At 39.3% G+C, this 112,123-nt stretch overlaps 5 protein-coding genes across 8 annotated transcripts; 2 read left to right on the top strand and 3 right to left on the bottom strand.

Annotated features, from left to right (window-relative positions):
* Positions 1 to 4,309: 4,309 nt before the first annotated feature.
* Positions 4,310 to 44,475, bottom strand: MIA2 (MIA SH3 domain ER export factor 2). Its single transcript, XM_054400478.1, has 29 exons — positions 44,361 to 44,475; positions 42,784 to 42,917; positions 41,423 to 41,509; positions 39,964 to 41,092; positions 35,814 to 35,996; positions 35,591 to 35,691; positions 29,855 to 29,986; positions 27,883 to 27,904; positions 27,694 to 27,782; positions 27,249 to 27,320; positions 26,283 to 26,393; positions 25,890 to 25,961; positions 25,382 to 25,486; positions 21,454 to 21,576; positions 20,770 to 20,893; positions 19,313 to 19,359; positions 19,015 to 19,105; positions 17,726 to 17,864; positions 17,023 to 17,124; positions 15,838 to 15,898; positions 15,318 to 15,353; positions 13,934 to 14,001; positions 13,165 to 13,247; positions 12,679 to 12,810; positions 10,424 to 10,576; positions 8,963 to 9,094; positions 7,348 to 7,424; positions 6,735 to 6,957; positions 4,310 to 4,856 (listed from the first exon to the last, which is right to left on the bottom strand). The coding sequence occupies exons 1-29, from the start codon at positions 44,473 to 44,475 to the stop codon at positions 4,702 to 4,704; spliced, it is 4,098 nt and encodes a 1,365-aa protein (XP_054256453.1). The 3' UTR covers positions 4,310 to 4,701.
* A 6,777-nt stretch (positions 44,476 to 51,252) lies between these two features.
* Positions 51,253 to 59,260, bottom strand: PNN (pinin, desmosome associated protein). Its single transcript, XM_054400058.1, has 9 exons — positions 59,137 to 59,260; positions 58,609 to 58,680; positions 57,757 to 57,825; positions 56,611 to 56,683; positions 56,432 to 56,526; positions 55,939 to 56,014; positions 54,036 to 54,191; positions 53,815 to 53,953; positions 51,253 to 52,760 (listed from the first exon to the last, which is right to left on the bottom strand). Exons 1-9 carry the CDS (start codon positions 59,247 to 59,249, stop codon positions 51,484 to 51,486), a joined length of 2,070 nt encoding a protein of 689 aa, XP_054256033.1. The 5' UTR covers positions 59,250 to 59,260; the 3' UTR covers positions 51,253 to 51,483.
* Positions 59,261 to 60,410: 1,150 nt separating this feature from the next.
* On the top strand, positions 60,411 to 65,782 carry TRAPPC6B (trafficking protein particle complex subunit 6B). 4 transcript variants are annotated; one of them, XM_054400344.1, is made up of 6 exons: positions 60,411 to 60,491; positions 60,571 to 60,638; positions 61,655 to 61,772; positions 63,698 to 63,781; positions 64,807 to 64,900; positions 65,655 to 65,782. In XM_054400344.1, exons 1-6 carry the CDS (start codon positions 60,411 to 60,413, stop codon positions 65,684 to 65,686), a joined length of 477 nt encoding a protein of 158 aa, XP_054256319.1. In that variant the 3' UTR covers positions 65,687 to 65,782. The 4 variants fall into 4 exon arrangements, with proteins under 4 accessions (XP_054256319.1, XP_054256318.1, XP_054256320.1 ...); XM_054400343.1 differs by having other exon boundaries at positions 60,411 to 60,518; positions 60,574 to 60,638; XM_054400345.1 differs by having other exon boundaries at positions 60,411 to 60,521; positions 60,595 to 60,638.
* A 2,190-nt stretch (positions 65,783 to 67,972) lies between these two features.
* On the bottom strand, positions 67,973 to 74,580 carry GEMIN2 (gem nuclear organelle associated protein 2). The gene is made up of 10 exons (XM_054400297.1): positions 74,459 to 74,580; positions 73,765 to 73,849; positions 72,624 to 72,713; positions 71,929 to 71,988; positions 71,658 to 71,768; positions 71,098 to 71,142; positions 70,347 to 70,415; positions 68,988 to 69,098; positions 68,752 to 68,810; positions 67,973 to 68,417 (listed from the first exon to the last, which is right to left on the bottom strand). Exons 1-10 carry the CDS (start codon positions 74,578 to 74,580, stop codon positions 68,378 to 68,380), a joined length of 792 nt encoding a protein of 263 aa, XP_054256272.1. The 3' UTR covers positions 67,973 to 68,377.
* Positions 74,581 to 78,379: 3,799 nt separating this feature from the next.
* Positions 78,380 to 105,791, top strand: SEC23A (SEC23 homolog A, COPII coat complex component). Its single transcript, XM_054400778.1, has 21 exons — positions 78,380 to 78,401; positions 78,933 to 79,016; positions 81,817 to 82,058; positions 83,864 to 83,921; positions 84,192 to 84,278; positions 85,481 to 85,717; positions 85,824 to 85,903; positions 87,730 to 87,874; positions 88,089 to 88,247; positions 88,947 to 89,062; positions 91,489 to 91,612; positions 92,003 to 92,083; positions 93,790 to 93,879; positions 94,150 to 94,256; positions 95,258 to 95,411; positions 96,484 to 96,561; positions 97,618 to 97,779; positions 99,324 to 99,410; positions 100,081 to 100,236; positions 101,246 to 101,311; positions 104,384 to 105,791. The coding sequence occupies exons 3-21, from the start codon at positions 81,838 to 81,840 to the stop codon at positions 104,471 to 104,473; spliced, it is 2,298 nt and encodes a 765-aa protein (XP_054256753.1). The 5' UTR covers positions 78,380 to 78,401; positions 78,933 to 79,016; positions 81,817 to 81,837; the 3' UTR covers positions 104,474 to 105,791.
* The last annotated feature ends 6,332 nt before the right edge of the window (positions 105,792 to 112,123 follow it).

The following is a 112,123-nucleotide window of genomic DNA, read 5'->3' as shown; positions in this document are numbered from 1 at the left end:
AAACGTAACAGGGAAGGCTTCAACACAAAGGTATGCACCTGCAAACCAACATTAGTCGTGAAATCCCTAGCAACCAAGTCACTGGATTTTCTCTGTCAGCGCCTGTGTCAGCTGCCAAAGAATAGATTAAAAACGAAGAAGTGCCCACATGCTGGCAGGGGCAGGCCAACTTTTGGCCAGCCAGTTACTGCTAGATTGTAATATATAAGGTCGAATTTCGACCTGTGGTACACAGCTGTGCTGTGGCTCAGTCAGCAACCTCAGAACTCTTAACAAACATGCACCTGTTTCACTGTGAATAGTGAATGTAAAGGAAGGAAAGGAAACAAATACAAAGCTTGTTCTATCACAGGTATGAGCTGCTATGATGCATGAAGAACATTCCATGAAGTATGTTTTAAAATCTTGTTATATCTGAGAGGCTTTAAAAGCCGATTTAACTGTTTCAGGGCAACCGCGGTACAGACGTGGTCTCTGTGAGACTTCCACCTGACCCCAGTTTTAAGTGGTACGAATGTTGTGCATTTAATGTTTAAAGGACAGTCTGCAATAATAAAGTTAAGTGGCCAACGTGGGTGCCCAGCAGTGCTGAGACCTGGCTGCTATATTGTAAGCTTTGGGAAAAAAAAAAAAAAACAAACACAATTTATGCAACAGATGTCCAGATATGATTCTATTTATGGAAAAAAAAGTTTATATGTGTTTTACAAATGGTTTTACCATCTTATATTAAAAATGACCTTTTGACAGGTGTGCGCTGTTTTGTCTCCAGTGAGCACATACCATGCGGATTTTATATGTACATCAGTAGAGTGAATCCACTGGCACAGTGTGTGTATATGCCAGATGTGGTGAGATTTTATCTTAGAAAATGTGATCAGATGAAAAACAAACAAACAAAACTACTCCTGACAGAAAATGTAAGGAAACCAGCTGAATGTTTGAATTGATGACTGATGTTGTATGGTTTATGTTAAATGTATATTCTTTTAATCAATGAATAAAGCATTAAAAATTGATGGCTGTATAAAATATTTTATTGTATCAGCATGAAAACTTTTAGGATTAAAAAGCAACATCGTTTTCATAAGCTGTATATAACTGGTAGCTCCCATTGTGTTTAGGGTCAACAGAAGAGTCTAAAAAGAGTACAGTAATTTGGGGGAAAAAAATTGGCTGAATTTTGTCAACATTAGTTTGGTTGTTTTTTCAGTTGGGTTTGTTTCAGGTTTTTTTTTTTTTGTGGTGGTGGTGGTGGGAGGGGAAGGATGCTTTTGCTAAAGATCAGCCTACCAGACCAGTTAACACAAACAATATTTAATTACATGACTTACTATACTGATACAGTAAACTGTGGATTGTAGAATATAGAAGACTTTATTTTTGAAGAAATTCCTGCATCCGTTGGCAATTGCTTAAATCAAAATCTAATGTGCTCAAGAAAAATGTGTAGTACTTCTTTGGTGTCCCACTATTAAATAGATTCTGAATACCTGCAATGCTTTGGTTTGGCGTTTTATCCCTGCTCCAGAGTATGCAGCGTTGCATCCCGAATGAGAGCTGCAACTGCCTGGTGAGCTGTCGAGGAGCTGCCAGGCCCTGCAGTGACTGAGTGTGCTGTGACAATTGTCAGAGTGCCTGTTCAGTGTGTCTGCGTTTGCCAAGCATGGATTTGGCTTGAGCTCCTGCACTTTGTTTTAGAATAGAGTCCAAACTGTTACCAAGTGTGAGAATTGCACTGCTTGTTGTTTAAGCAGTCTCCCAGATCTTCTAGATTTGGTAAGCGTGATTGTTTACCGACTGACTTACTGAAGGGGTGCCATGGGAATAAAGAGAAGGTAAATAGAGTGACAGCTGCTCCTGTTCCACCAAAGTGAAATAATAGGATTTGGTCTTGGTGACTTTCAGGGTTCAGCCTCTGGAGGGAAGTTTATGTAGCAGTTAAATCTGACAAGGATTGTCCAGCATCATCTGCACCTTGGCTGTGGTTGTAGGATCAAGATTTCTGGTTTCTTCCAGGTGGCTTTGTGATGATGTAGCAAATACTGGTTCAGAGTTGCAGGCTGTTAATTGTCTCTCTGCAGATTACTGTGTTTCTATGGGTAACTGCCTTACTCAACACAGCTGGGAAGTAACTTGTTTACCTGTTATGTAAATGAGTTCCTCTCTTAAACCTATTATTTGCTTTGGTTTTTAATTCATTTGATCTTCAAAGGTAAGATATGGTAGAGAGATCTGCAGTCCTTTGATTTACTGCAGCTGTACAGCCACAGAGAGTTTACCAACGAATGTCTGTTAGTAGTGCTCCAGTAATGATTTTTTGCATACATATATTTTTAATTTAAATTTTGCATGTAGTCTGAAGTCTTAATCACTGGATATGGCTTGTGTTCCAGGCACAAAATAAATGTACTTACACCAAGACTACTATAATCTTTCTTACAAGTCTCAGGAGTGCAGTGAGGTGGGAGTGTGTAGTGAAAACCATACCTTGAGCAGTGCTAGAGAAACACACTTTGATTGTTGTCTTAGAAATACTTAGAAGTTGGTTTTGTTGTCTGTATTTTCTAGCAACGATATGACTTAGTGATATCAGGACAAAGAGATTGAAGCTGAAGCAATCTTAAATCAAGTGTTAGGAAACAAAGATATTCCCAGTGTGGATGGTGCACTTGCATTTGGGAGTAGAACCGTACAACCTGTGAGCTTGCATAATCCCATATGGGATTTAATTATTTTTTCCTCTGTTTTTCCTAACAGGCAGGGCTGTCAGTTAGCCTTGCTGCATTCTAGATTTAGCAGCAGGACTTGGAACACAGGCCTTTAATTGTTAAAACTGAATTGCTTTTTCTTTTGGGGTGGAAGAGGGACTTAGAGTCATTAGAAAACAACTAATTAGCTAAAAATGATGCAACAGCTAACTAGCACTGAAAACAATTTAACATAGATGATGCTTTACCATGTCTGTTGTCAGAATTTGTTGTTGAGTAGCTCAAGTATGAAGGTTTATCTTAGAGCTTTTGAGGACTAAAGTGGAAGGAAAAAGGAAGAAATTGCAGGAGTGAGCCATGGAAGAGTTCTGAGGCTGAAGTAAGCCTATGTGTGGATAATAGTAGAAGCAGGAGTACTGAGCTGGGAAAGAAGCAGCTCCCTTGGCATCCTTGACCCAGGCAAGTACCAAAAAAAAATGGGCTGGGAGTTTGTTTTTTGTAACTTCTAATTATGGGGTGTGGTGGCTGTATTTACATTAAAGGCTGAAGCTGTGGTGTGTGCTGGGATGGCAGCAGAGCTTCCCAGTGCTGCTACTGCCAGCAGGGGCTTGTCTGTAAAGTTTCCTTTGTTATCAGAAGAGGTTCCTTAGCCAAAGGCTGCATTGAGTAATGACATGGTTGGTTTTCAGGTTGAAGCTAAACTGTTGGACCAGCCACCACCACCACCTAGCAGCAGTCAGTAAAAATGGAGCCAGGCTCTGCCCAGACCCAGCATGGTACTGAAGTACCTGCAACAGGCTACAGGTTAAGAGCTCTGTGCCTCCTCTGATGGCCATCACGAGATGAAGCAAAGAGTAACTTCCCAGGAAGAGGCGATGCTCAGAAAGCATTGATAGGCACAAAATCTTCAGGGCTGCAGTCTGCCACTTAGTTCTTGTGGGGTTTAGTAATTTCTTTTGGCAAATCTTAGCAATTCCTACAAAAAAACGAAAGCAACAAAAGCAGTCAAGACCATGCTGCCATGGCAAACATTTGTGTCTAAATGTTTGCCATGGCAGCATGGTCTTAACTGCTTCTGTTGTTGAAGTGTATTAGGTGTAGTCCTATGTATGTTATAAAGAAGCAATTCATTCTACCTCAACCTTGCAGTTTTGATTACCTGTACTATGTGTTGGGATAAGCACGCTTACAGAAATCTCCCTGTCCTAGCCCATGCAGACAGTTTGTTGACAACCTGTGAGAGTTGAATGCATTGGGAAGTGTGGGTCTGTCCTACCCAGCTTCACTAATCTGCTGCAGCCCTCCATCTTCAGGGGGAAGGGGGGAGTGGTGCTGAAGCATGTCACGAATACACATCTTCAGAAGTGATGGTGGGGAATAGTGCTTTGTTGAAGGAGAACTGTGCTACTTTCCCACTTCCCCCTCCCTCCCCTTCTATTGGTAGGGTAACTGCCACTTTCTAAAGCTTTGATAACTGCAAGATAACCAGCAAGGTCACTAAGAGTATGGAGGTAGTAGGGAGTCACATTCATTCCTCTTCACCTATGTCTGTGGTACCACATTAACAGAGACATTGCCTTACATGTGCAGTAGACTTTTATTAATTTTCAGTTTGTTTTCACATTCTATTCATAAAGCAGCAGACATCACTTTTGGCATGCAGAAAGAGTCCCTGTACAGCTAAACAAGGAACAAAGCAGCTGGACTTTTAAAATATGGTTCCACGTGATTTAATTTTATACACCTCTGAAGAGAAGACTCAAGTTAGAAATACTTAATTTAAAATTACTATTGTACAGCTGAACTCACTTATTCACAATATTCATAGTTATTTTTGTTCTTTATTTACAAAATACTATCCTGAGAATTTTCTATTAAGCTTCAATTTGAGCAAAGTAGTTTGTAGAGACCTAAGTAACAATGGTTACTTAACAGAAGGACAGATGCCCTCAGAGTACAGAAACTGCTCAGCACACTGCTCCAGTGCCTGTCAAGTCTCCTGCTGTGCTTCTCGTTGTTCTACAGCTGATGGATTCGGCTGGGGTGGCTCCATTCTATTGGCAGGAGGCTGCGGTGGTGGAGGCAAAAATCCAGGCCGTTGAGATGGGTAGTGAGGGTAAGATCTCATTGGAAATGGATTTCGTACTGTAAGAGAAGCAAGAGTAGGCCAGTTACTATCAATCACAAGAGAAAACACAGACCTGCTTCTCCTACCCCTCAACAGTGGCTTGCCTCAACAGCAGACCTAGGCTAGGTGTTAGTCTAAAGATGCTATGGAGGAGGAAATAATCACTTTCCTCAACAGTTACTTGTGACAGGCTCACAAGAGCAGTCAGACAGTGTCTGTTAATGGGCTGCTGCTCCCACCACTACCTTTGGGCTGCTGTAGAAGCCTGCAGCTGTCATACCTGACAGATATTTTGGAATATAAAAGGCTTCATTCTTCAGAACAGCTGGAGACAGAAAGAAGCCCTTCAGCCTGGTCACAGGATGTCAGGGTGTGTCAGTGTGAGCTGAAATTCCGCCCCCCACCAACAATAACCAGGCTAGCCCAGTCTGGAAGCAAATGAAAAGCTGTATTTACAAGCAGAGTCTAAAATCTACAATGAAATGCAATGAATATGTACAAATATACAAAATTCACGACATTCACAAATATATACAATCAACAGAAAAACACACCCAAGCTCCCTTTGCTTCCCCCCAAGGGGACCCTCCCAAAGGGGCCTCTCTCTCCCAGGAGCTTCCCCCCCCAGACCCCCCTGGACATAGAAGCAGAGTTAGTTAAGCAGAAAGTTGTTAACTTAGCTGCCAAGGTCAGTGTGTTATCTTCAGCCAGAAGAGAAGAAGAAACAGCAGCCAGACAGCCCAGCAACTGCCCCCACTGCCGAACGCAGAATGTGCAGAATGCCTACTTTGTTTTGGGTAATAGTTCTTAAACATTTCTATCTATCCAATGGAAGTGTTTAGAACAATCGTTATTTTGCTTTCTTACACCCAACAGTGACTTATTTACATTCTTTCACTTTCTCTGTTCTGAATTTTGCAAGGAAAAATTAAAAAGACAGTTTCAAACCATCACACAGGGGTTGGAAGGGACCTCTGGACTCTCCCTGCCAGAGCAGGACCACAGAATCTAGCACTGCTCACACAGGAACACATCCAGATGGGTCTTGAAAGTCTCCAGAGAAGGAGACTCCACAGTCTCTCTGGGCAGCCTGTTCCAAGTGCTCTGTGACACTCACAGTAAAGAAGTTATTCCTCATGTTGAGGTGGAACTTCCTGTGCTGTAGTTTACATCTACTGCCCCTTGTCCCATCACAGGGCACAAGTGAGAAGAAGCTGCCCTTTCCCTCTTGACACCCAGCCCTCATATTTATAAACATTTATTAAATCCCCTCTCAGTCTTCTCCAGCCTAAAAAGCCCCAGGGCTCTCAGCCCTTCTTTGTAAGGCAGTGGTCCAGTCCCTTAATTGTCCTTGTAGCCTTCCATTGGACTCTCTTGAGTAGATCCCTGTTCCTCAGGAGCCCAGAACTGGATGCAATACTCCAGGTGAGATTTCACTAGGGCAGAGTAGAGGGAGGAAGAGAACCTCCCTCAATGTGCTGGACACGCTCTTCTTAATGCACCCTAGGATACCATTGGCCACAAGGGCACATTGTTGATGTGCAGATCTTGCCACACTCATGCAAACTCTGAGGAAAACCAGCTATGGGTGCATCCCCAAAGCATCTACTTGCTCTCCTGCCCCCAATAATAACCCTCTAAATGCTGAGCAGTACGGGATGAGGCTCTCCCAACCAAAGCTAGTGTTTGTAAAAACATCATCAGTATCAGCAACTGTGAGAAAGGAAGCATACCAGGCAATTACTCTTAACCAGAAAAGATACTCCCTGGTAGTTGAAATGAGAAGCAGTGTGTGGGAAGCAAGATGAAAGTGTTCACCCAGCATGGCAACTCATGCCCTGCACAAAGCATTCACCTTCATCACCTTGAAGTAAGTGCTGGCAAGAGCTACGTACTTGGCAGTGGAGGGTGTGGAAGCCCAAAGTCTCGTGCTGGAAAACATTCAGGTGGTCCAAACATGCCAGCAGGAGGAGGAGGAAAAGGAGGTCCTCGTCTCATGAAAGGTGGTCTAGGATCCATAGGCATGAACGGAGGCCTGACTGGAGGGAAAGGTGGAGGAGCAAACCCTGAACCAACAGCTTCGCTTTCTGCTACCAGTGTCTGATCAGGTAGGGAGTTCTGCAACACAATGAAAACAAGGAAGTTACCTCAGGGCAAGGGATAAGGAAAGGGAACATCTCCAGTTCCTTTAGGTCCATTGTGATGTGCACTGTGACATAAGCTGACAACTAGCTCCAGCTCTGCCTTAGCTATGGTATAATCCTCAGCAAGGCTTAGTGCACTGATCAGCAGCTTGACCACAGTTTCATGTTTTTGGGTTAATTTTCATTAGGGATTATATTAATTATAAATCAAAATTAATTCTCAAGGCAGTAAGTGCTGTGACAAAGGGACAGGTGTGGTTTTGTAGTTCAGGCTGCACCATGCAATGTAACATGGCCAAAGGGACAGAGACAAGTTTTTCTAAATTAAAACTGCTTTAAATCAAGTTTCTGCTTAGCTACTTACACTCATGTTAGAATGATCTTTTGTATCACTGCCACTTGGTTCTGCTTGTGGGCTATTTTCTGAAGATGTCTGTCCATCTATATGCAAAAGTGAAACAAGTTATTCACTGCTGACCACCTCCTTCCCACCACTGATTTCAGAATACACAGACAAGAAAAAATATAAATATCAAAATCCATTTGCTGTACCAGGCAGACAACTGAAAGACAACTGAGGAACACAAAGCTATGCTTGAGTATTTTCTTCAACTTCTGTTCAAGCTGCACAAGAATTGCAAGGCTGCAGCTTTTACCAAGGTTTCTTATATCCAAATAAGGCTTGCCCTTCCATTTTAGGTTTTTGGTTTGGGGTTGGTTTGTTTTTTTTCAGAAGTTACAAGTGCATTCTCCTAGCCCTACAACTTAACAGTACTGTAGCAGTTTAGCTTTTCCTTTCCCTCCTGCTAATTTCTTTGCTAAGTCCCACTCTATGAACAAGTACACTACCCCACCCAGAGCTTGACAGCAATCCTATCCAAGTCTGACAAAAAACTGTTCCTTCCTCAGCTGCTAAACATCACAGAGACTTTTAGAACTGTATCAGGAAGTATCAGAAAGCAGAAGTGAAACAGAGAGGCTTGGGAAAAAAGGGTTGTACACGAACAGAACTGTCTTCTAGTAGAGAACAACTCCCTGTAAAGTCTAAATCTTCAAGGTGAAACAGAATTCAGTGTTCTCAGCTCTCACAGTGACAGCCAAATAGGAACAAAGGTTCTCTCTCCAATTGCCAGAAACTGGGCAAAGGCAGTAACTTGCTACTGATGAGGGAGTAACTGAATACAAAGTTTCTGTTGCAAGTTTAATGGTTTCAGCCTAGCTGATGAGCTAGACAACATGTGACTTCCAGGCATTAAATAAGGATGAAAACTGCTTAATAAGTATTAAGGGTTTAAGCTCTTAAACTCTTTTAGTGATGAGGTTTAACTCATCAAAACTTTGCCTCTGGGCTTCTGGCTGTTGCTAAGTATCACCATCTAGAATTTATAGAATCAGTCCATTTAAAACAAATGCTACCAGAGTCAGTGATGTGGGATTTAAGCTGGGGACCACTGCACTATCACCTACACAAAGCTGCAGAAGCAAACCATTTGATCAGGCAAACCATTTGATGCAAGAGACCTAAGGACCCTCTACTTCAGTACACAAAGGCAGTGGATAGTTGAAAATTTTGCTGTTGTTCTTTCAGTCTTGGTGACTCTTAACTCTAACTTCACCAAATGTGGCATGGAAATGCAAGTAAGGGTTGGGGATATTTTAATGCTGTGGTGAGCCTCATGGGAGAAGCCAAAACAGACTTAAGGCCAGTCCTGAATAGTTAACATACACAACAATGAAGAGGGACAATCAAAATACCTCGTGACTACCATTCACTGAATCCCATCCACCTGACAGCAGAGACTGCTGTGGTTGATAATAGGGAAAGACTGGATACAGGCTAGCAGGTGTTAAAATGTTTTTGCAAAGTGGAACATTGGGTCTGTAGTACCTATAAAGTTGTCCTCTTGCCCTAGCTTACTACACATAGTCAACTCACATTGACATTCTCCATTTGATAGTGTCATGGAAGCAATTCCCACCTGTTTTATCAAAAGTCTGCACAGTGTAAGTTCGTAGTTCTGCTGGTCCAGAAAGTCTTCCAGTATTTGGAGGATTAGGGAAAAATATTTCTTGTCTTCGAGGAGGAAGAATTGGATCAGTGTAAGGCTCACCTGACATTGAAGAAATCATAAAAAGGGTCAGTGAAGAGTTACTCCCTCCATTCCATACCATTTTAGACCAGAAAAGTTCTCTGTTTATCTTATGCTCTTGTAAACATCCAAAGTAACTATGAATTAGGGTGGGCAAATAGATCTTTAAAACCCCCAAACACAGGAATCCCATCAAAGGTGTACTTCTACAGCTTATGTTTCTAAGGAGCTGCAAAAGAGAGTTCATTACTTTTTGGGTTAACATACAGTAGAAAAATCATAACTTTCAAAATTCTGTGCTATAAACAGTGGGACCTTGGAACAAAGAGCATAGCAGTGAAGGTCAAGAGCAAAATAAGGTACTGACTGTTTTAAGCCATTCTTAGCTAAGAGTGCTGCTTCCTGTTACGTTTCATAGAGCTGCAATGTGTTACCACCAACTCTCCTGAATCAGATCTAGCAATCAGTCATGCAGCTACAAGATAAAACTGTAATCAGTGACATTCACGTGCAAAGATGGGGCAAGGAAACAAATCTACCCCTCTGCAGTATCCTGTCAACAGACCAGATCTGTCAAATGAGAACCTGCATCTTGACTGGACTCTGCATTTTATACTCAGGCTTTCACACAGATGTGTACCAACAATACTGCTTGCTTCATCTAATTGAGCTACTTTAATCCCTGTACTTTACCCCTTTTTTTAAGCTTGTAGCATTTTTGCTTCTTTCTTACAGATATGCATAGGTTGTCCTACCCCATGCATTATTGACTTGAGAAGTATCAGCAGTACCCTCTGATTCATCTCTCTCTTCCTCGAGGATAATGTGCAGTACAGTTGTTCAGCTGAAGCAGCAGGACTGACTGTGTTGTTATTATCAAAGAGGTAGTAACAACACAACAGTGTGTACTGAACAGGATGACCGTACCACAAGACTGCTAGCAGTAGGCTGTGTTTTGCAAAAAACAAAAAGCATTGATTTTTCAAATAGCTATTTTTTTTTAATTCCCATATTTGTCTAGGGATAATGTACCATTAAAACTTTTTTCTTTCTCAGATCTCTTAATTATCCAGCCCAGAAAAGTCTTTTGATGCACTAAACAAACCCCCAGTAAAATGATGAAACCAGACAGGTGATTGGACACTGCTAGCACTGATATGTGTTTGAAAGACAGCACTAAGTGCAAGTGAGCTGTACCATTCAAAATGGGGGAAAAAACCCTCCTAGTAAAAACCCATTTCCAGTGCAATTGCACACACAGTTTTAAGGGAAAAAAATATTTAAATATAGACACTGCAAGTCAGTAGCACCATTTACCCATATATACAGCAGCTAAGCAGCTTTTTATACCTGGTGGAGACAGAATCATCCTGTGTTCTCTATCCCAAGGAGGAGAGAGGGATCCAGTATCTGATGGTGGTCTGTGGGGATCAGTTAATCTGTCAGAACTCAGCTCTCCTCTTTCATTGCCACCTTCATACATGGCAGGTGGTCCTCTGGATCCTAATTGAAGAAATCAGATAACTATTTACCTAGGTATTTTAAATCCTCTATTATGACTTTCTTCATTAAGTCTGAGAAGAGTAAAACAAATCATGGAAGGCCAGGACAGGCAAGGTATGAGAGGCGCATGGCTCCACAGGACTCTCCAGCTGTTTGCTGATGACCTATTACACTTACTACAAGAGTTTAAAAGGTTGAACTAAGACTTTTTCTTTCCAAACAAACAAGAGTGCAAGTTTAGAGTACCTGCATTTTTTTTAAACATTGTAAGAGTTTAGGTTTACTTGAATCAGAAGAACACCAGTGTCCTCACACTAAATCTTTTTAGCGCTAAAAAACCTGCTTCTAACCAAACTCAAAATTAGCACTTTCAAAGTTCATACTCTCATCATTTAAAAAAAAAAAAAAAAAAAAAAAAATCACATTACATTCAACACTCTTCTGGTTCTAATTCTTGATTTAAAAAAAAAAAAAAAAAAAATCACATTACATTCAACACTCTTCTGGTTCTAATTCTTGATTTAAAAAAAAAAAAATCACATTACATTCAACACTCTTCTGGTTCTAATTCTTGATTTAAAAAAAAAAAAATCACATTACATTCAACACTCTTCTGGTTCTAATTCTTGATTTAAAAAAAAAAAAAAAAAGGGGGGAAAAGAACTCATCAACACCTAAGCAAGTGCAAGAGAAATTGTAACAATGAGTGATTTTAGGTTGCAAGCTTCCTTAAAATAGGTTTAGTCTGGAAAGTGACAAATACTGAATTCTGGTGTCATTCTCTAATTTTCTATCCTAAACTTCAATCTAAAATTTGAAGCCATTTCATGTCTTGTGCTCAGTGAGGTGAATACTGCAATTGCTCTGTAGCTGGCATTATTTAAACACATCATTTGTTTAACCTGCCTACATCAGTGTCCCATTGTGGAACACCGTAGTTACACCACTGCAAAGTCTTTCCAGGGTAATATTGAATCCTGAAATCCAGTTTTTACTTCTCCTCACCAGCAACAGGTGAGCTTCAATTTAAAGATGCATTAGACAGATCAGTTTCATTACTTACTGACTACATACAAGTAGGCAAGCATGATTTTGCATGTGTGTGGTATAGCTACAGTTGAACACTCAACCTCCAGCTTTTCTGACTTATAAAGTGAATCAACTTTCATATGCACTTGGATATGCCTTTTTCTTGGGTTTTTTTTGGTTTTGGTTTGTTTGTTTTCTGTGGTTTGTTTTTTTTAAACAAAGAACTAAAGTAAAAAGTAGTCCATGCATGACGGTCTTCTAAAAATCAGTGTTGTTCAGTGAAATCCTTTGAGAAGAGACATTTAGTCCTATTTCCCCCCATAAAGTAAGTACTTCAAAAGGTCTAACAGTAGCAGTAAATTAAATAGCAACTTCTTTACTCTATCATGTATCTGTGCTGTTTCCATCAACATCTAAACCACAAAGGAACAGTGTTTTTCTTCCCTTACAACCCATGACACCATGGCTTGCTTTCACTTGCTCCTCAGCCTCTAAATTTTACCCCTTACACACAACCTTCCCAGTCCCTTTTATCACTAAGGAACAAACTGTCTCCGTGCCTCAAATTTAGAGCAAAGGGAGAAAAACAATTTACTGAACAGTTAACCCAAATAAAACTGTCTCATGTCTTTGACAGTGCAGGTAGCCTCTCCTTCTCTCACCAACTGTAGCTCAATGAGATAGAAGGGGAAGTATTCCTTCCTCAGAAAACCTACTTGACTCTTGTTTACTTTAAAATCATGAGCTTATTCCAGCAGAATCCCAGTTGTCCAAGAAATAAAACAAGTCTGATGGAGTTTGTCTTTCCAGTTTTCTCAATTTATGCTTCTAAAGTGACTCCACTGATCAACCTGCTCATAACAACTAAATTCTTTGACTGTACTGCTATGCACTGGACAGCTTTTAGCAGCAAGTTGGTAAACAGGAAGAGTTTGCCTAATCAACTGTTATTTAATTGGTTGTTTTAAAACTTTTTTTTTTTTTGTCACCAGCAAGAGGAAAAGGTGTGACAGGTTTATAGGAGAGGAAAGAGCAATCCAGAATAGATACATTTTCAAGTTTAAGAATTGTACCTCTTCCTCCTCCTCCACCTGGAAGCATAGGTGAAAGCCTTAAAGGACCCTCCAATAAAGTTGGAGGGGAAAGAAAAGCTCTTGTTTCAGATGAAGGCCGGCCCATGGGTGAGGGTCCATATGGGGAATGCTCTGGAACAGTTAGAACAAAATACTCAAGTTCACAATATTTAGTTTAGCAAACTGTATAAAGTAAATTAACTTCTCAGGGGAAGTTTAAATTGTGTAAGTGAAATGACAATTGTGCTCTCATTACCACATGTATCATATTCCCAGTCTACTCTCATTGAGAACTACAAACATTCCTAGTTTCAATAAAACATTCCACATGACCTAGAATCACTTATGACCCATTTCTTTTAAGATGACTGTTATTCTAAATACCCATGGCCAAGAGAGTTTTCAAATAATTACATATGTGTGGTCTTGGGGAACAAAACCATAAACCAAAACAATCAGGCTCTGTTTTACAATTCAATACTGTACCTCTGCCAAATGGTCTAACTGGAACATCAAGAGCATAAGGATCTTTTTCTAAAAGGTCAAGTTTAAATTCTATTTCAGTTAATCTGCAAAGAAACAAACAAAACAGTAAATAACCAAGAAATGTAGACATCTTACTGGACCACACTGTTTACTGCTAGGCTTTCTACTTAAAAGGTTAACAAAGCAAAACATTTAATTCCCTAAAGAAAAAAAACAAAGGACGTCACAGAACTCTGACTTTTAAGAATTTCTGAAAGCATTTCTCTATGCTGCTGTATTTAAACTGTAATTCAGAAGTTGAAGGGGCATGTTAGATGTCACAATCCCTGGCATACCATTACTCAGAGTACTCCAAGTTGCATTTCAAGCTTTAGTTAACTTCACACAGATTCATCTCAGCCACCATCACCTGATCTGTTAGCTCAGCATCAACTTCTGAGTTAAACTGTAAAAATCATGAGCTAACCATGACACCTGGTTGATACACACTTACTTCAAACAAGAACAAATCCCCAGACCTTTGAATTCTAGCACCACACTCTGCTGCTCCCCTGGAGAACTTCATAGTTCTTACTTTTGTTGCCTGTTACCATTACAGGAATGCTCACATGACTCCTTTTCCAGCACTCCAGCAGAACACTGTGTTCTCTCTGCCCTGTTTGGGCTACAAGTGATTAACACAGGTCTAGATACACCAAACCACACAGCCCCAAAACACACTCGCAGGCCAGCCTGTGTTTGTTTAGCACCAGACCAGGACCGCACTTACGTTTGTCTGTTATGCGCATTTTCTTTTTTTAGATCATTGAGGTTTCTCTCAGCTGCTCGGGCTGTTAGCTTTGGGGAGGGACAAAAAACACATGCTTAGAAAACTGCTATTTATTAATTAATACTTCATAAATATGATGGGTCCTAGTTCCAAGACTTTTTTTTTTTATCTGAAGTGCGCAGACTGTATTTTCACAAGCTATGACTGGTGTACAAAGTGTATGAAACAGAGCCTCACATATGTCAAAGAAGATGCCACAAAGATGCTAAAAGGAGCAGAACATCTTCCGTATGAGGAAAGGCTGAGGAAGCTGGGGCTCTATAGCTTGAAAGAGACAGAGGTGACCTCATTCATGTTTATAAACATGTCAAGGGCAAGTGTCGGGAGGATGGAGCCAGGCTCTGCTCAGTGATGTCCAATGATAGGACAAGGGGCAACGGGTGCAAGCGGGAGTGCAGGAGGTTCCACCTGGACATAAGGAAAAACATTTTCACTATGAGGATGGCAGAGCACTGGAACAGGCTTTTGAGAGAGATTGGGGAATCTCCTTCTCTGGAGCCATTTAAAACCCACCTGGACACATTCCTGTGTGACCTGCTGTAGGTGATCCTGCTCTGGCATGGGGGTTGGACTGGGTGATCTTTGGTCCCTTCCAAACCCTAATGTTCTGTGATTCTGGGATCACCAAATTACATTAGCAGCTCTTCAACTCAAATTTTTGAGTAAAGATATGGCTTTCCTACAAGTTCTTAAAACTGCTGAAATTATATTCTTTGACTACAGGTGCTTTGAAGCATCTACAGAATATGTACAAGATTTGAAGTCTCAGATTTTATATAACAAAGGTTTATTTTAAAATCATGCAGTTAAAGACTGTAAAAATTATGACCACAAAGTTTAAAGTTTCCTGTTTGGAAAAAATGGTAAAAAAAACCCCAAAAAAACGCAAAAAGTATTTTTGTAGCAATATTTCTTAAGAAGCTGTCAATGGAACATACTCTTCACTGGACATAACATTTTCTATTAGTAGATAAAAGTAATGAAGTACATCCAGGGAAAACATTCAAATGGCATTGAAACCATTCCAGCTTTTATTATTAGCAAACATATTACCGTTTAACAATTGTGATGTTTATTTCAGTAGATTTATTGCTACAGCAAATAATACTGCAATATTATTCTACTGTGCTCATAGCCATCCAGCTTAATTATTCCAACTATAAGCATTTTCAACATGTTTCCCTGTATTTCTGCAAGAAATACGCTTCAAGGCGACAGATTAGAGTTAAAATTTGATTATCTGGTTTTAACAAGAAACAAAAAAGGGCTAAAGCAGGCTAATCAAAATGCACAAAGGTCAGAAATTCCAGTATTTGGAACTTACCCAATTATCATGAGCTTTTTTCTCATGTGAAGTAATCTGTGAAAAAGAGACATGCATGAGATCTTTATTCATCTAAAGAATAATCTTGAAAGTATATGCCTTTAAATTCATAAACCTAATATGTGTGGATAATTTGTATTGTTTTAATAAAGTTATTTGGTGATCTCTATGAACTTGTATCAGTCAAGACCAGACAACATAAAGAATCCCAACACCAACCAAGCCCGACACCAACCAACAAAGCCCCACCCTCCCCAAAACCCCTGACCCCTCCAACAAACAAAACAACACCAATATGTCCCCCCCCAAAATAACAAAAATAAGACATTTTAAAATAAAAATAATACAAAATAACTAAAAGGAGGAGAAATAAAAAGGGGGAAGGGAAGGAGTAGGGTCAGAAAACCCCACCCAACAAAGCCAAGCCAAAGGCAGTGTCATCACCACCCAGCTGAAAGTGGCATTTCAATTGCAATGGCATCCCTCCTACTTGGCACAGATGGTAACACAAAGCACGTACCTGATTCTGGTAAGAACGAATGGTTCTTTCTAGCTCTTCTTCAAGATCTTTTGCTCGCTGTCTGTAACAAAAATGAGGATTTATGACATCGTAATAAAATGCGTAGGAAAGTAATTGTAAATACAGTGAACACAATGGTAAACATAAGGTATAACTAAGATTATTTTTATCCAACAGACTGTATTACACAGAATCATAGAATGTTAGGGGTTGGAAGAGACCTTGAAAGGCCATCAAGCTCAACTGCCCTGTCAGAGCAGGATCACCTAGAGCAGGCCACACAGGAACACATCCAGGTGGGTTTTCAATGTCTGCATAGAAGAAGACTCCACAACCTCTCCAGGCACCCTGTTCCAGTGTTTTTATCACCCTCACAGTGTTCACCTGGAACCTTCTATGCTCTAGCTTGCACTCGTTGCCCCTTGTTCTATCACTGGACATCACTGAGAAGAGCCTGGCTCCATCCTCCCAATACTCACCCTTCACATATTTATAAACATGAATGAGGTCACCTCTCAGTCTCATCCAAGGTAAAGAGACCCAGCTACCTCAGCCTCTCTTCATAAGGGAAATGTTCCACTCAATCATCTTTGTGGCTCTGTACTGGACTCTTTCAAGCAGTTCCCTGAGGTCTTTCTTGAATTAAGGGGCCCAGGACTGGATACAACATTCCAGATGCGGCCTCACCAGAACAGATACAGGGGGATGAGAACCTCTCTCAACCTGCTAGCCACACCCCTTCAAATACACTTAGGTCCATGAGATACATTAAAATTACAGTGGAAATTCTAGACCCTAGCTTAGTGCAAACAAAGGGAGGAACCAAAAAAGCCCAGCATCTCCCCAGCTTTTCAGTGGTCTGTGATCACAATACAAAGGATATCCCTCCAAACAAGCCCTAACAGCAAAGGGAACTCAATTAGAGACCTACTTCTACTACTGCATTAAATCTAATATATCAAATGCAATTAGCATTCTAATGGAAGAAAAGTTGCTAGTGATAGCCCACACTCAATTTTAACTAAGCAAAAACTCCGTTAGGATGCATTATCACACACAAGCTAGCATGTAACACACACACACCAAAAACTACACAGAAGAAAATACATTCACTTATGCTGGTGTTTTTATAGATTCCCTACTGCCTTTTGTTCACTTTGGAACAGCAACTAAAACTGTAATTACCTGTAGCTGTTTAGTTCTTCAGCAGCATGATTAATTTTTTCATCTACTTTGGAAAGCTTTTCTTCCTTCTGTAGGCGTTCTCTCTCCTCTACTGTCAGCCTCCTTCAAGGAAATTCAAAAACTACAGTTAAGACTCTTCCAAGTCAACAGTTTTGTAGTTGGTCTGCCAAGAAAAACTTTCCCAATAACTGAGGTGTGATGAATACATGATATCAAGTGGCATAAACAGCACTAGTCTGTATTCATATTAGTTTGTTCAGTTCGTTAACAACCTCCCCAGTTCTACCCATATTATTTCATACATTACAACGCTGTCACTTCTTGGTTTATCTTTGTTTCTGTACATGCTTATGAAAAAGTCCTTAAGCAATATACTTCTGCTTTCACAGAAACAGTCTGTATGAAGTTACTGTGATCACAAAAGGACATGAAGGTGCAACACGGTCACCATCACAGAATCAACCAGGTTGGAAGAGACCTCCAAGATCATCAAGTCCAACCAATCATCCAACCCTATCTAATAAACTAAACCATGGCACTAAGAGCCTCATCCAGCCGTTTCTTAAATACATTCAGATCTTCACAGTCTAGAAAACTCTGCAGAGCGTTATTCAAATTTTCAGTAATCTTCACCACCCCGAAATCCAAGAGTTACACTGAAATCAAACAGTAAACTTCGAAGGTAAGAAAAGGAAGCAGCCACCTGTGTAGTTTCATTTCATTTTCTTGATAAAGTTCAGTCATTACTTTCAGTTTCTGCTGAAGCTTTTGAACTTCGCTTTCAAAATGTTCATTTTCAGATTGCAAGGAAGCTTGTTGACTTTGAAGGCTTTCTATACGTTCTGTCAGAGTTGGAGATAATTACATCAGGATAACACACAATTAAAAAAATTAAAATATTTGCAATATTTTAGTATATAAATGTGTAAAACCCTTGGATCCTTTGTCAATTTAATAGTAGAGGCAATAATAGGTTAAAATATTGCATTACATTACACAAATAGAGAAGTAGTATTGCTCCTCTTAGTGGGAAACCAGCAACTAAGCTCTTGCCTGCCACACACTGCAGCTCTTGAGCATGCACCTACCCTTTGTTCTAAATTACCCAGCTACTTTGAAAACAAGGCAGCTGGATAATTCACAGTATAAGTTTTCATTTAGGGCTGTTTTTAATTATTCTAGTAAGTGAGTAAAATCAGAACCATCTACACTCCTGCAGATTTACCCATGAAGGCTTGCTGCATAGCCTGAAGAAGTATCTCAGATTTGTCAAACTACCTTGTTTCTCCAGATTAAAATCAATCATATTCCTTTTCCTATTTATTACTTTGGAGAATACACCAGCACAATGAGTCAGTTTAAAGGACTATCAAAACCTGAAAAATACAGTTTAACAGAGCATTGCATCACCAAAATGAAGCACAGTACATGCAAATGTGATGGCTACTCTGCTGCTCTTATCTATGAGAGCAAGAGCTAGTTAACAGTATTTTGAATTAAAGTCGGAATGTCTCTGTTCCATAAGGTTTAATTCAGTGTGCCCTACACAAAGGAACAAAACCAGAGCAATATGCTTTTAGTTTCAATTCTCTAAATGCAGTATTTTGGATTTTAAGAAGTGTTTTGTTTGCACCCACTACAAATTAGTTAAAATTAAGCAACCATTTTTAATAGATGGTTTTTCAATTTAGATTAAAATTTCATTGTTTTCTACCCTGAAATGTATAGGTATATTTATTAACATCACTTTGCTCATGTAGTTTAAGATTGTACAACTTAACAGTTACAGACTCTTCCAAGGGTACAAGAAAATTTGCAAGTGGTGCTTTAGCAACTCCAGTGGCTTTACCTCTAAAATCAAATATTTAAAATGGCTTAACTTTAACTCAAACAAGCATTTTAAAAATCAAGTAGAGGTATTAATGTAAACTTAATTCAGCAACACCATTTTATAAAAGCAGCATCTTCTTAAAGGGCAAAACATTTCATTACCTGTAAGTTCTCCTTTAGCTTTATTTTCATCAGACAGTTTTGAATACATTTGGTCTCTTTCTGTTTCCAGGGTCTTTAAACAAGCATTTAACTAGAATCAAAGAAAGAAAGGGAAGAAAAAAAAGGCATTTTAAGATTACCAGAAACCATTTGCAAAGACAAAAAAAAAAAATCTAATTAAACACTAGAAGATGCTGAACTCTGTGATATTGGTATGTGCAATTAAACTTGCCATAAAAATTACATATATTCCCTCATTCCCCACTCTTCCAGCCACAAGTCTCTTACAATCACATACCTTTGCAGCATAGATCAGTTTCTTCACAGTTCGTTTTTGCTGATCATCTGATGGACAGAATAGAACACTCCATCACAAAAAGCACAACAAGGTTTGTGACACAGCTTACTATTGTTTTGCTTTGTTTTTATAAAAAAGCAATCCCCAACATATTGTGATAGGCATATTTGAAGGAAAGCCAAAAAGGTTGGGGGATGATGTGCCTGTATTCCAGTGTTGTTGGCCAGTCAGATTCAGCATGCTCATCTTAGAAGTGAGATGCCAAACGCACGCTGTAAGATTTACTGTGATGTGCTCTACAGTGAAATGACAGAATCATAGAAGTGTCAGGGTTGGAAGGGAACTCATGGATCATCCACTTCCAACCCCCCTGCCATGGGCAGGGACACCTCACACTAGATCAGGTTGCCCAGAGCCACATCCAGCCCAACCTTAGAAACTACCAAGGATTGGGACTTCCATCACCTCTTTGGGCAACCTGCTCCAGTGTCTCACCATCCTTATGGTGAAGAACTTCTTCTTAAGGTCTAATCTAAATCTCCCCTCCTCTAGCTTGGATCCATTCCCCCTAGTCCTATCACCACCCGACACCCTAAAAAGTCTCTCCCCAGCTTTCTTGTAGGCCCCCTTCAGATATTGGAAGGCCACAATAAGGTCTCTTCAGAGTACTTCTCTCCAAAACTGAACAGCCCCTACTCTCTCAGCTTGTCCTCATAGGAGAGGTGCTCCAGCCCTCTAATCATCCTCACAGCCCTTCTCTGGACACAATCCAGCAGCAAGAAAAGGGAGGAAGGTTCTTCTGTGCTGCTGTTTTGAGGGGACCCACATCTACAACCATCTCATTTCAGTACTACCATACTGCCCTCAAGAAATAACAGCTGTGTTAAGGATAAGGAAGCAGAAATTAGGTTCCTAGGACCCACAGGACTACTGCTGTGAGGAGCTTCAAGAACAAAACAAAAGCAGGGTTTCCCCCTAAAAATGTTTGAGAACCACATAGGCTAAAGGCACACTGCACACAGGTGATTAGTGATAGACACTTCTCACAGTTAATCAGTGACCGAACAAGAGGGAATGGCCTCAAGGTGCAACTGGGTAGACTGGACATTAGGAAAAAAATTTTCACAGCAAGAGTGGTCAATCACTGGAATGGGCTGCCCTGTAAACACAACCCTGGGTGTGTTTAAAGGTGGGCTGGATGTGGTGCTTGGCGATATGGTTTAGGGGTGAACCTTCCAGAGTAGGGTTCCAGGTTGGACTTGGTGATCCTGAGGGTCTTGTCCAACCTGAATGTTTCTGTGATTTCTGTGAAGAGACTAAGCACTGAGTGCTTAGTCCAACTTCTGTAGAAATTTATAAAGCTAATCTTTCCACTCTCCTGCAAGTCTGTTGGTTCTGCAGTTCTAAAACATCTATTAAAATTAACATTTAAGATGAAAAAGCTATACAAACCATACCTAAGTGCTCTCCATTCTCTGTTTCACCCTTTATGTCTGCATCCCAGTTATTATCTTCAGTGTCATCATCTTCTCTTACAGCTGAACTCCAGTCTTTCATCTTCAGTAAGTACTGTGTCAGCGACTAAGAAAACGCCACCAAAAAAAAAAAAAAAAAATCACAGAAAGTAAAATAAACACTAACTATAGAAACATAGTTACCATTATGATTACTTTTTCAGGATTTCTGTCCTATATTGTTTCCTCAGTAGATTAAGTGAGCTCCATGAACAGGATTCGAGACATCTGACATGTCTTCTACTACAATACATACTTGCAGGTCAAGAGGTGTGCCCTTGTGAAGGCTTTATGCATGCTTTTAGCATGCACAAATACACTCCCAACTCCTGTGCTCCAAAGTAAAAAAAAAAAAAAACAACCAAAAAAAACCCCACACTTTATCAGAACTAGAAGTTTTTCCTTATTTATCATGCTGGCCTCCAAGGCTATCAGACTGTTCCACTGTGCTGCTGAGCAACCTTTTTTTAGCTTAGCAAAAAACAACACATCTGAGGATAGAGACGGCAAACAAAAACCCAAACCAGCTTAGTGCATGTTAAGACAAAGAGAGGTTGTTAAGACTCTTTTGCAACAAAATTATTATCACCAAAGTTATTTGATTCAATGCCAGCTGGCATCATTTACCTTGATTTGACTCTCTTTATTTTTCAGTACTTCTTCTATATCTGCTTTAGATGATTCAAACATCTTTGTTTGTTCGTTTAGTTCACTGAATCGTTCACCCCATCCTTCAGCTTCTTGCAAAAGCTAAAAAGGGAAATACCAGATTAGTGTGACTGTCTACTGCAACCATGAGTCCAGAACGAACAGTACTTGAGCCTGTCATGTACATTATTGATACATAAGCCCAATGTTAACCTCTCCCCCATCAGTAAGAATTAACAGACTGCATGACACTCAACCCCCAGAGTTGGAAAGTAAGACTTATGTGTTATTGTTGAGTTGCTTTAGCTGCAATTGCTCTCCACTGTAGGTAGCTGTTAGGATATTTTAAAGCATTTCTAAGAACAGTTCACTTAACATTCCATTCAATTTAACAACCCTTATGTGACAATTGCAAGGGATATAAAATAATGACAGTTTGTTTAACAGCTACAAACATTGGAGAATGGATGGAGGAGAACATTCATACCCCAGTATGCACCCACACTTCTGAAACTGTACATGGGTGTTTTCAACCTGGAAGAGGTTGGTGAGGTAAGGGATACCAGGAAGCTTTTTAGACAGCTATTGAAATTCACATGACTTGCAAAACTCTATTATTTCTCCTACTCTCCTCCATATCTCTTTAATTTAAAAATTTTATTTTTAAAAAAGCTTCCCTGCTAATGGAAGTCATAGCAATTGCATGTAATTAGCACCTACTAGCACCCATCTCTGTAATTAACTGTGCTTAACTAAAGCAGGGACTCCAAGGTTACATTTTGCAGACAACCCACAGTAAAATCTCATTCCACAGAAGTAATTTACAGCAGGAAAGGAATCAGTATACTTAAGCACCAGTTCATTAAGAATAACTGCTGCAACATACTAACTGGCTAAATCATGCCTTCATCATATTGTGAAAACAAAACTGAACTGATACAAATTTCTATTACAACAAAGCATGCAGTACAAGAACATGGGGTACTGTACAATAATTGGTTCAGCGTCTGTCAACAGCCTACTGCTTCAAGTTGCACACCAGGCAATCAATTTAAAAGCAGTGAACGTACAAAAGGAACAACTAGACTGAGCAACAAGAACTTAACAGCCAGTTATACTAAAAATAAAACCAGAAAATGGTAGTTAAACAGGGGAACTGCCATGCAAATAGACAAGCAAGCCTGAACACTATTTATCAAAGATAAACTAGAAGGCATAAAAGGTATGTGACTAAAATCGGATGAACCCCACTTGGCACAGAACTGTACCTTTCAAGCAGTAAAAGCCACTTATGAATTTGCAGCATCATGCAAACTACATGGTACAAAATACTCTTTATGCTAATACTGCTCAGAAGATGTACACAAGAAACTACTTTCATTATTAATTGTCATCCTCCAAGGGACGCTAAATTTTAAGTGACTCCTCCTTCATGAAGCCAAAGAGAAAATAAATTGACATGACTTCATATACCTGTAAGAATTACAATATAGAGAAATACCACGAGTTTGCAATAAGCTAAAGGATTGTATATTTCTCATGTTCCTACAAAAAGCAAAGCACAGAAAGCTTGGATTTCGTTAACAGTTCCCTTGTTCAAACTAAAAGGCCCAATCCTCTCTCTGACACATCATAAATCTGTGACAGCACATCTGTTGCAACATTTAAGCTATGATGTGCCAGAAGATTGACCTATTAGTGTAAATAGACAGAAGGTAATCTAGTTTCTGTGATCAAATAACACCTGTGTTACCTTTTGAGCATAAGTGAAATTCCATCTTAAAAAAAAAAAGAAAGAAAAACAAAAGGGATATGGATATTCTTATATAGCAAACTAACTCACATGTTTACAATTGCCTCATAAGAGAGAACAAAAATTAGCAAAACAGGCACTTTCTCTCTTTCCTGATCTGGTTCTATTAGGTTATTTATCTACTAAAAAAGCATAGCAAAAAACCCAATATACACAAATGCTCCCAAATTGCAGAAAATTTTAGTTAACTGAGTTTTGTTGCAAAGTGTAGAAATTTGAGACTAAATAGTGTGGTTGAGGAACTACTATACCCAGGCTATTTTATCTGGAAGGGTTAAAAAAACCCCAACCAACCAAACAAACAAAAAAAAAAAAAACCACCACACCAAAAACCCCAACCTTTATTTTTATCTAGGAACCTGGCAAGTTAATTACATTCTGAGAGTTGCTTTCACTGACTTTCGTCCTGAGTTTACTTGATATAAAATGACTGTCTATAAATTGTAGAGTGATTATCAGCACTTAGAGTAAGAGAATACTATTTTTTAATAAAGAAGGAAAGAAGATTCTTTTCAAACACAAAGAAGTAATCGTATTATTTGTTTGAACTCAAGAAATTACCAGAGGGGAAAGGAAAAAAAAAAACAACTAAATATCCCTATTAAAATTTTTGTACACTGCTTCTCAAAATTTACTACATGCTGTCCCACTTGAAGTAAAGCACCAAGACCAGACTTCCCTTCCACAGAAGCAAAAGGATGTACAGACTAAAGGAATCATAGAATCAACCAGGTTGGAAGAGACCTCCAAGATCATCCAGTCCAACCTATCCCCCAGCCCTACCCAATCAACGAGACCATGGCACTAAGTGCCCCATCCAGTCTTCTCTTGAAGATCTCCAGGGACAGCGACTCCACCACCTCCCTGGGCAGCCCATTCCAATGGCAAATCACTCTGTGAAGAGCTTCCTCCTAATATCCACCAGCCTATACCTCCCCTGACACAACATGAGATAACTTGAAGATAACCCTTGAAAGAAAATGATTCTCAGGCAACTTCAATCTCACACTACTAACATCCAAATCTGCTTCTCCACTAACAACATTTAACAAAATTGTCTTGTCTTTTTTTTTTTAATCTCTGTAGTCACAAACACGTGCTCCTCCCAAAATCAAAGAAAAACATGAAATTTTACTGATGAGAATTATGCAGGACTGAAATACTCCTGCTGCAGAAACTCTCTATTTCCAGTAATCTTTTTTCTTTTTTTCCTGAAACAGTAATTCTGATATGCACAATGTTTTGACAGAGGGGATTAAAGCACTTTCCAGCTTTTTATAAGACTTCACCTTGTACTTCTACCCTATTACCCACTCCTGTAAGATTATCAGTGACTGTTCAGACAAGGAGATCATCAGTTAGTCAGAAAATAAGCATATACCCATAAAAAACCCCAACCAAACCAACCCTCCAAACCCAAAAAACATTCCACAGAACATTTAATGTTCAGAGAGAATATCTTTCTGTTAGGAAAAGAAAAAAGGATTAATTTCATTGTAAAATTAGATATGGCACAGGACAATTATATATGATGAAGATTTTCAAATAACAAGCATTCTTTGGGACCTGACTATGGCACTAAGAAGAAACAAACAACTACAATTTTGGGAGTCTTTTCTGTCCATTTCTGTCATTTTACCTATCTTTCCATTAATTTATCCATAGTAGCACTACACTAAGTTTTTGCTTGTGTTTTGCATGCTGCTCTACAGTTTCTTAATTTCTTTTGTTTTGTGGATCAAGTCTAAGCATTTTCTCTCTGCCTCTGGAGAGGATAGTAGCTGTGTACTTCCTTAAATCTTTCCGCTTTCCTTGAGGACTCAGCAAAATTTTCTAGTCTTAATTACTATACACTCTTTCCCAGTGAACTGTATCCAAGTTTCCCCACTAATTCCAATTACTAAATTCCTCCTAAAACAGCACTGGTTTAGACAAAGTTATTCCAACACAAAATTATTTTCAAGCCACATCCTTTTCGTCAGTTTCATTTACTAGAACATGCAAGGGGTATTAACAAACACCTTGAGGATGAGCTCACTGGGGCAGTATCTTAAGAGATTAAAGTATTTCTGAGGACAATTAGGAGTAACCTACCTGCTTCTCACTTTCCTGGAGATGGCAGTTTTCATCTATTGCATCTTGAAGAGATGTCTTGAGTCTCTCTGTATTAATCTGATATACTTTTAGGGTGGACTTGGCCTAAGCAAAATAAAAGTGTGTTGTTTAAACAGTATAGGTGAAGATCTAAATGGGTCAGGATGGTATTATTAGACTTATTCTTAGGTTTTCTATGTTATACACCTCATGTTTTCCCTACAACTTCAACAGTTCTTGCTGACTGTAGTTTTGCCACACTGTGGAGTAAAAGGCTAAAGACAAGATGAGGTAACTATTTCCCAATAAATGCCAGTCACTGAACAAAATTCGAAGTTGCTAAATCAAGTTACACAAAAGTACTAAGCCTTACAAAGTCTTTTGACTTACTCAACATATTATTTCTGCACCCTTAATAGAGAAAAAAAACCAACACAACACAACCAAACCACCACACTCTAACTACAAGGAGAACAGAAAAATTGCAAACAGAAAAATGAGGACATACCTCATCAATTTGTGACTGGATGGACTTTGCTTCACTCTCTAAAGACTCCACTCTTGTCTGAATTTCAGCCACCTGAAAATTATTAGTTGTCATATAGCTCCTTCCACAGATTTGACTGAAAAGGTCTAGGCAATTAATAAAGTTATTTTAATTTTAAAACTGAGAAAGTTCTACTGCCAAATCAGTAAAAACAGCTTTTCTTCTTTTGGGTATTTTCCTTGGTAAGTGTCATTTTTCTAATAAGTTACAGGGAATATGAAGGGAGACAAAGCAGGAGGATGTAGGTTTTGTTCCCAAAAAACCCAAGGAGAATAGTTTGCCTTCTCTAGAGACAGCAATTTGATGGATTTTTTTTTTTAATAGTAACAATGGCAGGATTCTGTTTATTCTTACCAAGTTATCACTTTCTGATTGTTTAGATTCTTCCTCTTCCAGTTCTTTTTCTAGATTCTCTATTTCTCGCTTGAGCTCCAAATTTGACTTGTTCAGTCTTTCATGCATTTCCTAGATCAAGTTATGACAGTTAATATAAGACATTTGACATTAATTATATATGAAGCTGACAGGTATGTTTTAAATGTGACAACAAAGTACATTTCACAAATTTCACTGTATCAAGGATAAATCTCTAGAGATTCTTGCATGGTAACACCACCTGTAACAATTAGATCTATAGGACCTGAGGTACAGAACAGAATTAATCTATTCAGAGTTTTTTTGTTACACTAGGTATTGGCTTACTTTTTAGCCCTTACTGATATTGAGTGTATGAATCAAATGCTCAACCTTTTATAAAGTCCTTTACAAATGTATTCTTAGCTTGGGGAATAAAAATGTAGTGCAATTTGTTTACAACTGTGCTTCAGTATTCTACAGAATACTAGATTCAAATTTTAATTAAATCAGATCTAAGAAAAAAATATTTTATGCACTAGTGTCTCTCTCCCTCTCCTAGTAATAAGTGTAAGTTACTTTGTAAAGAATTAAGTATTGTCTAACATGCCATTTGCTCTTCTTTCAATCATTTTAATGCAATTAAGACAACTTCTCTTAATTTAAATACCTTGCTTCTATGTCATTTTCAGTAATGCAGACTAAAATAATAACAATCATAAAGTAACCTTCTTAAATAATACATAACATTATATAATAAAAACAATATATAATGTATAATATTTTATGTAAATAGTCAGTAAAACAAGAATGCTCTTAATTAAAACAATGAAGGTTCAGGGAGTTTTGACTTGGATTTTTTGTTGTTGTTTTTAGTGTGGGTTTGTTTGTTTGTTTTTAATATAGGCAGCATTTTCCTGAAATACTGCTTTAAATTGCAGAAATAATTTTCACTTATCTTCTTACCTCAAAAAAAGATGCATCTGTTGATTCTCTCATAACATTATTATCCTTCAGAGACAATTCTAGATCTTCAAACTGAGGAGAAAAGATGTCAGAATGTATGTAAAGAATTGCTTAACTAATAGCATTAATTTATGATGCTCTGGTCTGGAACATAGCCACAACATAAATATTCAAAAATGTACCTTGCTGGGAATCAGAAAAACCTTAGCCCTAGCAGATTATCCCTATGGCATAAAACAGAGACATTTTCAAATAGTTCCCAGTGCAATACACTGTATTATGAGAGACAGAACTTGCCAGCACCTTATCTGCACTTAAAAGGTACTGGCAGAAAAAAAAAAAAGGGCATTTGAGGAATCACTTTTGAAAGTTTTATGTAAGTTTAATACTTTTAAATACTTGATAAATTGAGCCACATCTGAAGGCAATACACAAGGACCATTACCTCTTTTTTGCAAAGGCTGAGTTTTTGAAGAATTTTGCATTTGTCTTCAACTAGTTCAGCAATTTTTTTGGCAAGCTGTTTTTCCCTTCCTAAAGAAAGACAAACAGTTGTGTTGCAATATCCAAATAATGAAAAAAGGGAAAAAAAGACAAAGAAAATCATACTAGATAGTATGAAAAATAAGCTTACCTACATAAAGTCGACTTCTGACCTGAAACAAAAAGAACAAACACTGAATGTCTCATCAATCACTCTTTCATAGTATCTGAAAACTAAGCAGTGGTTCCATGACCAATTTAACCATGGAACTTAAAAAAGGAATATAAATACAGGCTGCTGTTAAAAATAAGCAATTGCATCCTCTGCTTTTACCCCTTTCATGCCTGTGTGTTCAGCCTGTCCTCTTCCCACTCTAATTAAACAAAGAGGGGAAAGGAAGTTAGTTTTCACCTGGATCACTTTTATAACACACTTCTGAACAATCATCACACAACCATTACTGCCAACACAAAGTGATAGTCAATGTGCACAGTCAGAAGAGTAAAGAAAGGGGAAGGAAGGGGAAGCTCATCATGACAGCTCAGAATTAACTTCCTATGAGGAGAAAAGACCCATGTTATAATGCGAAACAGGACTGTAATAAGGGTTTTACTTGCTGGGTATTCTGCCCAGATGCAACTCAGTGTGAAGTGCCAATCAGCAGCTGCCATATGGGCTAGAGTGCCCTAGAACCAAAATCTAACAAACTGTGGGACAAAAATTGCCACAAATGGCCTGGAGATGCAAAACTTGGCTGAACTCATAAGGACTTTTAAACACACCGCTCCTCTCAAGGCTGAGTCCAGATTATGTGCCTAATGTAACCTCCTAATGTTTTCTTCCTTTTCCCTCCTCATTTAAAGCTATGGGATGGCCAAGGAGTTCAAGTAATAGAAAAAAAGAGGGAAAAAGTCATAAGCACACCTTATCCTATCACCCCCCAAAAAAACCCAAAACCCAAACCCCATTACTTTTGAGTAAGTAAACTAATTAATTCTTCAAAGAGCAGTCAGTGAGTTCCAAGTATGGATGACTGAAAAAGCTATCAAGAACCTCTGTAATATCTCATGCTTAGTGACATGTGCAGGTGGAAAACAGTACCAGCATTGCTGCTTGACTGACTTCAGCTGAAACACCTCTTTTGTACCATCTACAGGGGATGCTGCTAGAAAACAGAAGGCTTACCCAAATTACAGATATATGCATTTACACAAATACAGATCCCTTTCCAGACAATCTGAATTGCTGCTGCAGAATAAGATCACATTTTTGCAGATCTAACCTGATGTTAGAACCCGAAAAACGCAGTTGCTCACATATGAAAATCTAAATCACTATGCAACCACTCTTCAAATATGAGCATAATCACAACCAGTGCCAAAGTCACACTCTATGCAAAAAACTAAGCAAAAATTTCAAGTACTGAACCATGGCCACTGACCCTACTTCACTAGCACAGAGAGTATGGTAGGCAGCTGTTACTTACTCAGATCCTTACTTACCATAGAAGACAACCCCTACCTCAAAAATATAATCTGATTTGTGCATTAAAAGGTTTCAGTATTGCATTTCCCAAAGTCATCAGCTTAGTGCTCATGAGCAGCACACAACAAAATTGGTTCAGTGTTCCAGTAAATAGAATCAAGGTCCCTGTCCAAAGAGTTTTAAAATACCTTTCTTGATGGGAATCCACATGAATTTTGCTTACTATTACCTTTAAAGACCTGAGCTGGTCTAGCTACAGCCAGGGTAGTCACAGACACATCAATATATGCAGCAATAAATACACCCTATGGAAAACCTCTATATCTCACAAAAATAGTTTAAGGGCTAACTGGTGTAGAAACTAAAAAGAAAAACAATAAACAAAACCCAAAAACAACCAAGCCTTACTACAATGAGTTCCACTACATTTCCTCTAATTATAAGTCAGTCAGTACATATTCAAGCACTTAATGTCTTGAAAAATCAGGCTTGATTTCAATTTCTATTTTACCAGGATTATAAAATTCAGTCACAACAGTTTTAAAACTCTGAAGCATTCCGTATCTTACATGGGGTTACAATTTAAATTCAAACCATTAATGCACTCTACTTATCTGCATGTAATCTGCACACTTACTGATTGATAACTTCTATATAGGAACAAGAGCACTGTAAAGGCTCCAACAACGCCAGCACAAATCACTATTTCCCAGGGGAAACCATACAAATCAGGACCAGGTCTCATATCTTCAGGCAGCGAAGCCACAGCCTGAAAAATAAAGTGAAAAGCTTCAACCTAAGGGAAAGAAATATTTTAACAGAAATAGACATTTTATGGTTGACTTAAGTTTCCTTCTAAGGCTTGTATATGGATTTTTTTCCAAAACTCTGAGAAAATGGTTAAACAGAAGTCTTTGACTTTTTAAACTCCATATTTACCAAGAAAAAAACAAACAAACACACAAAATTTACAAGAAGATGTGATGATGGCTAGATAAAGCTCTGAAAACTTTTCCTTCTGAGCCTACTAGTTATGGCAAATTCTCCTTCGAGCTGCTTACATATTTCACTCTTAAAAGAATCAACACTAATCTTGATTTATTGATAGAAAATGTTTAGTAGAAGAACCTGCTCAACCAACTTCCTGCTAAAATAACATACTTAACGTAGTCAGTGATGTAACACACGTTTGTAAACGGCTATCATTATTTTCTCAAAGATACAACCTGCTCACATTTACTGCGCGCGAACTTATGTTTAAGAACTCAATACTTTGCAGTGAAGTCTTCATCTCGATTTCTTTAACAGAACGGCCAGACTATCCACACCTCAAGTCAAGAGGGGTGTGCGTGAAATCAGGGAGCATTCGTCACGCTGGTTTGGGGTTCTAAGACCTCTGTTATCCTCGAAGAAACAGCCACCTTCAACAGGACCCCTACGGCCCGGGGTCTCGCCGGTCCCGGACGCGCAACTCTCGGCAGGCAGCCGGGCACCGACGCACGCCGACAAGGTACGGCCCAGCAGAGTACCGCCGCTGTGCGTGCCGGTGGGGGGCCGCTCCTCTGACCGGAGCCCCTCGCCACTCCCAGCAACACCGTTTCCCTCCACGCCAAAGCGCCGCTGCGCCAGACCCCCGCCCCGGGCGGAGGCGGGTCCCGCACTCACCTTTCGCGCCCCTTCCAAGGCCAGCCCGCAGTAGCGCTGTGCGCTTTCCCGCAGGCCCAGCCACAAGCTGGCAGCGGCGACCTCCGAAGCATCTCCGCGGCCGCCGGCAGCCATCTTACCGCGGGCGGCAGCATACGACCCCACTACTGCGCGGCCACTTCCGGCCAGACGCTTGACAACCGGCCTGTACCACTGCGCGGCGGGGCGACGGGGAACGAACCACTACCGCCGCGGGAAGGGGGGGATAAACAGCGTGGACATAGGTGGGAGCAGCTGTGGGCGCCCGATGAGGGTGGCACCACTGCGACCCGAATGGGGAAGCTACACCACGGCTGAAGCGGGGGGGGGGGGCGGGGGGGGGGGGGGGGAGCGGGAGATACAACTGCTGGGCAACGTGAGAGGGCGAGGCAGCGCGCACCGGGCCTCACCTCCCTGCCATGGCCCAGATCGGCAGTGCCTCACAGACGCAGCTGACAGTTTCAGAGCTGGAGCGTCCAAGGGGTAGGTGTGCCTCAGGGGTGCCCTCTCCTCTCCCGCCCCGCGCAGCCGTCCGGCGCTGGGAGGTGCTACTGATCTAGGGAGCCCCTTGGCCACGAACCTAGAACTCTTCCTTCTTGAAATTAATAAGGGCAGGGAAACTCACCTCCCGTGTGCTGTCGGCCGCCTCCATCCTGCGCCCGCGCAGCACCAGCTCTTTACAAAAATAACACTCTGGGCAGGATTCCCGGGCAAAGGTCTGGCTCCAGGCGGGCAGACGTGCCACATGGCCGCTCGCCTTCCCTGGCGGGGAGCTGGAGCTGACATTGGCCCGGCGGGGCGGGGCCGGGCAGGGGCTTTAACAGGTGGAGCAGCGACTGCTGGCGGCCGCTCACCTGCGCAGTGAGGCCCTGGCGGTACAGTGCGCAACGACCTGGCCCGAGCCGCGTTAGGCTTCGCAGTCTCGCAACGTCTTTTAAACCAGATTGCTTCGGCTAAGTTTCTTTGTTAAAAATTGACCCTACCAGGGCTGCAGGCATACAGAGCCACAGAATATATCTGGTTGGAAGAGACCTCCAAGATCATCCAGTCCAACCTTCGACCCAGCACTGAAGGGTCAATACTAAACCATGTCCCTAAGCACCAGGTCCACACGCCACTTAACTCCTCCAGGGGTGGTGACTCCACCATTACCCTAGGCAAACGATTCCAATGTTTGAGAACCCTTTCAGTGAAGAATTATTTCCTAACATCCAGCCTAAACCTCCCGTAGTGCAGCTTTAAACCATTTTCTCTAGTCGGGTCACTTGACAGAAGAGGCTGCCCCCTCCTTGTTCCAGCCTCCCTTCAGGTAGTTGTAGAGTGATGAGGTCTCCCCTCAGCCTCCTTCAGACTGAACAACTCCAGCTCCCTCAGACATTCCTCATAGGCTATGAGCTCCAGTCTCTTCACAAGCCTCATTGCCCTTCTCTGGACGTGCTCCAGCATCTCAATGTCTTTCCTAAAGACAGAACACGATACTGAACACGATACTCAAGGTGTGGCCTCACTGGTGCAGAGTACAGGGGGATGATCACCTCCCTGTTCCTGCTGGCCTTGTTGAACTTCGTGCAGTTAGCCTTGGCCCATCGATCTAACCTGTCCAGATCCCACTGTAAAGGTTCCCTACCCTCTAGCAGATCGAAACAGCCACCCAGCTTGGTGTTACTTTCAAAACTTAATGTGGGTGCCCTGAATCCCCTCATATAGATCATTAATAAAGTTATTAAAGAGCACAGGCCCCAGGACTGAACCCTGGGGGACATCACTAGTGACTGGGTGCCAGTCAGATTTAACTCCATTTGCCACCATTCTTAGGGCCTGACCAGCCAGCCAGAGTACGTTTATCTAAGCCTTGTTTCTGAGTTTCTGACAGAGAATGTAAGGGAAGGTGCAAGAAATAGTAGCTGCAATGCCACAGAGCAGTGGATTCTTTTTCATCTCTGTTGGGAGTTAAAGTAATCTTAAATTTAACTCTTGGGAGTTACATGCCTTAGTTAACATGAGTAACTAACTTGCTTAGCATAAGTAGCTAGATTGCTTTAGACCACAAGCTGTAGCCTAGAGGTTGGTGAACTCAGTCTGAACTCTTTCTCAGTCACAGAAAGAATAGCCAGGAGTAGTTTTGTGTGTATATATATATATCTATATATATATCTATATATCTGTATACATACATACCCTGATATATTGTAACTAGGCTAACATAAGGAGATTGTATAAGTAATATTAATAAAGATTGTATGTTTTGCAATATGAATTAGAGTGACTCTTGCGATCAAAGGAAGAGGAACTGCAATTCAGGGAAATGATGAAAGAGACCATTCTCCCTGGAATCAGAAAATAAGAATGAAATCCAGGTGCAGATGGAACAAAAGATTATGACACTGTGTAAGTAAAGTCACCTACACCAAAACTCCAGTCACTGAAGAGAACAAGTAACTGTTAAACACTTTGAACACAAGACAGACACTTTTTGTGTGAACAGGTGTGTGAACAGCTTATGTATGAGATTGTGAATCAGAGGGAAATAACTCAGGGGACCCCTTTCTAGAGGCACCCAGTTCAAGCTGACCGTGCTGATATAACATTCTGTTACTTCTTTTTATGAGATTCAATGCCTGAGAGTCTGCTTCAGGAAACCAAGGGTTCAAACTGCACCTTTTTAACAATATCATTCACTAACATTAACTCTACTTCTGTATTATTTTGGGTTTAGGTTTGGGGGTTTTTTTGTGGATTTTTTTTTTGTGTTGTTGGTTTTTTTTTTTTACATAACTACACTTTTATTTTATTAAGCATAGACTAACTCAGTTTTTACAATGCAAAGTGAATGACTTGCCTGTAAAGGTGGTACCCCCTAAGAGACAGTGAGAGGTAGAAGGTGGAAGTGGCTTTTTTAGCTGTATCAAAACATACAGGAATGAGTTTGGTCATAGTGAACTATCAATGAGCACTGAAATTCAATCTGGTTCATGAGGAATAAAAAGCAAAGCTCTTCAGTTTTCGTCAGACTCTGTGTAAATACCCTGGAAATCAGAAATTTATGGGGGTCTTAAACTTCAATTAGCCCATCTAAAGAACAAGATAAACCCAGAGATGTGGCAATTTTCAAGGTCAGTTTGGAAACTTCAATTAACCAATCTAAAGAATGAGATAAACCCAGAGATGTGGCAGTGTTCAAGGTCAGGTTGGAGCAACCTCATCTAGTTAAAGGTATCCCTGGTCACTCTAGAGGGTTTGAACCAGATGGCCTTTAAAGGTTCCATTCAATGCAAAACATTTTATCACTCAAAGCACAAAAATTAATGAAGTTTACCACATTACCCAAGACTACTCCTGTTGGAGGGGACAATGCAACACCATCTACCTTTTCTCCCGTTCCCCTGGCAGCATTGTTTCTTGTGCAGTAATATCCAGTAAGTTCCACCTCCGCTCTGTGTCTATAGTTTGATATTGAAAACATCCCCATAGCAATTACCTCATTTTGAATGTATATACTTGCTTTAAAAGGTTTTTTTTTTCTGGTGAAGAACTATGGGAATTTTTTTGGCCGAGGGGGAGGTGTCAAGGCTTTGAAATGACTTTTTAAAAACAATAGAAGATTTCACCTCAACATGAGGAGAAACTTCTTTACAGTGAGGGTGATGGAGCAATGGAACCACAGGGGGGTTGTGGAGTCTCCTTCTCTGGAGACTTTCAGAAGTCACCTGGATGCATTCCTGTGCAGACTGCCCTAAGTGATCCTGCTCTGGCAGGGGGATAGGACCTGATGATCTCTTGAGGTCCCTTCCAACTTCTGATATACTGTGATACTGATTATTTTACTTGTTCTAACCCAAAATTTTTTCTTCTTTTTTTTTATCTGTCATGGAAATTAGAGGTATCTATGAGTTTCATTTTAAAGCAAACCACAAATGTTGATATTTTGACCACTGAGATGTTTCATAGCTGTTCTGTAAAAAACAAAACCAAACCAAACATACTAATTTCATTAGGTTCTGCAATGCAAACAGCTGCAGCAGATGAACAGCAGCTAATGACATTTATTTTGTTCCATCTTTACCTCACTTAGCATGAAATACCCCCAGAGGCAAGGGGAGTGCAGAGGGTTTATTTTAAAGGATCTTTTTTTCAGAATCCTCATTGCAGAACATAGCCAATAACTGGTTTAATTTTGCACTAATGTCAACAATATTGAGGTACTAGAGCTTGTCCAGAGAAGGGCAATGAGGCTCAGTGAGCCCTGGAGCCCATGGCCTGTGAAAAGCATCTGAGGGAGCTGGGGTTATTCAGTCTGGAGAAGAGGAGGCTGAGGGGAGACCTCATCACTTTCTACAAGTATCTGAAGGGAGGTTGGAGTGAGGACATGGCAGCCTCTTCTCCTTGGTGGCAAGCTACAAGAGCAGAGGAAATGGTTACAAGCTACTAGGGGAGGTTTAGGCTGGATGTTAGGAAATATTTTCTCACTGAAAGGGTTCTGAAACATTGGAATGGTCTACCCAGGGCAGTGGTGAAGTTACCATCCCTGGAGGTGTTTGAGCAGCCTGTGGACCTGGTGCTTAGGGACATGGTTTAGTGTTGACCCTTCAGTGCTGGGTTGAAGGTTGGACTGGATGATCTTGGAGATCTCTTCCAACCAGATACATTCTGTGATTCTGTAACATATCACATTAAAAAAAAAAAATCTTACCTCTTTGATAATACTCAGCACTGCTGAAAACCCGGATTTTATCAATTCCCTGATCTCAGAAGCATTCAAGCACAGAAGTATCTGATATATCCATCCTCCTTCTGGTTTGTTCATAAGGGAAAAAAAGGGTTTACATTACAATTATCAATTTAACATCATTCCAACTAATTCTTTCTAAGATTGCAAATTTATTTTCCTTAAAATGAAGAAACTTAACACTTACCATTATTAGGCACATAGCTCTGCATGGCAACTGAGACAGGCTGTGTGTCATCAAATGGAGAGTCAGCTACTGAATTGTACATTTTTTCTTCAGGATTTCCTGAATGTTGATCACTGTCTACAGCTTCGTCCATTTCATGTTCTTTCTCTGATGTTTCTTCTAGTAGCTTCCTTCTGCCTATCCCTACAAATAATTGCGAAGGGAAATAATGCTTATTTTCAGAGGATTGAACTTGTGCTCTCTCACACACACAGACACACTTTTATAAGATACTAACCTCTACAGAGATTTTGAATTTTTTAAAATTTATTTCCAAACACTAGGATGCTAGATCAGAGTAAAAATATAATACAGATTTATGATTTAAGAAAGAATTGGTTCAAATAATGGTCTCAGAACAGAGTTTGGAGGATAAAGGCTTAAACAAAACTAGTGATATAGTATAGTAATTAAAATCAATGTTCGGGGAAAAAAAATGCTTGGTTTTAATAGTTAGCCTATCTAGCTAGCCTATCTTTTGATAGTTAGCCTATCTAATCCCTGTTCAGGATTAGCAGGGCTCTTTCTTATATTCAAATACAAGTAGGAAAAGATTTACAAAAAGGACAGTTAAATATGTGATGTAGGATTGAAGTTTTACAACTTCACCCAACAAGGTAACAAACTCCATTGTGGAATACAAGATACCGCAGGCATGCTCATGCAGAAGTATGACTAAGAGCACCTATATGCCTAGGTTTCAGTATCAGAGTAAATTTCCTGAAGCCAATAAAATACTGCTTTAAAAAAAAACCCATACCTTGCTTACCCTTGTAGAAACAAAAATAACAATTTGCAAATCAATTAATTTTTAATTCTGTGCTTCAAGCCGCTGCTGACTAAAGATACCCATCACGAATAGTCCAACAATCAAAGCTCAGGAGGAGTAACTGGCTCGTAAACTGTTACTATTGTATTAGCTGTGTCTGCATTAACAGATCCTCAAAATATCGTAAATCATTCATTAAATACTATGAGTAAGGTTTGTTACCTCTTGATTTTAAACCAGCAGACAGTGGTGTATCTGTTATATATTTTTCCTCAAAGCATATTTTGTTCTTGCTAAATCACAGTCAGTTAAGCATTATTCCAGTGCCTTTAGCTGCAGTTTGGGTTGCACACTTAATTGTTGCAGCAACAAAAGCTGTGGCAGCTCTAGAAAAACATTGTTTTTTTCCTCTTCATTTTTCTGCCCAGTGTTAAATCATGCCCCTTTGTGCAGCCACCATCGCTTGTTTGCCCTGCATATCATTGTCTGTACATGAGGAAGCTGTGATTTTGTGATGGATCTTTTCCAATTGCAGGTGCAGCTGCCTCGGTTTGCTTCCCTCACACAGATGCTCTAAGGATTGCTTACAGTCTTGTTTTAATTAAATGAAATTGTTGGAATCTAATCAATAGGTCTGGTAAATCTGAGTGTTTGTCACACAATATTTGCCTGGTTTTGCTTGGGTTTTGGGACGTGAACTCTGTCTGCCCTACTATCATTTTGTCAGATTCCTTGGTTTTGCTGGGTTCTGCTCCAGTGTTTTTTCCAAAATGCCAAGCTGTCCTTCGTCAAATTTATCTTCTATGATTTCTAAATCTATTTCTTGATTTTCTGCATCATCTACAGATTTAGTAGTATCTTTTTCTTGCTCTGATTTCTTTCCTCTGAACTGCATTTCATTCTTCTGTGGCAGTGTTCAATTCTACTGGTCCAAGTATCGTCCCTGTTTTATTTTGTTGGTTTGTTGGTTTTTTTGTTTTTTTTTTTTTTGATAAAACATGTATCCTCAGATTTTTTTTTTTCTACAGGCTTAATTGTTAGTTTTAGTAAATATATTTGCAAAGGACTGTGGTGGTCTGGTAAAAATACTACCTGAAACCCTTTCTGTTAGAATATAATTTTTATTATTTAGATTTCTGGACTTCATGTCTCTTTGATTTTCACATTCTTTCCTTTTTTCTTTTCCTCTTCTATCCTGTTTCAGTAACAGCAATTAATTTTTCAGCATTATCTATCCTTTTAGTGACAATATTTTTCAACATACACTTTATCAGCCAGGTTTCTGAGCAATCCCAGGTTGCCAAGATTTAATTAATTTGGAGGGTTTTTAATAATAGTCTGGCTTTCCAATCAGAGGGTTTTAGGAGAAACTAACTGTAATGCTATTTTTATTTAAAATAGCCTTCTATTTTAGGGGGCTTCTAGGCTTAAAGTTCACATTCACTCAGACTAATGTCATGTGACAACTTTGTTCCTTTTATCATCAGTAAATTTTCTTTATAAATTGTTTTAATTCAGCCAAAGACTTTGGTATTACTGTGCCTTTTGAAGTATGTTTTTGTATCTTGCACTGTTGTAATGACTTGAATCGATGGGCCTAAATCTAAGGATACAGAAAAATCTTTTCTTTTACTGTATCACATGTAATTTTTATATTTCTTTCTATGATCTATATTAAGACTGTCCTCTGACTCATTCTGATACCAGAAGCTCATGTTGGGAACATAATGAATTGTTTTAGTTTGAGAAAACATGAGTCTTCTTGTGTTGTTTCTGCTTCACCTTTCTGGAGATGTTGCATAATTACAGAAATTTGTTCTGTTTGTAGCTTTTCTCCTGACAAGTTATCAGTAAGAGCAGATTTTGTTGGATTTTTCTTTTCTCTGTTGCTGTGTTTTGCACTGTTAGCTGAAGAGAAGGATGATTCTCTATGGAGATACCTGCATTGCCATTATCTGATTTATGTTTAACCTTCTGATTTGGGGCTCCTTCAGTTTCTTTTCCCTGTATTATTTTATCAAGAGTTATACTGAGGATCTATTTCATCATAGAAACTTAGTTCTTCTCTTCTCAGCTAGCAGGTTTTACCTTCCATTCTGAAACTCCATATGTCTTCCAAGTGGCCATTTTCTTTGGAAATTTTGCTACCTGTTAAACTGAAGCTGAGAGGTGAGAAGTGAGGAGATAAAGGTTGGTTTGGAGTCAGTTTTGGGGACTCCTCAGATTTCTCATTCTGTTCATTATTAAAAATACCCTGACTGAAATCTTTAATGTTGTTTTCATAAAACCCCAATGGGTCAGTTTTATTCTCTGGATTGTGAACTTTCTGTTTTACATCACCATCCATTTTGAACTGGCTTTTGGATGCTGAGTTTTGTTCTATATCACAGCATTTGATTGGTTTGCCTTTCTCAGGTGCTTCTAGAATAAGTTCACAGTCACATGAGGTCTTCTCGATGTCCAGATGATTATCTGCAGTACCTGGTAGTTCCCCATAACTTGATAATTCATATTGTGAATTTACACATTCTTGAATACACATTCTTGAATTTGGGTTATTTTGTGCTTTTTGCACTGTTTCGACTGTTTCCAGTTTTGATTTTCCCTGCGGACAAGTTCCGATTTTCACTGTATTTTCAAAACGTAATTTTGAAGGTAAATGTAGAGAATCTTTGGAGACAGGGCCGTTATAATAACCTTTCATATTGGTGCTTTCCTGTCTTTCACTACTCTTAAAGACATGTTCTTCAGTACTGGAATAACTAAACAAAGGTACAGATTGTCTTTGAGATGATTCTGGTTCTCCTAGCGTTTCAACAGATAAAATTTGTGAAGCATCACTATTGCTAAGTAATGTGCCAAAATCTATTGCTTTTTCATTACTGTGTTCATTATGGTGCACAGATAGTGAGGAAAACAAATTCCTTTTTTGGATTGTACCCTCATCTTTTTCAGACAGCTCCTCACTAACTCTCTGATTCAGTTGTACTTTCATTCCTCTGTTATTATTTCCTTGTAATAGTTCCTCATAATTTTCCTTTTGAGGGGTTTCTTCAGTAAAACCCACATCATCTTGAAAACTCTGCACTTTCTCTTCTTTGGCTGTTGAACTCTGAAACTTCAGTATGTCTGCCTAAAAGAGACTAAAAGAGAAGAAATGGCTCTGTTCTTCAGCTATGTCAGGCTTTTCTTCTGTATTTTTTCTGTCTGAGGGATCACAGTTCTGAGTTGGGCTAGGAGAAGAAGAAATCTGATCTGATACAATTGATTCATGTCCCTGTTGATTATCGTATGTGTCCATATTATAATTAATAAAGCTATTATAGATATTTATGTACCAACCTGACTGTCCATGTTTGCTTTCTGACTCCTGATTTCTCTTTTTAGCTTCAGCGTTTTTCAGCAGTTGGCTTTCTGATACCAAGCCTTGTTCTGAATGGGAGGGTTCAGTTGGCTTCTCTTTGTCACTTGTTAGAATATCAAAAGATGACTTTGTTCTATTTGAGGTGCTTTTGGTGTCATTAAGAGTACCCACACTTGCTGGCATCTCCCCAGGATTTGGTATGTTACTGTTTGAAACTATTATTTCTTGTGCACAGTTCTCTTCATTTTCTTCACCTGTCACTGCTTTAAGTCTCACCTCTATTTCTTTGCCTGTGTGTGATTCTTTCTGGTCTAAAATCTGCACTACTTCGTTCTTGTTTGCTTCATCCTCTGTTTCTCTGCTGTACTGGTCCTCCATAGCAATTGGATCTTTCTCAGAATGGCCAAAATTAAGAACATCACCTAAACCCAAACTGAACCAATTTGATTTTGATTCTTGGCTTTTACTCTCTTTTGTCAGTAATGCTGTGCCTGCTGTTTCTTGCCCAGGCACACCAGAAATGTCATGGATTTGTAGGTCATTCTTTTCTGATGACAAATCCACTTTTTCTTCACCAAAATACAGAAAGCCTGTCAGTCCACCTTGAAACCAAGCAGATGCTGAGGATTCTTGTTCCTCCTTATCACTTGGCTCCTCGTTTTCAAAATTTACCACTATTTTTCTGCCTCTATATGTATTTTCTGCTAAATATTCAGTACTGGCTTCTGATGGCTCTTCATCATTTTTGCTTTCTGTGGTGAACCATCCTGCAATCCAACTGGATTGAGTTGGAATGGGTTCCACTGGGAGACTATTTTGCATTTGTGACTCTTCATTATCATGTCTCCTGTTATCATCTTTTCTGAGCAACTTTTTGCTTCCAGACTCCTCCTGAGTGTGAGATTCCTTGGAATCGTTTTCAGAAGCTGATTTGACTCTCTCTTCCATTTGCATGGAGTCCCTTGTATATTTTAAGACTTCATTTTTGGGCAGCTTTGATTCTGCATCCGGTGATGAATGTTCGTTTTCTTTGTTGTGATCCTGAAATGTGCTGTCTTCATTTTCAAAAGTGTACTTATCTCCATGAAGGCAAAGGAAATCAGTTTCCTAAAAGAACAGTATTAACTTTTAAAATGTTTTCATGTGTAATTTTCTACAGCACTGTGTATGTCTTTTTTTCTCTTTCTGTGTAGTCATGTGTGTGCATAACTTTACACAAAGGACTGTAAGTAAAGATATTATTCCTTATGATTCTGTATCATTCATTAGATAAAAATTATTTTAGAGGACAATAAGCATGATATTGGAGCAATGATGGGACAAAGCATGTTTTGAATAATCTGAAATAAAATCTGCATTGACACTCAAATTTCTATCTACATATTAAATTTTCAATTGCTGTGAACTATACTGGAAAATCTGATGATGGTAGTTTACCTTAGCGAGCACTTCAACTTCTTCTACAATAAAAACTTCCTCAATCTTCACAGCCTCTTTTGGGAAATATCCAAAATCCTTTCCTTTCTAGAAAATACATAAAAGGAATGAGTGTGTTTAAACTTCAGTGAGAGGTATGTTAGGTGCTTGCATATATGCTAGAAAAGTATCAATAAACAAGTAGTAAGATTACAGTAGTGCCCCTTACACCCTGCATTTTATTTGGTCAAAAAGTTTGGTTTATTTTTCCATTTTCCATTTCAGAAAGCAAGGAGAAGTATATTACTCCATACTATTATTTTCTGTATTATGTTTATGAACATGTGTTTGTGCAGAACCAAACTAGCAGCCTTAACACTGCTTCAGCTGAAGACCTTGTTGTGTGCACAGATGGGCTCAGGCAGCTCCCACCAAAATCAGATGCAAGTTTCCTATTGACTGAACTGGGAGAAAAATTGTGCCTTAATAACTAAGGACCCATTAACCTACAAGAAAATTAGGGTTTGTAATCCAGGTATGAGGCCAGCTGCAGCTGAAGAGAAAAGGAAGTAAAGAGGGCAACACTACAGAAAATAATTTGGTGGTAATGCCTGAAAGAATCAAGGGCCAGTCTGACCAAGAAATCAACCACTAGCTTTACACCAAACCATTGCACATAGGCTTTAATGGAGGAATGCATCTTAGAAAGCAAAGGGGAGTGAATTACCTGCAAAGATACTCTAGGATTAAAAAAAAAAAAAAAAAAAGTTAGAATTTCGCTGTTAAACTATAAATGTGACAGATTATTTACTGAAAAAAAACAACAACCAAAAAAAACCAAGTTTACCAATATCTTCTGGTTTTGAAGCGCAGTTTTACTACCAGTTGGATTTGGATCAGTGCATCTATTTCTGCTTAACTGTGACATAACTAACTACATGGCTGTTCTACATTGTCACCTGTTCTGAATCATTAAATATGTGTGATAACTTCTCTGGGAACCTTTCTTAAGCACTAAACTGTGAAGTCAGGTCCCAATACTAGGCATTAAGTAACTGTAAAACTTTCACACTCACAGACCTGTAAGAAGATGCCTGACCAGACAGACCTGATTTTTTTTAAGGGAACCAGATGAAATCATTATAGTCAAACAATTAACTGATGGAAATACAAAACTTGGATCCTTGCCAATATTTATTTATTTATTTTCTATATAAATATAGTAGCAATGACCTATCTCCTAGCCACTGTATTGATCCATGACTGGCTAATATTACAAAAGAGACAGAAGATCCCTAGAAGCAAACAGACTGCATTTGTTATGTTACTATCATGCCATCTAAATTATTTATAGGGAAAGTCTTCCAGACTGAAATACTTACACTTCCTGTCCAAAAGTTTTCATTTATCCTTGAAAGTTTGGAGTATACTATTATCTCTTCCCCTGCTTTGAAGTTAAGATACCGGCAGTCAGGCCCCACGTAGTCTGTGGTGGCTTGAACTCTGCTCATTGCCACTAGAATATTATGGAGAAAGAAAAAGACATGTACAGGAGGCATTTTGTCTGAAGTCAGGCTACTGAAGAACATACAAATACATTTAAATGTTTGTTAATACATCAATACATGATACATTTTGATATTAATCCATTTATATCATCGAGTGGAAAGCAATTAATGTTTTAAAAAAAGCAGCCCTATCCTCTGTTCTTTCCTATTTACTACAGGCAGAAAAGCTTCTGTCCTGTTGTGGGCATGGCCCAATCCTTGTTGAGCCAAGCTTTCAGTGCTGAAATGTATGTGGAGAATTAGCAAGTTCAACTGCTAAAGCCAGATCTAAACAGATAGAAGTATTTCTGAGGTGTATTCATAACTGTATAATGTAGAAAGTCTAAATTAAATCTAGTTGTTATTTCAGGGATTTTGTCCTCTATTTTGAATACATTTGTGTTAAGAAGAAAATAGCTAAGTTTAAGCAAAAGAAACCTTAAACACATTTTCAAAAACAAAGTTCCCAATTAGTTTTAAATTACTTTAAATTCTCTTTGTCTCCACCCCTGTTTCCTTAGAGAAACCACCGCTGATTTGCTCTGGTCAGTTTGGAATCCATCCCATGCACAGTTCCACAAGGACAGACACCTCTGAGCATCAAGAACCCACTGAAGTGAGTATGGCTCCACAGGAGAATAAAGATCCATCATCAGGGGAAAACAAAGCTTTCTTCCACTCCAGGACAAATTATCCACATTGAAAAAACAAAAGTTAAGGCTGCCAAAGCAATGGAGACAGCTTAGAAATAGCTTCAACTAGGTATGATTAGGGCAGTTTTCATGATGGTAATTGACAGGTAACAAACAGGCCATTATTTATTGCTGCCCACTTGTGATGCAGTGACTCTTGACACCCGCAGAGCTATTTACTCCCCAGGAATTCCATAACTGGTCACTGCTCTTACTTCATGTAAAAGAAGAAAAAATAAGTAAAGAGGATATATTAACAGGGTTTTTTTATAAGAAGGATTAAAAAAAAAAAAAAGCCCAAAACAAACAGTTTGCTTACAGCAGAAAAAAAAATTTTGCAGAATGGGCTGTGAATGTAGTACAAGCACAAGACAGCCTTTCTTCTCTGTATAGCCTTCCTTTTTTCTTTTTTTGTAACTGTAAAAACCCATGCTTTAAAGCTGTTTAATACTGCCCATTTTGAGGAAACCTGAGAAACACTAACTATTCAAAAGTATTTTTACTGAACTTTGACCTTATATGCTTAAACAAAGCAATCCAGCAGTATTTTGGTCTTTTTGTTTCAAAAGTTTAAATCTCTTGCCCATAAACTCAGTGTATTGATGACAAACGCTTCCTATGGCTACTCTTTTTCAGTCTCATTGCTAATTTTCACATTATGCTTCATAACAGTTGCAACACCACAGACTCTTTCAAAAAACCACCCCTTTTTTTACTTACCCTCACATTCCCGATCACCACACTTCTTCCATTCTGAAAGTACCTTTGTACTCTGCAGACTTGTTACAAATGAAATTGCTAACAGCCAAATTCTCTGATTCGAGATCCTTGACATTTCAAGTTAAATCTAGAATGCAGTGAAACTCTGGAAACTGCATCAATGCTTGGTTAGTGTGAATATTTTACGTTATTTTTCTTAACCTAATGAAGCATTGCAAATAAACTAAGGATCCTGTTTTCCTTCTCTCATCTGCTTAAGCAAAGGTACACTATGCTAAAAATTTGCAAAGTCAGGTGTCCTGATTATACACATATGTTTAATAATTAACTATGTTCTGATAGCTAAACTGATGTTTTGAATACAAAGAAACTAGTTCTGGTCACATCAAAGTTCTATCATAGAGATTCTTTTGTGCTGAGTTTGTGAAAGATTGTGTTAAGGGAAATCGAACAAGAGTTGTATTTGGATTTTTTTTTTAATTATGAATGCATTTTTTATATACATCTTCCATCTGATTTTAAGGTGAACTATCAACTTTATGCTTCAACTGATTTACATGATGGTTAACATTGCTGACAAATTCTAGCTTTTTTCATTTAATAAAACTGTACTTGGTGTGCACTGATAGGTTTTTAATTATTTAGAGGTGGTCACTGAAAACTCAGAACAGAAATTTGCCCCACATACTCTTTTGGAATTTTCTCGGATGCTAGGTGAAAAGTACAATCCTTTAGCATGGGGAGTACTTACTCAACTCCAAAATCTTTTAAGGTTCTTGGCAGTTTTCAGCTTCTTCAGACCAGAAAATTCATGTGCTATTTCTACATCATGTATCACAGAGCAACATACCAAAGCTAAGCTGGTGAAATGTTCTGCTTTTTAAGGAATAGTCTCTATTTCTTAACAACCTATCAACCAATATGGAATTATAAGAAAACTTTTCTCAGATACAGGTTATGCTCTAAAGTAGTAATTATGCAGGACTGGTTGTGGACTGTTTCTATAGGTATGAAGTTGTGCTCTAAATGAAGTCTTGCAGAGATTTGCATTATAAGTAAGCTTTGCTTCAAATGCTTCACTTTGTCCTGCACTTTGTTGGTCACCTAAATATTATATCTTAATTGACCTACAAAAGGAGCTTCATCTTTCTTTTCCTATCCTCCTGCATGAGGTAGTAGTCTTTTCTCTCTCCCCTCGTGATAGCACTTCAAGAATTTGCATTCCTTCCCCACCTAAGAATATTTACAGTCATACGTTTCCTAATAGGCCTGCTCCTCCTTCAGTCCTGAGCATGACTCACAGAACTTGCTCTGCTTTCTTGTTCCTGCATGGAGCACAGTTCCCCCTCCTTCCTGCTCTACTACGCAAGCCTGCCAGACACTGGTGCTTAGCCTGATCTACTAAGCCAGCAAACAGATCATCTACTGGAAGGTGAGATCTCAAGCAGGCACAAAGCGAGCCAGGGTCACGTTAACCAGCAATGCCCAGCAAACAAAAAAATCAGTAGATGGCATGTTCTCCAGCTGCAATCTAACACTTTGGACCCTTCCTTTGCTCCATGGTGTGATAGTCAGACAGGCCTATCCTATGACCCAGCACACCAGTTGCCTCTCCTGCTAGTTAAGCGACTGAAGGAAAGACCATACAGATCAGCCCCCTGGCCTTGCTCCTGACTAGCTTTGAGGCAGATCAATGTCCAGCATCAACATTTTCTCCCCTTCACTCCCCTGGATTGTGTCTTGCTTAAAGGGTTGGTGGTTTGGGAACTTCCCCAGGGTCCTCGACGTTTACCAGTAGGACATGGAATGGGAGAAACCGAATACCAGGCAGCTAGAACATGGCAAATGCAAAGAAACCTGGTGAGCAGAAAGATAGGCTGGGCTTTTTTATCTTCTCATTCCTAAATCTCTACAGATTAGTGATAAGGCACATACAAGAAATTAATATAACAGAGGATTTTTATGTACTGCAAAATAGTAAGGACGACAATTGTATTCCACCATGATTGACAGCTGGTCAGCAGAGTCTGTTGTAATGTTGCACAAAACCCCCAGGGGGCCTAGAAAAGTTAGCAGTCTCTTTTTGAGATGGGTAACATGAACCGATTCACCTAAAAATGGGAAAGGCAGGTATTCTGACACCTGAAGTTATGTTCCTTAGCAAGGTTGTGTGGGAGAAAAAACTTAAGGAACCTACACCTTCAGATTTGCACATTATTACTCTATTTGTCAGAATAGCTCTGCAAATGGCCCTGACTTCAGCTTTGTAATTCTCAAGTCTTTATATGGAGATACAATGTTGTAGCTCATTTTAGCCACTCAGTTTAACCTGCACCTGCAATTCTCAAATTGAGCTGCACAATGAGTAGTGCCCAGAATAGCCTCAACCATCATTCTTCTAATTTTGAAGCTGTTAAAAGGCTGATGAGTACTGCTCTGATCTTTGATCCAAGTCATTTGTTCCTCCAGTAACTTCAATAATAGATCATATTTATATAAAATATTATTTTCTCCTGAGTGTAAATACTATACCTGCAGATGTTACACAAGCATAAATTGTAATCACCTTTGAACTAAAATCAAAGATAAAGATTCATGGAGTGTATAATAGCTAGCTTCCAAAGGACAAAGTTGAATATTTTATAGCAGATGGAATGAAACTTAGTCACTTTCTGTTCTGTGGAACTGAAGCAACAAATATGAGTAAATCACACACGCTCACACATGCAAAGACAAACAATGCTAGTAGAAAAGATGTTTCCAACATCTTTCATTCAGATGAAACTGGCAATTTTTTGTTTGCAATGACATCTTAGTAACTTTTAATTACTGAGCTAGAAATGTAGAAATCCATTATGATACATGAAATTCACAGAAAAATCAACTCAGAATTAATGGTTAATTTAAATAAACCTAGTAGTATGGCACACTGGATGGGACTTTTAAGATATGGTTTTGTATAGGTGAAAGAGATGTTGTATTTCCTAAACTAGTCAATATCTGCATTAACTACAGATCCCAAAGCAAATCCTAAGTTGGTAAAAATCCTTCTAAGTATATTGAAGTCAACATCTATTTTATAATAACAGTAAATACAGCTTTAGTTATATTTTTACTAGAGATCCAAAAGGCTCCATATAGAATGTAGGGTTTCACTGTGTAGAATCCTGCACTAATACATGGAAGAATACATTCCACAGCAAAAAATCCCCAAACCTTTAAAAATATGGTTCTCTTGACTTAAGATGTTTGGATGAAAATTCAGATCAACTTCATGGAATCAGCTGTCATGCCAAAAAGATTTTATTTGATTTAAAAATACCTATCTTTTAAGAATTAATAAGTCAAAGGAAGAAAAGGAACACCAGTTCACTCTTGCAGACAGGCAAATCTAAACAGGTAACAATCATTTGCTCTCCAGATTTAAACCAACTTTTTTAACCAGGATAACCAAGAAAAAAGCCATTGTTGCTTCCCTATCAGGGAAACAGTTACAAGCATGGCAATTTACAGTGCATCTCTAGAAAATCACAGAACTTGTGACTTACATTACTTTGGATCTTGACAATGTGTTTCCAAGCTTTGACTGCCTAACACTTTGTCATAACACTGTCATCTAACAACTGCTTGAACAAAAGTTGTGGTAAAACACAGGTGTGCTCTGAAACTGAGAAGAGGCACAAAACCCCCAGAGCAAAATTACATCTTACAAAATACAGGCCTCGGTATATTACTTATGCACCACTGTGACAGCATTTGATATCAGCATTAAATGTAATCTCAGAGCAACACTTCTTTGAGCAGGAAAACTAATTGTAAAGATCTTGGACATATATGAAATGAATTGGTTTGTCCTGTTGTACCACAGTAATTGCTATAAAAACCAGCAGCTGAACCTAGATCTCAGAACTATAACTGGCACCTCAACACAAGACTCTTACTTTTCTGATAAACAAAGGATGTTCTAGAAATCTGTTTGCAGGTTTACTGGGTTTGGAAATTAATTTTGCTGGAGGGGTGTGTTTAGTTCTGCAGAAAAATGATGTTTGGGTTTCCTTTGAATACATACAATGAAGCTGTTCTAAGCACAAAAGACATCACCTTGAGGAGCAGGAATTTGAAGCCATGTTTGAGCTTATAATTAACAAACAATCTGCATAAAATCTACTCTGACAGGGACTCTGAGTGGGAAAAACACATTCTTGGAGCCTTCATGTTTATCTGTGCATCAGGACTGAAGAAAAAGACAAGTAGATGGTATAGAGTCAGTGCATTATAAAAAAGCTCTAAACAGAACAGCAACCACCTTCTGAAGTTATACTTAAAGCTAGAAGGGACCATCTGATGGAGCACTCCACAGGACAAGCACACATGGTATGTTGCACACTCACATCTCTACTTAATTTTTAGTTTTTATCCCTTTTCTATCATTCCTTTTCCCACATCACTTAAGTAAAAAGAGAAGGCATTTTTCCTTGGATCCTCTACTCACCGCTATGTGAAAGGGAAATAAAATGTTTTGTTTCCTACTCCTATGCTCTCTGTGCTTAATTCTCAGAAAGCCCGAACTGTTGGATCAATTTCAGTTCTGAAATTGTTAATCTATTTGAAACAGCAGACTGGGAAGAGCAAGGAAGAAGCATCCATGGTCTCATTCATGTCCACAGCTCTTAAATTTTTTCAGAGTAAGAGGATCTTGAAGGCAAATGTAACAATGACTGGAAATATTACTACTTTGTAAAGACACATGTCTTTATATAATATTGGGATAGACCTACTACTGTCACATACTTATTTCTGTGGTGGAATATTGGTTGGAGCCCAGATGTTGCACTGAGCTGCTTAGATTTAATTTAGCAAGGCTAACTAATGGCACAGGTTAAAATAAAACCATGGCAATTTCTTCTACCGTTGAACTACCAAATTCATCACTAACTTTGTACTCTGCCACAAAACTCCTGTTAGTTTCACCTTATCAAAAATATATTGCTGCCTGCAATATAACCTGAAACAACATAATAAATCCAGTCCCTAGTTCAGTAACCAGAACCCAACACACTCTTTTTAGGAATCCTGTTAAGATGTTGCTCTGAAACAGTGGCTTCTGAGGAGCAACCTACGTCTCTAGCTTTGCATAAGGACTGCAGTATCAGCCATTAAAATCTGCACACTAAATATACACTGCTGTGTAGTGTGACTCAAGCTCAAAATAAGAAACCTGGAAAAAAGTTAAGAAAATAAATGAACAAAACTAGAACAGCTTCCAATAGCAATTTGAAATGTGAAATTAGTTGAAATATACAAACCAGTAACATTTACTCAAGTACTCAGTACATGAGCTTGTTCTTTATGGTAAACTGCTGGGTTTAACACCTTCAATAAGGCATATGAGCTTTTGCTTGTCCTTCAATGAGACAAACCTCCCCACCATTTCTCTAAAGGGAAGGAAATGTGATTGGGGACTACTGACAGGAACTAAAAGTAATTCTCAGCTGTAGAGAAGCTGAGGCAGATAGGGTATTGAAGCAGCAAATGAACTAAAGAATCAGAAAAAAATCTTGAGCTTGTTGAGAAGGGGGAAGAAGAGATTTCCCACAATTTCTGGTGAAAGAACACTCCACTTCATCCCTTGCTAGGGATGTTTCTTTAAGCCAGGAAGATCAGCACTTCAGAACAGGGGTCCATCACTACTCTAAAAATTGACACCCCCTCAAAGTAAAAGTTCACAATAGACTGCTCTGTGTTCCAGAAAAAATAGGTATGTATGACATTTGAGTCACTAAAATAAGCTTACATGTAATTTCCATTCTGAAATTTGTCTAGGGCCTCCCTGGTCTGCAATTTGGCACATGAGATCTGAGAATTCTCTTCCTGCCAGGACAACAGATTATAGCAGTGTTTCATAGTCAGTTAGCAGGCCTTAATTAAAGCCTGTAAGAACGAAAGATTCATGCTTTAAATGTAGAAGGACTAAGGTAATACACCTGTGTTATAGAAAACATCATAGGCATTCAGAGAGTAGTCTACAAAGCCACATTTATTTGCACATGTACAGAACAGAGAGACAGATGGTATTGTTTTCCATACAAAAATTATAGAAACCCAGTATTCACCTTCATAGATAACACTGTACCACTTGAATTTGTACTAAGTACATTCAGAAAGCATTCTTGCACGCACACAACATTAGTATTAGATAGTCCCAGGTAACTCCAACACTGCACTGTAATTATTCCTAGTGGTATGAAGGGATCAAAGATTAGTCTGCAACTAAAACTAAATCCTGATTAAGACGCAAACTGAAATCTTTCCCTCCACTGGCCATCAAAGCATGTAACTGTTAAACAGATTAACTGTCTGCAGAACATAGATGTAAATGGTACCAAAGCACCTGCAGAAGACAGATAATGGTGGTATTTCAGACTGAATTGTGCTGTCTTGGCCAGTGTTAACATTCCCCACTAAATTACTGCTTGCCTATGGATAAGAAAAAGTTTTATGAAACTTGAAGATAGAACAGAGTAACAGTTTGTGATTACAGAAGAAAACAAAAAGTATGGATTCAAATCAATTACTTTCCCTTCCTACCCAGCACTGGGAGCTTACTGCCTTTACTGGATCTTAAGATTCCCAGTCTCATAAGGAATAAAGAGGATAAGCAAAATCCTACATTTCCTGCAACACTGTCTCCCTACATACGATCTAAAAGGGGAATTTAATTGTCAACAGGACATCTCAAACATTTTATTTAAAATGGACATTTATTTCTACAAAATAAAAAGAAAGTGTATGATACAGAAGTGGTCATATCTACTTAAAGGTTTACCTATTAAAATATACAGAGGGTCTTAATGAGTACAGAATATTTAAAAAAAAAAGATGCAAAGGAGTGTTAATCTTTTATTTTTACATTTTCAGGAACTTCACATAATTTTGGTAAGCAACCTTTTACAAAATTATGTAAAAAGTACAAGAATGCCTGGTAAACAGTCTGCATTTTTCCAAAAGATTTTTTACAGCATGCAATTCTTAAGGCAGCCTTCTCTTCCTCCTTACAAGGAATCCTTTCACTCAAATAATCTTCCGCTGCAAAGATTAGGCTAAGGAAGCTTGGTCTCTTCTGTTAACGCCTTTTGTCTTTCCTGTCTGATTTACGGTCTCTTTCACTCCGTGAAGTTCTCTTGCCTGACCGACTATTTTCTGATATAGACCTCTTTCTGTCAGATCTTGAACTTTTATCCTTTGAGCTTTTGGTATCTCTACTGCCACCTTTTGAGGACTTGTGACTTCTATCTACTCCTGAAGCATCCCTTCGCTTCCTGTCCGTGCTCCTTCTGCGCTTTCTGTCTCGGTTATGCCCTCTTCCTCGGCTTCGACTTCTACTTTCGCTACTGCTAGAGCTACTGCTGCTACTGTCCCTGCTAGTACTGCCACTTGTAGTGCTGCTGCTGGTGGAACTACTCCGCGTAGTGCTGCTGCCAGTGCTGGAACTACTTCCACTAGTAGTACTGCTTGAAGTACTACTGCTGCTACTGCTGCTGCTACTACGGCTATGACTTTTACCAGCTTTGTTCCCTGCCCTAACCCTGCTTCTACTCCTAGTTTTATTCTTAATTTCTACACTCAGTGTCTGACTCTGCTCTGTCTGTGCCTCAACCACCTTTACAGACACCACAGCATTTTCCTCCTTGTCTGCCTGGGGCTCTGTATCCTGAGACAACTGAGGTGACTGTGGCAATGGCACAGACTGTGGCTGAGATAGACCCTCAGCCACAGGTTCTGTCTGAGCTTCAGGTGCTATCTCCTGTTTCTCTTCGGGTTCAGCTTCAATTTCTTGTTTGATACCTTTCTCCTTCTCAGGAGAAGGAGCATTACACACTTTTTCTGGCTGAGCATCACACTCTGTTTCTGCTTCCACTTTGCCATTTTCATTTTCTACCGGTTCTACACTATCTGCCTCATTCATTTCAGCCATATCCTGCTCATTATCCATTGGCTGAGTGTTTTCACTTTCCTCCTTTAGAACTATGACTTCTTCCTGCTGACCATCCTGTTGCATGTCATTCTCCCGCACCTCAGCAGTCTCTTCTACTTTAATCTCAATTTCATGCTTCTGTTCATCCTCTTCCTGTTCTTTCTCTGCATCGCTATGCCCTGAACCTGATTTTCCCTTTTCCTCCCCTAACTCCTCCATTTCTACATCATTGTGCTGATTACCTGTCTCCAACTCTTCCACCTGCTGAGCCACCTTACCCTCTTCCTGCTCCTTGTTCTGTTCTTCCTTCTTTTCTTCATTCTGCACCTCCTGATGTTCTTTTTCCTTCACAGATTGTCTTCTGGGCCTGGCCTCCATTTTGTTAATCTGCTCTGCAAATTCATTTCGCCTGCTTTCGAAGAGTGCTAGGGATTAAATACATAAATAATACTTTCAAATAATCTACAGACACTGAAGCCTATTTCCCCTTAACTATGAGCTAGTAAGTTATCAAATAGTTTTAACTTATAAATACTGCATCCTTAACCATTCTGAAGCAGCTAGACATTCATGCGTAAGGAAAAAGACTGCTAGTTACCTTAAAAAAAAAAATACAAAGTAAAGGGGACAGTCAGCTCAGCTGAGTATCAAAACAGTAAAGCCCTAAATCTAAGCCAACAAGAAGAGTTTTTTACTTAATTAAAATCAATCCAACCAACAGTATATCAAAACAAATTTCCTAGTATTTATGTATTATCAAGGTTATACTTCCTAAGGTAAACAAAAGACAGTAAGAATCAGCAAAAAGCCTGTTAGGTATTAAGAAAGTTTAAATAGTCTAAGCTATTCAGACAGGTGAGTTAGCTTTTCTTATCCCCCAGCCCCACACAATGAAGGCTCCTTAAGTAAAAAACCCCAACAATGCAAAAAAAATTTACATTTAATGAAAGAGAACAGTAGGACTACCATCAACTGCAGTATTTTAAATTGCTTTCCAAAAGAAAAAGAGTCATCCTGTGAAACAGAAATGAACACACATTAAAGTAAAAAAAAAAAAACCACATCATAAAATTCTAGTGCTGTGCTTAAAATGCTTCTTAAACCCTTCACAAAAAAAACCCCAACAAAACCAAATCACATTTCCTTGAGCCTTCAACCCATAGAATCTGCCCTTTGAAAAGCTAAGTTGCTGCACTGACATACATCTGGGTACTAAAGCTAATACAAAAAGACTATATTTTAAATACATACCTCTGAGATAATGCATACACCTCTTTTGACTTCTTGTAAGAGAATCAAAGCATATCCAACATAAAAATAAGCCACTGAAAGTAATGGTCACTTACAATGAACACCCATGCAAGAAGAGTTTGTCCTAACCATGAAATTAATCTATTTATGCTGAATATGCAAAAAGAAATTTGTAAGCATCAAAAGGGAGGCAAGAACAAGGGCCTTTGTATCACAAAGGCCACTTACCATTCATCTTTCTCTGCGAGTCTTCCATCAGCTTCTGTGTAGCAGGACACATTCTGCCAGGTATGTAGAATAAGTGGGGTTTTGTCTTAGTTCTTATGTATTTAATTATTTTAGCGTTGTGTTCATTCCATTCTTCTTGCTAAGAAATGAAAGAAAACAACCCTAAGACATACAAGAATAGTTTAAACAAGAGAAAAATGAAGAGCAAAACAAAAACTCACCAACTGAGCAAGCTCAACCTTCTGCTCCAGCAACCGCAGCTCTGTCTGTTTAGCACGTCTTTCTTCAAACAGTTCTCGCCTTTCGTTTTCAACTTGCTTTCTTTCCTCCTCTGCCTGCACTTCAAGCTTTTGTTCAATTTCTTGTCGTCTCTTTTGCTAAGATAAATAAAAAAGTATATTCAATACTTTTTCCAAATTAACCAAGTGTTCTAGTTTGGTTCAATTAACATTTTTATTGTTTATACCATTAAAGGTATTTCTAAAACACATTAGGAAATATTTCCTATATTACAGGTAATAGAAGAAAAGAGTGTCATTGCTTGCTGGTACCTACTTTTTGTGGCTTAACTATAAATTTTGAGCCCCTGTGTATTCCTGTCTGCTTTTCTATCATGCAGTTTGGATCTGAATTTTTAACACTAGCTTAAACTTCCCCCCAACCCCACCAGTGGCAGGAAAAAAAAAGAAATATATTTCAGGCAAGGGGGAAAAAAGTCAGCTCCCCCCAGAAACAAATGAGGGACTGAAGACCAGTGTTTGTGACCAACAAAACAGATTACACTGTGAGTAATTCCAGTATATTAATCACAATTAGATATATTACTGTAATCCAGGAATGCCCTGTTTGTATGTCCTAGGCTTCCTATGCTGTTAAGATTGTACAATAGCTGTCTAATACAAAAAACACAATTTAGTGTCTGGACAACACAATGTGTGTCATAAATGAAAGCAGAGGGGCCTGAGGAGTTTTATAATAAATTTTTGTGTATAAAGAAAACAATACCTCTACAAATTCTCAAAAAATATTGCAAAGAGCAGTAACTGGACAAAGTCTCTTTATGTACACATACTACTGTAAATTAGACAAGGACTCTGTGCTTCTAGACCTAATCCTAATCAATAGTTTCTTGGTCTAAAGGCAAGCAGGCAACAGAGAACTTTGGTCCTCTCTCTTGTGCTACATGAAAAGTCAGATTAAACAGCAGAATGTCCAAATACTGAATCTGAACGTGATAAATACCAGCACTGCAAGCCATTTATACTAACACTATGCAGAAAAGGTTTTAAACTTAAAGACTTTGATTCTGCTTCCAATGAACTACTGAAAGCAGAACTGCCAGTTTTTAATCTAAAGGTTATTAGTATTAACTGAATAATCCATTTAAGGCAACAGTAAACAAACACCATACCTTCCACAACTTAAAAGGGCATCCTAGGAGTCAAGGTACCACTGTCCTATCTACAAATTATTCTGAAGTTATCATTAAGCTATGCAAAACCTTCACTTCAGTACAATCACATCACCATATATTAAAACCAGGAATTCTTCTTAACTGTATTAGGAGGGGGATGCCATTTGTAGTCAAACAGGTAGCATGACACAATCACACATTTCACTGTACTTGTGTGGTGGGTTGAAAACTACCACAACTTAGTTAGAACTTCCACATCTGAAACACATCAAGGAGGGCACTGCTTCAGCAGTACTGAATCACCATTATTTCCAGAAGTAGCCTATGACCTATTAAATCATTACCTGATTAAATTCTATTTACTTTAAATGATCTCCAAATAATGTAATCAGAAAAAAAAAAAACCCCACACAGCTATTTTGTGTTTCACATGTTTAAAAAATGGACAGCAATTTAAAAAAACAAACAAAACATTGCCTTTTCGATTCCGCAATGGTCAGAAATAGCATGGTGAAGTCATGAAGTTAAGAGTCCCTTTCCAGCCTTCTACCCCAATTCCACTAAACTAAACCAAACAAAAACCTACATGTGCTCTTAATTTGTTACATCTGCAACCTATACCAGGGGAAATTTTCAATCCTATTTAAAGCAGCTTAGCCACACAGCTTTGCTTTATTATTTAAAATCTTATAGAAATAGAAGTTAAGTACCCTCTCGGTGGCAACTGTGGACTCCTGTTTAAATTTTTGAAGAGTGCCCATCAACAAGCCAAATATACGTCGATTCCTAAAAACAAACAAACAAAAACAAAACCAGGTTTGAGATTCAGTTCCAATAGTAAAATTTGTATTTGCATAAACAATCAGAAAAACTTTCCACCTCGGACAGTTGAGTATTACTCAAGGCCACTAGCAATAGAACACATACTGACTTGAGTAAATAAGGCAGTGAAATGCAAAGTCATTGAGCTTTCTGAAAAAAACATACCCCCACCCCCAGCCCTGCTCAAAGGATTAAAGAGAAATGGAGCCACAGGGGAGTGTGATGAATATGTACTTCTGTCTTACTCAGAGATGACCAGTTACAATAGTACTACCAAAAGTATTCCTGTAGGTGGCCTGACAAGCAGAATCCCTCCTATGTGTGGAGTAAGCGATGTGTTGTTACTACTGTGAAGTATTTGGAGAGAATATTTCTGCATACCTTTGCTTTCCTTTCTCATCCATATTTTGATCTTGTATAAGGTCTCGACGTGTTCGTTCTTTGGAGGTAGCAACAACAGAAGATGGCAATGCTGGCTACAACAAAGAACAACAAACTACTTTCTTTGTGTTCCAGATAAACCAGTTTCTCCCTGCACAGTTCTGTTTATCATGCATTACCTTTTTAATATCATCATCCTCTGCGTCGCTTTCTTGGCGTGATTCTCTTCTTGTCCGACGTTCTCCACCCAGCCTGTGGAAGAAAAAGTGTTAGTGGACACTAGAGAACGTGTTTGTATGACAGCATGTTCCAACACAAGAGTGTTAGCATAACTAGTCAGAAGAACAAACAGTTCCAGTTAAGAATCTCCCCACGATGACCAGGAAGAAGCACTTTGCAGGTGGAATCTACTGTCGGTAAAAATCAGTGAAAGAAAACAGTTTAAGTTTTAATTAAGAGCCCACATTACTACCACACTAACTTGTTAGAAAACCTTTGGAATTTATTTCTTGTTTTCAATGATTCTGCTTTCCCTGTTCCAGAATCTCTAAAATGATATTAAATACCTCTAAACATAAAGGTTGGTATGATTTATCAAGTGGGAAATGCTATCCAAAACCTATCCAAATACCTAAAATATAAGTGAGGAGGGGCAAAACATTTAGGACCTGAGAACTTGGATGAACTAAGACTTTAACAAAGAACAACTAAGCAGTGTATTAAGTTATTTTCAGCTTTCACTCTCAGCTTTGTGGCCCATAACTTTACCACTGGTAAAGCCATTTCACAGCATTCATTTTGTGTTAACACAAAATTTCCCAAACGAGCCTTGCTTTAGTCAGGAACTTCCACTGCACTGAAGTACCAGTAGAATGAAGGTAGCTCACCACGATCATTCACATCTGACAGATATGCATCCAGATGTGAAAGCTCAAAATCTGAGTCCACTGTCACACTATAGGCATTCAATTAATGAACGGAAGATCTCAATCGTAGTTCAATTTGTGTCTACTCTAAAACAATTCTGGAACACTAAGTAGAGTAAAACAGAAAATTGCCAGAATCTTTGTATTGCTCTATCTTCTCATTATTGCTATAACCTTGATATTGCTGTAAGATATTAAGGAAAAAAAAAAAACAGAAAATGTCACTCAACTGCTATAATCCCAAATTGTATTTCCAACAAATCTTGAATATGTAATCTCTGAAGAACACACAAAAAATCATCAGTTATTAACAGTTAAGTGAATCTAAGTATTTTAAATGAACTGTTAGAAATTCTCATTCTGTTAGAGCAAGTTCTCTGCATCAGTTTTTGCACCCACCTACTGGTTGCCCCTTCAAGATCTCTCTGCTTGGCTGGGGGTCCTCCTCCACTATCCGAGAATCCACGCCTAAAAAGAAAACACTTGAAAACTCAGAACAAGTTAGGCAAGTCCCAGGTCCACCTTAAGTACCTGCACAATGAAACCGTATTTTGCTTTTGTAGTCATGATGTAACCAAAAAAATGCACTCAAATCTATCATCACTTACTGCCAATACTGCAATAAAGCCTTTAAACATACTTCTTGCGGACCAACAAATTTCTGCACTTACTCAATTGTGTAGCTACACTCAAAGAACGAGCCCCATTACATCCAAGTGTTCATACTTGCAGTAACTTTCAACATGTACTGTCTTAAACAGCAGTTTAAGAGTGAAATTAAAAAAGGGGGGGGAAACCAAAAGGAAACCCCACAACAAAACACTAGTAGGTTGTACCTACATGTTTTAAACTTTTTTTCAACTTCAACTTTATCCTACTCTTCCTAGAAAAAAAGCTGTCACTTTCTTAATTATTAAGAGATGGATCTTGGACAATTTAAAAGCACCAAGATCTCAGCTACTACATAATAGCTCCCTTAACTTTGATGTTCCTTTGTATTTTTCAGGGTAATGACTGAAAGGTTAGGGAAAACTACCACTTTAAACATGTCATAACTCAGAATGAGAGGGTACTCGAAATCAGTTTCGGGCTGTGACATAAAACTGCAAATGGCCTATAGGCCATCTTTGGTGGCTGCTCGCTGAAACAGCAGTACAGTGAGCAACGGGGTCAGATGAGAAATATGGGCAGCAAATCAATGCCAGGGTAACGGAAGGATGAAACTCAGCGCCCGTTTCTGCAGCTCCTTACCTTAGTAATAAGCTCCCACGTCCTCTACCTCCACCAGGGCCTGTGATGGATAACAGTCTGTTTTGAGGGGGCCTGCAAGAGACAGCGAGCGCTGTTAGCGGTACCTGTCCCGGCCCACCGAGCCGATGCAAGGAGCCTCCCCGGAGCGCTGCAGCTCGCACGGCCAGAGGAGCTCTCGGCCATGACCATTACGTCGCACATCCCACGACTGTATTCCGCCACAACGGCCACACGCCGCCAGCAAACCGGCGAGACTAGGGCCCCACCAGCCCCCGCCCCACGCTGCGCCAAAGAAGTGGGGATGGCCCAGAAAAGGGCGCGGGCTGCGGCGGCCTGCGAACAGCCTCTCGCCGCCCCACCATGGTGCGCCCTCACACCACACCCCGTCCCCTCCCTCCCCTCCGCAGGACCAGAGCGCGGCGCGGACCAGCCTCCGTCACCCGCCTCCTCTTTCTCCGGGCCCGGCCGCTCCTCACGCCTCTCCGACAGGCCATTCCCCTCACCGATGCCCCTCCGGCCTCGCCTCACCTCACATCATTGGGGTCCCGTCCCGTGAGCTTGCGGATGTTCTCGTCCACGTGCTTGAGGCTCTCCTTGGCCTTCTCCAGCTGCTCTTGCAGCGCACGCACGGCCACCGCCATCCCGCCCGTAACGCGGCCTAGCCGGAGCTCAGCGCAAGGCACCGCTGGGTAACGGCGGGGAGAGGCCCCGCCCACACGCAGAGTGGCCCACCACTCGGGCGGCCGCGGGCCGGGAGGAGGCAGCCAATAGCTCCTGCCTGCTCTACAAATCACCACAGGGACCGCCGGAGTGACATCCCTCGGAGCTAACGAAAACTCGTACGTCTGTTTCCTACAGCCCAATCAGAAAGCCACCTCGAGGACATTTATCACCACTCGCCCAGGACGTATCGTCCCTTCCCACGCTCCATAGGGCCGACAAGCCACCACGCAGGCGGCTCTGGCGGCGGCGGCCAATCACCGCTCTACTGCAAAAGCCGTCGCGCAAGGCAAGCCAATAGGCAGTGATATTACTGAAGACCGGGGCACTAACTGGGCCGAGCAGTGGCGGCGGCCTTACGCTGTGCGCTGGCGCTTCTGCGTCGGCCCTCACCCGAAATTGGTGGCTCGGGCTTCGCTTAGCCGGCTCTCTCAGCGGCTGTAAAACTCCCGTTATTGGGCGTTATTCGCCACGTCTAGGGTGTGCCCTTTCCCGGCGAGTAGCCGGTGACATTTCTGTGGAAGGGAGTGGGGGAGCTCCCGGGCGCGGAGGCCGCCACTGGTTGACAGCAGAATGGAAAGCGAATGAACGAGCGGCCTTCTGAAGGCACTTTAAAAAAATTGCCCCACCTCTCGCTCAGTTTCCGCAATAAGGAGTGCGGTTGCTCCTCAGGGAAGAAAGGTGTTTTCACCCCAGCCCTGGCTCCCATTCACGACACCCGCTTGTGGAGCTCCTGTTCGCGCCACATCCCGAGACAGCGCTACGGAAAACGATCACGTAAAAGGCTTTTTCCCTCCACGGGAGAGGCTTCGGGCGGCGCCAGCCAGCTGCGGCAGGCCTTCCCCAGGTGGCTGGCGGAACACCGAGCGGTTCCTCTACAGGCAGCACCAGGCAGGCTGCCGCGATCGGCCCCCTCCGACTCTGTTGGGAGAATCAGAGGGCGACGGAGCCCAGCCGGAAGGGGCGGTGCGGCGGCGGAGGGGCCGCGGCAGTAGCTGCTGGTTGCCGCGGCGCCGGGCGGGTTTGCAGGGTGAGGACGAGGGAGAGGCAGCGGCAGGAGGGATCTCTGCTGCGAAGCGGAGATGGCAGACGAGGCGCTCTTCCTGTTGCTGCACAACGAGATGGTGGCGGGGCTCTACCGCGCCGCCGAGCAGGGCGAAGGGGTGAGTGGTGCCGGGGCAGCCTTGGGGGCCGCCCGGCAGCGGCCGGGGTAAAGCGGCGGTGGCGCCTTCTGTTTTGCAGGAGAACGGTCGCTGCACCACCAAGCTGGAGAGCATGGGCTTCCGCGTTGGGCAGGGGCTGATCGAGAGGTAAGTCCCCGCTTCAGCCTCGGCCCGTTTCAGCACCTGTCTTCCTGCTCCCAGAGCCGGCGGGTGTTGCTCGTCCTAGGGGCTTTCCTCTGCGTTTACCCAGCGGGGGCCCACTCTCCCTCCTTCCCGGCCGGCTGCGGCCAGGATGTTCGCTGGGTGCTTTGGGTGGACAGAGGGCTATGCTGTGGATGGGTTACTCTTACGCGTTCTGGCATCATCCCCTTTGGGTGCTTTTCATCGTGAAAACTGGGGGAGATTATATGGTTACTTTTATTTATTGCACTTTTGTGTGGTTTTTTACTTCTGGTGCATTTCATTATTTTCTTTGCTTTCTAATTTCTTTATTAAACGTAATTTTATGATGGCTTCTTCTGGGTTTCATTATTCTAACTAATCCTCAATCCCTGGAACTTTGCGATTGAGCAGGTTGCCTCCTTGTTTCCCCAGGCCCTTTGGGGCTGCAAGATAACCTGCTACAGATCCGAATTCTTTGCCCTCTTTCTGAGGTCATGTGAAGACTATTAAGCTTCCAAAGCCGTGCTTTCATTGAACAAAGTGGTGCTTTAGTGCCAGATAAAGATCCTGAAGGAGGATAAACAGAATTCTAACAGAAGCAAGAGAAAAGAAGTCACATTTTGGGAAACATGAATAAGTTTTTATATGTTTGTTCCTATGCATTAGTGCTTTTTTGCATATTTGAAGGACTCCTTCCAAGTCATAACAAGGTGTGAGGTTTTTTGTTTATTGGAGTGCTTTGCATCTTTTTGTACTTCAACTGTCTTCAATAAGTAAAACTAATTATTTAGCTGTCATGTTGCAGGTATTAAGATAACTCTGTGGTGCTGTTAAAATGCTTGATGAACATAAGAGTGATGCTAGAATGATATTGTACAATGGTTGGAAAACTACTTTCTCTAACAGCCTCAAAAATAGTGTTGTATAGTACTTTTTTTGGTATTTTTCTGTTTCTGTTGTGTGTACCTTCATTACTGATATATTTCTCACTTATCTCTTAGGTTTACAAAAGATACTGCCAGGTTCAAGGATGAATTAGATATTATGAAGTTCATTTGCAAAGATTTTTGGACAACTGTATTCAGAAAACAAATCGATAACCTAAGGACTAATCATCAGGTACTATGGCTGTAGAATCATAGACTGGCTTAGGTTGGAAGGGACTTTAGAGATCGTCTACTCCAGCCTCTGTGCCATGGGCAGGGATACCTTACAACTTGAGTTGACTGCTCAAGGCCTCATCCAACATGGCCTAGAACAGCTCCAGGGAGGAGGCATTCACAACCTTCCTGGGCAGCCTATTCTGAAGTCTCACCACCCTTGTACTGAAGAATTTCTTCCTAACATCCAGTCTAAAGCTACTTTCCCTCAGCTTAAAACTGTTCCCTCTTGTCCTGTTGCTAGACATCCTTATGAAAAGTGCCTTCTCCAGCCTTCCTGTAGAGGCCTTTCAGGTATTGGAAGGCAGCTATAAGGTTCCCCCGGAGTCTTCTCAAGGCTCAACAACCCCAGGTCCCTCAGCCTATCCTCATAGCAGAGGTGTTCCATCTCTTGGATCATTTTTGTGGTCGTCCTCTGGTTTTGCTCCTTCTTGTGCCCTTCTTATGATGGGGATACCAGAGGTGTATTGGAGGTGGGGGTCTCAGCAGAGTAAAGGAGAAGAACGCCCTCTTTTGCCCTTCTGGCCCCACTCCTGATGCAGCCCGGGATACGATTTGCCTTCTGGGCTGCATGAGCACTCTGGCAGCTCACGGTTAGCTCCTCAATTAATACAACCAAGTCTCTTTCTTCAGAGCTACTCTCAACCCACTCTGCACCCAGCCTGTATTTGTGCCTAGGACTGAAAAAATCTGTAACAGCTTTGAGTTACTAGTTCAATTTTTTGTTTCTATTGGTGTAGAATTAATTGCCTAATAGGAAACTCAAGAATGTTCTCTATTTGTTTTCTTTAGAAAGCAGATTTTTGAGATTCATGCTAGTTTGTAGCTTCAGAATATGATTTACTAGTTGCTTGTAATGGCTTTATTACCAGTCTGTTGAAAAGACTAAATTTCATATATGCTGCTCAGAGTTACAAACTGACAGGACAGTAATGGTTATAGTTGATTAACACTTAACAGGAATGTTTAGATGTATCTCCCAATAAAATTTAGTAGAAAACTATCATGACAAAGTGGTATTGTTGTCTTAACATCTATTTAAATAGAATGGCTACCTTAAAGTATTTTTTTTAAGAATACTTAATTTTCAGCAGTTGAAACATTTAACTGCACTAAGAAACTGCTGAAAAACTTCCCGGATTTTCAAGCTGGTGATGTTACATTGTATCTATGTCCTTCCCTGTATCAACAGCCACAGTTCTTAAAGCAGGATCAAAGTAACTTAAGGAGCCATTTTACTAGAATTAAAAAATCTTTTTCCTTTTGAATGACTTTTTTTTTCTTAATAGAGATTTTCCTGCTATATCAAAATAGGAACAAGGATTGTGCCAAATAAAATAGGTTGTTTTTTTTTTTTTCAGTGAGCTGTCTTATCAAGTATTAACTTCAAGCAGTAGCAGTTACCTTAGAAATCTGTGTTTGATTTCAAGGAGAGCTACAGTATTTAGCTTAGTTCTCAACTGTACGTGCTGCCTTAATTTAATTTCAAGGGTTATGAAATTCCAAGGTAGCACAGCCATTAGCAAAGGAATAAAAATGATAGGTGAAGATTAAGCTGTACTCTGTTCATATTTAACTCAGTAAAATGTATAGTGTGGTTGTAATGTAGAAATGTAATGTAGAAATGATGAAATGTAATGTAGAAAACACTAGACTTTTAATCTGATCATCTGCTGGGTGGTGTTTCCTGTATTGTTATTAAGGAAAATAATTCTCACTGAATTTGAGAAGAAGATTTACGCCTTAATCCAAAATTTCACTTTTCAACCTGAGAATATTTATATTCCATCTACAAATCCAAACCTTTCACATAAACTATTGATTACATGTTACTGCATATTCAACTAAAAAATATTTTTGTTTGTTGTTTTGTATTTTAAACAGGGTATATATGTTCTTCAAGACAATAAATTCCGTCTCTTGACACAAATGTCTGCAGGAAAGCAGTATTTAGAACACGCACCAAAGGTACTCTTCTGTTTCATCCTTAGGATTTACCAGATCTGAATTAGCTGTTAATAATAACTTTGCATTTTCTAATTGAATGGATACAAAGTCTTCAAAGGTAAAGTTTAGTCTCCAAAACCTCTCCATTTTAGAAATGGAGCACCTTGTTTCAGAACCAGTGGATTTATGTTTCATGAAGTGGTCACAGTTGTGGTGAAACTTGCTGTTGTCATGTTTGAGTGACTTCGTGGTAGGAGCTGGTCTGCCATTATCTGCCACTGTCAGACAAATTCTTTCTTTCTCTTTGTAAAGCATGTGCTTTTAGAAATTTTTTTAACATTTCCTAAACGTATTAAGAAGATGCTATTTATTACCTGGAACAGGCTTCTGAGACTATGTGAACATTCAGAGAGATCTTCCACTAATTAAAAATAGTTTTGAATGTAGAATGTAGGTAGGTAAAATCAGTGCCTTTGCAGAACTTCTTGCAAGCACTTTGGCTCATGTGGATGTGAGAAATTTGGCATTTAGTTCCATGTTATGGTTTCTTAATTCTTGGTCCTCTTTGTCATCATAATTTCAGGATATTGTCCTCGTGATTTTTTTTTTTTTTTTGGTGTTTGGTGAGATGCTTATTCTCTTTTGCAGCATAAAATATCTGCAGGCTCTTCACTTATATAAGATATAGCCTGTGCAAGAATGCCATCTTGGACTGTTTTTCCTTCATTGACTTTAATAGCAGTTGATAAGTTCAGCCAAGTCTTGGGAATAATTGTTTTAAGGATATTAAGTTCCTGCAAGTTTGTTGGAAATAGAAAAAAGTGACTCAAGGTAGTGCCTCTAACAAGAGATCTGTAGTCTGAACTCCACTGTACCAAATAGTGGAGCATTAATCTATTACAGACATGATGAAGTCTCAAAGTATAACAAAACCTCCATAGTTTTATATTGTCCTGCTGTTAAGTCTGCGTTTTGAGTACTTAGTTTCTGTCGTTAGTAACAAGCTTCACCCTTGACACACATTTAAAGTGCAACTTTGTATTTAGTATTTAGCATTTACTTGTGGACTAATCAGAGGCGGCCTATCGAATTTGGGAATAAAGAGTATTGTAACAGCTGAAGTTTCATCAATGCCAGCATGTAAGTAGTTCCTTTTGTGGCTCAATTACGAGCTCACTAGGTAACTTTCTGTACTGAATTACCACTATGTATCAAGGTGGAATTAGTTTGCAGCTGCTGTGCTATAGGAGTCAGTTTGAACAGGAGGCTATAGCTTGTCACTAAATGCTTTAGTGTTTAGAAAATACTGACAGAGTAAACCTCCATCATATAGAGCGGAAAGCAAAACTAAGAACTGTATTCACGTTTGAAAGCATCAAATGTGTAAGGAGGTGTGTGTCCAGGAGGCTGTTTGAACAAGTGAAGATAAAAACCAACTAGATAACGTGCCCTTTCTCTACTGTTAGCCAAGCTGCTTAAGGTGGATTTAGAAATTTCCAAAGGGTGCACAAATTTTATATTTAGCTGTCAAAACTGTTAGGATGGGGGCACATAGATCAACTTAAACAAATAAAAAAAAAGAAAGAAAGAAATCTGTTCATCTGATGTTAACTTTAAATAATCACAGAATCAACCAGGTTGGAAGAGACCTCCAAGATCATCAAGTCCAACCAATCACCCAACCCTTACTAATCAACTAGACCATGGCACTAAGTGCCTCATCCACTCTTTTCTTAAACACCTCCAGGGATGTTGTGGCTAGGTTGTTCACAATTAGACTATAAGATCGAAAATTTCCTATTTCATTTAACAAAATTATTACAAGAAAATAATTACTTGGAAAAATGACTTGAGAGGGGATAACTTTGATCTGATTTTGCTTTTTTCTTTGCAGGTAAATTTCAGGTGATGATACAGAAGATGTAGAGCACATTTAAATCTGGGTATCTACCTTACAAATCCTTTTTGTATGGATTCAGTGTCTCGGTTCAGCTTTGTTTGTAGCTTGTAAATTACAGCAGTGTGCAGCGCAATTCCAAAATATATATAATAAATATTCATCAAAATAACACTATCCTTGCATCTTGGTATGAAATTGATTCTATACCAAGGTAGTGATGTCCACGTGGTAAAAACTGCCTACTGTAAAGTTTTCAGCAAAAGGCTGCAGCTGACAAAACAGCACATATGGAAGACCAGAGGCACGTTTTGAGAACTGAGTAAAAGCCTGACCAAAGACTAAATTGGAATAAGAAATGAATGTTTTGTGTCACCTGAGTGCCCAACTGCTGTCTTTCCCTCTAAACTGTGAGGCAGCAGTGGCTTTTGTATTACTCTGAGGAAGCTATTAGCATATGAACCTTGATTAATGGTATCCAGTGCAGGCTTAGTTCCTTTGTTGTAATAAGGGACAGTAGGAAAGAGAAGGAAATTTGTTTTAGCTTGTTGTGCATAAACTCAATATTAATGGAATATTTTTTTTAATTGCTAGCTACAACTCCTGTAATGACTGTGTGCAGGAAGATGGTTAGGCCTGCAAGAAGCTATCAAGACTCTTGAGGACATGGGGGTTTGCTAGATACTACTTCTAACAAGATTTTTGTTACAATACATATCTTACCGTAGGTAAGCATGAAAACATCTTAAAACATTTAATTTTCACGTAAGATTTTTCTGTTGGCAAGTTCAGACTTCTGGTGAATCAAGATGGAAACTTAGGCTGTTTACTCAGAAGTGCAAGAATGCTGTGTGATTCAGTTTCTCCTTTGAGACCACTAACAGGCTAACTGGAACAGCTGACATGTCAAAAGAGCACCTTTGATAGTTCTACCTACCTTCTGTGTTGGCAGAAGTGTGTGTGGTCCAGGTGCATGGTCGGCAAAGAACAGTGCAAGCTGTTCTTCCCTAAGCTCTGGGGAAGGTGTATAGCTTGCAACTGATCAAGCCTTTTCTAGTTAGCTGTTAGAAGCTGATAAGCTAGAGAGGTTGTAAATGTGATAATCAGGGCTTTTATACTTCAGCTTAAGATGAGACCAAACTCTGATCTTTTGAGGTACTGTGAATGCTAGTAATTAGTTGTAGCTGAATAATATGACAAATCCAGGAAACACCTAGAGAGCTCAAAACTAACAGAATGCTGTCCCACTGTTTATAAAATAGCAAAGATGAAACTACAATTGACTGAAAACATTGTGTTCTTATACAGGTGGTTTATAGGAAGGCTGTGCTTGTTGTTCACCTTTGTAACTCATGTTTAAAATTGTAGGGCTAGACAATTAGCTAACTAGTATTCTTGCATTTCCTGGGTTCCTCAGTTGCCAACTCATCCTGCTTTCAACATGCTGAAAATGTTACTAGAGACTATAAATAATTTGCATTGTATATCTAAGAGGTGGATGTTTTGATGTCATCACATCAGTATGGTAGACATTTAGAATCAACATATCATTGTTAATTTCCATGTACAGCCTTTGCACTCTAGTAGTTATTACAATTCACTTTGATTTTTCACTTGTTGGTTAAGACTACCATTCCAAATGCAGAGGTGCCAATCATTCAAAGACATAATAAAGGTTGTGGTTAATGATTATTTTTAATAGTGAGGTGAGGGACTTAGATTCTACAATATACAGGAAGGAGATGTCAGTCAATACTGTCTATCAATTTGCTATCAGCAGAATTTCTAGTTCCTGTAACATGGATGTTTAAATTTTGAAGATAATTAGAACCCAAGGGAGTCATGTATGTACCAAGTAGATGCTGATACTCATGGTGAAACACTCCACTTTGAATATATAAATAAGGAAGCTAATGTATTTGTCAAGGTACCATAGAGAAAATAAGGTTGGTTGTTCTGTTTAATAAATGGTTCTCTTAAAAGCATTAAATACAGCAATACAGCTGCGTAAATTTTTTTACGACTTCTTACTAAAAATAGTATTATTGATCAGGAAGTAGTAATGTGTTACTAAAAAGAATTGTTTCACATAAGTTACTTGCTATAGTTGAACTGCTTAGCACTGCTTACGCTCAGGAACCAAACCTTGGGAAGCCCACACATCCTCCCCCTACCAACCCCCCTCTCCCCCAAAAAAATCCCCCAAACCCAACATTCAGTCCTGATTATGTAGATTTCTATAGTAAGGCTTTGAAATAATATGAAGAATGAGAAAAGCCATAATGGTTAAGAACACTTCAAAATTTCAGTTTTATTTTAAAAAGCCCTCAATAGGTGTGTTCTAGATAAAGGACAATGATTTGCAATATAACTTCAGACTTCACCTAACGGCAGTGTCCATGGGATTACTCGGTGGAAATTTCTAACCAAGACTGTAGTTTACAGAGACAGTAGCTTGAGAGATGATGCCAGACAGTTCATTGTCCATTTTACAATGATGGTGGTGATGATGATGATGATGATATCTGATACACTATCAAACTCATACTAAATAAAGCTTATGTTAAGGTATTCATAGCTGTCCCAAATGCGTTATAATGATGGTGTTCTGAAGGGGTTTTACAGTACTTCAGGTCTGAACAGTGCAGGGTCTTGGTGTTAGCTCTGCTAATGCTGTTTGTACAATGGCAATGCACAATACTTTGTATTCTCACAACAGTCTAGGAAGGCTCATCAGCCAAGTCACGTTGATCAAAGTACCTAGTGGATAGAAGTGAAATACTGTAGGAAACCTCGAATGCAACATACTCCTTACTTTGCTCTGAGCTGTTAGACCCCTTGCTTTCTAGCTCTTCTGTCAGTGTTTCTATAGTAATTACAACTTTGCAGTTCAGGGGGCTCATCTAATGAAGAAATCAGTAAGCCTCCTTTACTCTTAAGTTTACCTTAAGTCCTTTTAGCTAAGTACATCAGCTGTACAGGCCCAGGGTACTTGAACTGACTTCCACTTTAGACTAATCTAGGTTAAAACAAGAGTAATCACACATTTTTTTCTGGACATACTTTACTCTTTTAGGTATGTAGGTTGCATTACCTGCTAACTAAGCAGATTATCAAGTTCAGTGCTGATATCTGTTCTTCATTCTTGTTTTCCTGAAAGAGATAAATAGTACAACGGTTCTTTTGATACCTATGTCAAATGGAAAAGCTGTTACATGCTTGAAATCTTCCCTTCACTCTCAGGCAAGACTTCAAGAACAAAAAAAATCATTCTCCTAACAATTTGCTAAGTTCAGCAAGACCTTTGCACAGTGTTTCATTATATCTTACCTCTAGTACTCTGACTTCTGAGCATCTTCTTGCCAGCTGTCGAATAAGGGAGTGAGCCTCAGGTAGCAAAGGTTTTTCAAGGCAGGCCAACAGTGCATAAAGCCATCTACCCTATATGGATTCAAGTAAAGTTTTAATTAAAAGCATTTCCTTCAAGCTTCATGAACTCATTACAGAGAGCAAACCTGGAACACAGGTCTCAAAACAAAATTGCATTTAAGTTCTACTGCCAGAATTGAAACATTTGAAAGCCAAATTAGACAAGACAGTAGAATTTTGTACTTCAAGATAAGCTTGTGAGCAGTACTCCTGGAATACCTGGTAATTTTTTTTTTTTAATACTGGCAAAGATATAAATTAATGCAGCTTACACTATTGAAATCTAAGGAGAGGATTATCTTAGTAGTATCTAAAGGTTATTACTTAGCAATTGATTTTTCACTTCACAAATTGGAAGAACATTCCTGGAAAGTGAATGTGTCAAGTCAGATCTTTGTGGAATTAATGCTGTTAATCAGCTTTAAGATTTGTACCACTGTGAAAACACATCCTTTGCATTTTATTTCAGTGGATTCTCCTGCATTCTTATAAATGTATCTTCTACTATCAGATTAATGTCTTCATTCTAGTGGTTTTCATTATGGGACTAAACTAAAAGTCAATGTGCACATTCTTTGCACCATATTAGATAAAAAGGGAGTCCTACAGAAGAGGACAGACAGGAAAGGCCTTTAAGTGACTCAAACAGTGAAACTGTTTAGTATTACGGAATTAATTTTTCATTACTCTTTTGCTTTGTGCTGCTGAATGAGATGAGATGCATCCACCAAGGTCATTCGTGGTTGTGATGTCATTATGTAGCTAGACAATCTACTTTGTCACCATGCTAATGAAGCTAAGCTTTCTGGTATATGCTCCATGGAAATATTAAATATGTCTCTCCAAGCATATTATCATGCATCTTCAAACTAAAATGGAGGCGTCAGTACATAATGTTCGGCACCCTGCCAGCTTCAGCTGGTCAGAATCAAAGCTGTTGCAGTCAGAGCATCTTCTCTCCCCAGCGCCAATACGCATGTAACCTTGTGGTCTAAGTTAGCATGGGGAGCAATAAAAAGGGAAAGGTGTGTTGGCAGTACTTGACAGATGTGTATGCATTATGTTTTGTAATAAGCCTTAGAAAAATGTACATGGATACTTATTTTAGTATCTAATCAAAAAGGCTTTGAAAGTAACTGAATATGATACATGCATCTAGAGAACTCTTCAGAAACTAAAATAACTTCATAGCATGCTATTATAATTTATCCCTTCTCTAACGTATTCATGTGCAAATAGTTAAAATAAATTAAAAATTACCAGTTCTGGAGTAAATTTTTTCTCTCCAAACCAGCTTATCAGGTATTCTAAGACATTGGTTACTGTGGCCTTCAAAAGAGGAACAGAAAGAGACAATACAGTATCTTCCATGTTTTGTTTTGTTGTCCTGCTACACCAAGGACTATATTTATATAAAAAGCAATGTGACTTAAAGTACACATTATGTATTTTCACTGCACTATGACACTATCTGATATCTATTTCAGGTTGAAGTTACATATTAGTGTAAAGTGTTCAAGCACCATTTTCTTGGCAAGAACTTTATATAAAATTAAGTAATTTTCTGTGTTAAAGTTATGGATAAGTTGCTACAGATTAGGAATGATACAAAGGTGACTAGTGGGAAACAGTAGAAAAAGAAAGGTGATTCTTATAGCCTTACAACATACCTAAGGGTTAACAAGTTGAAGGACTGCATTTAAAACAAGTAAGACATCTTAAACTGTCAAGCACCTAATGGGGCATTCAGCAAAAATTGAAACGTTACAGGTTTTATAGAGAAATTGAAAAGACAAAATACCCTTAAAACTAGTCATGATTAGTGTTTGCTAATAAAGTGGTTTGTAGTTGAAGGTGAGATGATGATGTTTTTCCTGTACAATGAGTAGCAGTTGTAATACACAATTTCCTACTCTCGCACAGAAAAATAGGTAAGATTTTTGCAACAGATAGAATATGAAAAATAATGATTTATACAATGTCACTATGTGATTCTAAGAGGTAGGCTTACCTGATTCATTCTGCTTACAATACTTAGCAAAGGGGGAAAGCCCACCTGAGGAAAAAAAAAATCAAGTTGGAAAATGTATATTATCATAAACATTTTGAAGTAATGCTCAGACATTTAGGGATTTGTAAGTCTTGTTCTGAGCTTTGAGGTGTATTTTTAAAAATATCTTGAAGTAGGATCCAAATCTGGCATCAGAGAACCTTGCTTTTACTGTTATATGTTAGTTTTGTTATTTTTCAAAGTGCTACAGTGAAATATATGTTTATAGGACAGCATGTATGAGGACAGTAACCATGTATCACTATTCAACAAAACACTAAAGCAAACAATGCAGAAAGCTTTCAGCTCAGTGAGTGACAGTCATGCGCTCTAGCTGATAATAAATGAAGGAACTCATCTTTCTGACTGAAGGGATAGACTTGTTCTCTGCTTCACTCAGTTTCCGCTTGGAAGAAGAATGGGACTTTCTGGCCTCACCAAAGAGCACTTCCTATTAGCACAAAGTGGTAACAAGCAGTAGAAAACGGCAGCTAAAAACTAGTTATAAGTCCTATACTCACCTTTATGTAATCAACTCCTAGATTTTCATTATCAGATAGTGCATCTATTTCTGAGTATACTCTTTCACCCAGGCAGAATTTCTTCCAGCCTTCTTCATCCTCTGATTGTGGCTGAAGTAAATAAAAATAAATGAAAACTCTGAACTATTGCTGTCTTGAAGGCAGTGAAGAAAAGGTATTATTCAGAAGTTCTTGCATTAAACTAAAACAAGATTAACCACTGATTTAGTAACTGGATGAAAAACACAGCACTGGTAGGAACTCTACTCACCATGCTGACATTGCTGTCCAAATGATGTGACCGCCAGTGATTTCTGTGCTTGGTCAGGCTCTGAGTTAATTAAAAGAAAGCCAAATCACAGTTTAACTTTGCAGTTATTTTATCTTAGCCATAATTGCTCTTCATCGTTCTTAAAAGTGTACAAAAAAGCGTATTTTATGGTGTTAAGTAAGTCATTAGAGGCATAACTGGCTAAATATTTTATATGCCTCAATATAAATGTAGGTTGCTCATGCTGGCTTTTTGGAATGTTAATGTTACATATGAAAGAGTTTTAAATCTATTACATAAAGTTAAGTTGAGGTACTAAGTTTTAGTAGTATTCTATATTTTTTCCTGCCAGCACTAGGTTTTAATAAAACTGCATAACATGATAGGGGGTTTTGTTTTCCCTCAGCTACTGTATGTATCATTTAATCTAAATATTGACATGTTTTTGCTGAAGTTTAAAAAACTATTTTAAACATGACTCTCAAGAGTTTTATCAGAGGTTTAAAAGCTACACAGTGCATTCTTTTTCAAGAACTTAAAACATCTGTCTACAAACATCTACCTATGGTAGGACCATCTTTATGTCCTACCATAAAGTCGTAATGTTTCTACACCAGATACAAGTTTGTTCCCATAAAGTACAGATGTGTTCTACCTAGACAGTGCAAGTCCCCCTCACAAAGACCATTCTGTACCTGACGAACGGCTGAGAAATTGGCCACTTGCTGCTGTTGCCATTTCAGTGTTGGAGAATATCCTTCAGGAGCAGGCTGACATCCGGAAATCTTAAGAAAATGCTGGCATTAATTATAATGTAAAGAAAGCTTTATAATAAGAAGCCTTAGAACAAAAGAATTAATAAATGTTTACTATCAAGTAAACAATATCCTTTAGATCTTCATTTAAAAAGTATATTTCATGACCACATTGAAGACTGACTTTAACAGTTGATTTAGACAAAATATTGCTTCTGTTTGACTCTTCTCATAAGCAAATAAGCAGGTAAACTAAGTATTCAGCATACATTGTCAAAGAATTATTCAATATGTCATCTTTTATTCCAGTTGTTCTGTCTTATTTCCCCTGTTTAGAAAAAGCAGGATGCTGTTTCCTTATCTTGGACAGATGCTGTGAATCTTAAGTGTTCTACTTGCCAAGACAAAGTCAAAGAAGAGAGAAGATCACAAAAATATCTGTTTAGGAAATTAATTCTGAGACAAATTAAGAGAATGGTCATAGAAATTTCAACACCAGAAGTTTTTCTTAAGCAATCAGGCAGTGAGATTCCAGAGTAGAGGCAAACTTGGTGTATTGAACTATTTGAAAATAGATTAAAAACCTAGCTGGGTGGGCAGTGTGACAACAGGAAAATCTGCTTGGGCAGTAAAGAAAAATTCTGATAAGCTCCACTACAAAGGAAAGAAGAGATGCTATAATTTCATCTAACTTTAGAAAAGCTCAGCTGCACTTACTACCCTTACCCTAGATATATAATTAAACATGAATATAGGTATGGAGATATCTTTTTTTCCTAAAGTTAATTCAAATTTTATGATTAAGTATTTGTAAAATTTACTGCAACATTTAACTTCCTCAGTAAACAGTCTGCTGTGTATCAGACAGCATGGATATTATCAATTTAAATCAGTTATAAAGACTGTTGTTAGCCAGCAGATAAACAGGTATTTTGTACCACACATTTAATTCCGTATATGTTTTTAAAAGCCAACAGTGCAATTTAATTATGACAACCAGTATCCAACATGAGTACAAACATCATGATACTAATATTTTCCCTTTTTTCCTCTCAAAATGTGTAAAAGCTCTCAGACTTACTGAAACGTTTACTGTCTGCTTCTTTCTCAATTTTTTGGGGTCTATTTGCGCCACTACCACCTCTGGGCATCGAGCTGCTTCAATCCTACAAAATAAAATCAAGGTGGCTATGTTTTTCCCTTTTTGTAACAAGCGATTATACGCTGGATGTCTCTAAAACATTGCACCTGTGGAAATCTTTAGGTACGTAAACCACTGACTGTACCGGCAGTTCTTAGCGAAGGTTTGCGAGTTGCAGACCAAGTGTTCTCCGTTTCTACACGACTGCTTCCGCCCCCTCGAAGCTTGCTTACATCCTAACTTGCCTAAGTGCGGCAAAGCTTCCCGCAGCGAGACTTGGGGAGAGAGAGGCCACCGCTGCTGGTACGGAGAGCCAAGGACTGGACCTCCATTGCTACGGAAAACAGCGCTGCATGGGCGCTTGGAGCGGCGAGCCGCTGCGCAGAACCGAGCCCGCCGAGGCCCGCGGCGTGCAGCGGGTGTTACGCAGCCCAAGAGACGCAGCTGCCTGGCAGAGCGCGGATTGGTTTAGACGCGATACCGGACGGATTCCCAAAACACTGTCAGCGCTAGGGAAGCGGCTCTGCTGGCTGCGGATGGCCGGTGAGTGGTAGCATGATACAGCTGCCCTTGCGCATCCCAACGCCAAGCTCGGTCCGGGCGCCACCGGCAGCCCTTCCCCTCCGCCACTCACTGGACGCGCTTCAGATACTCCTGGGGTGTCCGGGGAGGCACCGTAGGGTCGAAATCCTCGGCCAAGTCACAGTCATCCACGGGAAGCAGCCGTGGCATTAGCTCCTCCAAGCTCGCCTCCATGGCCACACCACTACGGCCGCCCACCGCGCTCCTGCCCGGCCCCCGGTGGCGGGGGCTGCCTGATGGGGAGGCGCTGGGAGAGCTAACCGACTGCTCTCGCGAGAGCGCAGGAATCGAGCCGGGTCGTGTGGGCGGTAACAGCAGCGCCAGGGGCGGGCCGTGGTGACTTCTGCCTCACGGGAACTGGCACGGCCTCTGGTGCTCGGCATTAGTGCTAGGAAGAGAGCAGCCAGGGACCTGTGCTGTTAGAAACGTCCCGCCGTTCCTCCGCCCGTTCTATTCAGTTCTTGCGCCCTCATAATGGTGTGCAGGTGCTGCCTTCCAACGTGGAAATGATACCGTGAATGTGCTTAAGGCTGTGCTATGGGGAAGCACCGAGCCTGGAGCGGCGGCCTAATCTGCAGGTTTTGGTTGCCCTAGAAATGTGGGGAGAAAAAAAGAAGGAAATTTGTCCAAAGAACAGTACAAAAAGGGTCCAGCTAGGCCTATTTATGCAGTGGATTAGTGCAAACCCTTAATAACCGTTTTTGTTGGGCCCTGTGCCATTATTCTAACGGACTAGTTTTTGCAACTGGTTCTTCAACCCTTACCATTAGTATTTTGTATTCTACATGTGGTGTCAAGTGGAGGGGGCCAGGCCAGGTGGTTCACAGTGATAAGACAAGGAACAATGGGTTCAAACTTGAACATAGGAGGTTTGACCTCAACGTGAGGAGAAACTTTACAGTGAGAGTGATGGAGCACTGGAACAGGCTGCCCAGAAAGGTTGTGGAGTCTGCTTCTCTGGAGACTTTCAAAACCCACCTGGATGCATTCCTGTGCAGCCTAACCTAAGTGATCCTGCACTGGCAGGGGGGGTTGGACCTGATGATCTCTTGAGGTCTCTTCCAACCTCTGATATACTGTGATACTGTGATCCAGTAGTAGTAACACTTAATCCATTCCCTGAAATGCTTTGAGATTGGTGGTTGAAATTGGTGTTGTAAAAGTTAATCGCTTTAAATGTAAACAGCTCTCTTGTTGCTGTATGGGCTTTTCTAAATACAATTAACAGACAGTATTTGCCGGTTAAAAGTAAGGTAGCACTAACACAAATGGGGTGGCCTCTCCAGACAGAAAGTAGATGAATAATGCTGTAAACATTTTTGTTGTGTATTATGAAATTCCTGTTCTACAAAATGTCAATGTGTATTATTTTTCCTATTTGTTCTGCTGCATGCAAGGTCAGTTTAGTGCTACCCACAGTCGATCTAGTAGATTAGAGTAGCTGTAAATACTTCAGATGCAAGTTTAAAGAAAAAAAAAGCAATGCTTTTCTTTTCTGCAAGGCTGCATCTTGGCATTTCTGAGCAAACTTGTGCCCTAACTCCTCCTTTCCTCTGGCTTTTGTTTGTTAAGGTGTTCCCAAAGCCACCTCGCTTACGTGTAACAGTGAGTTTTAATTCTGAAACCCGGATCTAACGTCCTAGTTGAGTACGCAACAGCTGCAGTCACCATTGGAAATAAAACCTGCTTAGGTAAATCTACAGTGGTATCTCTAGAAAGGCTGGCCAATGATCAAGACAAAAACTGTGGTGAGTCCAGCTGTAAAAAGTTATTTTCTAATTCTTTGGTAATATTCAGAACTTTTTTTTTTTCTCTCCTATTTGTCATGAAGTCAAGAACTGTTAACAGAAGGAGAATTCCCAGATATAAATATATTTTAAATATGCTTCCTATCTTTAGATCACTTTTCCTGGAACTTTGCATTGATACTTCTTAAACTAAGTAACATATTTCTAATTATTGCAGTCTTCTATGGATAATAAAATTATTCCTAATCAGTTATACCAACAATGTTGTTGCAATGCCTAGCAAATATGGCTCAGTGGAGGAAAAAAGAAATTGGAAATTAATATGCTTTCTTCTCAACTGCCTAGACATTCACTTTTCCAAATAAAGGGTGAGTTGGCATCTATGGATATGTACTGATGAATAACAAAAAAAAAAAAAAATCTAACATACAAACTAAAATTATGAGTATATACCATGGTAGGATTCTATTCTCTATTGGTTTTTTTTGCTTCTTGCTTTTCTCTGTGGTTTGCTTCGTCATAACAGCTGCAAGACATTTCTTGAAGTTTAAATCATTGAATCATTATGTAATGAATTTTAATTATGCGAATGACTGAATAAAAATGCTGCATACATTTATTCGTAGTGAACTTTCAGACTAGTATTCTTTCCTATTCCTTCTTCCATGTTGTTGTCAGCTGCCTCTTTTTCTGTTACCTCTGTAGAGTTCAACACGCAGTTCTGACCTGCCAACTTTACTCTTTTCAACTTTCTGAAAATGTTTCACAGACTATTTGAGTACTTCTGAAATTAGAACACTGAATTGCTCTTTGTGCATCCCTTTGAAGTTAGCTCTGTTGTGCCTTTGTTTTTGTTTGGTGGTGTTTTTTGTTTGTGTTTTTCTCAAACTAGAGGTTATGTGTCCTTGGCAAGATCCTGCAACTGGCAATGAGTTTTGTGGATGTGGAAATGTAAAACTCCTCCCTTTAAATTATGCTGTTGTTTACCTGCTTATGTTTTTAGACTGAAGAGGACTGGAAAAGAATACTGGAAGCACTAATAGCACAGAAATTCTATCATCCTCTTAAGTAAGAAATGTAATTATAAGGATGTTTTTAGTTGTTTTTGTTTGGTGGTCATAGTGTGTTTTCAGAGCTGCAGTGAAGGACATTGTAGGCAGCAGTGTTTTTCAGTCATCCCCCATGTCCCAGACTGGTTGCACTAAGGTACCTCAGGAAATACAAAAGTTACAGTTCCAGCCTTTTGTGGCAGGCTTGTCTGAAACGATTTTGAAGTGCCCTGAAATCTACACACGACTTAACTTGGATTTGGGGGAAAGCAAAGATAACCAACCAACCAACCAAAAATTAACAAATTGTACAATTATGGCTGCATGAAAATTCTTGTGCAGCCAGTAAATAAACGTGTTATACTTCTAAATATTCATGGGGTATTGTCTTGGGCTAAAACCTGCCAGTAGTGTAATACATTTTTTTTCCCAGGCAGTCAGAAGAAACGTGTAAACAATCTTCCAGATTAAAAATTTGCCATAAATACACATGGTTGGAGATGGGCAACAAGCGGGGTGAATTGAAGGACTCCCAGAAGCCCGGCTGGCTTAGTCCCGAGAGCGTCTTCGAAGCAGCCTCCACAAGCAGAGCACAAAGCAGCAGCAGAGCAGTACACCCACAGGCGCGGATGGCTCCGGTACCTGCGGACATAGGAGCACCACGGGGGAACCGAGTACAGCCGAAGTGGGGAGAGAAGGCAAATACGCCGCAGGTGGCCGGGATGCCGCCTTTCCCGACAGGCTAAAGCCAAAAGGAGCAAGATTGAGACAAACGATCTTCGGGAAAAAATCTGAAAACCAAGCAGGGAAGTTAAACACGGCGGCAGGAGTCGTCAAGGCGGTGAAGCGAAGGTGAGCGGGATGCAACAACTGGTGCCGGTTCCTTTGGCTCCGGTCGCCGGTGAGGGCCTCGGGGCGCAGGCGGGCCGACCCTGGCGGAGCGGGTTCATAGCCGACCGCCGCGAGGGCTGCCGTTGCGCCAAGGTGTGCTGGGGGATCCGGGGATCCGCGGAGCTCAGCCCGCCCACTGCTCCGGCCCGCTGCTCTCTGCCCCTTGACGTGGCGCGGACGCTCCCGTCAGCCATGTTGCCTGCGTCGGCAGTGCAGGGGCGGCTGCGTGCGTGTGGGGGACAGCCGGAGAGGCGGCGGCGGCTGGGACGTGGGGTAAAGCGAGCACGACAGGCGCCGAGGTGGGCAGGTGAGGGCGCGGGGAGCTGGGGATGTCCGACGGCGTGAACTGGGGTTTATACGGGAGAGAGTCCTTCACTAGCACTATAGTGCCAACTCTAGTCCCCGCGCTGCGTGGGTACGGGGAGTACCCCAGCTCTCGGGCCGGGGGGGCCCCGCCTGGCTGCTGGGCCAGGAGAGAGCGTGGTGGAGAGCAGCCCGCCTCGCCTCCGTGGGCTGTGGGTGCTCCCCCGCTCATCGTGGCAGCCCGAAGCTGTTCTCGGGGCCCCCCGGCCTGCCCTGAGGGGCCGAGGATGCCGCCGGCGGCTGGTCAGCACGGCCCGCGACCTCCTGGGCCCCCGAGAACGGATGCTTGTACGCCCCTTCGGAAACGGGGAGCGCCCACCCTTTCCGCCTTTTTGGAGTCCGGCTGGGGTGGTGCGAACAGCCGCAGAGAGTCTTGACCTTTGCTGGGTTTGCCGGTACTGGGGTAGGGCCGGCGGGGCACGGCCTTTGCCCAGCCGCCGCCGCACTGGGTGTAAAGAGCGGCTCATTCTAACAGGTGCTGAAGCTTTTCTGTCCTGGAGCTCCTCTGTATCCCGTCGTCGTGCCACTGCCAGGGGCTGACAAGTGTCTTGCGGTATAGGTAAAAATAGACAAAAATTGTGTTTAAGCAGGCCTTGCTGCATTTGAATATAGTTTTGTTCTTTTTTTTTTTTAATTTATGTAAGTTATTGCATACACTGACTGTGTTTTAAAAAACCCCGCTCTCCTCATTGAACAAAACTGAGTTTGGAGGATGTGTGTGTCAGGTTTGTAGGATGTCTGTGTTTGAGTGAAAATGAAATTCTTATGTTATCAGTCTGACAGTTTCCAGTTGCTTTAGGTAAGTACTAAGTCATTCTTGGTTGAATTCCTTCTTGAAGCTGAGATAGATTTGTATGTGAAATGCTGAAATAAAGCTTTACTGTTAATCTCTTTTGGTTTAGTAGAGTGTTAGTGCATAATAAACAGAAAAGAGGAGGTTTGGTGTATGGAAAGTACACAGTTAGCTGCATTGATTTATTGGTATTTAAATACATGGTCATATGAGAGAATTTCATCCATCTGTGCTGGAACTCTTACGCTGCAGAGAGAAATGTTTGTGTATGCTTCCAAAGATTTGTGGATATTATTTTGGTGATGTTCTATATTGGGACATGTTTACATGTGGTGTATAAATGTTTAAAGGTTCTGTAACAAAGGCAGAGCTTTTAGAATAATCTGTTTTGAAGAAATTATCGTTACTGTTTGCAGTTGCTTCTAGAAGCATTTAAAAATAATGACATTTCCAAGTAGTGTATTTCAAAACCATTTCTTCACTTACAGGATAGCTTTCTGAATGGTATATTGAACATGTTTGATATGTGTGATGGTTAGAAGGCCCTAACTGTACTCTTGCATCTGGTCAGAGTAATTAGATTAATAGTATTACTTACCTGCGAATCAAGCCTTCATAGTCAGGCATAGTCAGCCCATGACACTTTCTGCGATTCAGGTGTGGCTTCTTTGTGTGACACAGTAAGATTGCCCTGGTGCAGGGATGCAAGGCGTATTCAGCCTTAGTAGTGGGAGGAAGCAAGCCAGGAAGGACTGCTGGTCTTCTCTGGATCCTATTCTTTACCAAAGCTAAAGCAGTGAAGTCTGGACATGGGAGCTGTTACTCTTCAGCTGTACTGAAAATCACTTCTCTGGTTTTCTGAGGCTGGCAATACGTATTTTGTGGCATTCAGGTGTATGAAGTTTGGAATGCAGCCTGTAAGTCAGGAGGATTTGGTGTTCTGATTTGATGTTGTACATCACCACACCTGTCTTAGAAAATGTGTCCACATAGCTATAATGAAACTGAAGGTAGCTTGTCAGATGGTGAGTTTCACATTTGATGAATGATGAAATATGTAAGTGTTATAGACTCTTGGAAAGGAAGAAAAGGATTGAAGAAAAGAAAATCTGATTATTAGCAGGTTCTGCCTTCTGAATAGGAAATACATTACTAGAAAGTAATGGTATTTATAACTCAGTGAGTCCAACAAATAATTTAAGTACATGCATGCATTTTATTAGTCACTGCACACTGGTGTTTGTACGTTGCTCTCTGAAGAGCACTGAGTGGTAAAAGTCATGTCCGTGTAAGCCATATCAAATGTAGCTAGAGTAAAATGTGGAGAAAAGACTTTAAAGCCCAGTACAGAAAATGGGAGTTTACATTGCATGGAAATGGAGTTGGTGAACTTTGTAGCAGATGCCTATGGAATGGCTGACATGGCCTTTAAATTGCAATTTTCTCTCTCTTCTTGGGAGGTAATTTTTTAAGGAAGAAATTTTTCAGTTTATAGCTGAGATAGTTGCCTCGTGCAAATTGTTGTATCGATACACCGTTTCTTGGAGATAATGTTCCGTTACCTTTTCTACTGATGGATTTTGATTTACTAGGAGATATTACGGGGAAGCATGCAACAGGTAGTCAGGAACAGTGTATATATAGCTGAAGGGTTTCTGGCTTGGGGAGAGGCAGCATGCTTCTGACTGACTTTACCAGATGCTCACAGGTTCCTGTTGAACTTTTCAAATGTGTCTGTGTTCCTCAGTGCTCCAGTTTCTGAGTAACAGAAGGTGAATGTTTTGAAAGCCCTTGGTCAGTGCCCAAAGTGGTAAATTTGAGTTCATACAATTGTTCCAAGGCATGTCTTGGTAGGTAATGTAGTGGAATATGATGCTTGTATTTCTTCAAGAGTTATATGCTATCAGTGCTGTAGGGATGCCCTCTTTTGGAATACTGAGTTGTTCCTTTACACTCAGTATGTAGGCCACACCATGAGTTAGCAAAAAAGTGGTTAGAAGACTTAGCAAAAGACATAAGAGAAATACTTAGGAGAAATACTTTTTGCTCATTGATTTTTAAAATAAGGTAGAGGATTAAATAGTTTGCAGGAATAAATGATCCTTGAGTAATGAACAGAATTAATAACTAAACACATTAATGAAAATCCTTAAAGCAGTGTGTATTTTTTTTTTTGGTAAGCAAGTCTATTTTTATAGTGTTAGTGTACAGCATATTCTGTACTCTGACCTACCTAGAATGATTGCTCTAGTTAAAATATGCCTTACCTGAGTTTGTTGCTGAAGTCAAGAAGTAATCAGGAAATTAACTACTTTAACATTATATTTAATTTGCATTGTATCAGATATTTGTTACTTCAAAGAGGTTGCTGAATCTGAGGAGTCTTAATTTCTTTTAGTTTTGCTTTAGGATTCTGTGCATTGCTTTTAGGATTTAAGAAGCACTCCTCCATGTTTATTGTTTGTAACTCAGATATAGTATTTGAATGTGTGACTGTCATTAAGCCCATTCAGTGTTTAGTGGTTAAAACTGAACATTCTGCTGATGGTTAATCTTTCTATTTTAGTGATAAACAAAGAAGTTTACCATGACAACCTTCCTGGAATTTATCCAGCAGAATGAGGACAGAGATGGAGTTAGATTCAGCTGGAATGTTTGGCCTTCAAGTCGTCTTGAAGCCACAAGAATGGTGGTCCCAGTGGCTGCCCTCTTCACGCCACTGAAGGAACGGCCGGACTTGCCTCCTATTCAGTATGAGCCAGTTTTGTGCAGTAGGACCACGTGTCGAGCTGTTCTGAATCCATTATGGTAAGTCTAACACCTGTGATACGTCATACAGTCTTTAGAATAGTGCCAGTTAAACTATGCAAAAGATCCGGTGTTTGTAAGTTCAAATATTCCTCACACGAGTGTGCAGCACAGACTTCCACGTGTTTGAAGTTTCTGCTTGTAGATTTGCATACTTAACATACACACTTCAAATGTAGCTTTCCATGTCACTGGTGTCTTCAATGTACTTCATTTAGTAAATGGTTAAGTATGTAATTTTTCTGGCATTACACATCATGCAAGGTAATACACTCCTGCATTTTGACTCTAGAAAATTAATTGGGTTAAAAGTTACTAGGCTATATCTTTTTAAGAGATGGATCCTGATACAGTTTAATATTCAACTATTATTAAACTGTATTTATTACTGACCTTAGTTCATTTGTAGGCCAAAGCAGATTAGCTGCTTTAGTTTACCAGAACAGGAGCTGAAAAATGTGATTGATAGATAGATCAGAAGTAGACATGAGAGTGCTCTAAAAGCTGATTAAGCTACAGGGTGATGATAACAGAAGCACAAATGATTGTAGACTAGTCATGGATAAGTTCAGACTGGAAGCAGAGGAAATTTTTCCTGTATCATTCCAATCATAGAAGTATGGAATTTCTGTAGTGGAGTTTGATACGTATGGGAAAGGTACTGAGTGATAGTGAGAAATTAGACATGATGGAGAAGGTCCTGTATGTAAAACAAACTCAGTTTTGTGAACAACTTGTCCCTGCTTGGGAGAAAAGACAATTTCAAAGATCGTGTTTCAATATTAAACAGAGACAGTGGCTGATTATTCTGGAAGTCTGACTTAGTGGAAGCTAAGTTTTTCAGAAGCTTTGTCTTGTATTGAGGGATGAAAGAAAAATAATGGAAAGACAAAGCTGTAAAGGGTCAGTCAGATCCCTGACATTACAGTGAGCTGTGTACATTTTTCCTGTATCATGTATGCAAGCCCTGAGTGGATTTTTTCCTTTTTTTTTTTTTTTCCCAAGCTATGCTTAGGGACTCAATTTGTGGGGACCCTTTGAAGCCTGTGTAACACATTGTATTGAGCAGATAATCTGCAGCCCCTGAGATGGGTATAGCTCATTTGATCTCAATAGAGCTGTGTTGTGTTTGCAGCATGCTGGGCTTTATCCAAAGGTTTAATGATACTTTAAAAATTAGACTTAGGCCCTGTAGACAGGGGAAGATATGATAACAAGAAGTGTACATTGAAAAACATGTGAAGTTTACTTTCCCTTAAGATGTGAGTAGGATTTTGTAAGACATCTGCATGACATACAGATTCAAATTGGATTTTTTTATTTTAATTATCTGCATACTGATAAAACTGTAGGTAAAAGGAGGTAGACTTAATTGAAAAAAAAAAAACAAAACAAAACAATTATTTTCACAGAAGAGAGAGCTTTTAAGTTGGACCTTATTTTTTCAGGCCATAATGTATATCCAGGATAGTCTCATATTCTGGCACCTAATAGGCATAGGCTGAGAAAGCAGAAAAATGCAAAGGTGAAGTGAGTTAAAATGATTTGCCTAAACCCATGCAGAGCACCTCTAATAAAGGTACTGAGTCTATATTTTAGATTTCTTATTTGCTTCTTTTCCTTGAATACAATTCTTCCTCTTTAAAGTCACTGATTTGCCTGATCTGGCTGCGTAAGACTACAGTTAGTTTGAATTTGCAGTGTGACTGTTGAGGAGAAAGTGTGTTAGGAGAGTGTATTCTTGGGTCAGCAGAGGAAAATGAATTGTTCATGCTGTATAAACTTTTCCTTTTGTATTTTTATAGCCAAGTGGATTATCGAGCAAAACTCTGGGCTTGTAACTTTTGTTATCAGAGAAATCAGGTAAGAGAGTGAAGCATTCAGGATATAGAAAATCTTTTGTATAAGGTAAAAGTGAAAATCCTAATTTTTCAAGTTGTGGTAGCAAACTGAAATTTACAGCATGAGAGTGCAGCTACATGTTCAGAGATTACATTGATTTTTTTTTTTTTTAATGATGGCAATAGTGAACATCTGTTGCAAAAGAAAGTAGTCCATGTGTAATGTTTTGTAGAAGTTGTACTCTTTTTTTGTTTGTTTGTTTATATTTAATTCCTGTGTTTTTATTTGCAGTTTCCTCCTACCTATGCTGGCATATCTGAAATGAATCAGCCAGCTGAACTTTTGCCTCAGTTCTCCAGTATTGAATATGTAGTACAGGTAAAATCATTAAATAAAATCTTTAGCATCTATAGCCTTCCAATATACAAAAAGAATTAATTTCAATTTTATTTCTTCACTGCATTTTAATGACCATGAGTCTGTATGTGCTTGTTAGTTGTTTGGAAAGGGAACCCAAAACTTCTTAAAAGATCACAAATGAAAGTGGTTGAAACAAACCAAACCAAACCCCAAACCAAAACAATATCAAACAAAAAAAAAAAAACAAAAACAAAAAAAAAAAAAAAAAAAAAGAAGGGAGGGAGGGGAGGAAGAGTGAGGGAGATGTCCTAAAGACAAGATTTCCGTTATTTACCTGTTTATGTACCAGGAATTTAATTGTTTGTGCCAGGGTTCTGCTTACTGCTGTTGCAAGCTCAAATGATTTCAGTTCAGATTTGGCCTACTGTTGGTTCATCTGTCATTAATCATTTGAATTTAAGTTTGGTTTTGAATGATTATGAGTGAGTTCTAGTTACAGCTGGTTTAAAGAAAGCACCTATATTCAGTTCAGGTGTTTGAAATTTAATGGTCATCCTTGAATAGAATAGAAATTAAAAAAGGGACCTAAAACCCCAAGTAACAAACATTCACAATTGCAAATGTTATTTCTGAATTACATTTTGGAGGATTAAAATTGGTAAGGCTTCAGTGAGACACTCAGGTTAATTGAAGAATGAACAGTCAACAGAATTTCTACTTTTTTGCCAACTTTGTAATGGCAAACTAAAGGGGATATTTGCTCATGGTTCTTTGGAAAGAATACAAAGAACTGATGATCTCTAAAACTATGAGGTGAAATGCCACAGAATGTCATCAACTTGGAGTATTTTATGATTGTGAATAGTTTTGTAACTATTCTTTTTTCACTTGGAGCAATGAAATCTCCTTGCATCTATAAAGACTTATGTAGATTTGTATAGTTGGCATATGCTTCAAAACTCTCATGATGTCCTGGAAGGATTTTTTTTTCTTCTGTAGTAAGCTTTTCATTTTTGTGCAGAGTTCCTTATGGTAGGGGTTTCATTCCCCTTTAGCCCTGGATACTGATTGCTCCTTGAGAGAGAGATAGGTTAGATGGAACATTGACAGTATTGGTATGGTTAAAATGGAAACTTTTGCAAAGTGTACTTTTTTAAGTTTTGCTCCTGTCAATACTGCAAGGTTCGTTTCTCATGTGATTTTTATTTTTGTTTCTGAAGCGTGGTCCTCAGATGCCATTGATATTTCTTTATGTTGTGGACACATGCATGGAAGATGAAGACTTGCAAGCTCTGAAGGAATCCATGCAAATGTCTCTTAGTCTTCTGCCACCAACTGCATTAGTAGGTCTCATTACCTTTGGTCGGATGGTGCAGGTTCATGAGCTTGGCTGTGAAGGAATATCCAAAAGTTATGTCTTCAGAGGAACGAAGGATCTATCTGCAAAACAGCTTCAGGTAACACAAAAGCAAGCAAAAGGAATCATCAAGGTGATGATGGATGAAGAACTTCAGATAGCTTGTAAACAAATTTTGTAATAAAATCTTATGTATTTGACTACAGGAAATGCTAGGGCTCACAAAAGTAGCTGTTTCACAAGTTGGTCGGGGTCCTCAAGTGCAGCAGCCACCACCTTCTAACAGGTAATGTGCTTAAAACTTCTAGACCACACACCTTGACTACATTGATTTACTGGAAAATTTATATTTTATGACAATCAACTGACAGTCAACCCTTTTGATCAGACAAAAATTTGCTAGGAGAATAATGTTTATAGCCTGTTTCTTTCCTGCTGTTTGTGCCTGGAAGAAAAGTGATAGTAAAAACACCTGCATCATGCTTTGGAAATGTTCTGAGAACACATTATGTAGTCAGATTATAAATCTGTAAATAATGATGCTTGTGTTGGTTGTTCTGCTGGAAAGTGTTAATAGCTGCTGAAGTGTTAATGCTTTTATTTCTTATGGGTATATCCAGTTCTGCCTTCGTTTTTTTCCTTCTCTTCCACTCCCCTTCCCTTCTGTCTCTCATTTGGAAATTGTGAGTTTGTGTGTGATTTTCCTTTAATATGCCATTGTGGCATAGAAGAAATTGGTGAAGTAAGAAAGAGAGGGATTTTTACAGTCTCCGTCTGCGAATGCATCTGTTTGTTGGAAGGCAGTCTGTAGCAGAGAGCATGAAAAATTCTTCTTCATCAATGTCTTCTTCCTGGCTTTGATTTTGACTGAAGTAGTGAAACATGAGTTTCTTTTTGAGACTCATAAGTTATCATCTGATCTGTTTTTTTTGACTGGGTAGGAGTCTTTCTGGATAGTGGCAATATCTCAAGTCAGCAAGATTTTGTTTTACAGGCTGTTTGCTGAACTACTTAAGCTGAGTGTGATGTGTGTGTAGTAATACCAAACTCTCTTATCTTGATGAGGCAGAGACATTGCTCTGAACCCAGACTAGGATCAGGAATTAAATATTCCTAATGTATGTCAAATATATTGCTGATATGCAACTGATTGAATGTTTATTTAACAATTTGCATATAAAGGATCCGGACAAGGAGATCGAGTGTACCCTCAGTGAGGTTGCTGACGATGCTAAGTTGGGAGGGAGTGTTGATCTGCTTGAGGATAGGAAGGCTCTGCAGAGGAATCTGGATAGGCTGGATTGATGAGCTGAGGCCAGTGGTATGAGATTCAGCAAGGCCAACCTCTAGGTCCTGCATTTTGGTTCCCACAACCACATGCAACAGTACAGGTTGAAGGAAGAATGGCTGGAAAGCTGCCAGTAGTGAAAGACCCAGGAGTATTGATTGACAGCTGACTGAAGATGAGCCAGCAGTGTGCCCAGATGGCAGAGAAGGCCAACAGTGTCCTACCCTCTATCAGGAATAGCATGACAAGCAGGAATAGGGAAGTGATTGCTGCCCTGTACTCATCACTGGTGAGGCCACACCGTGAGTACTGTGGTCAGTTTTGGGGCCCTTGCTGCAAGAAACACGTTAAGGTTCTGGATTGGGTCCAGAGAAGGCAATAAAGCTGGTGAAGGGTCTGGAGAACAGTTCTTATGAGGTAACTGGGGTTGTTTAGTGTGGAGCAAAGGAGACTGAAAGGAGACCTTACTGCTCTCTACAACTCCCTGAACGGAGATTGTAGTGAGGTGGGTGTTGGTGTCTTCTCTCTAGTAACAAGTGATAGGATGAGAGGAAATGACTTCATGTTGTAATGCTGGAGGTTTAGGTTTGATGTTAGAAAAAGGTTCTTCTTTGAAAGGGTTAATAAACACTGGAATAAGCTACCCAGGGAGGTGGTTGAATCTCCATTGCAGGAAGTGTTGAAAAGACACATAGCTGTGGTGCTGAGGGACATGATTTAGCACAAGACTTGACTGGTAGAGTTAGCTAGTGGTTGGACTTGATGATCTTTTCTAACTGAAATGAGTCTATGATTCTAAGCTAATTCCATGTATTTGTTTACAGATTTTTGCAACCAGTGCAGAAAATTGATATGAATCTTACTGATCTTTTGGGTGAATTGCAACGGGATCCTTGGCCTGTTCCACAAGGAAAACGGCCCTTACGTTCTTCTGGAGTGGCTCTTTCTATAGCTGTAGGACTCCTGGAGGTAATAGCTTTAATTACAGTTAATCATAGGGGTTTACTTATTTTTATGAGGCAAAATTAGGACTTCGAATTAACGGCAGATTTTAGTTTAGGGAAGGAAAGAACACAGTTACTGTTGGAATCCTACCAATGTGATAAATACCCACATAGCTATTTCTTTTGTTCAATTTGCAGCAAAGCCTGATGGTTTTTATTTGTCTTTTTATTTTCTGCAGTGCACTTTCCCTAATACTGGTGCACGTATAATGATGTTCATCGGGGGACCAGCTACGCAAGGACCTGGCATGGTTGTAGGAGATGAATTGAAATTACCTATAAGATCATGGCATGACATTGAAAAAGACAATGCTAAATATGTTAAAAAGGGTACTAAGGTAAGAGGTGATCCTGAGGTGTATATACCAGTAATTAAATATTTACAGTGCCTGGAATTTCTGCAGATATTTCAGTATATTGAGTTAGGACTTCGTCTGGCTCATGTTAAGATTTTTCCAAGCATTTCTCTGGTTTATGTCAGAAAAGGTTTATGTAACTAAATGGTTTAACTAGAGTAAGGCTGTCTGCTTCTAAGACAGCTGTTCAAAACAGTCCCTGTAGTTGGGGGAGGTTTAGGGAGTGGGATTTAGGTATATTTCATTTCATTGTAAATGTACCTTGGGCTGGTGAACTGCATCAAAAATCTGTTGAAGTCATTTTAACAGACTATAATGGGAGCTTAAACAATAAGCTTGGTCATGGGCACCTGACATGATAGATCTTTGAGATTAGAGAGGTAAATTCAGTTGTCTGTGTTGGATCTAGTACTCAATGCAAAATTTAAGAAGAAAAATCAAGATAATTTCCTAGTTTAAGTAGCAGCCAGTGGTCTGTCTAGTGCGAGTCAGGTTCTCAGATGTTCAGAAATAAATCCCAAGTGTTGAAAATTCCACTCTTAATTTCAACTTCTTTTAGCTTATATTAGAATATGATGCAATAATGTTGTTGAAAAATGTTAGGAATTTAAGATTTAATATGAAGGTGAGGAGAATTCGTGTCATAAATTGCTATGAACTGTATTTTCATCTTGGATTCAGCATTTTGAAGCCCTGGCTAATCGGGCTGCAACAAATGGTCATGTTATTGATATATATGCATGTGCATTGGATCAGACTGGTCTTCTGGAGATGAAGTGTTGTCCAAACTACACTGGGTATGTGCCTATTCATTTTTAAATAGTATATGATGATGCAGGGGTTTTTGGTTGGGTTTGGGTTTTTTTTGGGTGTTTTTTTTTTTTTAATGGTAATGATAGGAAGCACTTACCAAAAAAGGTTTTGCCACTTCAAAACAAACAATCCTCCCCTATCCCCCCAAACCCCAACAGTGCACAAACCCTCCGTGATACATTGTGATGGTTGCATTTGTACTGGACGCTTGGAATTTCTCAGCCTCTGACAAATTTGTTGTCATATTGGTGGGTTGAATCAGAAGGGGATTTGCTGTTTTTCTTTTAAACAGGCAATTTAATCCTATGCAATGTTGCTATTTTTTGGTGCCTGTGTATGTAAGCTGCAGGTTTCAATAAAGATAAGGACCTGTCATCCTTTTTGTTGCTGTTCAGAGCAGTACAAACCCTTGTGTTACTCTGTCTTGTTTATGCCCTTCTGTTTATGCCCTGCTGTTGCTCTCATAGGTTTAACTGTTGTGACTATCAGGTACATCCATTGCTCTTGATTTTTGCTCCCTCTATCCAGTTCTACATTTCAGACATTTTCTTCTATTCCCTCCAGCTTGTCTTGCCTTCAGTTCATTTTAATATGATCAAGGCAAGCCCTAGTATTTCTCAATGAAACCACTCCCTTGTGTTCTTTCCCTGTGGATGACAACCTGACCCTTCCTGTTAGCAGATCTGCAGTTTGGGATAGCTTCTGACTCATAGTTCATGTGCCCAGTATCTAATTCATTTTGTATGTCCTGGCAATCTTTCCTCTGTATTTTTTCAAAGGCTATATTTTTTTTCTGAAAATTTTTTCTACATTCATAATATTTTATCTTTACCTTTATCATCACCTGCTTTACATACCATTTGATTTTTTTAGGTTAGATGTCTGTATCCAGTGTAGATTTTTTTTTTTTTTTTTTGCCAAGCTAATCTTTCTTGCCTGCTACTGCTAGCTCTGTCAATACCAACCTCATGTAAAATTATCAGTCTAATAACTGGTGTTCTGTGGGTAACAGTTGCCTGTCAATATCTTCATATGACAGAGGATACTAAACATAGGCTAATATCTAGGCATACCAAGGATCCACAGAATCACAGAGTCAGCCGGGTTGGAAGAGACCTCTAAGATCATGAAGTCCAACTGATCACCCAACCCTAACTAATCAACTAGACCATGGCACTAAGTACCTCATCCAGTCTTTTCTTAAACACATCCAGGGACAGTGACCCCACCACCTCCCTGGGAAGCCCATTCCAATGGGAAATCTCTCTTTCTGTAAATAACTTCTTTCTAAGATCAAGCCTAAACTTCCCCCTGCACAGCTTAAGACTGTGTCCTCTTGTTCTGTTGCTGGTTGCCTGGGAGAATGAGAGACAGAGCTGCTGTTTGTGGTAGATACTTGGCACTGAGTATCAAGCTACCTTGACCATGCTAATCACTGCTGGATTGCTTTTTTTCAGAGTGTTGTGTATAGCCTTTATTTGGGAATTTCCACTGCTGTGGAGCTTCAAATTTATGACTTTACCTGCACGTTTAACTCCTATTGCTTTTCTGCATCAAACTCAAGCTGTATTTTTCTATGTACTACAGTGTAGTTTTGCTTTCTCTCTGCTCTCGTGACTCACTTTGCCCTGCTTGCCCACCAAAACTAGCCTTAATATATAGTCTTGTTTATTTCTCCTACAGCTGTTCCTATTTTCTGATTACATCCTGCATACAGGGAGGAGTTTCTAATTGTGCCTGTGTCTATTTTCTTCTGTCTTTGAGCATCTACCTGGAAACTTACATAACTTGTTTTGGGTGTAGTGTTTAACCTACTAAGGTATTTTAATAACATGATATTAACAAATCTGGATTAATAAAATCTGGATTGATAAAACTAATACCTCCCATTACTATTTCCTAAATGTAGTGCATGATATTTCATGGTAAGTGGCAAGTGTTTCAGTTACATCCACAGAATATTGCTAAGCATAAAAATGAATTATGCTTCATGAGCATCGATTTCAGCCTGAAATAATAAGTGAACTGCACAAAAATAAAATGAAGTGGAAATAAGTCTGGAATATTGAATATTGGAATTAAGCTGACCTGGCATGACAAAGTTATGAGAGATTCGTAGTGTTGAAGTCCAGTGTAGAATTTTCCTAGTGACAGATTTCATTATAATCACAGTGACCTTAAGATGCTGATGGGGCAAGAAAAAATTAAAAAAATTAATTCTATCATTGTAGCAAAATATTAATTTAATGATAGTCCATTTTAAGAGGGCAGAAATGTGCCTCGCAATGAATTGTCTTTAGTTTTAGTCTCTAATAGAAATAAGCTATATAAATTATTGCTGAATTATTGCTTAGTAAGCAATCTATTTTAACTGGACAGTTGTGTTTCTTTTGTTGTTTTTGTTGTCTAGAGGCTACATGGTAATGGGAGACTCTTTCAATACATCTTTATTCAAGCAAACCTTTCAGAGAGTATTCACAAAAGATATGCAAGGCCAATTTAAAATGGGATTTGGTGGCACATTAGAAATAAAGGTAAGAATACAAAAATGTAGTATGTTAGTGAAACACTGGAACAGGGTGGCTACAAACTGTGGCATCTTTCTCCTATAAGGAATTTTTAGGAATATGCTAAAGTAATGTGCTAAGGTTTATAAATAACAGCACCTTTTCTCCATGATTCAATTTATGTTCATGCTGTTGTTCCAGATGTACTAATTGATACAGCAAACATATGTAATTAAGTGTAGAAAGTGAGCATGTGAAAAGTTTCTCTAAATTTATCAAGCATCATTCTATATATAATATTTCTTAAAGGCATCAAGAGTCTGATATGCATTAAGGTTTTCTTTAACTAATGATAAAATAAGAAGGAATTCCTCTTAGTGTGGCATGTTAATGTATGTTTTTCTTCTGAATATGAAGACTTCAAGGGAAGTAAAGATTTCTGGAGCCATTGGACCCTGTGTCTCTCTCAACTCTAAAGGACCTTGTGTCTCTGAAAATGTGAGTAAAGTTTGCTGAAAATGAAGGTAATAAACTACTGTGAAAGACCAGAATTTAGGATTTCTCGATTTGAAGAGAGTCTTCAACTTTTCCATAAATGGAACAAATAGTTTCACTTTTTATCAATTTTAAATTAATGCATACAATGGCTGGTGGTTTGTTTTTTTTTTTTTTTTTGCTAAGCTTCTGTTCACTGATAGATTACGTTCAAGTTGTATTAGGCCTTGCAGATCCCTTGTAACGTGTTTAGTTTTGTCCACTGAGTGGTTGCTTTAAAATAAATTGTTACAGAGAAGTTACATGCTGCCTTATCAGAAACCAAGTAGAAAGGGAGTTAATGTGCTTTATTATTAAAATCAGAGCTGTGTTCTTTTATCTAAAGGGAACCATCAAAATACTTTGTTTAGAAAGACTGAGAGAACAGGATACAAGGCCATTAGACCCTGGAAATATCCCCCTTTATGATTTGTGTAGCTGTGTCACCAAAGGCACATTTCATTAATTGATTAGAATATCTAACTATTCCAAGTTGCTGAAGTAACTCCTTTAAATGTACATCAGACTTAAATAATCACTTATTTTCTTATCAGATAATGCTACTACAGCTTAATTTTGGATTTGATTAATGATCAACAATTCCTGCAAGGAACCAAAATATCTTACATTTTGAAAAGTCTCACTTCTGTTCCTAACAGTCTTCATGATAGATGACTTTCCTGTGTTAGAGTACTTACAAATGTTTTAATCAAACATTTTTCATATCTAAATTTGTCTTATATTTAGGATTGCATCTTTTTGAGCTAAAAATCTCAATATAACCAGTGTTTTTTTTCTTGGTGGTGTGGTTCAGATTTTATTTCATCACCTGAAGGACTTCATGTTTTACAATGAAAGTTTTGCTTATTTAAGCTATGTATCTAAATCATAGGAGGTAATAGACAATTTAATTGTGAACTCATGTCTGTTGCCTTGCAATTATGACTAATTTCTATTTCAAGAACCTTTTTGTTGTTTGAATTAAAATATTTGAGGTAAAACGTGAATAAAATTTATAGGTGCATGCGGCTTGTTTGAAGTAACTTTATTCTAGCCATAATGCTTTTAACAGTGAACACAAGCACAGTGACTGTATCTCCAGTATAATTATCCTTGAATCTTTTGTTTGGTTTCACTGAGCCCATTATGGGTGGCAGATTGTTTTAATTGGTTCCCTTGGGCATTTATGTTGTTTGGATGAGGAAAAGGAATTGTCTCTTGAAATGCATCACTCTCTGCGTACAGTTATCTTGTTAGTTGAAACTATGTAGCTACATATTAAATACTGTGTAAGCAATCTATTTGAAGTTCTGCTTAGTTTTGCCTTAGAGTCATTCCACTCTTAAATGTGCTTCTTACTTCTCTTGGGCCTCTTTAAGCAAAGTCTAGTCCTTTTTCCTCTTTCTGAACGGCGCTTTCAAATGCCATTCAATTTCAAATGCCATCTCTTTGCATCTGTAATGTTTTAATCTTTCGCAACTGTCTTTTTTTATCTACCCCAATTCTTCCACTGCTGCAGTTTCGAAAGAGCTTTGTCTGAGACTGTCAGAGTGAGCAGGGAGAAAACTTAGGACAGAGTAGTTGTAAACAATTACCTATAGCCAGATGTACTTCACAAACAAAGTAATACTACTTCTGTTTTGTAAAAGTATTATAAAATCTTTCTACAGGAGATTGGAACAGGTGGTACTTGTCAGTGGAAGATTTGTGGACTTAATCCTACTACAACACTTGCACTGTACTTTGAGGTGGTCAACCAGGTAATAAATATTTGTCTACTTGTCAATTTTTTTTGTCAGTAATTTTATTTTGTGAGACTGCTGAAGCACTAGTTTTGTATAGTTCCTTCAAGCACAGGAGCAAGGATACAAATGATACTCAGCCTGGTAAAAGCACCAGGCAATACGTTTACAGAACTTGAGCTGCACGTTCCAAATACTTGTATTATTTTCTAGTAATTAGTTGATACATTTTCAAATTACACTGTAAAATCTTGAGATTCCTTTTATTTTTCTTCCTCCTGTACTTAGCACAACGCTCCCATTCCTCAAGGAGGACGTGGTGCAATCCAGTTCGTGACTCAGTACCAGCATTCCAGTGGCCAGAGACGTATCAGAGTGACCACAGTTGCCAGAAAGTATGCTTGACTTGTGGTGAATCAGTTTTGAAAAAGCAGGCTATATTTATTTGCTTTTTAATCTTTAGATTTTGTAAACAAGCTATTGTTCTGGGATATGCAGTGCCACAGGTGGTGAAGGCATGATCATACCCTTGAGACAGTTGCACCTCTCTTGTTCTGTAGGCTGTATCTTTTCTTGAGAGATTGCAGTGGCTGCATAATGATGTTGTGGGAGTGCTCTGAAGTCATCCAAGTGATTTCAGATTAAGAGGAACATTTGAGTAAAATTTTATGGTCTAAATTGAAGAGATAGTCAGACTTGGAGAATGGCAAAGATCATAATTTAACTCCATAGTGCCAACTGCAGTTCAGGGGAGCTCCTCCATCTATAACCTTTACCTGCACCTTCCTTGGCTCAATTTACTTGGCAGCTTTAGAAAGCGATGTTTCATATTATACAGGCATTTTTTCAATATCCAGTGACATTTTCTTTAATCTGAAGGAGATTATTGGTTGGTTAATTTGATGGAAAATAGTCTTTATCAAAAAAAAATCATTGCCCTTACTGTTGATATAAATGTCTTTTTAACTTACACTACTTACATTAGTAAAATCTTCTTGGCAGCTGATACAAGGACGGATAGAAAATTCACCTTGTAAATTGAAAAGAATAAGCAAGGTGCACAGGAAGGCTGTTAGTGTGAGAATGTACTGTTAGATTAATGGACAGTGTGTTCTGCCCCTTTCATAATTTATGTTTTTTAAATAACTGTTTTATAAGTGGCTTATTTTATTTCACTGGTTGCATAGCAACTGTGCAAATCAGGGACATTTCTAATTAGAGACTGGTTAGCTGAGAGGCTGCTCATTTACATGCAGTAGATTTTTTTTTTGAAACTCCAGCATGAGTTTATGAAACTGCTAACACTGCTTTCTTTGCCTTATGAAGGGCTATTTTGAGATTGAACATCTTTTCTTCCACCATGGTGCAAATAAAGTGTGTTTTTTCTCTCTTCCAGCTGGGCAGATGCACAGACCCAGATTCAAAACATTGCTGCATCTTTTGACCAGGAAGCTGCTGCAATTCTCATGGCTAGATTGGCAGTGTATAGGGCAGAGACAGAAGAGGGGCCTGATGTGCTTAGGTGGCTGGACAGACAACTTATAAGACTGGTAAAAAGGACTATATTAAAAGAGTCAGATTGGGATTTTTGTCTCCAGACATAATTCTTAAATGGCTACCATTCAGTGATTGTTTCTTCAAAAACAAACCAAAATTAAATTGAGTGCTGCATTTCAACAAGTGGGTATCCAGGATTAACTAAGGTTTTGGTTTTTTTTATTTTAAATGGGAAAATAGCAGATTTGGGTTTAGTTTGTTTTTTAATGTTTCCTCAGTTTTCAGCAGTTGGTAACTGCCAACAATTGAGAGAAATTGTAGTATGAGATTGGCAGCAAATAAAGATTAGCAGAAATTCTCTACTTTCTGCTGCCTCTAATGGATATTATAGAATGACAGGATAGCAGGGGTTGGAAAAGGACCTTTAAGAGAGAGTTTAGTGCAACCCTTCTGCTAAAAAGCAAGTTAACCTAGAGCAGGCTGTCCAGGACCATGCCCAGGCAGGTTTTGAGTATCTCTGGTGAAGGAGACTCCACAACCCCTCTGGGCAGCCTGATCCAGTGTTCTTTTTACCCTCAAAGTAAAGTTCTTTTTTGTGTTTAGATGAAAGTTCTCTCCAGTTTGTGCCTGTTGCCCCTTTTCCTATTACTGGGCACCATAAGAAAGAGTTTGGCCCAATCGTCTTGCCCCCCCACCCTTTAGGTATTGATCAGCATTGAGAAGATCCCTTCTCAGTAGTCTCCAGGCTAAACAGATTCAGGTGTCTAAGCCATTCCTCATAAGAGAGATGCTGTTGTGTGATAACATTGTAGATGAAATAGTGAAACAAAACCAAAAGAGAATTCAAATATCTAGAAAGCTGTATAGAATTTCTTTATTTTTAGGAGTTCAATTTTCTGTGGGTTTGGTGGTTTTTTTGTTTTGCTTTTTTGTGGTTTAAAAAAATTTTATTTCTTCGAAGTAGCTTTTAATAATTCTAAACGTGCCCTCTAGTGTTTTTGCTAGGTTTTTGTTTGCTTGCAAAGCTGTAAGCACGTCAGATTGTGTGTCTTAGAAACAAGCACAGTAATGGTGTGATTGAGCAAGTATGTTTCTTAATTAAGATAAATTTTCCTTTTACTCCAGTGTCAGAAATTTGGAGAATATCATAAAGATGATCCAAGCTCTTTCAGATTTTCAGAAACGTTTTCACTTTACCCACAGGTGAGTAGGATGAAGGTGTCTCTCTAAAGGATAAATAGAGAATGCTTAGTGAAGCAAGAAAAGACAACTAGCAGAGTAAAATAAAGCTTTACATTGAATACCAGAGTGAAAAGACCCCCTGCTCCCAGGTGTTGCCTGGCATGTGACATTCATCAAATCACTTCTACTGCCTGTGCTGCTGTGTCCCATTTTTCCCTCTGTTCTTATAGATAAACTTCCTCTAACTATGTATGGGGTTTTTTCCTCCTATAATGGAATCTTCATCTTACCTGAGGCTGTAGTTCAGATAACAACACTCTTAGTTTATTTCAAGGGCAGTTTTCATGAAGAAATTCAGAAAACGGGAGAGAAGATAGAGTTTTAGTTTGTTGTTTCCTGTATAATACTGACCTGAAAGAATCACTTCTCTGGTGAAGTGAACTTGAAATAATCACAGGTTATTGAACTTGAGCATATTAAACATTGAACAATTTCTTTGCTAATATTCTGTTCTGATAAATTTCTCCATTCTTACTGCTCTGGATATGTTGCTTTTGGACTCTTCATAGGCTTCCATGGTATTTCTGTTTGAGTTCTCAATCTATCAGTCTGTCTCAAGGTGTTAAGTGTTGTGGGGATATTGTTTCAGCAGTGACAAGATTTGCTTTTTCCATTTTACAAACGAAGTTTGGGTTTGCTGTGGTTAATGTTCTTTTTTTCTCTTCCTATCTTGTGCATTTAAGCATGGCAACCTCCCTCATAGGAACAGTAAAACTTACAGTAAGGGAAGGATTTGACAATATTCAGTCGCATACTATTTATGAGAAGAAGAAATAATACATTTCTCTCAATTCAGAGCTGCTTTGTAGATTTGTCCATTCTGATCTCTGTCTTGCTCTCATAAGCATATAAAAAAACTGATAAAGCTGCACATGAAAGTTAGAAACATGAAACAACTTGGAATTCAATTTTGTTGTGGCATTGGTCTCATGTAGTCTGTGGAAAACATTACTCTCATTGTACAGCTCTTCTTTTTACCTGTCAAAGTTCAAACAAATGTTTTTCTTTGTTTTGCAGTTTATGTTTCACTTGAGAAGATCTCCTTTCTTACAAGTTTTTAACAACAGTCCAGATGAGAGCTCCTACTATCGTCATCATTTCATGCGTCAAGATCTAACTCAGTCGCTTATCATGGTCCAGCCAATCCTTTATGCCTACTCTTTCAATGGCCCTCCAGAGGTATCATTTTATATAACATAATAGTAGGTTAAAAGGTGCTGTTTTGAGGGAGACGATTGTTGTTCTCACTGTTACATGTTATTAAATGGGTTGTTTTACAATTTATTGCTTGAGAAAGAACACTTATTTAACATAGAGCATACTATGGACAAGGCATATCAAAATTCTGATGTAGCATAGTCTTGAGAACAAGTTGTCTTGTGAAGAGGTGATGTTTTAAACTAAGGAATGGTACTTTTTTTGTAAGGTTTTAAGAGCTGTAGGAGTTTTGCTTTTGTTTTTATGGTGCCAGAATGTAAACATCCAACGAAAATGTGATTTGAAAATATACTTTTTCTGGAGCATTTGGAAGAAAAGCTTGGGCCTTTCTTCGTGTGTTTGTATTTAGTTTTGTCTTTTGATGTTGTTGTTTTTCTTCCTCCCTCCCGCTTTTTTTTAAATCCCAAAGGTACAGAATCCCCTCTATCTTAATGCCCTCCTCCAAAGTTTCTAATTTTGATGTGTTCACTATTATGTATAGATTTTGTACAGAGCCTTCCAGCTGACCTTATTGTGGCACATTCTGTATATACCTAAAATAAAGCTGGGGAAAGAACTGTAAGACAAGAGACAACAAAAGTAGTCTGATAGATAAGAGAGAGTGAGAAAAAAACAGTGAAGTGAAAGTAAACATAGTAGGCAAAGATCTTGGTAGGTTGGGATTCTAACTTCTGTTAGCATTTTTTCCTTCTGTTAGCTTTTGTTAAAATTATATCATGGGGATAGAGGAGAAAAAAAGGCTTAAGGGTGGAGTTTAAAGTAATGAGGTAGCTTGTGAAGAGCTGCTCACAGTTATAAGATCATTCTTTCATGTATGAGTAAATCACATGGGTGATGCAAAGTGGAAGCATGATGGAGTTGATACCTCATAATATTTTTTTTTTTAAATATTATTCTTTGAATAGTTACAATTTTGGGTATCCCTAATAAGATTGACCCAATGAAATCATATGGTACTGATGCAGTTAAATCAAACAGTGCTAATGTAGTGTCCCTGCCCTTAGAAAGATGCATTAAAAGTTAAATATTACATCAGATTTCATAAATTATGAGTGTTTACTATATACAGTGTGTATAGTATTTACTATGCACAGTAATAATAGCTAGGACAAGAAAAAAAACAATGAACAACCCCTAAGTCTTGTAGTAGAATAACTACTGAATCTTTATACACTGAAATACCATTCTAATTAATGGCATTTTGTAGGTAAATGTGGGGGTACTTAAAAGACTAGAAAAGTGCATAATAATGAAAGAGGTTTCAGCTTTTGAATATTATTTTTCGTTTTTATTACTTTCCTGAAGTTATATATCCAGAATTAATCTGGATGACTTCATAATGAGGTGGTATTGGTTGCAGATGTATGACATGAAAACAGACAGATATGGAGGTTTAGTAAGTGATGAAAAAGTTCCTGAGATTCAGTGATTCAAGAAGCTGGTAGTGCCCTTTGATTGCTCAATTCTGCTTCAGTTGGTAAATTTAATTTATTTTTAAATCATAGCCTGTTCTCCTGGATAGCAGCAGCATCTTACCAGATCGCATTCTCCTTATGGACACCTTTTTCCAGATTCTTATTTATCATGGAGAGGTAAGATTTGTCCTTTCTTACTTAAATAGTCTTTTTTCTGTAGGGGTGTTACATTATGAAAGTCAAGCACATCCCAGTTCAAGCCAGGAATCCAAGTCTCTGGGTTGGAGTGCAGATGAGTGGGTTGCATGGCAGGTACAGGCATGGCTGCAATGTAGCTCAGACTGGAGCCAAGAATGAGAGCCTCAGCTTAAAACTTTTTCCAAGCAAAGAAGAAGGGGGTTAAACCTGCTGAGGGTTTCTTCAGGTCTTTCCTAACAACAGCCTGTATCAGTGAGCTGGAGCTGACTGTGATCAGTAAGCTTCATTTGTAGAAAGCTGAAAGGCTGTGCTGCAGGCCCTGAAAGATAAATATTAATATACATGCTGATTTCTTTCGTGACATAAACATGCAGAGTAGAGAACTCTATATAGTGTCCTTGACCTTATGAGCTAAATGTTTAGCATACAAAGAATGACAACAAAAAGGAAGCACAGATGGACCCCACATTGGAGAGTTTGAAAGTAATCTGTTATGTTACTTGCACATCTGGGCATTTAAATATTGACTTCCATTCTAAAGGGCAGAAAGGGATGAGTGATAGAAAATAGATGAGCATTGGCACATCCTTCTCTGTGTAAGAAAGATTGGTGAATCACTTCTAAACTTCTTTCTTCCCTCTGTTCCCAGACCATAGCTCAGTGGCGTAAGTCAGGTTACCAGGATATGCCAGAATATGAAAACTTCCACCACTTGCTACAAGCTCCAATAGATGATGCCCAAGAAATTCTCCATTCCAGATTTCCAATGCCCAGATATATTGATACAGAGCATGGAGGAAGCCAGGTATGGTGAAACAAAAATTACATGATTGTAGAAGTGATGTGTTAATAATGTCACGGGATTCTTTTAGTAGTAAACATGCATTTCTGTGCTGGAGTTGACATAAATTAAGGGTGAATATTTTGAATTTTCAAGCTTTTGCAGAGCCATATATTTAATAATAGCTTTTTGTCCAGTTGGTGAATCCTTTTTTTTTATTAGCATTTTTACCGTATGGACTTGGACTCTCGGATTCCTGTGTGAGATCATAGAATCATAGAATGGTCCAGGCCAGAAGGGACTTCCAAAGGTCATCTAGTCCAACCTCTCTGCAGTCATCCTCAACAAGACCAAGTTGCCCAGGGCATCTCCAGAGAAGGGACCTCAACCACCTCCCTGGGCAACTTGTTCCAGTGTTCCACCACCCTCACAGTAAAGCACTTCTTCCTGATATCCAATCTAAATCTGCCCTTCTCCAATTTGAAGCCATTGCCCCTTGTCCCCTTGTACACAGTCTCTCTCCATCCTTTCTGTAGGCCCCCTTCAGGTACTGTAAGGCTGCTATTAGGTCTCCCTGGAGCCTCCTCTTCTCCAGGCTGAACAACCCCAACTCCCCCAGCCTGTCCTTGTAGCAGAGGTGCTCCAATCCCATGGTCATTTTTGTGGCAGGACAAAAAAAGATAGCACTTGTCAGAGTCTCTGTACCAATACCTGAATTATTCTTTTTTGTTACTTTCTTCAAACTTACTAATTAATATCTTACTGGTATTAACATTTGCTTTACTAGTGGTTAGATAAAAACAAAAGCTGACTTTCTGCTTCATTGAAAAGTTGTTAGCAGTTCTGTATTACAGCTATGGGATCCAGGTAGTGGCTTATAGTGCTACTTGCTCTTCCGAACAGATATCTGTGCATGTTTTTACCTCCAAAGAGTAGAAATGACATGTTTCATGCACATGTACATTTTGTTTCTGAGCACAACAATCTTCTGCTTGATAAGATTAATTGATTGCTTGTGTTTTGTGTTTTAAAGGCTCGTTTCCTGCTTTCAAAAGTAAATCCCTCTCAGACTCATAACAATATGTATGCATGGGGACAGGTGAGTACGCATGCTGATGAAACTTTTTCCCTGTTTCAGAAACCAAATGACACATTGTGTACATACAAGTGAAAATGCCAAGCTTTAAAACTGAAGAAGAAATGCAGAAGAAATTGCAAATGTTAAAAGAAATGCATTTCACTTCTTCAGATACAAGTGATCTGGTTTGGTATTTGAAGCCTCTGCTAGGCTGTTTTTGTCCCTAGCCATCTTTCTTGGACAGATACCTTCAAATTGCATAGAATGAGGACGCATAAAGACTAAGGGGCCTTTGTGCAATAGTGGAAATAAATTTTGAAGTTGTAAGCATGAACTGAAAAGTACATTAGTATTTAAGTACACTAGTATTTTTGTGCCAGGGTTTTTGTGGCTTGGATAACCAGGAATCAATTTTTCAGGTCTTGTCTTTAGCAAAGAAGTTACCTAAGAGTTCAAAAGTCCTGTTTGTGGAGCAGCTTGTGTTCTTGAGTGTTGCATCCTAGTACCATCTTCTCCTTCCATGTGGGAAGGAAGAGTAACACTGCTGTGGGTGAATGCCAGTAGAGTGCCATTTTCTCATGAAAATATAATAACATCAGTTACACATTAATTGTACTTTCAGAGTACTAAAGAGCATACAGTCTTCAAGTGACAAAGTTGTAGCAATTTCCTGGCACTGATTTTTGTCAGTGAGTTTTATTAGGTTACCAGAATTAGTTCCAGGGTAACATAAGAAGTAGTTTGTTAATCTCCCCAGTCACATTGCAGCCTATGTGCTCAACATAGTATCTTCCTGTGTTTGCAGGGGGGGTTGAAAACAAACTTGAACCAAGTACAAATAGTGACATGAGGAGTGCAGATCTTGGGAGAAAGTTCTAAACTGGATTGGTTTTGCTTGTTTTGTTCATGAGTTTCATGGATTATTTAATGTAATTTTTGTGCATAACTGAAAAGCTACAAAAAATTTGTTAGTCTACAGTGACCTGAAGAGGGCACCCACACACTGCTGAAACCATGTTTCAGGAGGTGCTGAATTGACTAGTTGTGGGTTTTAATATTGTAAGGAAAGTTTTTTTTAAAAACTTTAACAGGTGGATGCTTTATATAGCATAGAAAATGTTTCAGATAATGGTAAACTTTTCATACAGCTCTGTTGTGTTGGTTATTCTTTGAGGATAGAGTTGAAATTTTTCGATTATATTGGATATGACATATATTTGAGAATCACTCTATTTTCAGCCCTTTAAAAATACATTTTATATATATTTATATATATTAAAAATATATTTAGTATATAAAAATATATATTATATGTGTATATATACACATGTTTTTTTTTGGTCTTGGTGACTATGGGGAATTTGCCATTGGGAAAAAAAAAAAAAAAAAAAAGAAGAGATCAGTGGCACAAATCTTATCAAATTCCCAACTAGCTGTCACCAAATTGCTGTTAATTAAATTAAAATTCTCATTGTGTTTCTTAAATAAAAATTTTGAATCAACAGAAAATAAAACTTAAGGTGGTCTGCAAAAAATTGAAGCAAGTTCTCATGTACTTTTCATGCTTGTACATTGTGACCTTGCTAGTTTTCACTTTATGCCCCAGTAAATAAAATGCTCTGCTACTATACCTACTAGAATAAAGGGTTCCCAGTCTTCACAGGAAAGCTGCTGCTGCTAATGGTAGCAGTGGTGACAGCAGCTGCCTATGTGCATGTGTTGGAGGAGGTTTTCAGCTTCAGAAATAAGAGTCTGTGCATTGGCTTTAATGCACTGGTTTACCACCAGCAGTCATCATGAGGGATCTCTTTTCTTGAGGGTCTATCAACTCCTCTGGTGGTTCATTTACTGGAGAGTGACACAAACTGGCAAATCATATCCTGCCCTAGAATTAAACTATTTGCAATTTTCTTGTGAATTCTTAAACAAAAGAGCTCAGGCTTACGTTTGGCAGGCTTGGAAGTAGAACATCCTTTACTCTCATCTTGCTACCATCAGCTGATATATAATTTAGTGGGGATTCCTTGAGAGTGGCTGTGTATTGTGTGAAGTGTTTTGTGGTGATCTAAGAACTATTATTGCTTGTGGATTTGTCCCTTGAGCATTAGCTGAGCACTGGTTTTGGCCAGTTCTACACATCTTAGTTAAGGCTTTTTGTCCTACGCATCTTAGTTAAGGCTATTTTTGTCTGAATTCAGAGAGCTCTGATTTCACTTAGAAGTACAGAGGCTTAGTACTTTGAAAAGGTTGGATTTTTGAGATTTGCAGGATTTCTTCCTATATTTGTAAATTGAAGCAATGGCAGATTGGTTTCAAAGGACTTGAGAGTTCCTGTGGAACATTTGCGGAGTTGTTTAAAAATAGTAATTAAAAGATGACAATCTTTAACTTCTTGGATTTGTGAAAATTACATCTGAGGTCAAAAAATAAATTGCAAAAAATCCACCCAAAAGGGTGTTTGTAATCTTTTGTGATTTGATTTTGTATGGCATGACCTTCAGATATTGGTTTTAGTATTTCTCTGAAGATCCACAAAGCTGTAGGAGAGAATTGGCTCCATTTTCCTTGAGAGAAAGATCATTGACCTCTACTTGATGTCAAATCAGCCTCTTAGTGGCTTTGTTTCCTCCTTTCACCATTTTTGATATGTGTGAGCATCACTGGCAAATGCTGATTTGTTAGTTGTATCACTTGCGCATTTCTGTTTCTCTCACCTTTGTCTGCTCCACCAAGGTAGGGATGATACAGGAACTGTGGCATCAAGTTTTACTTGCTGTTAAAAATGTGTAAGTTAGTATTTGACAGCTGTCAAAAACTCTTGAGTTCTGTATGGTTGATGCAGATATCTTGCTATACTGTAGCTCACTCTGTGTGGACTAATGTGGAAGAGAGTGTAGCTGTATTTCATGCTTGAATTTATGTAAACAGGAAAATTGATGTAAATGTACAATCTGCTGGGTTGTCAGAGGATTTCAGCTTCTAAGATCTTTCTAAATCAATACAGTGTTTATTTAATGGAAAATATTGTGCCTTAAAATGCTTTTTCTTCACAATCAGTATAATTGGTTCTCATTGTTTCCTTTTATTTTATAGGAGTCTGGAGCACCCATTCTTACTGATGATGTCAGCCTGCAAGTATTTATGGATCATCTGAAGAAACTTGCTGTCTCTAGTGCTGCCTGAGATTCTGCAGTGCATTAAAAGCCCAGATAAGCTGTGGCCATATTTCAGCATTTTCTCCTTTACCCTTTTTCATGTCTCTCTTGACAGAATGCTCTGATGTGCACAAGCTGCCTGACTAGATGTAAAAGAGTGTTTTCAAAGAAAAGCTTTTGTTATCAGCAAATGCTGTAATGTGAACTGCAGTTTGTAAAAATGACAGGTAATAGATTAAGTTATAATTAGAGGAAAAAGGACAGTCATTTTGATTACTGTGTTGCTATAATTACTTTGAGATAATTTATAACAACTTTTGAGATGTGATTTCAGTTCCCATTTTAAATGGTTGAGATTGATTCTGCTGTGCACTACAAAGGCACATTGAACAATAAAGGAAATCTTTGGTGATGTTGGGCTTTCCAGACTGCCATGTGATTACTTTTGCTTACTTGATTGGAGCACAAAGTGAACAAAGAAACAACAAAAAGCATATAAAACTAGTATTAACTTAGTCTTTTGACCTAGACTGCCAAGCTTTTCTTCCTGCAGAGATGTTTTTGTCTGTGTTCATAGGAGTATTTAATTTCCCTTAGTTGATTCTTGGCAAAGAGATGTGTTTTTTTTTTTAAATTCTCCATAAAGAATTTGAAACGGAAAAAGTAAAAAAATCTGTTATTGCACAAAACTGAATTTCACATGTTGTATTTTTGACAGAAATACCTGTTGCCAAACGCATTAACAGATGAATATGCTCAAAAGTTGAGACTTAGCTTGAGCTAAGAAGATACCCTACACTACCAAAAAATGAACTAAGAGTGCAGCCTTGATTTTTGTCTTGGCAAATATACTTAAATTTATATCTACCTTTTTTATTATTGCCTTATAATGTTATTGCACTAAGGCATGACACTGCACATCTGCTTTTTGTTTCTTGCATCCTTTTTGTTACGAATTCAACAGGCTATAGTGGTTGTTGAAACAGTATTACATAAATATGATGTAATTGATTTGATATTTAGCTCTTACTTGATTTTTTTTTTTTGGGGTGTATAAATTGGTAGGCTTTCCCATTTACTCATTGAAGTTTACACATAAAACATGTTTACATAGGCAATATGACATTTTGATAAGTAAATATGTGAAATGTGGTAGTGGACAATAAAAAATTGTGCCAAGTCCAAAGGAAGAGAGTTTTGTCATAGGAAATTCAATCATATACTGGGGTGATAAGCATGAAGGTTTTTTTTGTGTTACCTGAAAATTCTCAAAAACTTGATTAAATCATTTGCTCTTAATTTCTTTGATCTACATGAGATGACATACTTTTGTCTTGGTACAAATAAACCACATGTTTTTTCTCTCACATTTTGTATTTATTGTGCTGATTTCTGTCAGTGCTTGAAATGAGATGTGAAAATAAAGGTAGTAAAGATAAAACCTGGAATGACTTCACCACTTTTATTCATGTAATAATTGGTTTCAAGCTTATTTAGTTTCTAGAGGTACTGAATTGTTTACACCAGTGGCAGTTTAGGAGATAAAAATTCAGTAACCCTCTTGGCTTTGTTTTGTTTTAGCTCATAAAGAGATAAAACAATTCTCCAATATATTTGGCAGTTAAGTACCATATGACTAATAAATCATCATAATGGATGGAGGTTTTCTGTGCTTTCCTTTCTACCCTTAAAGCAGCTTTCACCTTGTAACAGGTTCTTATGTCCAATCTTTTGGTAACTTGTCAAAGACTTTTTGAAAATCCATATATAGATGTGTTATTACTTTTATCCTCCTGCTTATTCACCTCTTCCAGAGACTGGGTGGTTGTGAGAGGGGATGTTCCTTCATGGGAAGCATGTGGAATCTTTTCCCAAAAGCCCATCTGTATCCATAGGCTCCTAAGTGTTGCTCTTTATTATAGCCTCTACCATTTTACGAATGATAAAGATTGGGCTTACCAGTCTGTAGCAGCCCTTTCTGGGGATGAGAGTCATCTGGGCAGCAGTCTGCCTTCATGTGGCACAGTGCCTGTCTGTAGTGATAGTTACATATGTTTGCTGGCACCTCTGCCCTGTGATGTCTCACTTCCTTCAGAACCCCTGGGCAAAGACCTTGCAGTCATGGTAACTTGTTAACATCTAGTTCGTCTACTTGATCTAATCCCTCTTGCAGATTTACATGGGTCAGATGAGCTACACCAGGGGAAGTATGCTGTTTGTTATGAGTGAGAATGGATAACATTTAAAATCAAAATAATATGTGGTAGGGTTGTGCTGGAGAAAAACTTGGCTTGAAGATAAATTGCAGCTATTTGCTGTTCTTGCTAGTATCTGTATTGCTAAGTGTCTTGGTGAAGAGATGCTACTGGTCTGTGCAATATCCATGACAGAGCTGGCTTACAAGGGCTGAGCTATTTGATAGCAGGCTTTGCAAGAATGTCTTTAAATACTTTGGTTTGGTTGGTCAAAGATTGGAAATCAGGGAAAGAGTTGGGCAAATCTCCTGAAAAACACAGACCCTAGACTTGGGAGAATCAGTTTGCAGGATAAGGGATAAAACAGTTACTGGCTGTTCTATTAAGGACTGGGAAGTTAAAGACTGAAAATGATCCATGGGCAGTCAGTGGTAAGGGAGCAAGCAGTTGGGTGCTGCTTTCTTGGCTTTGTTTGGCAGGCTTCTAATGTGTTGCCAGGATCATGAATTTGGATGGAGGCTCAAAGCAATGGAACAGCTCTTTCATGGCTTTAGATATTGTTGCTGGTGTTAGGACATGAGATAGATGTACACATTGTGATGGGAAGTCCTTGTGTAGTACCTGGTCTGTATGGCACTTATTTCTAGTCATCTGCCTTTATCTATGGACAGCCTTTGTGGCTGTGTGTGCTACCCAAGCATGTGAATTTTTCTTCTCTTTTAATGGCCTAAGTCCTGTATTTAATAGTCAGTTTGTGATGTTCATATGCCATCCAAGAGTTAAATCAGCCCAGCACCCAAAGCCTTTACTGCTAGTGTATTAAAGATTAGGTAAAAATGCTGGAGCTTGTAACTGAGAGCTGTCCTTCCTTCAGGAAAAGAAACTGGTTAAGCTGTATTTTGGAATGAGTCATTTGGAGCAGTAGAAGCCATAATCCAAAATACAGATGATGTTTCCATATTTATACTTGTAAAACCTTCAAAGCTCTAAGTCTTTCTGACTGAACTTGAAACCCAGACTCCTTGTCATCCACACAGACTTAAGCATGCTGGAAAGAAGGTCAGCATGTCCCTTGGCAGAGCTCTGCTCTTTCACTGGCAAGACAGCAAGCCTCTGTTATTTGGGTTCTAGCTGACTGTGAGCTGCTGTGGTAAATGCTCTGCCTTAGCTTCTCCCACAGCTTCACAAACCTGGGCGTGGCACAGCTGGTGTGCTAAGAACCTGTGGAAATACCTAACAATAATTGAATCCTTGTTACATTACAGATTCACAGATTGCATTGGGTTGGAAGGGACCCTCAAAGGTCATCCTGTCCAACACCCCTGCAGTCAGCAGGGATACCTCCAAGTAGAGCAGGCTGCCCAGGGCTACATCAAGTCTGATCTTAAATGGCTTCAGGGACAGGGTCTCAACCACATCCCTGGGCAACCGGTTCCAGTATTTTACCGTTCTCGTTGTAAAGAACTTCTTGTCCAACCTAAATCTACCCTGCTCCAGTTTAAAACCATTGTCATTGTTACAAGCCCTTCTGAACAGCCCCTCCCCAGCCTTCTCCCACTCAGGTCCCACTCAGATAATGAAATGCAGCTATAAGGCCTCTATGGACCCTTCTATTCTCTAGGCTGAGTAGGCCCAATTCTTTCAGCCTGTCTTCATAGGAGAGGTGCTGCAGCCCTCTGATCGTCTTTGTGGCCTTACAGCCTGAAGCCATTACAGCTTCAGGATCTCCTTTTTGGAGAGCTGAGGATTTAATTTATTTTTTGGTGGTGTTTGGTTTGTTTTTTTTATACCAACTATCAACGATTTGCATTTCTCTTGCTTGGGTAAAGGTAATGGCTTGTTAACTTTGTACTGTCATCTCCTGCTTGACTGGTATAACTCAGAAGGTTTCAACACATTTTAACAAGCTCAGCTGAAGGTTGAAGTTAAATTGCTTGAAAGTGTGCAGATTTGCCTAGAAATACAAGTACTGCCAAATTCTCTGGAACCTCATAGCTTGGTATGTGACTGACATCAATGAGTGATCTCATGGCTGTCTCCAATATACAATGGTGTGTTTGGAAAATTGCATTTCTTGATATTCCCTCTTTTCCTCAGTTAAAAAAGACTAGTTGATAAACAGTGACCAGGAGCCTATCCTGTTCTACCAAATCTGAGGCAAGAAAGACCATACTATCCACCTGTCAGGTTGAGAAGCACAACAGAATTCAGCTCAGTGTAGCTTTTGTCATTTTGAGTTCATTCTAAAGTTAAATGTAATGCGAAAGCCAACCAGCCTGAACAGAACAGATGGAAAAATTAATGAAGCTGTTGCTCTGCTCTGAATTTAATGTAAAAATCTTGTTTCAAATAGCAGATTGTGACTAATTGTGGAAGCTTTTGTCTGAAGAAGGGATTTCAATATTAAAAGATAATTAACATCAATAAATTGATTTTTTTGGCAGAAGTGAAGCAAAATAATCACTCTGTACTTTAACAATGGAAGCTGTCCCCAACACCTGCAGATTGCCCATTCCATGTACCTTTCCATTCTCTTCCATGACTGCCTGAAGGTATCCAGCAGTGTGATACACTTGAAGTAGGATAAGAATTTATTTGGAAGCTGATTTTCTCCTTTTGCCCAATGATGGGAACAGACAACCACTCAAGGGATGAACGCCTTTCAAATTAGGCTGTCAGGGTAACTTGGAATGGTTATGGCTGTTGAAATGAGATCAAAACAATGTGGAGATGGCTTCTGAGGTCCCTGAATGTACACTTCCTTCTAGGTTAGAACTCACCTCTCTGTGGTTACCAACCTTTCAGCCTTGGGAGAGATGCCAGTGACTCATGCGTCACAGTTTGTAGCCTGCAGATAGCATGTGGAACCGCATTGCTTTTACAGGGTTGTTAATAAACATTTAGGAAGGGAGCACAGCCATGTGTGAAAAAATGAAGCTAGGTGGAGACCCAGAAATTAATAAAGTACTATGGAAGAGGAGCTCTCTCCTTTCCAGCTGCCTGCTCAGGGCGGGTACATGTTTCAGTGCTTTCCCTAGCATCAGGGACATGTTTGAGCCTTGACTCTGAACTGATGTGAACCTTTCCAGACTCTTACTATCCTGTATGACCTGAAGAGAGTGCTTCCATTGGAAAGGGCATTCCCCCCATCCCTGCTTGAAAGAGTCCAGTGGAGAGCCACAAAGATGATGGAGTGGAACATCTCCCTTATAAGGAAAAACTGAGGGAGCTGGGTCTAGCCTGGAGGAGGCTGAGGGGTAACCTCTTTAATGTTTATAAACAAATGAAGGGTGAGCGTTGGGAGGATGGAGCCAGGCTCTTCTCGGTGATGTCCAGTGATACGATGAGGGAAACAAATGCAAGCTGGAGCATAGGAGGTTCCATGTAAACAGAAGGAAAACCTGTGAGGGTGGCAGAGCACTAGAACAGGCTGCCCAGAGAGGTTGTGAAGTCTGCTTTGGAGACATTCAAAACCTGCCTGGATGCGTTCCTGTGTGACCTGCTCTAGGTGATCCTGCTCTGGCAAGGGGGTTGGACTAGATGTCCTTTGAGGTCCCTTCCAACATCTAACATTGTGTGATTCTGTGATAACTTCTCATTTCAAACTTGCTCCCTGCAGGAGAAGGCAAATTGCACTGGTGCTCTTTAAATGATGGCACTGAACCAAACAATGGAACTGTACACTATTTTTGTTCCTGTAAAAGCAGAAAATGAGAGAGAGAACTTGCTACAGAATTTAACAGAATGTTCTTCGTGATAAGGGTGGTGAGACTCTAGAACAGGTTGCCCAGGGAGGTGGTAGAAGGCCAGACTGGATGGGGCTCTAAGCAACCTGATCTAGTGTGAGGTGTCCCAGCCTATGGCAGCAGGGTTGGATCTAGATGATCCTCGAGGTCCTTTCCAACCCTGACGATTCTATGATGCTATTACATATTTTGTCCTTTAGAAATTTAGGATTTCATCACAGACCCTTTGAAGCTGAAACTGAGGAGGATACAGTGTTTTATCACTGGAGTCAAGTCTGGAAAGAGAGAATGCTATCAGAGCTGACTAATCCCCCTCAACTCTACTTCTGTAGCAGACACCCGCTTAGGCCACTCTTCTTTGTGCAGTTTGTGAATAAACTGTCAGCCACAAAAGGTATTTTAACATCAGTTGCAGAATAATATTTTTCTCACAAAAATGCAAGATGTTGTGTTACAGCAGAAAAAGCAACAAAGATTGAAAGTACATGACAATGCCTAAGGTTCTCTCCAGTAACAAAGAATTTTAAGTGTAATACCCAGGTTACAGGAGGAAGTCGGCTGCTGAAATGCAGTACCTTGGGTAGTCCCTGACAATCTAATCAGAGCAGAAAAATCCTTGCCAGCTTCCAAACAGGAAGCTAACTTAACCCTAAATACCAGCATAACACCCTGGGAATTTAATTTGTTTATGAACACCTGTTTGGCCTCCTAGAGCAAGTGGTGGTTAGTGGCTGTTTCCAAGGGAGACAAAAATGCCCCAGAAGCAAAGCTGGGCCATGGATGGGTGGAGGAGCAGACTACTGCAGCCTTTGCAGAATATATCATCCAATGTGTTCATGGCAAATAGGTCACTTTTATCTTCTAATTTGTGACCCATTAAAGGTAAATTGAACCAAGTCCACTGTGATTGCTATTTTTATGTTTGGCTAATGAAAAAAAAAAAAAAAAGGTTGTGCTGAAGTTCTAGTGGATAAATGTTCTGCTGTTACTTCCTTTTCTTTGGGAAGAACTGAAATTGCTTCACTTCGTACTTAGCAGGTGTGTTAGTCACACATTGACAGAATGCTTCTGAGCATGGATGCACTGTGCTCAGAACTGATGGCTGCACCTTCCAGGCTAAAGTGATCATTTAAATAACTTAATAAAATAACTTAATAAACAATAACCTTCTTCTGGCTAAGGGATATGAAGGAATTTTCCTTGAGAAAGCAAGAATACAGCTCTGATAGATAACTGCAGAAAACGTGGTGGATTTGGTAATTGCATGTGATCTACCAAGACTATAGGATAGTGAGTCTCAGTTGTGTATGCTGCTTTTCACAGAATCACGGAATGTCTGAGATTGGAAGGGACCTCTGGAGGTCATGTTCAACCCCCCTGTCCAAGCAGGACCACCAGGACCTTGTCTAGATGGCCACTCTAAGCAAAGTTTGAAATTACTTGAAATTAAGCTGAGCAGAATAAATAGGACATCTGTTTTAGATTTCTGCAGCATGTTCATCTGAGACACAACTGCCTTACTTGCTGATAGAAATACATGTATATATTGTACACTACTTGAAATACTGCATTGCATATTGGACTTGACAGTTCCAATGTCCTTACAAAAACAAAGAATACTTTCACAGCTCCAATCTCACAAGGAAATGGAATAATTTGCTTTTGCAAATTTGATCTCAGCGGATTAAGTGGTTATTTTGCTGTGTATGGATCAAATGTGTATCGCTAATCAGTCCC

This window comes from Indicator indicator, chromosome 4 (assembly GCF_027791375.1).
Source record: "Indicator indicator isolate 239-I01 chromosome 4, UM_Iind_1.1, whole genome shotgun sequence".
In the NCBI taxonomy this organism is placed as follows: Eukaryota; Metazoa; Chordata; class Aves; order Piciformes; family Indicatoridae; genus Indicator; species Indicator indicator.
Note: the sequence above shows the minus strand (reverse complement) of the source record. Positions and strands in the feature narration are given on the sequence as shown.

What these genes read in the sequence shown, in the direction of transcription:
- MIA2 (XM_054400478.1), bottom strand. Translation starts at nt 44,475, where the DNA reads ATGTCAAGGATCTCGAATCAGAGAATTTGGCTGTTAGCAATTTCATTT. An exon ending in CAGATGCATCTTTTTTTGAG is followed by an intron (nt 26,394 to 27,248) that starts GTAAGAAGATAA and finishes AACTTGATCTAG; the next exon opens with GAAATGCATGAAAGACTGAA. An exon ending in AGCTAAAGGAGAACTTACAG is followed by an intron (nt 17,865 to 19,014) that starts GTAATGAAATGT and finishes CAACTCTGACAG; the next exon opens with AACGTATAGAAAGCCTTCAA.
- PNN (XM_054400058.1), bottom strand. Translation starts at nt 59,249, where the DNA reads ATGGCGGTGGCCGTGCGTGCGCTGCAAGAGCAGCTGGAGAAGGCCAAG. An exon ending in CGTGGGAGCTTATTACTAAG is followed by an intron (nt 57,826 to 58,608) that starts GTAAGGAGCTGC and finishes TTTTCTTTTTAG; the next exon opens with GCGTGGATTCTCGGATAGTG. An exon ending in GATGAGAAAGGAAAGCAAAG is followed by an intron (nt 56,015 to 56,431) that starts GTATGCAGAAAT and finishes GTTTGTTTTTAG; the next exon opens with GAATCGACGTATATTTGGCT.
- TRAPPC6B (XM_054400343.1), top strand. Translation starts at nt 60,411, where the DNA reads ATGGCAGACGAGGCGCTCTTCCTGTTGCTGCACAACGAGATGGTGGCG. An exon ending in GGGCAGGGGCTGATCGAGAG is followed by an intron (nt 60,639 to 61,654) that starts GTAAGTCCCCGC and finishes CTTATCTCTTAG; the next exon opens with GTTTACAAAAGATACTGCCA. An exon ending in ACCTAAGGACTAATCATCAG is followed by an intron (nt 61,773 to 63,697) that starts GTACTATGGCTG and finishes TATTTTAAACAG; the next exon opens with GGTATATATGTTCTTCAAGA.
- GEMIN2 (XM_054400297.1), bottom strand. Translation starts at nt 74,580, where the DNA reads ATGGAGGCGAGCTTGGAGGAGCTAATGCCACGGCTGCTTCCCGTGGAT. An exon ending in GAGTATCTGAAGCGCGTCCA is followed by an intron (nt 73,850 to 74,458) that starts GTGAGTGGCGGA and finishes TTTATTTTGTAG; the next exon opens with GATTGAAGCAGCTCGATGCC. An exon ending in TAGGAGTTGATTACATAAAG is followed by an intron (nt 71,143 to 71,657) that starts GTGAGTATAGGA and finishes TTTTTTCCTCAG; the next exon opens with GTGGGCTTTCCCCCTTTGCT.
- SEC23A (XM_054400778.1), top strand. Translation starts at nt 81,838, where the DNA reads ATGACAACCTTCCTGGAATTTATCCAGCAGAATGAGGACAGAGATGGA. An exon ending in TGTTGTCCAAACTACACTGG is followed by an intron (nt 89,063 to 91,488) that starts GTATGTGCCTAT and finishes TTTGTTGTCTAG; the next exon opens with AGGCTACATGGTAATGGGAG. An exon ending in GACCTTGTGTCTCTGAAAAT is followed by an intron (nt 92,084 to 93,789) that starts GTGAGTAAAGTT and finishes ATCTTTCTACAG; the next exon opens with GAGATTGGAACAGGTGGTAC.